The sequence below is a fragment of the Trichosurus vulpecula genome, chromosome 2 (genome assembly GCF_011100635.1).
Source record: "Trichosurus vulpecula isolate mTriVul1 chromosome 2, mTriVul1.pri, whole genome shotgun sequence".
Classification (NCBI taxonomy): Eukaryota; Metazoa; Chordata; class Mammalia; order Diprotodontia; family Phalangeridae; genus Trichosurus; species Trichosurus vulpecula.
Window position 1 is genome coordinate 156,171,617 of NC_050574.1, and position 128,786 is coordinate 156,300,402.

Consider the following 128,786-nt stretch of genomic DNA (forward strand, 5'->3'; position numbering starts at 1 on the left):
AGTTCTGTGGGGTTGAAAGTGACCAAGCATTTAGTGATGAAATCACAACCCTTACATACTTGCTTCCTACCATGTATACTAGCCTTGAAAATTGAAAACCATAAAGTGATGACAGTAAATGGCACATCACATAAATTGAAGCTAATTTTAATGAACAAAAAAAGGCAAATCAAGAGAAATGATAAAATAAGGATTAATGGGCACATCAGAAAATTTGGTATATATTTCTTTTTGTGGGAAAATGTAAATCTAATCAACTATAAAATAGTATGTTTCACAATGTAAGTTATATAATTTAGTATTATTCATTTAGTCTTATTGTTGCTAAGAACAAATTACTTATTCTATGGTTTTCTATCTTCCCTTGGTGACAGGAACACTCTGTTTTTATGTTTTTTTAAAGGTTTTATTCCTACATCAGTTTTCTCTTAAATGTATTCTGTACCCCAGGTGGAAGATCTCTCATTCCTGTGTGTATTGCAAAAAAGCTATTAAGTTTTTGGAAACTAGGAGTTGGCAGTCCCTGTTAATTTTACCTTTGCAACATTTCTTGACCATACTCCACATCTATATTCTCTATCCTGAAAACCTGTCTATCGCTGCTACCATGTAGGTATCTCTCCTCTATTTTGTGGTTAAACTCTTCAAGGTGCCCATTTACAATCAGTGCCTCTACTGCCTTTTCTCTCATTTTCTTCTTAACTCTGCAGTCTGGCTTCTGACTTTATCATTCTATGGAAACAGCTGTCTCCATAGTTACCAGTGATCTCTTAATCGCTGGCTCTAATGACATTTTCCCAGTCCTCATCTTCTTGACATCTCTATAGCCTTTGAAGGGGAAGGGGAATGGAACAAGAATTCATTAAATGCCTACTATGTGCTAGGTACTGTGCCAAGAGCTTTATAAATATTATTTCATTAGACTTTGAGCTCCTTGTGAGCAGGGACTGTTTTTTGCCTTTTTTCTTTTCTTTTTTTAAAATTTCCCAGGACTTAGCATAGTGCCTGGCATATAGTAGGTATGTAATAAATGCTTGTTAACTGATCTCAATACTCTCATTTTTATGATATACTCTATTCTAGTTCTCCTCCTACCTATCAGACTTATCTTTCTCAGTTTCTTTTGCTGAATTCTCATCCAGGTCATACCCTCTAACTGTAGGTGTCCCAAAGGGCTCTGTCCTGGGCCCTCTTCTCTCTCCCTCTATACTACTTCACTTGGGGATCTTATCAGCTTCCATAGATTCAATTATCATCTCTATACTGATGAATCTCATATCTACTTATCTAGACCTAATCTCTTTCTTGACCTCCAATCTTGCATCTCCAGCTGTCTGTTGACTATCTCAAAGTGAATGTTCCATAGACATCTTAAGTTCAACATGTCAAAACTGAACTCATTATTCCTCCCACACATACCCTCTCCTCTTCCTGACTTCTGTTACTGTTTTTTAATATTTTATTTTTCCCCAATTATATGTCAAGACAATTTTTAGCATTCATTTTTACAAGATTTTGAGTTTCAAATTTTTCCCTCTCCATTCCCCTTTTCCTAAAATGGTAGGCAATTTGATATAGGTTATATATGTATAATTATGTAAAACAAATTTCCATATTAGTCACAGTTGTGAAAGAGGAAACAGATCAAAAGAAAAAAAAAGCCACAAAAAATAAAGTGAAAAAAGTATGCTTCATTCAATCTGCATGCAGAGTCCATCAGTTCCTTATCTGGATATGCATAGCATTTTTCACTGTAAGTCCTTTGTATTTCTCTTGGGTCATTGTGTTGCTGAGAAGAGCTAAATCATTCATAATTGATCATCACATAATGTTGCTGATACTGTGTACGATGTTTTTCTGGTTCTGCTTATTTCACTTGGCATCAGTTCATACAAGTTTTTCCAGGTTTTTCTGAAATCTGCCTGCTCATCATTTCTTATTGCACAACAGCATTTTATTACATTAATATATTATAGCTTGTTCAGCCATTCCCCAAATGATGGGCATTCCCTCAATTTCCAATATTTTGCCATCATGAAAAGGGATGCTATAAATGATTTTGCACATGTAGGTCCTTTTCCCTTTTTTACGATCTCTTTGGGATACAGACCTAGTAGTGGTATTGCCGGATCAAAGGGTACACACCGTTTGGTTGCCCTTTGGGTTAGTTCCAAATTACCTTCCAGAATGGTTGGATCAGTTCACAACTCCTCCAATGGTGTATTAGTGTCCTAATTTCCCCACATCCTCTTCAACATTTATAATTTTCCTTTTTCGTCATATTAACCAATCTGATAGGTGTGAGGTGGTACCTCAGCTTCTGTGTTATTGTTAAGGGTTACTACCATTCTCCCTGTTACTCAGGCTTACAATTTAGGTGTCATTCTCTACTCCTCACTCTCTCTCACCTCAACCTCTATCCAAACTGTTGCCAAGTCCTGTTGGTTTTACCTTCATAATAGCTCTCACACATCCCCCTTTCTCTCCTCTGACATTACCAGCACCCTCATGCAGGCTCTCATTATCTCACATCTGGACTATTGTAGCAGCTTGCTGGCTGGTCTCCCTGCCTCAAATCTTTCCCCACTCCAGTCCATCCTGAACTCAGCTCTGAAACTGATCTTCTTAAATCAGAGATCTGACCATATTGACCAACACCCCGACCCTGCCACATTAATAAATTCCAGTGGTTCCATATTACCTCCATCAATTATGAATTAGAATTATATATAATTATATAATCATAATTATGTGATCAATTATGAAATCCTCCATTTGGCATTTAAACCCCTTCATAACCTACTCCTCCCCTCCATGTCCAGTCTTCTTATACCTCATATCACTCCCCTCTCCCCCATGCAATGTATGACACTGGCCTCCTTGCTGTTCCTTGAATAAGACATTGTGTCCGGACTCCAGGCATTTTCACTGGCTGTTTCTGTTCCTGGAATGCCCTCCCTCCTCATTTCTGCTTCCTGGCTTCCTTGAAGTTCCAGCTAAAATCCCAACTTGTACAGGGATCCTTTTCTGATTCCCCTTAACTCTGGTGCCTTCCCTCTATTTCCAATTTGTCCTGTATATAACTTGTTTGTACATAGTTATTTGCAAATTGTCTTCCCCATTAGACTGAGAGTCTTGAGAACAGGGACTGTCTTTTCCCTTTCCTTATTCCATTTTTAGGGTACAGTTACAAATTGCTTTTGAGGTGACTTTGCCAGCTAGCTCCCTTTCTCTCTCTTCCCTTGCCCAATTCAGGTCTAGACGATCTATTTAGTTGTGAACACCAGTACCACTCAATCTTTTAGATGTATAATTAGTTGGCTTCCCAAGTTAAAAATCTAATGGCACAGGATGAATTTTAAAAGCATCTCTAGCTTTCTGGGTAATAAACATCTGGGAAGGGGAAGGGAATAGTATTCTGTCAAGCAGGCTATGAATTAGGGGAATGTTCCCTAGATGTGATACAGTGGCAAGAGGAAGGCACATAAAATCAAGAGTGGAAGGAGTAATGGTGGATTTGTAGTTAGAGGACTTGAGTTTGAATGCTGGTTTTGTTACTTATTACCTGTGTGAGCTTGGTATTGCATAATAGTTATGGTGTATTGTTATCAATGAAAGAATAGAGCTATTTTTATAATCAGAATTTTCTATGTGAATGATTTTTAATATTTGACCCAACCGAATATTGCCAAGAAAAACTGGTAGTGTCAGAAAGTTTATATATGTAATGGTAATGACTAGAAATCAAGGTTTTAAAAAAATCATCTGGTCTACATTTATAATTTCACTGATTCAGAGAGTTCTTAGAAATGTTAAATCATCTCATATTAATAAAGTCATACTCTGGTTAAGGCAAATTAGATTAAAGATTGTTTATTTTTTATAAGTTGCATTCATATTTGGATGGAATAACAACTGCAATTAAGTGTGGTCCCCCCTCCACCTTGTAAAGTTGTGTTCTATAAAACTGTCTTGTACCTAATATAAATGTACAAGCAAGTTCTCTCTGTGGTGGGAAAGATTGTGAGGTGTCCTTAGCTAAAGGTTTTCAAAATAAAGCATTGACTATTATTATCATTTATTATTAATGATTATTACTATTTCATTAATAAAACATGTCATATTGATGCCTTTTGTATTTACATCACAGTCATTTCTGGAAAAAAGGCATCTCCCCTTCTCCAGATTGAGGCTTCCATATAACAAAGAAAAAAATTTAGTTAAAAAACCAAACAAACCCAAATCCAGTGATCCCACCTGACAATGTATAGTACTCCATCTCTCTGCCATAAAGAGGGGGAGGTATGTTTCACTCTCTGTTCTTCAGAACTTTCATTGATCTTTCTACTACTTGGAGCTGACCTTCTTCTTAGGAAATTTTTTTTAAAGATATGTTCTTTTTGTCTTTACAATGCAGTCATTTCAACACTCTCCTCCAAAATGAACTCTCCTTTATGACAAAAAATATATACAATATTCTGTCCTATTAGTTTATGATGTAAGGAGGAAGATATGTTTCATTATCTGTTTTCTAGAACCTTCATCGATTTTTTCAATTTACTCAAGAACCCATTTTCCTTTAGTGATCATTTAATTGATGTTAGAATAAACATTTGCATGTTGTTTTTTAGTTCTCCTTATTTTGCTCTATTGGTTTATACACATCTTTCCATGTTCTTCTGAATTCCTTAAACTTACCATTTCTTATGGCAAAATAATATATCGTTTATTTATTTAGTCAACAAGAATTTATTAAGCAGTATACAGTAAAGTATGCCAGGCATCATGTTAAATGCTGGGGATACAAAGGAAGGCAAAAAAAAATCCACTCTGTTCTCAAGGAGCTCATAATATAATAGGGAAGACAACAAGTAAATATCTAGGTACATACAAAATATTTACCGAGTATTTGAAGGTGATATGAAATACATTAGCAGCTGGGGGGAATCAGGGAAGGACTCTTGCAGAAAATGGGATTTGAGCTCATCTTGAAGGAAGCCAGGCAAACTTATGAGGCTTAGTGGTTTTTTTTTTTTCTTTTAGCCATTCCTCAAATGATGGGCTCAGACTTTGTTTCCGGTTCTTTGCTACCACAAAGAATGATGTTATGAATATTTTGACATGTATTGAACTTTTCTTTCTGTTTTTGATGTTTTTGGACGGATAGGCCCTGTCATGAGATTGTTAAGTCAAAGGACAAGTTAGTTACTTTTTCTTATAATTCCAAGTTAATAACCAGAACAGTTGGACCAGTTCATAGCTCCACCAACAATTTTTTAGTGTACCTGTCTTCTCATAATTACTCTGTTTTGTCATCTTTGATAATTTTTAGGGCATGATGAGAAAACTCAGAGTTGCTTTAGTTTTTATTTCTCTTAGTGATTTGGAACATGTTTTCATGTGGTCATTTATAGCTTGCAAATATTCTTTCGAAAATTATTGATATTCTTGGACAATTTATCTAATGCAAAATGACATTTAATGTCATATGCTTGTGCCAGTTCCCTGTATACCTTGGAGACTGGATTTTATCTGTGATATTTGATGAAAATATTTTCCCATCCAAAGTCTTTCTTCTAATTTTAATTTCATTGATTCTAGTGTGAAAGATTTTTAATTCTATGCAATTGAAAATGTCTATTTTGTCTTTTATGAACTCCTTAATCTCTTATTTGTTTAAGAATTCTCCCCTCACTTGATCTTTCTTTTAATGTTTTTATGTTGAGATCTTTTATATTCAGGTTGCATATTTATTTTAAGCTTTGAGGTTTCATAGATTTAGAGCTGTGAAGGACCTCATAGTCTCATTTTTACAGATATGGAAACTGAGGCCTAGAGAGATTAAGTGTCTTGTCTAATGTTTCACAGATAGTAAGTAGCAAAGCTGATACTTAAATCCAGGTCCTCTGACAAGAATTCTAGCACCCTGGTATAAGGTATAAGACAGAAGACCGTTGTCAATACTCCTGAGTTCAGGGGAACCAAATTAAAATGTAATTACAAAATATTTAGCAAAATATATAATACAATAGAACATAGATAATGTTAATAAGTGGTTTCCTAAGTCAATATAGTGCCCACAGGATCTTTATATATGGGTTAGTGACCTCCGTTTCTATTTGAGTTTGACAATACTGGTTTACGATATTGGTGAAGACATACTTTTTGCCAAACTGCTTTCTAAATTTCTTTTTTTTTTTGGAGGGGGGAGGGCAGGGCAATTGGGGTTAAGTGACTTGCCCAAGGTCACACAGCTAGTGAGTGTGTCAAGTGTCTGAGGTCAGATTTGAACTCAGGTCCTCCTGACTCCAGGGCCAGTGCTCTACTCGCTGCGCCACCTAGCTGCCCCCGTTTTCTAAGTTTCCTTGTAGTTCTTTTCAAAAGGGGAATTTTTTCCTCAGCAATTCAAATTCTTGGGTTTATCATATCTTGCCTACTGTTTCTTATTGCTTCAGTTTCTTATCTAGGCCATTCTAAACTCTAGTGTTTTTCAACCAATATCAAGTAGTTTTGATGACTACAGATTTATGATATTGTTTGGGGGAATAGTAATGCTATGTCCCTTTTATTCATACTTTTCCTATTTTTCCTGAGATTAAAAATCTTTTGTTCAGTTGAGTTTTGTCATTGTTTTGTCTAGTTCTATAAAGTGCCTTTGGTAATTTGATTGGTATGGCACTAAATTTGTAAATTAGTTTGGGTTGTATAGACATTTTCATTCTATTGGCATGACCCAACCATGAACAACTAACTTCTCTCCAATTATTTGTCTTTATTTTTATAAAAAGTATTTTAGATATCTTGCCCATATGTTTGTAGGTAAGTTCCAGATATTTTATACATTTTATAGTTATTTTGAATGAAATTTCTCTTATCACTTCTTCCTAGTTTTTGTTAGTAGTTAATAGAAATGCTAGTTATTTTTATGGATTTATTGTGTATTGTGCTACTTTACTGAAGCCATTTCTCTCAATTAATTTCTTTTCTGATTCTGTGGTGCTTTCCAAGTACAACATTGTATGTATAAATTGGGATAATTTTCTCTTCTTCACTGATGCTTACATCTTGCATCTTGTTCTCTTGTCTAATTATTATAGCTAGTATTTCCAAAACTACATCAAATAATGGTAGGGGTAGGGAGTATACTTGCTTTATCCTTTTTTGTATCAGGAGAGCTTTCTTTCTTTCTCCATTGCAAATAATGTCATCTGTTGGTTTTAGATATACACTTTAGATCATATTCAAAAAGAACCCTTCCATGTCTATGCTTCTAATTAAGGGTATTTTTTAAAACAAAATATAAATGGATATTATTTTGTCAAAGCCTTTTCTTTCATCTGTTAGAATAATCATATATGATTAATTTTTATATGATTAATTATTTTAGTTGCTTTCCTAATGTTGAATCATCCTTGTATCACTATTATGTCTAACGTGGACATAGTAAATTATTTTCTGAGAGTTACCTAGTTTGCTTCTGAAGAGTTTACTGAAAATTTTTGCATCAATATTCATTAGTAAAATTGGTCAATAGCACTTTCTCAACTCTCTGGTTTGAATATCAGAACTTTCGCTCTTCAGCAATCTTCCTCCCACTCCAGCTCTACAATCTTCCATAGTTGCCTCTTTTTTCCTTTACCTGGAGTATTAGGTTTGATCTGATTCATGGGTTTCAACCAGCAATGGGAAGAGTGACCTTCATGGGGCATTGACCCTGCAAATTTAGGGCCTAAATCTATAGCTATAATAAAACATTTGGGGCCATCCTTTGCCAGTGGATCAGGGAACTGTCCATGTGTGGAAAGGTAGTTACAAAGGATGGTGGGGTGGTCTTCAGTAATTTTTTTTTCTGTTAGGAATTATTTTGTGATAGGTTTTTTCAATTTTTCTTTTCTTGTCATTGTATTTGTTCCAGTTTAGGGCATTTTGGTGGCTTATTTGGGTGGTAGAGGAATAGATGGGCAGCTAGGTGGTACAATAGATAGAATGCTGAGCTTGGAGTCAGGAAGCCTCATCTTCCTGAGTTCAAATCCAGCCTTACTTACTAGCTATGTGATCCTGGGTGAATCACTTAACCCTGTTTACCTCAATAACCTCATCCTCATCTATAAAATGAACTGGAGAAGGAAATGGCAAATCACTCCAGTATCTTTGCCGAGAAAACACCAAATGGGGTCACAAAGAGTCAGACATGACTGAAAACAACTGAACAATAGAGGGGGAGATGCACTGTAGATTACCTACTTCTCATTCTTTTTTTTTTCTACTTCTCATTCTAACATCTTCTTAGGAGTCTCCCTATAAAATTTTAAATGCACAAAGTTATTTTGCAGGAATGGAGGTCATTCAAAAGTTGATTAAAAGGATTGGCTTAGAAATTCTTTTGAAGTTCCTTTTTTCTCTGTCTTGCAGGATGGGCTCAAAGACTGAAATGTTTGTCAGCTACCTATTTATCAGCTGCCTATGCGTGTAAAAGACCAGGAACACAGTTAGGCAGAAGAAAAAATACGGTATTGTCCTTTGGGCTTAATTTTATTCCTTTGCTTTACCCCTTCCTACTCATTTGCACGGGAGAACAAAAGAGTTTGGGAATTGGAAAAACTGAGGGACTCAGCATTCCAAGGCCCTTAAAAGTTTGTTTTCTCAAATCATAGCCTTTCAAAGGATGCAGACTACTTAGAGTTTAGCCATCAGAACATTAACAGGGAATTGCATGGGTTTTCTAACCCCAAGTCAGACAACTTTCTAATAGAGATATGGGCCTTGTTGACCAGAAAATACGGGCAAAAACAAACAGATTTAAATCTAGAGGTGCTGGCTAGCTGGGGCAACTTTGTGTTATACAAAGTTTGGTGTCTGGGGTGAGGAATCTCCTTCTGGAGTATTGAGTACATGTTTTCACTTGAACATTACAAAACTGTTCTAAGACTTTAGCGTGGAGCATGTAATTATGCTGACAAATTCAAAGTAAGGAAGATTAAATGCACCAGAAGTTCTAGTGGATCATTAAAGACATGATCAAAAACAAACAATGCTGTTTATTTAATGTGAACTGACAGGAGATCTAGTACGCTGAGTAGAGTTTAACAGTTGACAAATATTAAGGAATTGCACTTGGTATGTTGAATCTATAAAATAAGGAGTTGGGGGCAGCTAGGTAGCGCAGTGAGGAGAGCACTGGCCCTGGAGTCAGGAGGGCCTGAGTTCAAATGTGGCCTCAGACACTTGATATACTTACTAGCTGTGTGACCTTGGGCAAGTCACTTAACCCCAATTGCCCTGCCTTCCCCCCCCCTCCAAAAACACCCAAATAAACCAAAATAAGGAGTTTGTGTACATTTTCCCTGGAAAATAAGTATTTCTAATAATTCTCACTTTATTTATACCATAGCAGTTTATGAACTCAAAACCTCCATTCACTCCAGAGGAAGCTCCTTTCACTGAATGAGCTTTACATTCTGTGGGTCCTTTGACAATTCAGTGACTTATGGAGGGACAGTGGGATGTGTCATTTTACATCAATTAGTTGTATCCTGACAATTGAAAATCAGAAGAGAAGGCATAGCTAAGTGTGGAAGGATATTAAAAACTTCCTTTTAGTTTCTCTAGAAGTGGTAAGAAATAATATTTCTCTGTTCTAAAAAGCCTCTTCTGGAATCTTGGGAAAAATCCTTTGAAAAGGTAAATTAGATAGGTTGAGGACAAAAAGACTTTTCTTAGGGAAATGGCTTAAAGGTAGTACCCTACTTTTGAATAAAGTATAACTCTTGCTTCATACACATCATAAGCCTACCAGCCAACTGAAGTGATTTAGTACTAGGAACCATTCTTCCCCACTGAGAAGTTTAACATATCCATGGAAGGGAGGAGGTTCTTTTGTGAGGATACTGATCCAGGAGGAAATGAGAGGGTAACTTGGTTACTAAGCTATTCCTGAATATTAACTCAAAGTGTATTTCTACCTATTTTAACATATCTTTCCCTTCCTTGTTCAAGATTTCTATGAATGTTACCTAAAATCATTTTAGGGTAGAGGGCATGGTTTGGACATCTCTTTCTCCTAGCTAGAGATATGTGGAATAGATTGATATTTAAATAAATAAAATTGTTTCTGAGAGACTTATGCCCAAAAACAGTACAGTATCAGCATTTTTTTCTTTGATAGTTCAATGGTACTGTTTTATTTCAGATTCCTACATTTACTAGAAGCTAACATGGGCCTTACACTGCTTCTCTTTAAAGAACTTTCATGGCCAACTAAATAGAGATGAGGAACCTTTAAAAACCACATAGGAGTTTTTGGGAGTAGAGTTGCCTCAGTCTTGCTGACTTGAACTTTGCTGATGTAGGCTCATGGAACCTGATTGTTGGAAAGGACAAGTTTGTCAGACATAGGATGTAGTATTTATGAATGTCTGTTCATGTCTGTGTTGGTGGCCACCTTGTATATTGCATATGATAAGATTTATGTTATGCCAGAATAAAACACTTCTTTTACTGCCCACTGCTTTGGGCCTTACTAGAAGGCTGGAGATCTTGCAAGGGAAAGGATCTAAGGATCCAGTGTTTTAGATAGCAAGGGAGATTGGGCCTACCCCTGGGCCTAAAGAAGGAAATGGCAAACCATTCCAATACCTTGCCAAGAAAACCCCATGGACAGTATGGTCCATGGGATCACAAGGAGTCAGACATGACTGAATGACTGAACAATTAACAACAAAGTCATGTTGGAGAGCATTGGGAACTATGTCAGTTTGGGCATTTCTTTCTCCAAGCTAGAAATATTTGGATATGAGAGTACAACATTAGTATTAATACTTTCTTTTTCCTCAGAGGGCATACTTCATCCCAGAGTAGCTCCAAAAATCACTGGGCTGGATTTGGGGGTAGAGGACTTGATTTAAATCCTGCTCTGTTTTTTCTATCGTGTGACCTATGCAAGTAATTTCACTTGTCTGGGCCTCAGTCAATTATCTTTAAAATAAGGGCTACTACAGTCTTTTCCAGGTCTAGATCTATGATTCTGTCATCTTTGTGCAAAGGAGGCAGAAAGGAAGATTAAGGAGGCATATAGTATAGGAATTGGAGCTGTCCTAGGAGACTCATTCTGGGTTTATGCAAGAACAAATACTTCAGAATAATTGTGTGTTCTCTGGACTTTTCTTAAACCAATTTAACAAACATTTATGAAGTATCTCCTATATGCAAAGCACTATATTAGGTGTTAAGGATACAAAGACAAAAATTATAGTCACTGTTCTCAAGGAATTAACATTCTAATGGGGAGCAGAAGAAACAATAGGATATATACACAGACAAAGATGCTACATGGTAGGGAGTGATAAGTTAGGATAAAGGGTACTTTCCCCTACTGGGGATAAGGGAAAACTACAAAGAGGAACGAGAACCTTAACTTGAGTTGAGCCTCAAAGAAGATAACAATCCTGAAGAGGTAGATAAAGAGAATATGCATTTTCTTTTTTTTGCAAAGGAGGTGGGAGATGGCATAGTCAAGTTTGGGGAGCAGCTAGTAATAGTTTGGCTGGAAAACACATCACATTGAGTAGACTAATAGGAAGTGAGTCTGGGTGGAGCCAGATTACGTAAATGTCAGACTAAGAAGACATTTTATCCCAGAGGAAACAGGAAGCCCCTGACGGTTTTTGACCAGCAAAGCTCAGATTTCATTTCCTCTGGGAAGCCTTTTCTTTTTTCCAACTCTCAGTGTTCTCCCCTTGCTGAAGTATTTCATATTAAAATACATGTGTATATATTGCAAATGCCCAATAGATAAAATCCACTCATGTCAGTGACTGGTTTTTTTTTTTTTGGCTTCAGTATCTCTAGTGTTTTACACCATGGTAGGCACTTGATAAATGTTTAATTGAAGTCTAATGCTCTTTCCACGATACCACACTGCAATAATTTTATTTTTTCACTTCTGAGATGTTTTATTTTTAGTTTATAACACTCAGGTCTACATAATTTTGAGTTCAAGATTTTCTTCCCACCCTTCCCCCCCTCCCCAAGACGGCATGGAATCCAATATATCTTCTACATATAACTTCGCATTGAACTTATTTACACAATAGTCAAGTTGTAAAGAATTATGACCAATGGAATGAATCATGAGAAAGAAGAAACAGAACCAAAAAAACCCCCCAAAACAAAAACATAAACGAAAGAGAAAAAAAAAAGGAAAAAAAAAAGGCGAGCATAAAGTGTGCCTCAATCTGCATTCAGACTCCATAGTTCTTTCTCTGGATGTAGGTAGCATTCTCCATCATGAGTCCTTTGGAGTTATCTTTGCACCTTGTGTTGCTGAGAAGAGCGAAGTCTATCAGGGTTAGTCATCACAGAATCCATATATCTGTGGTTGTGTATAATGTTCTCCTGGTTCTGCTCCGCTCGCTTGGCATTATATCATGTAGGTTTTCCCAGGTTATTATGAAGTCCGTATCATCCCCATTTCTTATAGCACAATAGTATTCCATTACCTTCATATACCACAACTTGTTCAGCCATTCCCCAGTTCATGGGCATCCCCCTGATTTCCAATTATTTGCTACTACAAAAAGAGCCGCTATAAATATTTTTGTACATATGGGTCCTTTTCCCACTTGTGTGATCTCTTTGGGATACAACCTTAGAAGTGGTGTTGCTGGGTCAAAGGGTATGAACATTTTTATAGCCTTTTGGGTATAGTTCCAAATTGCTCTCCAGAATGGCTGGATCAGTTCACAACTCCACCAGCAATGTAACAATGTTCCAATTTCCCCACATCCTCTCCAACATTTATCATTTTCCTGTTTTGTCATTTTAAACAATCTGACAGGAGAGATGTGGCACCTAAGAGTTGTTTTGATTTGCATTTCTCTAATCAGTAGTGATTTAGAGCATTTTTTCATATGCCTATAGATATGTTTAATTTCTTCCTCTGAAAACTGCCTGTTCATATCCTTTGACTATTTCTCAATTGGGGAATGACTTGTATTCCTATAAATCTGGCTCAGTTCCCTGTATATTAAAATATACAGTACAATATTTACAGTACAATATACAGTACAATATACAAAAATACAGTACAATAATTTTATAACAACCATAGGATCTCATAAAGAGTATTTCAAGTTTTATCTGGATAGAATTATGCTAAGAGGCTTTAAACATAAAACTCAATATACTAAGTAGTGAATAAAGACCCAGGATATGGGATGTTTTAAAAAAGCATTTTATTTGGTTTAATACCCAAAATGACACATTTTAATATGACACTTGAAGTACAGAAAGTACAGGTAAGCTAGTTTGACCATATCACAAAATCACCACACAGACATAAATAGTAGAAAACCCCTCAGCCCTTTCATATACATTTTGACAGTGAATCTGTCTAATCACCTGGAATAAATACTATTGAATATTTTCAAAATATCTTCTTTGAATTAAATTTCATAGTCTGGAATGTTTTTGTATTTCATCCAAAGGAGCTGTGTCTACTCAGAAACTGATTAAAGTTATCATAATGTTTAAGACTCCAGTTTAGAATTTGTGCAACCTTCTACAATTTCGAAGAGGTAGTGGTAGATACTGGTCCTCCTGGCAATATCAAATGCTGTTTCTTCCAAGTTATTTTTTAAGCCTGGTTTGATGTAGCGATTCATCAGAAGAAGTTCTAGGGTGTCTTTGCCATCTCTATTTCCTGCAGCAAGATGCAAGGGGGTCAACAGGCCATTTGTTTGAGCATTGATATCTGCATCATGCTGAAGTAAGAAAGATGCCACCTTGGTATTGTTCCATTTACAGGCACTATGTAGGGGAGTCCAGCCATCTACTGTTACTGCATGAACGTCTGCCCCTTGGGCAATCAGCTCTCGGACAATATCTAAGTGTCCACTATATGAAGCTCGATGGAGAGGTGTGTATTCATCTTCATCTCTGGTGTTTACTTGAGTGGCCTTTTCAGAAAGCAGCCTTCGTACTGTGGCAAGCTAGAAGGAAGTATAAGGAAACATAAAAATAACCATTTACTAATTTACTAAATTTACTAATTTAGTACACTTTGGACACTGTTTAGAATTTAACCCAGAGTTTTAAAAAAAAGGATCTCTGGAACATCTTGTGAGCACCATCCTTTAAAATGCAAATTAAGATATTTTACTGACAATGACAACAATGAATTAACATAAAACATTTTGATTTTTCTAGTTTAAGGGTATCTAAATAATAAACTGTGTATTTAAGCCTATTCCATAAATCTGTTACACAGAAGCACCATTTCTGGCCTGTAAGCTGTGACTAAAATCAGTATTTTGTTTAACATTTGTGAAGCAATATATAATTTAATTGATTTTAGTGCTCTCTATATATTCTTACTGAGCCAGAGGTGACATTGGATTCTTAAATATATCCCAGCAATGAATGGAAGCTCATTTAATTTTCTCCTGAGGTGTAAAGTCCTTTAGGATGGATTCAGCTATGGACTGTGTACCTAGCAACCCAGGATCAGCTTACCTAAGTTCAGAGATGCTGGTCATCAAAAGGTTGGCCACTAGGTGAAAGAATTTTTGGCCATGCCAACTCATGAAATTGTTTGCTAAAACAAAATTCTAGAACATATTATTAGAGAGATTATTAGTGAGTATCTAGAAATGAAAGCTGTGATCATTTACCTAATTACTTGTCAGTTTTCCCAGCAGTTGTCGAAAATAAAGTTCTTCCTCAAGTAATTTACATTTTGGTATTTATAAGACACCAGGGTACTGTTTCTGATTTTTGCTTATCTAGTCTTCTCCACTGACTTTTCTATTTTTTTTTTAACTAGTACCAAATGGTTTTGATGATCATTGATTTATAGTATAGGTTGAGGTCTGGTAATATTACACTCTCTTTGTTTATACTTTATCTCAGTTTCTCCTGACATTCTAGGTCTTTTGTTCCTCCAAATGAATTACTGTTATTTTGTCTAGTTCTAAAAAATATTCTGTCAGCAATTTAATTGGTATAGCACAACATCTTTTGCTAGGTGGTACAGTGGATAGAATGCTGTGTCTAAAGTGAGGAATTCCCAAGTTCAACTTTGGCCTTATATAGTTATTAGCTGTGTGCCCTTGGGCAAGTCACTTAACCTTCATCTGTCTCAGTTTCCTCAACTGTAAAATAGAGACAATACATACCCCACAGGGTTGTGAGGATCAAATAAGATATTTATAAGGCACTTGGCACAGTGCCTGGCACATTATAGGTACTTAATAAATGCTTGTTCCCTTTGCCCCAAATTAATTTAATTTATAAAAGTGGCATGACCCCACATGAGCAGTTAATTTCTCTCCAATTATGTTTCCTTTTATTTTTTGTCGAGTGTTTTATAATCGTATTTAAATAAATCTTAAGTGTCTTGGTAGATAAACTGAGTTATTTTATGCATTTTGCAGTTATTTTTAAAGGGAATTTCTCTTGTTTTTTTCCTGGTTTTTCTTAGAACTGCTAATGAATTTTGTGGATTTGAACCTAAGCCTCACTGCAGTTAGTATTCATCTCAGTTTCCCCATGAATTCCCTGAAGTTTATTAAATATACCAGCATGTCAACCGAAAATAGAGATAACTCTGTCTCCTCCTTGTTAATTATACCTGATTTATACCTTTGATTGTATTCTAGAACTGTGTCAAATAATGGGGACAGGGGGCATTCTTACTTTCCTTTTGGGTATACCGAGAAAGTGTCTAATGTTTCTTCATTGTTCATAGTGCTAGCTCTTAGCTTTAAATGTATGCTCTTGTTCATATTAAAGGGTCCATCCATGAATGTTATATCTTGACCATGGTTGTTTCTGCATATATTGAAATAATCATGTGGTTTTTGCTATATTCTTACATCTTTCCCCTTCCCCCTCATGTACTCTGTGATCCAGGGACACTGGCATCCTTTCTCTTCCTCCCATGAGACACTCCATTTCTGGAATCCAGACACTTTTATTGGCTATTTTCAATCCTGGAACTCTCTCCCTCCTCATCTCCATCTCAGAGCTTCCTTGAAGTCTCAGCTAAAGTCACACTTTCTGTAAAAAAAACTTCTCTGATTCCTATCCTATGTATCTTCTTTAAAATATCTAGATAACTAAAGTCATACTTTCTGCAAGAAGCCTTTATCAGTTCTTCTTATCTTAGTGCCTTCCCTCTAAGACTAATCCCAATTTATTTTGTATATACGTTGTTTGCACATAATTGTTAGCCTACTGTCTCTGCTACTGGACTATCAACTCACTGGGAGCAAGGACTGGTTTCTGCCTTTCTTTGGATCCCCAGTGCTTAGCCCAGTGCCAGTACATAGGAAGGTGCTCAAGAAATGCAGCACTTGATAAGCACTGAATGTAGGTGCTAATGACTGACTGGTTCACCATGGAGAGTAAAAGAGTATAGCTAGTGTAGGGGTTATGGGCTAGGAAGCTGAAGGGTAGAGGGATTGGAGGTCACTAAAGATTAAGAACAGGGTTAAGAGTTTCAAGATGGAGGCATTGGTAGAATAATAACAGATTATGATTAGATAAAGGAATTTCAGAGTTCTTGAACACAGAAGTAGAAGCTGTTTGTTTAAACTTGCTGTTTTGTTCCTTAAGATCTCTATTTTCTGTCCTTGAATCTATTTTGGCTTAATTCTTTAATTGTTCTTTTGAACCATTCTGGAGGTTCCTGGAGTTAGTTGCGTTAATGTTTTCTTAATTTCCACTGAATTCAGTCTTTTCTTTGAATCCATTTCTATTCCTTAGTCAGTTTTTGTCTGTCTTAATCATTGTGCTGATTTTTCTGTGGTATCCTTGCTAAAAATCCTTTTTGTCAACTTTTTTCCTTTACATGGTCCAGTACTGTTGTGCCTCCTCTCACTCCCTCCTTACTATCTATTCCCTCTTCTCTCAGATTTGCAGTTGAATGTGGAGTATTTCCTGCAAAGGGTGAGATTGGCAATTGGACACTGATGCTGGGAGACTCCAGTCTGTAGTAGAGAGAGAACAGTACTTGGAGACCAGTAGGTTCTACTATCCAAGTTTACAACATTCTCTGATCTGAGTTTCTCTGTTCTTTCTGCAGCTGGCTTTCTTCAGTCTCCAGATATGCCTTTGTTGGCTCATGAAGGGTTTGGGGGAAGGGTCCCCCAAGGCACTCCTGTGAGGGGTGCTTTGAGAAGAATTGGGTTTCTCAATCCTGCTTTTGCTCCTATTTCCTCTTGGGCTAAATTAATTCCTTTTAATTAGAGAGATGTTTCTTGTTTGCTTCTTCCACCATTTTCTTGTCCCATAGGCTCCTTACTGCTTCATAGTCATCCCCTTTCCTTCTTCTTGGCCTTAGGGCTGGTCTGTCTCACAGGCCTCAACTCCTAGTCATGGAGTTCCTATTGCAACACTGAAACAGGTTTACTCCAAATGTCAGGTGCTTAAAATTCTAATAGCCATATGGTTTACAGGGCTACTCTATTCCTGCTGTTGATTGGAGTAGGGGAGAGAGTACTTGAAGGGATATGGTGGTAAGCTGGTAATTTCAAGTTATTTTTTTTTCCCTATAAGAATTACCTTTTGTCAGGCACTTTTTCCTATCTTCTTGTCATTGGAAGGTTTTCCAAATTTTTGAGCTTTTCCATTGTGTTTTTAATGTGGGGGTGGAGGAGCTGCCTCCAAGAAAGCTCTTACTCTGCCAGCTACCCATTATTCTCCTATTAAATGAAAATGAGAAAGTTATGCTATCTCTGTTAAAAAGCAAAATGCTTACCAATTCACAATAAATTCTTTCTGCATTTTGGATTATTTAATGTGAGGGAGGTACTAAAAAGGTAGGGTAATACAGATGAGGAACCTGGATCTCAGAGATGTAAAATTTGTCATCCATACTCATGAAGGTAGTGTCAGAGACAAGATTTGATCCCATTCTCTCCTGACTTTACACCTATACCCTTCTTATCATACCATGTTGATTTTTGTCTCTTTGCTGTTTTTTTTTAAAAGGCATCTGACTTGGTAGAGCAAAATACAACCTCAAAGAATGTCTTCAAAGAACGTATGCATATATCGAATCATACAAAATTCTGCAATAGATGTATGCAGCCACATAAACTTTAACGATATTCTGATTATTTCATGTGAGGAATAAAACAAGAAGACATAAAAAGTGTGTGCCATGGTCATAGTGATATCCACTATGACCATGGCACACACTTTTTATGTCCGAGCAAAATCCAAAAAGAAGAGGAATTCCCTATAAATGATTCTCTAGAATATTTACGTTTGCACAAAACATTGGGTGATTATATCTAGTCATACAGAATTGCAGATTAGTAGCTTGAGACACTATGCAGTTCAAAAAAGAGAGATACAGATATTGCCTCTTTTACAGAAAGATTTTCTTCTCAATTTCTGTGACAGCATGCGTAGCCTCAGGAGGAGCACCTGGCTTTCATTCCATGAGGGATATTTAGGACCATCAAGAAATCTGTAAAGGGCTGCTGTATATGGTTTTGTATGTAATTTTTAGGGGTACTAGCTGCCTTGGGTGCAGCATCACAGAAGTTAGTGGTTGCAGTGAATGTGTCAAAGTTTGTGTTCTGAGTGACATCAATTGAATGTGGAACCTCAATTTTCATGGTTGTTAGTGTATGAATAATTAGAATATCATTCTTAAGAGCATCCGACCTCTTAGAGATGACTTTCCCTGTAGGATTTTATGCCAAGGGATCCTTGCTTCACTTGTCAGTTGTGAGACCTTGGACAAGATACTTCATCTGTTTGGGACTGATTGTTCTTATCCATTGTTCATTTAATCCTATATGACCTCTGAGGTTTTTTCCAGCTCTAAGATCCTATGAGAATCAATTAACCAGCATTTATTAAGTGTTTACATGTACCAGACATTGTGCTAAAGGCAAAAAAGTCTACACTCTCAAGGAGATTACATTCTAGTGATTAAAGGATTACATGTACAATATACTCTTCAGGGCCACTGTATACATAGTACAAAATTATTTTGGGGGAATACAAATACTGACAAGAGAATGAAGTCCTAACAAAATTACACTAAGTAATGTGCAAAAATATATCAGTAATCATGTTAAATTGTTGCTTAATGGGAAACTGAAGAACAAATGTAGCCAAATAAACTTAATACCATTTCAGTCAGGAGATTTGATTCTTTCTATGATATTATGTACTGTACATATAATGACATAGATCCTGATTTCAGGAAGTTTTTATTTTAATGGAATGATAAGGAGTTTTGGCAGACTAATAACCTGGTTTTCTTTAAGACAGACCACTCAGCTACCTTATTTGAATCCTTTAAAACATATAATTTCACTGGTGTGGATAAACTGCCAATGCCACAGACTGAAAGCCTCATAATAGATGGTTTCATGAGTTCTGCAGCCAAAAAATTCATTACATATTAGCCAATCTTCTAATGATAAGCTTCTCCATCTATGTTGGTCCTTGGATGGGGGTATGTTGCTAGGTTTAATTGAAGACTTTTTAGCTTTAGGACCTATTTTCCAGAGCTTCATGTGATGAAGGACTAGGATAGGATGCTAGCAGAGGTAGAAGAGATTAATTTATCTATAGTATACATATTCTAGTCAATTTACTGTACTGTTGGATGCTTACACAGAGAATAATACTTTGGTAGTATATATAGTTAGTAAGCACTATTTGATAATGTTTTCAGCATGCGATTAGTATCTTGAACTATAGTTTTGACAGAAAAATGTAGATGGTTTCTTATATCCTTTATATACGGAAATTTGAAGTTAATAAAAAATAGAAAATTTCTTCTTACCCGATTTTTTTCAGCAGCCCAAAGAAGCAATTTGTTTGGCTCTTTTTCCAGTTTTTGTTCTTGCATTTGATACCACTCCTCTGTTTCTTCATCCTGCTCTTCTTCTTCGTCAGTATCATCAACCCAGAGGCTCTGAGTTCCAAGGGGAATTAGGTGTCTATGAGTTTCCAACAATTCCAGTTGGTTAAAGTATTCAGAAAAGTCTAGTGTCTTCTCTGGGTCAGATTTTCCATCATCATCTGATTTTTCTTTTTCATTCTCAGTGTTTTCCATTTTTATTGTCAGTCTCTCTGATCATCCAGCGCTTGGGCCTATTTCTTTTTTTCTGTGATGAATGGTGTCATCTCTATTTTACTCATCACTAGAACCTGACAACATAGGTGCAAAAATTATTAGTAAACGATAATGGTAAACGAACAAGTGTCACACAAATATGAACAGCATTAGCAAAGTACTGGATAAAAATCCCTTGAGTGCCACTCTTTCCATGATTAGACACTAACATTTCAATTACCCTTACATGTGGTGATTATTGATTCAACTCCAGTATGGTAGAATTTTTCTAACATATAGTCAATATCTATATAGTATTTTAAAGCTATTGTCATAAGTTTTGATATAGGCTTAGTCCATAGGAACATTTGGAGTGGAGATGTCTCTTAATTTGTGCATGAGTGCTATCTCACTCATGCAAATATATCGGGTGGTTGGTAGCTGTGGCAGAAGAATTTGGCAATTTGGTATTTGTGTAAATTTTATTTTACTTTTTTTTTTGAGGGGGGAAGGCAGGGCAACTGGGGTTAAGTGACTTGCCCAAGGTCACATAGCTAGTAAGTGTGTCAAGCGTCTGATACTGCATTTGAACTCAGGTCCTCCTGAGGGGTGGTGCTCTACTCACTGCACCACCTAGCTGCCCTATTTGTGTAAGTTAGACAAAGAGAAAGTATAATGCATATGGAAACAAAAGCTAAACTATTTCTTGGAGTTTTGGAGAATCCTTTTTACCACATCCAGAGCAGATAGTAATCTAACAAGTCAATTCATTACTGGAAGAACTGAACTACATCAATATTGACACTATATATGAATGAATGAAACTAGAAGAAATAAAGATAGTCTACATTTTGCTTAGAGAATAGAGGTATTGATAAAATTGCTTTCATCACATGAAAAAAGAAACATCATTTCATGGAATGTTTTGATATCTTGCCTACCAAGCTCCCAACGAACTTAAACAAAAAGACCATTATGGAGATAACTGCAGCTTATAAACTATCATCTGCTGCAGAAGACAAAGAGAGAAATTCTGCAAAGAACTCTGCAAGACCTTCCAAACCAAGTCATTTTATACACTGATCCTTGGAGCTGGATATGGCAAGTGCTGTACAATATCATAAAAACTGAGGTTTACTATTTAAGAAATAGGAAACAATTGATTAATGCTATGTGAGCTATGCTTGTCTGTGTCAATCAGATCAACATATAACTGTAACAGAGATGAGAAGACCACACTGATGACCACTACAACTACTCCATGATATAAACTACCCGTAAAGTAGTAAATAAAAAGACATTGTTGCTGTCTGTTTTTATTTCCAACAAAAGTTTAACTGTAAAAAGGTAATCACTATAAAGAATAGTTCAAAAGAACTCGGAAACTGCCAGTAAACAATTTCCTAGACAAGGAGGTCAGGACAGCAAAAAGCAATACCAATTTACTATATAAACTCATATACAAAATGTTACAGAGAACAGTAGAAGATTAAAATTTACATTGCCTCAGAAAATGGGGAACAGCAGTAGGAAAAATGACTCTTCAGAAAGCTTGGTAAGAGATTACTGCACGAAAATAAGCCAGATCACTGCATAAACATTTGTAAATGAAACTTAAGAAAAACAGAAACAAAAAAAAAATCTGGCAGTACTTCTCATCATTCTGTTTTCATCTTCTAAGAGTGTAACCACACATATGAACTTAGAAACATCTCTTTCCCTGATGTGCTATATGAGAAAGAGGATATGGCACTTAAGAAAATGAAGTCAAGCAGAACAGTTAGGCTAGACCAAATCAACAAAAATATGTGACTGAAAGACATACATAGTGAGTCAGCTAGCTTCTATTAAGAGCCTGCTATTGCCAGGCACAGACTGTGCTGAGCAATGGAGTAGAAGTAGTATGGTATAGTAGAAATATCACTGATCTTGAATAGATCTGTTTTAGTCTCACCTCAGACAATATTTGCGTGAACAGGGGTAATTAACTCAAGGCTGGTGAGTTTGTTTCTTCATTTGTAAAGTGGGGATGATAATACTACCTTTAAGTGCCTACTGTGAGGGATTATGAGGCTCTAATGAGAGATGGTACATAAAGGGCTTTGCAAACCTTTAAATGTTATGTAAATATCAGCTGTAATAGTTATTACCAACCCATTCTGCTACTAAGTCTTTATGAGAACACTCTCCATACATATAGAGGGCATTGTTGTAGAAAATATGAGAAGGGAATAGCCAGGCTTCCACAAATGATATTCTGTAGCAGGCTGCATCCTTAGTTATATGACTGATTGAAAGGTGATAAAGAACACAAGATCCTGCTCCTTGTTGATTATGAAAGATTTAGAATAAAATGTAGCCTTGAAGGCTCTCTGGCAGCAAAGTGTCACATGCATATAATAATATCAGAGAAGATATCTAATGAGAGGATCTTGACATACTACTACAGAGGTAATTTTTTTTTCAGTGATCCCCTATCAAATATTTATTAAGGCATAAAATAGGAGTTATATGGTAACTAAAGGTGTTTTGTCTCTGATATGGACAAAGCCCAAATGGAAGTGGTATAGTAGTATTCCAGATGCTGTCATTTGAAGATCATATCACAGTCCAGAATACTTTATGACCTCCTCACCTAAATGACATTCAAAAGAGATCAATCCAACAATCTATTCAGGAAAAAAAATGTTAAAGCATACCTATTGCTCAAACTATGATATAAAGCTGGATAGGCAGGTCATTCAGTTAGATCAAGAGTAAATATATGAAGACTGACAGCAAGATGGTCCAAAACTGAATAGGGGGCAAAGAACAGTCTGGAAAGCATTTAGGAAATTGCCTAGTGCCTTTCATGATCTGGATTTCAAGCCATCCCCTGACAGAGAAATTTACCTTCAACACAAATAGATCTGTAACCACTTAAAAGAATTTGGCCTAATCCACACAGCAAAAACCAAGTGGATGAGTATGGATATAGTAACTAACTACCCATATTATATGCAGTTAAATGGACAATTTGTAGCACTTGTCCATCACTATATATGTCTAGAACTGACAAATGAACAAATGAAACAATTTTCTACAGCAAACTACATTCTCAGTTATACAACTGATTAAAAAGTGATACAGAAAACAAGACCCTGCTGTTTGTTGATTATGAAGAACTTAGAATAAAATGTAGCCTTAAAAGGATCACTTGCAACAAAGTGTTGACTAGGCCTAGCTGGGGCTCAGAACTACACAGCAAAAAGAGGGCCGGACTGCTTTCGGGAAACTGAAGCAACACTCCTCCCCCTTTTTTAATATCAATTATTTGGTTCATGTTATTGCACAGATATAAGTCATGGAGCATTATAGTTTGCAAAGAATTCAAAATGAGCATTGCACAGAAGTCAAGGGAGAAGTGCATAGTTGGTGTGGATTTTGTAACAAATAAGGTACTTTGTAGAGATGGAGTAAAGGAAGTTATCAGGTAAATGTGTGAACAACAAAGATTGGCTTCTCTGTGTGAAGGGACACAGCTGGACTGCCCCAGTGCTCCAGTGGAATCCTGTTCATCGAGAAAAAGCGAAGAAAGCTCGTTCTCACTATGGTGTAGAATACTCTGTGGTGATGTTATGGGCAACATGAACAAGAGTAGCATAGGAAAGGCAGGCATGGATAGACTGTAATTTACATTGTTGAAAGAACATCTTAAATTGATGAGGTCACATTCATGAGTTATATCAGATATATAGTTGCAGGTCATGAATACTACACTTTCTGAAAAACCAAAATTGCAGGTGACTCAAAAAAGCAACAGAGACGCATGGTAGGAGCAAATAGGCTATAGTATATTACTTATGCTGACCTACAGAAAAACTAACATAAAAGGCATACCTAGAAAGGTACAACCAGATAATGAGGTACAACCAGTTATGTTGTAAGAAGGGAAAACAGAGAGCAGCTTGAATGACTGGTGTCCACTGAATCTCAAAAGACCTAGAAAAAATACCTCTGGCATATTTAGCAGATACTCTATAGAGAATTTATTGGAGGATACAGATACAATTTACCTAGGATGAAAAAGCATGAATGAACTTTGCTTTGCCCTGCTGGAGGGAGTACCTACTGCTGAAATCTCAGATCTACTTAAATACATTTACCTAAGTATAATGGCATATTTTTGAGACCTGGTCAGAACTGCTAGATCAGTCTTCTGGTCTTCCACCCGTATCAGGATTCCCCCTTTTCTCCTCAAAGCCACAATTGAACATAAGGCAGAAGTGCATTCTTAATGGTCATATCCTTTTCTTTGGGCATTTAGCAAAAAACATTTAAAACATATATAAAGAAAATCAGTTTTATCCAGGTATCTTACCACCTCCTTGGTTCACAGTCTTCCTTTGGGCTGAGTGATGTTAAGGCTGTACAGTCATTTTGTTATATTGTCCCCTCTTCAAAAGTTAGGAATTTGCAGGTCAGGAGTCAACTGCTACATAACCCTCATCTAAGGCTTACCCGAGTGGATTTTTTTTTCTTTTAAAAGGATAAACCCTGGTATGTCTCCTTGTGTAATGTACTTTACTTCGTCAGTGCCTCAAGACAATTTGAGGGAGAGGTAGTAGTGGCTTTGAAATTAATTTAAAGAAGCAGGTTTGGTTTGAGAGCTGGGTAAAATGAGGCAAACGTCTGATTGCAGGCAGCTACAAAGCCTGGGTTCGAATCCCAGCTCTGCCCCCTTCTACCTGTGTGGCCTCGGGCAGGTCCCTTCCCTTCACTAAGCCTCAGTTTCCTAATTTGTACAATGAGGAGCGGTTGGGCTAGATCTCTACAAGGTCCCTTCCAACTCTAAATCCTATGACACTAGGATAGGAAGGGAATGAGGGTTGATGACCTGGAGAGGCGGAAATCCCAAGACTTGGGGAGGCCATGACAAGGCCCTCCGGAGAGGGCCAGTCACCTCACAAGGCCGGCGTCGGGGCTCTCCGTCCTCCAACAACAAACAGGCGGCTCTGCCAAGCTCCCAGGTGGGAAGAGAGGAGACGGAAAAGCTGATGCGTCGCGGTCGGGCTCGATCTGGTCTTGCTGGGCGAGCGGACGGAGCCACGTCTCGACTACAAGCAATTCCGTTAGGCGCAGAAGACGGGCTCCGGGGGTGCGGGGTAGAGGGGGAGAGCGAACCCACCACTCCCTTACACGCACTTCCGGGTCCTGTCATCCACTCTTCTCTAAAGTCGACCGGATTGGCTCTCGTTAAAGGGGCGGGGACTCGTTCCCAAGGACCTAACTACGCTACCTATACAGCTGTCTACGAGAGCAGAAGAATCCGGGAGGTTCTCGCGCGATCTCACGAAGTGTCGCGAGGTGATGAGGTGTTCGCTGCTTCCCCGCCCTCTCTCGTCTTCTTCCCTTTCCCGCCTGTTCTCGTCTGTGGAAAGGCTGTAGGCGTCGGCTTCAGCCTGAACTGTACTCGCGGCCCCTCTCTCCTGCGCCCCTGGTAAAAAGGCAGCCTAGATTTGCCCCCGTTGCCCCGTCATCCGCTTACGGCGGCAGGGCAGTCTTTGGAGAGCGAGGAGGCCGTAGGACCTGCCCCCAGGCCGGAAGGAGGGATTTCCTCCAGCCCCCATCCCTGCCCCAACCCCGCCGGGGTTCCCAGACTTGGGGTGCCTGGCCAGTGGGATGATCCCCGGGCCAGCGAGGACCAGGCCTCTGAGGGGGGAACTTGTGGTCATCTTTGTTAGCCCGGCCCCTGCCATTCGCGATGGCATCCGTTGCCTGTCCCGGATCTCCCCTCCCCTCACGGTTTTCTGGGATCTTCCTGCGGGCTCTGTAGAGCACATGTGCTGTTATTTACTGACGCATTAAGCTGAATCCGTTTGCGAAGGAGAAATTTCCTATTAAATAGAAGGATGATTTTAAGAATTAGATAATTGGTTTCATGAACGCAATGTAGTCTTTGCCTTTGAAGAAAAAATCGGTTATATATTGTAGGAACCATTCCTCCAGTATGCAAAGACAGGGATTTCCCACCCTCTTTTCCCCAAGGAAATGGGAGATCTCATTGGAAAACGATCACCCATTGTAAAGAGACCAACCTAATAATGGGTCTAGAGTGACATTGAAAGTATACTTTTTGCTCTATATTTTTACAGTATCTTAGTTTTTTAAAAGTAGGTTATATAAATAAGTATATATAAAAAACGAGGCCGCTGTTTAGTGGGATATATAACATTTTATAGATTAAAGATTATATCATTTAAATAATGTGATATAATTGTGTTGTGTCATGTTCATACATACACACATATACAAGAAGCTAATGTGATAATTATTTATTATATGTGACTTGTACGCATATAATACATAGAGCATGCACACAAGAAGCAGCTAATTTAGTGAGATTGCAATTAGGTCCCTGAATTAGAAAAGTCATGGGTTGAAGTCATCACTTATTTTACTGGCCATGTGACTCTGGTCAAGTAACTTTTAAGTGCTTCAGGTACCTCTTTAAGAGTTGCAGAATTTAAGACAAAATATTTTAAAATAAATATTTTAAATGCATAATTAATTTTTCTGTTTATAAAATATGTTGTATAAATATGTAAATGCAAATGCATTTAAAAATACAATCATTTTGTTTTTTAGAACTGGTTTGGAGAATTTGAAATCTACGATAAATTTCCTGACCACCAGGATCTTAGGCAATATTAGAAGCTACTGGGTGAGAGTGCTGGACCTTAGCAGCTGGGTTGAAGGTAGAAGAAATGAATTCTGCAGATACACTGTAAGTCCTAATTCCTTCCAGAATCTTTGGGTCCCCTTCCAAGACTTTTGTTTTGCTTATGTAAAGAAGAATTACTTGTGTGTATTGATTGTATGTATTTTGCTTATGAGTTCAAATTTTAGAGTATCAAATAAACACATTTATTTTGCTTTTCAAAAAGCTCATGGATTCTTTTAGTTCCTAATGCATGCACCAATTAGGGAAAGGGAATGTGTACTTGATTGTTAAATCTGAGGCAGTTTGCTGTAATGGCTCTCTAGCCAGCCTTGAAGCCAGAAAAGTTTAAGATTATGTTACAGAGAAGGTGCCAACCAGCATTAGTAGAGGAAATTTTTTTCCTAAGAGTTTCTTATACCAATGAAATCACAGATCCTATCCCCCCCCAATGTACTATGTAAAAACTTCTCATTTTTTTAAAGTATTTATAAATAGTATTGAGTTCAGTAAACTTTTGATTAAATTCTTGCTGTGTGAGCACTGGTCTGAGTTCAGGGGAAGATAGAAGGTTTAGATAAGACATTGCCCCTATCCTCATAGAGCGCCTCTAATAACTCAGTTCTGAAACATTTTAAAGTTTACAAAGTGCTTTCCAGACATCTCCCCAAATCCTCACAACAACCCTGTGAGATAAATACTACAAGTATTGTTACATTTTACAAGTGAGGAAATTATAATATAAAATATTACATAAGTGCATAACAAAGTTATATCTTGGGGTGGGGAGCAGGATGCATCAGGGAATGCTTTCTTGAGAGGTTAGTATTTAAACTGCGCTATCACTAGGCAGAGGAGGTAGTAGAAAGGGCATTCCAGATAAGGAAAAATGTGAACAAAGGCAGTAGGAAATTATAGGATGCTTACAGGAGTGGTGCCTAATCTAATTGTGTTGGCATTTCAGGTGTAGGAAAAGAATATGAATTAAAACTGGGAAGTTTGAGGAGGACCAGATTGTGGAGGGCCATGAGTGCCAGACCAAGAAACTTGTAGGAAATAGGATTTTGAGCAAGGGAATGATATGGCCAGATCATAATAGTCTTGCAGGAAGAATGAGGAGAACTGAAGTTGAAATAGTAGTGAGGAGACTTTTTACAATTGAGGTTAGTGGTAATGACAGTAACGATACAGGTTGATATGTGATATGATACCGTGGTGGTGGCATTGGGGAGAGGTGGAGAAAGATATGAGAGACTGCAGAGGTGGAATTGGCAAGATTTAGCAATCAGTTATTTATGAGAGGTGAGAAAGAGGAACCAGTAAGATAAACTTTAAGTTTTGGGCATGAGAGACTAGGTAAATAATGGTGCTATTAACAGAAATGATGAAATGAGGAGATGCAGTTTTTTTTTGGGAAAGATAATCACGGTTTAGTATGTAGATGCTGACGATACTGTAGAGATGTGTCTTACAGGTAGTGTTGAAATAACAATTTTGAACATCATTTTTCAGACTAACAGCTACTAAGTCTTATAAAAAGTAAACTTAGACTGGCAAATGATGCTTTTGTTGAAAAGTGGTGCTTAATTTCATGAGGGATAGCTACACCTGCAAGTATTACCAAGACTTACCTGTATACACAGCAAGCAAGCTACTTGATCATCATTGCACAAACATCTCTGAAGAGAACCTTTTCTTGTGGCTGCATATTTTATTTGGGATGTTCCAATATGTTCATTTCAGTTCAGCATTTATTTAAGAGCATAATTTAATCCATTTTATTCATTTCTATAGCACCTACTGTGTGCCAGAAACTGTCCTAAGGGTTTTATAACTATTAACTCATTTGATATGTAGTATTGACTCGAGATTATTTAAAGTATAGAAGTAGTATGCTAAAATTTAATGAATTACTTTTTATTAAATTCATTTTCTTTCCAATACAGTGATGATGAAGATACTTTTAAAATTTTGGTTGCAACAGACATTCATCTGGGATTTATGGAGAAAGATGCAGTCCGAGGAAATGATACATTTGTAACATTGGATGAAATTTTGAGGCTTGCCCAGGAAAATGAAGTGAGTTAGTTTATATCTTTGGTGGAATTTCTGTTCTATTGCTATTAACCAAAGTATTATTCCCTCTGCTCCATGATATCCAAGGAATGTACCTATGTGCTCACCTGGCCTGTTTTAATATGAATGTCAGCACAATTATGGAGATAGTTCAATTAAACACTTTAAAAATGGAGTTTACTATGTTGAAAAATTTTTTTATAAGTTGTATAAAGTAGAACTGTATTTGCATATACCAGTGACAAAAATACCTCTATTCATATACACATATATACGTATATATACACACACACATACACACATTTTTTTTTTATCACAGCTTAGTTAAAATCTCCCATTTCTTTGTTTTTTTTTGTCCTTAATGACAACCTTTCCTGGCTTCAGAAACCCAGTGCTGTCTTTGGTCTGCACCCTTTCCACCTATTAAAATTGGGAAGAATCTAATATTGTCCTCTTTTATTTTGGACAAATTATGCTTTAGAATGAATGAACTTTTTTTTATGGGGGGGAAGGCAGGGCAGTTGGGGTTAAGTGACTTGCCCAAGGTCACACAGCTAGTAAGTGTGTCAAGTGTCTGATGCTGGATTTGAACTCAGGTCCTCCTGACTCCAGGGCTGGCGCTCTACTCACTGCACCACCTAGCTACTCCAATAATTTTTACTTAATTGACATGTGCATTTTGGATATTTTATTTCTGATTGCGGAAGAAAAGGCTTTGTTTTTCTAAGAAATTTCAGTCTTCTGTCGGCAAGCAGGTGATTTTTTTTGGGGGGAGGATGAGGGAGATGGTTAAGGGAGATCCTGAAATTACACAAAACTTACTGTTAAGTTGGTCCTAAAGATAAATTTGATTGAGTCCTTTTAGATTGTAGTAGTCGGAAGTGAGGGACAGTGGCAGTGGTATCTTCTTGTAGGATTCCCTGTTTCTCTGGAGAGGATGTCAGCCTCTGGTATAACTTTTCCTGGAAGCCCATTCTCTATTGAGAATAGAGGAGGCAGTATCCTTTATCTCCATCTTATTTTAGGACCTAGTGCCCCCAGAGCTGTAGACTAGGCCTTCCCTCCAGATAATTGTCCTTTTCCACCCTGCTATATACGCAAAAATATTTATACCTGAGCTTAGGTTAGTATCCATTTTCTCCAACATTTTCCCAACTCTGACATCTGTCTCAAGATTCCTGGATACTTCATTTTATTTGGGGGGGGGCATATCTTAGGCCCCCCAAAGAAAGGCATAATGTCCAGAATGAAGGAGGTAACAGTGTTACTGTATTCTGTTCTAGTCATCTTATCTAGTCATCTAGAGTTGTGTTTTCAGTTCTGGTACCATATTAGGAAGGACATTGACAAATTAGGGAGTCTCCAGGAGGGTGTTTGAGTTAATGAAAAGACTGGAAATCTTGTCCTATGATGATAGGTTGGAGGAACTGAAGTTCCTTTACCTGGAGAAGAGAATACAATAGGAGTCAGGATAACTTTCCTTGAGTAATTGAAAGGCCTTCATTTGGAAGAGGGGTTAGATTTGTTCTCCTTGGCAGAACTGCAAACAATGTATGGAAGTTACAGAGAGGCGAATTTTAGCTTGATATGAAGAAAAACTCACAGTAAAGACTATCTAGAAATAGAATGGGCAGCTTTGGAAGATTGTGGTTCTTGTTTGTGATGGTGGAGAGGAAGTTCCTTTTCAGCTATTTATTGGACTAAATAGTTTCTAAGATTTTGTGATTATTGTGTGTCAATAATAACATGGTTTTTTTTTTGACTTTCTCAGTGTCATTACTTATCTATTGACTTTTAATCAGTTTTAATAATAGAAAAGTAGAATTGTTGGTGCTTGATGTTCTTGAATGGTGGATTTGTAGAATAAAATGGGAAAGTACCTTGAGTAATTATAAAAAAGCAATATAGTTAATTACTATGTAAAAACAGGTTAGTTCTGTATATTTCAACATTTATCCAGAATTTCTAGCTGAAAACTTAAGTTATAGATAATAAACAACTCATTATAGCAGTATGAAATATATTGACTCTAAGATAATTATTTTTTAGGTGGATTTTATTTTGTTAGGTGGTGATCTTTTTCATGAAAACAAGCCCTCAAGAAAAACATTACATACTTGTCTGGAATTATTAAGAAAATACTGTATGGGTGATCGTCCAGTACAATTTGAAATTCTCAGTGATCAATCAGTCAACTTTGGTTTTAGTAAGTAAGTATATTGAAATGATTGATATATCTAATTTAATTGTATATACCAAATTAATAAATTGTCTACAATAAAAAATACATTAATAGTTAACCACTTAAGTTTCATTGCAATCAAATTATATTTTTGAAAAATATTGACTTTTAATATTCTTACTCTATCAAGAATCTTCTACAATTTCAGAACAACTTTATATTTCTGGGGGTAAATTTCACTAATTATTTTCAGAATTGCTTCATTAATTTTTATTATACTATTTTGAAAATGATATTTTAGACAGCTCTAGTACTGTGAACATATTTTAAAATGCTTCTATAAGGGTGTAGTGTTCTATTTGTTATGAAGTGCAAAACATTGTCCAAAATGCCACACATAATACGTACTATACATGGTTAATTTTTTTGTCATTATATCTTTATTTAACTTATCAAAGTCAAGTCTCTAGGCTTTTTTCCCCAAGAAATTAGGGGTAGAGACACTTACTTTTTTTGGCATTACTTTTTATTTAACACAATTGTTGACATTTACTTGAGTGCTTGCTTACTGTCTCTCTCTTCAGCTTCCTCATTGTGCCTGCTACATTTGCTTTGCACATAGTAGGCTCTTAATAAATATTTGAAGTTGAAAAATGGGAAAGAGGCTGCAGGGATAGAGGTTGAGGTTTTCCTTCCACATAGTTGTTACCAGGGAAGGGCCTTTAAACCAACTTTTAACTTCCCTTGAGCTCACAGGAAGGCATGAACTAGACTGACAGGAAATTTAGAGAAAACTGAAACTGAAGCTATGTGTAAACCTGAGAAAAGAATATTCATATTCTTTTTTTTAAAGAAGCATGAAAAAGAAGGAAATTTGGGAAATACTTCTGTTTGTCCCATAGTATCACTTTTTTGCTTGAAGTTTTATGAATTCCCATAATACCACATATAGCTTAATACACATGTCCTAATGTTAATCCCAAAGAACATTTAAAAATTGAATATGAATGATTTTTGGATTATTCCTACTGACATTTCCTTTCATCAGCATACGTAGTAATTTTTTATCTACTATTCAGATGCATCTTTTAGTTTGTAATCATAAGTATTATCATTTAGTAATTATATACATTTCAAATTTGTGCTCTTACTGTTTAGTAATTACATGCATTTCAATGGCTGGGATTTGCAGGCAATAGCTTTTTGTCTTCTAAACGTTTTATTTTATTAACACCTTTTTTATATTTAGGTTTCCATGGGTGAACTACCAAGATGGCAATCTCAACATTTCTATTCCAGTTTTTAGTGTTCACGGCAATCATGATGATCCTACAGGGGTAATTATCATGTTCCAGAGTTTGAGATTGTAGAAATGGCCAATTCTGTTTTACCTTGGGAGTAGGTTGTCTAAAAAAAAATTCCACGCTATGTTTAGACCCAGAGAAAATTTCTGAGTGTAGCTTCTTTGGCCTCTTCTTCTGACTTGTAAATGATTTGTATCTGGAATAAGAATTGGATAACTGGGTTTTTATTCCTTTTGTGGTGTCAAAGGTAAGTAAAGACTCATCTAGAGGAAAAAAATGATTATTCCACAAATAGTTTCAAACCTTAACTAAGTATCTTAAGAGGATGATGCTTTTTTTTTTTTTAACAAGAGAGAAGCTAAAGGTCTATATCTCAGAATGTTTCCTTTGATTTAAATTCTTTGGGCTATTAATATTCCAAATCATTCTTTATCTATAGTTTTTGTTTTTCAGTGCTTAGTTTACAAAACATTTATTTAATGACTAATTATGCTTTAAAATGGCTATGGTATATATTCATTATATCCAGTTTCTAGGAAGTTTTAACTGCATTTGACATGTGATTCCAGTAGCAATACATCATTTATATTGTATTAAGGCAGCTAGGTGGTATAGTGAATAAAGTGTTGGGGCTGAAGTCAAATGCAGTGTTAGACACTTATTAGCTGTGACCCTGAGCAAGTCACTTAATTTCTTTTTGCCTCAGTTTCCTCAGCTGTAAAATGGGGATAACGATAGCAACCTCAAAGGATTGTTTTGAGGACAATAATTACAAAGTGCTTAACACATTGTCTGGCATGTAGTAAGTAAGTGTTATATAAATGCTTATCCCCATGCCAACCCTGTTACCTTTTATAATGCCAAAAAAGACCTCATTTCAGAGTGAAATAGAAGTTGGCCATTTTTATTTTACAGCGTGTTTAACCATCACACATAGTATTCTGAACCATGCTGTTTCATATCTGCGTGGTAAACTTTTATTATTTCATAATATGTGATGATGTGGAGATAAACTACCTTCCATGATCTCTTCTTTTTTTTTTTTCCTTCCTCAGGTTTCCCAGGAACACTTTGTTAGGCTCTCTATACTTTGTATTTTGTCTATATGTATTGTATCCCTTCTAGGAGAATTTAAACTTATTGAATCCAGGAAGGATATTATTCAATATTTTAACAAACATTTATTAAGACTTGCTATGCTCTCTGTTCAGTATTAGGTTTACAAAGATAAGAGTGAGGAAATGCAGTTTGTTCCCTCAAGGAGGGTACAAAGGGAGACAGTCATCTTCAGGGATATATACAGAATATCTACAACTATAACTACATAGTGATGAGAGGAAGCTCACAACTGAGAGAATAAAGAAAAAATTCTTAAAGAAGGGGATGTGAGCTGGGCTTTGAAGGGAGCAAGGGGTTCGAAGAAGCATGGGTTAGGAGGAAGAGCATTCTAGCCATGGGGGAGAGTCTCTGTAAAGATAGCCAGATAGCAGGTAGAATGGTGTGTATAGGGCATGCCTACTTCATGTTTCCCCCTTAATGTGTTACCCCCAACCTCCACATCTATGTAGATCGCATGTACATTAAAATGAACTTTAGCTCCCCTGGGGAGGAGAAGATAATATTAATAAAGCAATTAAGCATGTGTATTTGAAGCCTGGCTGACCCAGTTATCCTCTCTTAATCACAGATTTGGTTGAGACTGGTTTCCCCCCTTGTTTAGAATTGTTTTTGCAAAAAGAGGCTAGTTCTTTGAAAAGAAAACCTATAACGTAAACCTGCAAAAAAAGACTGAGAATAATCAGTCTGATGGGCAGGAAGAGATTCACAACAGTAGTGTCACAAAAATCCAGAGAGGAGAGAGTATCCAGAAGTAGATCAGTAGTGTCGGTTTTTATAGGAGAAGGTTAAAAAGCATGACAACTGGGAAGAGGCCATTGGATTTTACTGAAAAGAGCTCAATGGGGATCTTGTACAGAGCAGATTCTGTCAGATGGTATGGACAGAAGCCAGGTCAAAAGGGACTGAGGAGTGAGAAAGGAAATGGCTTTCGCTTGGGGTTTGGCTTAGGGGATGGTGGTTGTTGTTTGTCCTTTGTTCTTGAAGAAGACCATAACATCAAGAAGGTGATGCCATGACTTGCAAGTGAATTGGATTTAAGTGAAGGAGTCATTTAAAAGTCACCAGCTATACTTTCTTCTCCAGAGCCATCTGGGTCCAGTGGCAAGATATAGATCAGGATAATTGGAGATGGCCCCACAGGGGATGGTAGGGTCAAGTGAAGTGCCGATCTTAGAGCATTGTTAAAATATTGATAGTTAATTGTTATTATCATGAAGAAACATGGCAGAGTTCTGGGCATGATTAGAGGCAAGCAAGGAAGGAGTAGGTGGTCAAGGATAGTTTGAAAATTAGGAGGAGAGAGGGTGATTGAGGGCAAAGTGTTGTGTTTCTGGTGCCACACAGTGCCTTACATGTAATAATAATACTGATGACAACAATAATATCTAATATTTCTATCAGAAAGGTTGAAAAGTGCTTTACATATATTATTTCATTTGGTCCCACAACAACCATGAGGTAAGTTCTATTATGATGCTCATTTTACAGATGAGGAGGGTGAGGCTGAAGTGGAAACTGGCTTAGTGATTCAAGTAAGGTCACACAGCTAGTGAGGATTTGAATTTGCATATGCCTAAAGTTCACTGTACCACCCAGGACAATGTGAGGCAGTTGGGGTTAAGTGACTTGCCCGGGGTCATACAACTAGTAAGTGTCTGGGGCCATATTTGAACTCAGGTCCTCCTGACTCTAGGGCTGGTGCTCTCTCCACTGTGCCACCTAGCTACCCCACCATGTACTCTTAATAAAAGTTTGTTTATGCATAAGACACTTAATAAATGTTGAGTGAATGAAACAAACATTGATTTGTATCTAACATTTTTGTAGGCAGATGCTCTCTGTGCATTGGATATTTTGAGTTGTGCAGGATTGTTGAATCACTTTGGACGTTCAATGTCTGTAGAAAAGATAGATATTAGTCCTATTTTGCTTCGAAAAGGCAGCACAAAAATTGCTCTCTATGGGTTAGGTAAGTTTCTTTTATTTTATTGCTGACATGCATTTATTTTGTCATTTCTTCAGTTGGTTAAGAATAATAAATGAATGTTGGTGAGTAAGTATCTGGAGATAAAAGAAAGAGGTTGCCAGTGGAAAAAAAAAGATTAGTAACCAGTTTTTTCCTTATCAGCTATAAAATTGATGTTTGAGTGAGGTAAATTTTTTTACTACTAGGGTTGTACCAGTAACCTTAATGTACTGTTAAAAAGTAGCCTCGATGAAGAAGCATTTTTCTATCTACTTAGTGATTAATATTTAGTTAATGAAATGTCGTAGTCCATGGAGTCTTAGTAAATGGAAAAACCACACGGATATCTTAAAATTTTAGAATCAAGCTCACCTAAATAATGGCAATTGGAAAACTTACTTTGATTACATTACTTTTATTATCTTACACTTACTGACTGAAAATAATTTTACCAAACTTTAGTTTGTGCAAATGAAAGGTTGCGAAGTCTTCTAAAACCAAATTTTAAATGGTAAAATTAGGCTTACTTGTTAGTGTTTTTTTATCTTTAAAGTATTTCTTAGGTCAGGAATAATTCTCTAGATTCAAGAATCAGCCAGGAAGTATTGTAACTTATAACCAAAAATTTGAATTCTTATTTTTCTTAGATGTTATATATAGTGTGTATACTATTGCCATGTACTCTAGTTACTCAGAATATGTGGTATTTGGTAGTTTCTGCTATATGAAATTAATAACATTTGTTTCTGAAATCAAATGCTTCAAAGATACGCTTAAGTATTTTTTCCTATTAATTCATCCATGTATATAATCACATTTGAGTAATCATTTGCTATAGATTAAATTCATATTGATATTTTATTCACCATTTTTATGGCGTGGTCTGGTTTTTTTTTTTAAATCTGAGCCGTTTGTTTTAATAATAGAAAATGCCTTATAATCCCTTGTTAACATTAATACGTATTCACCATATATTTTATGAAAGACTTTTAACATTGTATTTATGTAGTTACTTTTTCCAAGGAACTTAATGTCTTTTACATTGATCACTGCCTACAAGCTCTTTTGAGAATTAATAAGAACTTACATTTCCATAGCAATTTAAGGTTTACAAAGGGATTTCCGTACAACAGCCTCGTGATGTAAGTAAAAGGGTAGATGTTATAAAAATGTGAAAGTAAGGCATAGATCACATGAGTGATTCTGTATTCTGCACAGTGGCATAGTGGAGAGGGAAGTAACACTTCTGTTTCATGAACATAATGTTTTTATTCATTACCTATTATCGTTGTGTACTTATTTAAAATTGCCTTTAAATTATGTTAACCAGTTCAAAAATTAAAGATAAATGTATTTCTGATTGAGAATCAATTGACATAATTTAACAGGAATTTTAGGTGCAAATGAAATTTTTATTCACTATAAAATATATGAAAGAACAGTGTGGCTTTTGCGGAGAAATGGTAGGTTTTTGACAGTGTAATTGTCCCATTTAAGAAGTTCATCCTTGGCTGTGGAGCTGCCACCCGGTAACTTTGCAGTCCTAGGGATTTCCACTGTAGCTTGTGAATGAAACACAGGAGGACACAGCTAACAAAAAGTATTATTTTTAATTATTATCACAAGTGGAATAAAATATTTTGTGAAATACATTTATTGTGTAAATATAGGACTAATACCTTTTTTGTTAATAATATGTTAATAATAAAATGTTAATAATAAGCCTAGTTTAAAAAAATACATATATATTGTCCCTTTCAGGATCTATTCCAGATGAAAGGTTGCATCGAATGTTTGTCAATAAACAAGTAACAATGTTGAGACCAAAGGAAGAAGAGAATAGTTGGTTTAACTTGTTTGTGATTCATCAAAACAGGTAAAAACATTTGACTAAATTTTGTTATACAACAAGCATATAAATCTTTCTTCTTTCATGCCATCCTTTTCATTTTCATGCTCACCTATCATCTCATTTCTTTAAATTTCTCTATGTTAAGGGTTCTGTAAAGTTTAGAAATTTTTAGCTTAGGTTCAGAATAAGCCTCTGTATATTTAAAGCTTCCAGCATCATAGGAACATAGATCTAGAGATGAAGGACCTTTTTTTTTCCTATTCATCTAGTCCTACCCTCTCCTTTTATATATGAGGAAACTGAGGCCCAAACAAGTTAAGTGAATTGCCCAAGTTCACACAGATAGAAGTAGAGCTAGGATTCAAACCCCCTTCTCTGACTTCAAATCCAGTATGCTTGTCCTTAATGTCCTTTCCCATCAGCTGCCTCTCACTGATTCAAACACTGATTTTAAGTTTCTGAGGTGGGTAGGAGAGAGTATAATATTTTAAGTCATACTGTTCATAGTTAAAACTGGCTTCTTGAGTATTGGTAGAAGGCATTAACTTTTCAACAAATATTTGAGAAGGATATACAATGTCTAATACTGGACCCTGTGTTTCTGATCTCATTAGGTAGATAAAATGTTCATACTTGAAATAGAATAATACAAGATAAGAAGTGTTAGTAACCCTCCTTGTCACTTTAGTATTGTCAACTATTTAAATGTTCATGTTTACTAGTCTGTGTCACTTTTTGCAGCTCCAATTGTCTTTTCTTTCTGTGTTGTGACTAATAGGGGGTGCAAAACTATGCCATTTTGATCTATCTTGCCAAGGTTTCATTTTCACAGTTTCCAAAATGCTATGTCTGTAATCTTTTAGCCTCAGTTATTTGAACCAGACACTGATTCACTATGCACCATGTGTTTAAATGGTATTCTGAATTTATGCTAAACACTCTGGCTACCTACTAACCAGCCTACCCAAGATATCCACACCAGGGTTCTATCCTGATCGTCTCTTCCAGTGTTGGGGTGAGAGAGGGTATAGTCATTCATGACCAACAAATTATACCTCAGCACACAGTTACCACCTCTTCCAAATCTATCACATTGTGTCAGTATAAACACTAGCAAAACAAAATGAGTATTAACTACATTCTATAAGCTCCCAAGTCACAGTCCTTTTCAGATACTCAAAGGATCCAGTTCTGCTACAAGAAATGCATCTTGCTCAATGATATTCCAATTGCCAAATCTAATGGTCTTTTTTCCAGTTCTCATCCTTCTTGACTTTGCTGTAGCCTTTGACCCTGTTGATCATCTTCTTGATATTTCTTTCTCTCCAGGATTTTGAGGCACTATTCTCTCCTGGTTTTCCTCCTTTGTGTAGTCTTCCTACTCCTTCTCAATTTTCACTGTGTGTTCAACCTTGGATGTTTTCCTAAGACTATCCTGGACCCTCTTTTCTTCAACGTCTGTCATTTCACTTTGTGATCTCATCAGCTCCTATGTATTCAATTATCATCTCTATGCTAATAATTTTCAGTCCTCTTAATTCAGCCCTAATGTCTCTCCTGTCAAACCCTTTCTTCTTTCTGACTTTCCTATTATTGTTGAGGGCTCGATAATAGTTTGAGAGATTTTGCAAGATGATACTTGATTGTCATATGAGTGGTATAGATGTAAGTACTGTATGTTTATAGAAGGGAAATCACTGTTTGAATGGTTAAAGAAGGTTTCTTTTGTGAGGTGGAAATTACTCTAGGCCTTGAGAGATGCTTGTTTTTGATACATTTTCCTGAAACAAAATATTTGTTAAAGATTTTCAAAATGCTAAAAAAGAATTCTACAAATATAAAAACTACATTAGATGATCAAGTATACCTCCCTTTGGTATAAAATTGTTTAAAGGCTGCTCTTTAGAGCTTTAAAAATATTCTAAAAGGTTTTTCCTCTGAATGTAGTATTTTTTTTTTTTGGTTCAAGTTTTATTCGAGATCATATACAAAACGTTTCCAGACCCAAGAGGGTTTAATCCTCCTCCTCTTCCTCTTCTTCATCCTGGTTGATCTGGAAGTACCGTAATTCGTAACTCTCCTTGCTATTGGCCACCACCCGAAGCCAATCTCGAAGATTGTTCTTCTTTAAGTACTTCTTTGTCAGGTACTTCAAATACCTTTTAGAAAAACGGCACCTCTGACGTCACGGTGATCTTGCTCTTGCTTCTCTCAATGGTCACAACTCTGCCCCCGAGGTTGCCAGCTTTTCCATTCACTTTGATTCGTTCTTGTAAGAACTGTTCAAAATTAGCTGCATCCATAATCCCATCTTCCACAGGATGGGTACAATCCAGGGTAAATTTGAGTACTTGCTTCTTTTTTTTGCCGCCCTTCATCACAGATTTCTTCACGGGCGCCATGGCTATCGAGGAGCCAGAAAAAAACTGAATGTAGTATTTCTTTAGTATTGTCATCTGCCTTTCACAATCTGGATGCTTATTGATCAATTGTATTCAACCTACCTTTCCAGTTTAATCTTACATAACTCTCCATTTTATGTTGTAGTAGTCAAACTTTGCATACTGTAGTACAGTCCAACTGGATTACTGTCTATCTCCATTCTTGTCCTGCCTTTTTCTATCTCTGTGCCTTTAATCATTCCATCCCTGAAACCTAAAATGAACTTTTCCTCATTTCCTTTGTCTGTTGAAATTTCTCTTTCTGAGATCCATTTCAGGTGTCATTTCCTCCCTGAAGCCTTTTCTGATCCTCTAGCTCCATCTCTCCTTCCTCATTTTTTTCTTAGCATTTTGAACCTTTCTTTAGTACTTTTTGTAAGGTTATTTTGTATCATAGTTATTAGTCTATATTTCTTATCTCTTTTTGATTACAGACTTTTTGAGGACAATTTTTTTTTTTTGTAGTGCCATGGTCCAATAATTCCTTGCACATAGTAGGTACTTATTTGCTGAGTTGAATTTCTTAAGGATAATATCTGGAAGCCTCAACCGAGTTTATTTGTGGGGAAGCTTTCTCATGATGAATTTTAATAATTCATTTTTTCATTGCTTCTCATTCTCTTCAGAATTACCTTAGTTATTTCTTCATGTGTACTTGTAATATTTTATTCATTCTGCTATTTTGTCTGATTACATAGATTCATAAATGTGCCCAAGAGGCATATGACAGTCAAATATCTATTACTTGCATTATTATACAGTGACTTTTTTTTAAGTTTTGAATACATTCTAGTAATACTGTCACATATCCTCAAAATACCTATCAGGGTGAATGTGATATCATTTTACAGATGATAAAATTGAGGCTAACTCTCCAAGGTCATTCACTGTTACTAGATCAATCTATATTCATTATTAAAAGTGGAAAAAAAAAGTTCCTTGTGGTTTTGTATACTTAGAGGTTAAAATATGGCCTTCAAAAGGAGTTGGAAAGATTTTTAGCTTTGTGTATTATAAAGAGCAAATGCAAATTGTTTTAAACTAAAAATGACATGGTTTTTTTGATGTATATTCAGATAATCTAGGGTTTTTTTGGTTATGAATTTTTTTGCGTTCCATTTGAAATTTTTTTCAATTCTGGAAATCTATACTATGTTTATTTTTTGCTTTTATCTTGGAATAGAAGTAAGCATGGAGCCTCGAACTACATTCCAGAACAGTTTTTGGGTGACTTCATTGATCTTGTTATTTGGGGTCATGAACATGAGTGTAAAATAGCACCAACCAAAAATGAGCGGCAGCTCTTCTATGTTTCACAGCCTGGAAGTTCAGTGGTTACTTCCCTTTCCCCAGGAGAGGCTGTAAAGAAGTAAGTCCTTTTTAGGTTTTGGCAGTTTGTATAAATTTCTTGTAAAATTGTTTTGTCAGTTTATATAGGCTAAAACTAAATTATTCCTTATGCCCAAATATGGTCGTTTTATGAGTCAGCCTATCTTTTATCTGTTTTTAAAGCACTCTTCATCTCATAGATTCAAATTATAGATGATTTTGTTATAGTAGAATACTTGGAAGTTTAACTTTGTAATCTTTAATTTTGTATTTCTAAGTTTTCAGTCATTATTATCTGAACAGGAAAGGAGTTTAGTAGTGGTAATATCTTATGATCCTATGTATATTTCTAATTAAATCCTAACACTGCAACTTTCCTTTACTAAGTTTCATATTGGTGTCACAAGAGAGAATTATCAATAATTCTGTTTCTAAATATATTCGCTTAGCAAAATATAATGTGTAGCATCACGTACATTAAATATAGTCACAATTAGAAAGATTACTTGAATTTTTCATGTTAGAAAGGTATCCTGTAGCATACTTTATTTTACTACTTTGATTAATGTTTGGTTATAAAACGATTACCTTTGATTAAAATCATACACGGTTCAAAGAAGTCTTATTTTGTTGTAAGAAGTTTACCAATTCACTATGGTATTGTTTCTTGTTGTGTTAGATGATGTGTCTTAAGTTTAGCCCTCTATGTAAATGTAGAATAGATTTTGAGAATTTGAAGGAATCAAGCAAGCTAATTTTTCTTCTTGTTTGTACTCTTAACTTATAATCATGGTTAAATCATTTTATCACTATACTTTATCATCTAGTTGATACTGTCTTTGGAAAAAGAGAGTAAATTTTTTCCATAAGAAATTTTTTGTTGTTGTAAAGTTGCAATTATCTTAGATTTAAATTGCGAAATCGTTGCTTTTTAAGTGAGTAATTTTGTAAAGCCATTTAAGATATTTGTAGAAAGTGCATTATATATACAACAATTTCTTTATAAAAATTCATAAGACTTTGCATGTTCTCAGATATACCTTTTTTTCTTCATTATTTTAGACATGTTGGCTTACTGCGCATTAAGGGGAGAAAGATGAATATGCAAAAAATTCCTCTAAAGACAGTACGACAGTTTTTCATAGAGGATATTGTACTTGCTGATCATCCAAATATTTTTAATCCAAATAGTCTTAAAGTAACTCAAGCAATACAAAATTTTTGTTTGGAGAAGGTAAATATTTTAATTTTTAAAAATCACTGGAGAGGGTGGGGAAACAAGAATATTTTTGGTTTTGAAGTTATTCCATATGATTTAAATTAATTTTAATAATAATTTAAAACACCCAGCAAGTAAAATTAGCAGAAGTCTTTAAAAAAGAGAAAGGAAAGAACATTTTGAGATGTTTCCTTGTGTAGGGATGATTTGGAATATTGGATGGTTATTTTATTATTTGATGAAAGAACTTAGAGATGGTATAGATGGTGGCAGATTTATGAGAGCTTATGCTTAATGAAAGAACTGTCATCATGAAATAGGAAAAACATGAGTTTTTAAATAAAATGGAGCTGTTACTTATAGTAGGGAGGAGGTAGTACCAAAATAAAATTAAATGAAAATAATTTCTGCTTGCTAATTTTCTTTTTTATATTGAGGTTGAAGAAATGCTTGAAATTGCTGAAAGAGAACGTCTGGGAAATCCCCGGCAGCCTGAAAAACCTCTCATAAGATTAAGAGTATGACCTGTTTATATACTATTAATAACTTTGTAATAGATTTGAAACCCATTTGTTTTAATGTGTTGTAATAATGTTTAATTAGTAACTGAAATCTATCTTCAGTTAATTTTTTTATTAGGTTCTTAAAATAATAATCAGAAAAGAGATATTTCTATGGGAGTGGGGGCGCATGCTACTGGGAGAAGCTGAGGTTGGTGGATTGCTTTAGGTTTGGAGTTCTGGGCTGTAGTAGGGCTAAAGCCAGTTGGAGTATCCACACTAAGTCCAGCACAATTATGGTGAGCCCTTGGGAAAGTATCACCACCCTGCTGTCTTGGGAGAAGTGGAATTTTCAGTTTCCCAGGCTGGAAAATTGAAATAGGTTAAAGTTTTCATGCCAGTCAGCTTATGAATTGAGTCCATGAATATGCCCTACACTTCCAACCTAGGTAAGAATATAGGCACAGAATATTTGATATGCTATTCTTTTTGCCTTTGGTTGACTCTTAATACCTTTACTCCTATGTTTATTTCTCTCAACCCATTCAAATCAATGCCCACCTCTGAATCCTTAAGAAAACTTTCAAGTGATTATGTTAATCCTTTAGATCCTCCATTGATCTCTTTCAGCCTACTTAGATCTATGCCATATCTGACTTCTTAAACCTCTCTGATGATTGAACTTCATAACATTGTTTTAAAAAACTGTCTTAACCAAGGCACATAGAAAAGTGCATGCAGGTAAGCCTATCAGTAGAGGCATTTAGATATAGATGCATATAGCAGACCCTTGCACATACGAACACATTGTGGGAAAAGAAGTGAACCTAAAGCTGTTTTGTGAATATTGAGCAAAGAAGGTGATTGACTGGTATAGACTTGTGTAATGATTTTAATCTATGGTGGTAGACTAGCTGAGATCCAGTGGCTTCAGTAGCTAGCTTCTTCTATTGCTAATACGGTGGCTGCTGCAGGGCAGTAATAATATTTTACATTTGTATTGTGTTTTTCAGTTTTCAAAGCACTTTCATATATGTAAATATAAAATCTTGCTTTTAAAAATGGCCATTAATGTATGAGTTACATATTAGCGTGATTGACTACCCGAAAGTAGGTAGTGGAATTTTACCTCCTTTGGTGTAGAGAGAAGTGATTTTCAAACTTTATTAGTTTTTAGACTCCTTTAGCAGGGCAAAAATCCCTGTGGAATCTTACCCCTTTTTTTGCTCATGAGTCCTCAAAATAATGAACAGAATTAATGAGAATAATAGCATTGCTTTTGATGAAACACTGCTAACAAGATCAGGCTGTAAGTGTTATACTGGAAAAAGCCCTTGGAATCAGATGCCATAAACCTTGTGACCTTGAGAAACTGCTCTTCAGATTACTTATCTATAGAATAAGGATAAAAATACTTGCACTACCAACCTAAGAGGGCTATGCATGCTCTGTTAATGTGAAGGCAGCATTTATTAAATATTATAGTAAGCAATTAGTTTTTGCCAGAAAAACAAAATAAATGTAGAAATGTTCATGCCACAAATTATCATTCCATGGATTGGGAACAACAGGTGAAAGAAGACTGTGTTTCTTATGGATATGTCCCTTTGTGAAAGCTTTTCTTTTTTGTTTTTGCTAATGGATCATAGGAATTTGAAATGAATTAAAATCATCAAGGTTCTGCTCTTCTGTTTACAGATGAAGAAATTGAGTCCTAGAAAAGTGTGGCCACCACCTTAGCCCTTTCTCCTTGAATACCTTCAAGAGCTAGCCCATGGCCTAGACACTGACTTTTTCTTCTTCTTCTTTTTTTTTTTTTTGCAGGGCAGTCAGGGTTGAGTGACTTGCCCAGGGCCACATAGCTAGCAAGTGTCACATGTCTGAGGCCACATTTGAACTCAGGTCCTCCTGATTCAAGGATTGGTGCTCTATCCACTGTGCCACCTAGCTGCCCCCTCTTTTCTTCTCAACAGAGGATAACAACGTAGGAGAACAAGCTATTGTTTTGGATCATTGTTTTGCCTAACAAAAAAGCTGCAGTGAAAGAGATTATTAACTTTGAAAGCAAAATTCTGCTAAATAGATTTGCCCTGTATTTTATTTTCTCCTTTCTAGTTACAAACATCCTTCTGAAAATGCTTACATTGTTAAACCAGTTTTGACCAGAACTCTGGTTATTTTGTTGTCTTATTTTAAATTTTTAAGAAAAATTTAAATTTTACTTTTTAATTAGGAATGTAAAAATAACATTTCAGTAAAGAACTTAAAAATATTATATATGAATCTATGAACTGCATATTTTTTAAATGTTTTCATTGATAATCATTTTTATCTTCTTTTTTTGCATTGTTCTTATTCATCAACTTCCCTTCTTTCCTTTCTTCCTTTCCTCTCCCACCTGCCCTTTTAAAGCCCTCCCTTGTGACTATTAAGTGTAGTTGAGCAAAACAAATAAATTAGATTTTCTTCTAAAATTAATAATTTTCTCAATTTTAGATCAAGTATAGAAAGCCCTGTTTTTTTTTTCATGTCCTGTTAACTTGGGTTTTGAAGTAAATGCTCGGCACATGTGGCCATTATCACATTTTCTTAGCCCTTACCATGTTATTGATTTGACAGATTAAAAAGTTTTGTTCCAGTCTTAAACCTTTTTAGCTTCAGTGTCTTGACTGGAAATGGTGCTATAACCATATTACATATCTTAGAGATGGGGTGAGCATTGTAATAATTTAAAATCTTGTAGAAAAGAACTATATAAATAATTATTCTTTTTAAAAAAATATTCATTTAATTTATTTAATATTTTTAGTTTTCAGCATTGATTTTCACAAGAGTTGGAATTACAGATTTTCTCCCCATTTCTGTCTTCCCCCACCCCCACTCCAGGGTGGCAGATATTCTGGTTGCCCCGTTCCTCGGTCAGCCCTCCCTTCTGTCACCCCACTCCCCCCACCCCATCCCCTTTTCTCTTACTTTCTTGTAGGGCAAGATAAATTTCTATGCACCATTGCCTGTATATCTTATTTCCTAGTTGCATGCACAAACTTTTTTTTTGAACATCTGTTTTTAAAACTTTGAGTTCCAAATTCTCTCCCCTCTTCCCTCCCCACCCAGCCTCCCTAAGAAGGCCAGCATTTCAACATAGGCCACATGCATATCATTATGCAAAACCCTTCCACAATACTCATGTTGTGAAAGACTAACTATATGTTGCTCCTTCCTATCCTATCCCCCTTTATTCAGTTTTCTCCCTTGACCCTGTCCGTTTTTGAAAGTGTTTGTTTTTGATTACCTCCTCCCCCTGTCTGCCCTCCTTTCTATCATCCCCCATTTTTTATCTCCTTCCTCCTTCTTTCCTGTGGGTTAAGATACCCAATTGAGTGTGTATGGTATTCCCTCCTCAGGTCAAATCTGATGAGAGCAAGATTCACTCATGCCCCCTCTTCCCTTCCTACAGAACTGCTTTTTCTTGCCACTTTTATGCGAGATAATTTGCCCCATTCTATCTCTCCCTTTCTCCCTCTCTCAATATATTCCTCTCTCATCCCTTAATTTGATTTTATTTTTTTAGATATCATCCCTTCATATTCAGCTCACCCTGTGCCCTCTGTCTATCTATCTATCTATCTATCTATCTATCTATCTATCTATATATATATATCTATATCTATATATGTATATTCCCTTCAGCTACCCTAATACTGAGATCTCATGAATTATACACATCATCTTTCCATGTACGAATGTAAACAAAACAGTTCAACTTTAAGTCCCTTATGATTTCTCTTTCTTGTTTACCTTTTCATGCTTCTCTTGATTCTTGTGTTTGAAAATCAGATTTTCTATTCAGCTCTGGTCTTTTCATTGAGAAAGCTTGAAAGTCCGCCATTTTATTGAAACTCCATATTTTGCCTTGGAGCATGATACTCAGTTTTGCTGGGTAGGTGATTCTTGGTTTTAATCCTAGCTCCATTGACCTCTGGAATATTATATTCCAAGCCCTTTGATCCCTTAATTGTAGAAGCTGCTAGATCTTGTGTTATCCTGATTGTGTTTCTATAGTACTCACATTGTTTCTTTTTTTTTTTTAATTTTTATTTATTTATTTTTAGTTTACCACACATGGTTCTACATAATTTTGAGTTCCAGATTTTCTCCCCTCCCCCCCTCCCCAAGACGGCCTGGAATCTCATATAACTACCATGTATAACTTCACATTGAATTAATTTATACACTAGTCAAATTGTGGAGAAGAATTATGACCAATGGAATGAATCATGAGAAAGAAGAAACAGAACCAAAAAAAAAAACAAACCCAAAAACAAAAACAAAAGAGAAGCAAAAAAGGCGAGCATGTAGTGCGCCTCAATCTGTATTCAAACTTCACATTTCTTTCTCTGGATGGAGATAGCATTCTTCATCGTGAGTCCCCTGGAGTTGTCCTTGCACGTTAGGTTGCTGAGAGGAGCGAAGTATGTCAGGGTTGGTCCTCACGGAATCCATGTATCTGTGGCTATGCACAATCACATTGTTTCTTTCTGGCTGCTTGCAGTATTTTCTCCTTGATCTGGAAGCTCTGGAATTTGGCGACAATGTTCCTAGGAGTTTCCTTTTTGGGATCTTTTTCAGGAGGCAATCTGTGGATTCTTTCAATTTCTATTTTACCCTCTGGCTCTAGAATATCAGGGCAGCTCTCCTTGATAATTTCTTGAAAGATGATATCTAGGCTCTTCTTTTGATCATGGCTTTCAGGTAGTCCAGTAATTTTTAAATTATCTCTCCTGGATCTATTTTCCAGGTCAATGGTTTTTCCAGTGAGATATTTCACATTGTCTTCCACTTTTTCCTTCCTTTGGTTCTGTTTTATAATATCTTGATTTCTCATAAAGTCACTAGCTTCCACTTGCTCCAATCTAATTTTTAAGGTAGTATTTTCTTCAGTGGTCTTTTGGACCTCCTTTTCCATTTGGCTAATTCTGCCTTTCAAGGCATTCTTTTTGGAGCTCTTTTGCCATTTGAGTTAGTCTATTTTTTAAGGTGTTATTTCCTTCAGTATTTTTTTGGGTCTCCTTTAGCAAGTCATTGACTTGTTTTTCATGGTTTTCTCTCATCACTCTCATTTCTCTTCCCAATTTTTCCTCTACTTCTCTAACTTGCTTTTCCCACTCCTTTTTGAACCCTTCCATGGCCTGAGACCAGTTCATGTTTTTCTTGGAGGCTTTTGATGTAGGCTCTTTGACTTTGTTGACTTTTTCTGGCTGTATGTTTTGGTCTTCTTTGTTAGCAAAGAAAGATTCCAAAGTCTGAGTCTGAATCTGAGTCTGTTTTTGCTGCCTGGCCATGTTCCCAGCCAACTTACTTGACCCTTGAGTTTTTCATGGGGGTATGACTGCTTGTAGAGCAAAGAGTACTTTGTTCCAAGCTTGAGAGGCTGCACTGTTGTCTTCAGAGCTATTTCTACACAGCAAGCTCTGCTACACCAGCACTACTCCTCCCCCAAGAACCGCCAACCCAGACTGGACTCAGATCTAAGCTGGCTCTGCACTCCCACTCAGATCTGCCACTTAATTCCTCCCACCAGGTGGGCCTGGGGCTGGAAGCAACTGCAGCTGTAGGTCTGTAAGCAGCCTAAAAGCTGCATCACCTCTGCTGCCTCTGCGGCAGTGGCTGAACCGCGAACTTCTTTCACTCTGTCCCCTGCAGCTTTTCCCACTAACCTTCTCTGTTGTCTTTGGTGTTTGTGGGTTGAGAAGTCTGGTAACTGCCACAGCTCACTGATTCAGGGCGCTAGGGTCTGTTCTGCCTGGCTCCCAGTCTGGTTGGTCCAGGCATGGCTCATGCTGGGCTCTGCTCGGCTCCCAGTTCCGTGGGATAGACCTTACCCCGTGACCATCCAGGCTGCCCTGGGCTGGAGCCCTGCTTCCCTCTGCTATTTTGTGGGTTCTGCAGCTCTAGAATTTGTTCAGAGCCATTTTTTATAGGTGGTTTTAGGGACCTGGTGGGGAGCTCACATAAGTCCCTGCTTTCCAGCTGCCATCTTGGCTCCCCCCTATAAATAATTTTTAATGCTTTCTTTTAGATAAGAAAAACTGTTGATCCTAGGGCTTTTAAAATGATTTGTTTTCTGTTCTTTATAGCATATCCTGTATTTATAGGTTGACTATACAGGAGGATTTGAACCTTTCAGTGTTCTCCGCTTCAGCCAGAAGTTTGTGGATCGGATAGCTAATCCAAAAGATGTTATTCATTTTTTCAGACAGAGAGAGCAAAAGGAAAAAACAGGTAATGCAAATATTTTTACAAGTTAAGAAAATGAATATTCAATGTTCATGTGAATCAATCATTAGTGAAAGACATAGAGAATGACAAGAATGTTGTTATATTCTTCTTTCTCCCTTGATACTATAGGGAAATTAACTATTAATAATAGTAATAAATAAATCATTTGCCTTCCTGAGAAAAATAAGATTAGTACTATAATTTTTATTTTTATGAATGTTAAATTTCACTGAAGAAATGAAAGACTTCATCTTCTGATTTGGAGTATACATTTTTAAAATCCTACTGAACATTTTCTACAAAAGTTTTTTTTCCCATTGTGGAGGTAAGAGGAAGAGAAAATAGATTTTTTTATGAATGAAAAAAATTAAATAAAAATACTGTTGATAATATATATTTTGAATATTTTAGAAATTTGGCACTTTTGCATATAAAATTTTATCAAATCTATGTTAATATTTCTTGCATCGTTAATCTAAAGTTTTGCATTGCTATTTTAAAGTTTTGTAACCTGAAACATTTTCAGAATAATCAAATGCTTGGAAAAGGAAATTTCATACATCTTCATATTTCAGTTATTCAGATAGTTTTCGTGTGTGTACTAACTTTAATGTTCATTAATTATTTCATTAATATTTCCTTATAAGAAATATTTCTTTTGTTAAATATCTATGCATTTTTCAGTAGACTGATTAAAACAAAGAATTTTGATAGAACAAAGTGAGGAGCTTAGATTTTTATTACTGAAGAACGTTTATCTAATGGATATATCTTTTTATTATAAAACCAAGGTTAGAACAACTCATGTTGTCTGAGTTCATTTGCATTTCAAAATGTAACTCATTTCCTGTTATTAAAAAAAACTTTCAGTTTTAGAAAATTCACTTTAAAAGTTATCTTAAACTTAATTACAGTTTTCAAACATAAGCATTCAAGTAGACAGGAATGAGCAATAATTGTACATAAAATCATAAGTTTGCCTTATTCACAGAACAAAAGAATACGTAGTAACTTTAACAAGATAATAACTAAATCATCTTGTTTACTTCATTGCCTCCTTCTGAACTTTTTTTTCCCTGCGTTTCTTCTTCCGGATTTGATTGCTTTTATGTTGTTCAGTCATTTTTTCAGTCGTGTCTGATTCTTTGTGACCCCATGTGAGGTTTTTTTGGCAAAGATCCTGGATTGGTTTGGTGTTTCCTTCTCCAGCTCATTTTACAGATGAGGAAATTGAGGCAAACAAGGTTAAGTGAGATGCCCAGGGTCACACAGCTAATAAGTGTATGAGGCCAGATTTGAGCTCACAAAGATGAATCTTCCTAACTCCAGGCCTGGCATTCTGTCCACTGTACCACCTAGATGTCCTGCTTTTATATACACAATAATAATTATCATAATAGTTGTATTCAGTTTTTATACTACTATTTTCATTCTACTCAGTTGTATCCTTGTTTCTTTGTGTCATTCATACTTGTCTTTTCTTATGAAGCAGTAACATTCTATTTCCTAGTTTCTCCGGCAATTCCTTAATAACATGAGTTATTTCCACTTTTTTGCCATTAGGAGTGCTGTTCTTGAATATTTTTACATAGATATGTCTTTATTCCCCAGTCAACATCCTTAGGAGGTATAATTCTAATAGTGGGAACACTTGATCAAAGGATTTTTATCTCCTATTGTATAATAATATGTTTTTCCCCCAAATATTGCAGGAATTCATAATGCTAGTAGTATTGTAATAATTCTGTTTCTCCATAGCCCCATCAGCATTTAGTGTTAATTTTAATACTATCGCCAGTTTCATGGGTATGAGATTGTCTTAATTTGCATTACTGTACTTAGTCTTTCAGGTGACTGTTGGTCAGAGAAGGTTTAGTTTTCATTTCTGGAATTATTAGGGAGTTTGTTCTTTCAGGTGGTCATTTATGCTTTGTGTTTCTTTGTCTAAAACTGCCAGTTATATGAATCCCTCAGTCACTCATTTTATTGGGATATAGATTTCATAAACTAATGTCAGTTATCTGTGGATTTTGAATGTCAGACTTTTTGTTAGAAATGTTTGTAGCAGAGATATACCCCCTCATCTTTTTCTTTCTCTTTTAATTTGTATACATTGCTTTTTGTTGTATAGAAGCCCTTTGTTTTTATGTATCTCTATATAGTTCATCATATAGACTGTCTTATATTTGTTGAAGAATTTACTGTTTCATGTTTGTGATACATATCACATTGCAGTATTTTCTAATGTTTGTGTGATTTTAAAAATTAAATAATCCATTTGGGATTTTTTTTTTCTGTGGTGTATGAAATGTCGAGGTAATTTGACCTTTTCCATATTTCTATCTATTTTTCTGAACAATTTTTGTTGTGTAATTACATCTCCAGTGCTTTTTGGTATTAGATGTTTTTTTTAATTTTTAAAAAAATTTTATTTTTTGTGCATAGAAGAACATAAGAGAGGATTCAAAATATATAGCAATAAATTTCCATTTTAAGAAAGCCTATATAGTAAATAGTACACATTGTGTTCTGAGCTATCCATCTTTTCTTTGCTTCTTTGTAAGTTTTCTTTTGTTCTCTGCTGTGTACTTTTTACTTTGTTCTTTTTTTATCCCCCCTTCCTTCCCCACTCCCCCAAGAAGGCTACATTTAAGCATGGATATATTTGTGTGTGTGTGTGTGTGTGTGTGTGTGTGTACTTATGTACACATACATATCTGCCCATATGCACATATGTAGACACATATACATACAAATACACAGATACACATGCTTATATATGTATACTTAGATATTTATAATCATGCTCATATATAGATATATACATTCATATGCATCTTTGTGAGACCATACTGTACTTATTTGTTCTCTGTTTCTCTGAGGGTGGATAAGTCTTCCTTCATGGGTCCAAGTCTTTCCCTATTTTTCTAAGTCCATCAACTCATCATTTCCTCTACCATAGCAATAGTCTGACTATACATTGTCTATTTATTTTAAATGGTCTAAAACAGTATTAATGTGGCTGACATACAGTGCAGTTTTCCTATTTTTCTCTTTGATTAAATCTATTCTAGCTGTAACTTTACGTGAGAGATCTTGGTTTAGATTTAACCTCTGCTAGTATAACTAGTCAGGCAGCTGGGTAGTATAGTGTATAGAGCACTGGATCTGGAGTCAGGAAAACCAGAGTTTACATCCGGTGTCTCAAACACTAGCTATGTGATCCTGGGCTAGTCCTTAACCTCTGCCTCAGTTTCCACATCTGTAAAATGGAGATTTATAATCATACCTACCTCCCAGGGTTGTGAAAATCAAATAAGATAACACCTGTAAAGTACTTTGCAAGCCTTAAAATGCTAGCTGCTATTATTATTATTATTATTATGTTGTATGCCATTTGCTTCTAGTTCTAATGATAATTTGCTTTTTATTTAATTAAATTAACATAACCTGTTGTTTTTTAACAGTGTGTTGCCTTAGCTGTCAATAAATCAGTAAAGCAATTTTTAAGCCCCTCCATTGTGTCAAGCATAGAAATACAAAGAATGAAGCAATCCATATTAGTAAAAAACTTAAGTTATAATAGGGAAGACAAGTATATTTATAAGCATATAAAGAAACGTAAATTGAACACATACAGACAAATACAAAGCAGTTAAATACAAGTTAGTTTGAGAGGGAAGACATGAGTAGCTAGAAAAGCTTGATGAAGAGGGGGAGTTACCTTAAAATGGTGAGCTTTTTTTGGGTAGTTTCTCCCACCCCTTATTTTCTATGGCATGGTGGTGAAATGGTAGGCCTGAAAGTTAGGAGACTTGACTTCTAGTCCTAGCTGTGCTGTTAGCTTCGCTTTTGTCCTTGTACAAATCACTTCACATCTTTGGGCTTCAGTTTCCTCGACTGAAAAAATGAAGGGGTTGAACTGGATGACCTGTATAGTCCATTGTAGGAAATGTTTCATTAGTTAACTACTTGTAAGACTAGGGACTGTTTAATTTTTACATATGCATTCTTAGCTCATAATATGTTGCTTGTAGTGGGTACTTGATGTATTTCTGATGAATTGATTTTAGTGTTGCAACATAGCAGAAAAATGTAGAATATAATGCCTATTATGTCATCATATGATTTAGAGCTAGAAAGACTCTTGAGAGATCATCTAGTCCTAACTCTATCTAATTTTGCAGATGAGGCAGCTGAAGCCCAAAAAAGATTATTTCCACAGTTGTGTAGGTAGTGATATTTAGAGCTGAGTTTTAAACCCTGGTCCTCTGACTCTAAATCCAGCATTCTTTCTACTAGATCATAGAAATCAAGGCCAGACATTGTTGTTGATGGAGACTGAAGCATAAGAAATGGTAACAAAAATAATTGCTATTCATTTTATAACAGGCTTCAAATGGATTTTTTTCTTACAGATTTTCCATAAAGCCCTCTACTTTCTTATTTTCTTACTTTAATACTTGAAGGAATTATTCTTTTATCAATTCAGATTGCAGCCTCTTTACAACTTAGAAGGTATTCTTTTATATCTACTGTAGCTGAATTAATCACCACTCCATAGCCAGCCTAGTAATGAGTATTTAAAAAATTAGCTACTTTGGACTTGGGTTAGTAGACATAAATGTACAGCACCAAGACTGCACCCTAAACCTTTCTGGCATGATAAAAGGCCTGCTCTATGTTCTTTGCATAGTCTGAGAGCCCAGGGTCACCACTATACCTCTACCATGATTTTACAAGAGGAGACTCCTTTAAAAACAAACCAACAAAAAAAACCCAGAACACTTCTAAAATATTTTTTCAAGAAAGCTTTGAGAGCTGCTTTTATCAGTTGCAGCATTTGTTTGTGTTTGGGGGTAATAGGTGTGCTTTAGAAACTTTCAAGCGTTTAGCATTTTTATCACTTATTGGGATATATAGGACTTGTATAATCTGCAGACAGATAATTTTGCCCAATATCAAACTATAATTTCAATTCTTCACTCGCCTGAGAAATTCATTACTTTCTATAATTATATAGGAAGACTAATTAAAGTTAAAAATTTTCATTTTATCATCAGGCCTGCAGGTAATATAATTTGTTCAATGATGAATTTTGTTTTTCCTTTTTTGTTTTGTAGACATATGTATTATTTTAAAAATCTATTGTAAAGTGGACATGGTGGTACAGGCCTGTAATTCCTGCTGTTAGAGAGAGTGTGGCTGGTGGATTACTTGAGTTCAGGAATTCTGAGCTACAGTAGAGATAAAACTGGTAGGATATCTGTAATGAATTTGGCCCTTGAGAGTAGAAGGCCATCAGGTTACTTCAGGGCCACATGAAGTGGCCCAGTTCTGAAAAAAAGGTGGAAGTAGCTTAAATAGGTTAAAGCTTCCATGTTGTTGTTGTTGTTGTTATTTAGTCATTTTCAGTTATGTCTGATTCTTCATGACCCTTTTTGGGGTTTTCTCAGCAAAGATCCTGGTGTGGTTTGCCATTTCTTTCATTTTACAGATGAAAAAACTGAAGGAAATGGTTAAGTGACTTGCACAGGGTAACCCAGCTAGTAAGTGTCCAAGGCTGGATTTGAACTCCTGATTCCAGCACTCTATCCAATGAGCTGTCTAGCTGCCTCTAAAGCTTCAATACTGATCTGTATTGGAATTGGGCCTCTGGGTGGCTACTGTACTTCTAGCATGGGCGAGATAGGGAGACTCAGTTAAAAAAAATGAAAATAAAATAAATTTTAAAATAAAATTTAACATAATTTGAAAGAATACAGCTAAGTCTCCATCAATGTGAAATGGTTACATGTATTCATTATTCAAAGTTATGATTATGCAAAATATGATTGTTGGCTCTTATATGACCATTTCGTGGAATTCATCATTTGCACTAATCAGACTGGGCTGTAATTTCTTAATTTCAGTGAAGGGAGTGGCCAGCGATGATTTAGGGAGGCCCTTAATGACATAATCTAATAACCAGAACCAGAGAGAATTCAATTTTCAGTTCAGTAAACATTTATTACAGGCCCGTTCTGCACCAGGCACTGTGCTAAACACTAGAATACAAATAAGAAAAAGGACAATCTTCTTGCCCCCAAGGAACTTACTCTGTAATAGGGGAAGACAGCACACAAAAGGAAGCTGAAAAGGGAGTGGGTTGGGGAAATCAGTGTGTATCTGTCATGGAAGCATCTTGTTCTGTGGAGCTGAAACAAAATAGAGCTGGAGATAGAAAATGGAGAGGAAACTGGAAAGTCCAGGTCCTGCCCTTTAATAAAGGAAAGCTGAGGAGGAATGTAGTGTTCCCTCCTGCTGAATGCCTCCCCCCTGCCCCACCCCCCAGCCCTCTAATCAGAGGGGGGAGAGGGCTGAAGTAGGAAGGGGTCCAAGGCTGAGTCAGCAGCATTTTGGTGAGATTTAAAATGATCAGCTTCAGAGTGATCAAAGAGAAGGCAGCGTCATGGTAGTTAAAAGGGACCAGATACTTTTTGAGTCTTATCACCTCTTTATTTTTCTGTTTCCTCATATGCAAAATGAGAAGATTGGATTAGATGAACTTTAAAGTTCTTCCAAGGTCTGCAGTTCTTTTAATATTAAAAAAAGTTCTACTCTTTTTTTTCAGATTACAGCAGAGGTTTTTTTTTTGTCTACCTCTAGCAGGCCAAATTAATCTAGTTCTCCTTTCTTTTATCCTTTCATTTGTGTGCTCTCATTTTTCTGTATATACATATTTGTGCATTTACTTTTCTTGCTCTCAGACAGGTTTCCCTAAATCCTCCCATCAGGTACATAAAATTAAGTTATGGTTACCCCACAGAGCCTATAGTTATGGTGGTACTGGCATCATACCATTACATATAAAATAGGTTGATGACAATGTTTTTGTGGCTGGATGCTTGTATGCTTTCTATTTATGTGGAAGACGTATTAGATTTGTTTAATTTGACCCTACAAAGCAGAATTTAGACCATAGCTTGATTTCAGTTTAATACAAAGAAAATTTCACAAACAGAGGTATCTAGTGTTTAAGAGAGTTTTTGGAATTTGGGATATAGGGCTTCTTCAAGCAGAGTCTGTATGAATATTTTCCAAGGATTCATTCTTCAAGAGACATTTACATTAATGACATTACATTAAATATCTTCCAAAGTCTCTTTGATAGTCTGATTCATGAAGATACAGAGAATTATTACGGATAGGGAGATACTATGGCTGATAACAAAAAAGTCTTGCTGCTGCCACTAAATTTGTTTGTGCTAGTGAGATAGCATTTAGTGGAGTTGCATTTCTCCTGCCCTCAAGTATATCACTTGTGATTAATGAACTTTAGTTTCACTGTATTTAACATTATATAAAGTACATAAAGTGAGCTGGTTTTAATGGACATTTCTTTTCTAGAAGAGATCAACTTTGGGGAGCTTATCACAAAACCTCCTACGGAAGGACCTACTATAAGGGTAGAAGATCTTGTGAAGAAGTATTTTCAGACTGCAGAGAAAGTAATTACTTACATTTATTGTAATTTTAAATGACAGATTGTGAATTGTAAGACAATGAATTGAAATTTTTACCTTTTTGTAATTAAGAACTTTAATTTAGTCTACGTATAAAATGATTTATAGATTGAATGATGAATTCTCAGAATTTCCTTGAGAAACAAATAGGGTACATATAAGTACCTCCATTTTCAATTATTCAGTTCAACAATTAATTCAGTGAACATTTTTGGAAACCTGAGTATAATCCATAATGCTAGATTCTGAACTAAATGCAAAATTGAGAATTCAGGGGTGGGAAACCTGCAGCCTCGAGGCCACATGTGGCCTTCTGAGTCCTAAAGTGTGGCCCTTTGACTCAATCCAAACTTCACAGAACAAATCCCCTTCATAAAAGGATTGGTTCTTTAAAACTTAGACTCAGTCAAAAGGCTGCATCCAAGGACATAGAAAACCACTTGTGACTTTGAGGCCGCACGTTCGTCACCTCTGGTTTAGGTAAACCATGGTCCCAGCATTCAGGGAACTTGTTGTCATTGAGAGAGGGGACAAGTATAACACATACACAAATATATATAATGTGTGAAAATTTCAATTTTCCAGTTGAACAGTTCAGCTAATATTAATTGTTTACTATCTTCAAATTACTGTGGGAAGTACTGGTCTTCAGGGATGAAAAACAACAAACCTTCAAGGATTGAGATATCTAAACAGTACACAGAGGGAATTGCAAATAAATAAGACAGATCCAAGCAAAAAGTTCAGAGGTAGAAAAAGTTATTAACAATTTAGCATTAGGGAAAACTCCACAGAGAAGGTGGTATTTAAGTCAGGTTTAAAAAGGTATTTAGAATGGACTTGGGAACTTGAGGTGAGGGTATTCTAGTTACCATGACTAGCATGAGCAAAGATGAAGACATAGGGAGGCAGTACATATATAGAGAATGGCCAGGGCAGTTTGGGTAGAGTGTAGAATACTTGAAGATGAGCAGTTTGAGATAAGACTGGAAAGTTAGGATGTCACCACTTTGTAAAGAAAGGGCTTTGAGTACCAGCCAATAATGAGCTATTAAATGGTTTGTAGAAGAGGGATTATATAACCATGTCTTTGTATCAGGAGGATGCCTTGGAGAGGTAGTTGGAGTGGAGTAAGAGAAAAGAAGGGGATAACTTGTTAGGAATCTCTTGAAATACTCCTGTACAAGGGTGGTGGCAGTGGGAATAGAAAGGAGGGAAAGATACTGCAGAGATAGAAGAACTTTGATCCTGATGGGATGTGAAAAGAGGGAAATATTAAGATTATAGTGAGATTTCAAACATAGTACTCAGAATGAATGGTGGTGGCACTGACAGAAGTAGTGATGGGTTTGAGGGAAAAGACGATAAGCTTATTTATAGATAAATCCGTGAGGTTGGCAGCATGCTCAATTAGAGATATTCAGTAGGCATTTGGAAATATGCATCTCGAGCTTGGGAGAGAGGTCTGGACTTCATGTGTACATTTGATAAGGCTATAGTTATAGAGGAAATTGTTGTGGGAGATTATAGAGATAAAAGAGAAGCTTAGGACAGAATCTTGGGGAATTCTTGCCTTATGGGGTTAAGAAAAGTTTGAGGATCTAGGGAGAGAAACAGAAAGGCAAGAATGGGAGGAAAGAGTATCCAGACAAGGAAGTGGATGTTCAACAGTATCAAATTCTGTAGAGAGGTCAGGGATGGTAAGTATTTAAAAAATATGTTGGATTTCATGCCTAGGACATTATTGGTAATCTTTGAGAAAGTAATTTATATAGAGTAGTGAAGCCAGAGTGTAAGAGCCTGAGGAGTAAGCAGGTACTGAGGATATGGAGGCATCAGGTATGAACAATTTAAATTTGATACTGAAAAAGAGGAGAGATGGGGTGGTAATTGGTTGATGTTAGAAGACTTTTTTACAGCTTATTTATAAGCAGATGAGAAGAAACTGGTGGAGAGAGAGAGGGGAAATCATCAAGATCCTAGAATAGTACTGCTACTCTGTTTATGAAGTTATTTCTCCAAATACTTCATGTCTCCAATCAATGCTCCAGTATTATTTTGCAATTCTTATCAATTGTGTTTATTCCTATTTTGTCCAAATAGATTTTCCCCCCTTCCATAATGACTTTTTTTTACCTCTACAGAAACTGCAACTTTCTCTTCTAACAGAGCGAGGGATGGGTGAAGCAGTGCAAGAGTTTGTGGACAAAGAAGAGAAAGATGCCATAGAGGAACTGGTAAAATACCAGTTGGAAAAAACACAGAGATTTCTTAAAGAACGTCACATTGATGCAGCAGAAGATAAAATTGATGAAGAGGTTAGTAAGGAATTTTTGGGGGCCCCATTTATTGTACTTTGGCCCATGAAGGACTGTGACCCCAATATTTCACAGCCTTACCATGGGTGGCAGTTGAGAATAAGGAGGGGGAGTATTTGGTCCTTTTAGCAAGATTTAAGTTTGATGAGGGGAAAAAGAGAAAAGGAAAAAAGAATGGGAAAACAAAGGTAGAAAAAAGATTTGGAGAAGGAAGGAAAAGGACAGGAAAAAAAGGAGGCAGAAAGGGTACAAAGAAGAGGAAAAGATCAGTGAACTGTCTCCTGTCTGTGGAGAGCTCCCAGGCTGGGGGACATGTATTGTTAGAACCTCTAGAGATCCCTGGGAGTCCCTCACAATGTCTGCTCTCAAGGAGCTGTTGTTTTTTTGAGTTCCTCCTGGTCAGAGCTTCAGGAGGGCCACCGTACGATGGTGATGACCCCAGTGGACTAGTGGCTGGGGCTGATGCTGTGGCATATTGCACAGGCACTTTATTCCTTTAGGCATTGATCATATCTTTGCCTGTTGTGGCACTTAGCAAAATAGTAGGGGATATAAGATGGTGTGGTGTAGTGAAAAGGGCAAGGGACTGGGAATTGAGACCCTTGCATTTGAGTTCTGGCTCTGTCATTAGCTGGTGGTGTGGCTTTATTTAGGTAAGTAATTGAACCTCTAGATTTCTTGGGCTTCATCTGTATTCTGCTGTCTGATATCTCCTTATGCTGCGATTTTAATCATAGATATCATAGAAGTTGGAAAGGACCTTTCAAGTTACCTACTTTAGCCCTCTCTTTTTACAGGTGAGGATCTGAGGCCCAAAGAAATGAAGGGACTTGCCCCAGGTCATATGAATTCTAAGAGACAGGACTAGGGTCTGAACCAAGATTCTGGGACTCCAGATTGAGTGCCTTTTCCATTGTAATACACTGCCACTTTCCAACTCCTAATTTTACAGATGAGGAAACAACTGCTCAAGGGTCTGCAGGATTTTCCCATTGCCTGCTGTATCAAGTTCAAACTCTGCTATTTGGATTTCAAGGTCCTTCATAGTGTAACACTCATCCTTCAGCTTTTTTTCCTGTCACTTCCCAAAAGAGATTCCCTCATGGTAGTTAGACCAGTTTCTTTATTATCTTCCGTATACACTGTGCTAATTGCTGTGGTGCTCTCCTAGCTTAGAATGCTTCTATGCATCTCCAGATCTTTCCTATTCTCAACTCTTACCTCATCATAGAATATTTCTTTACAATTCAAACCCTACTCATTTCTCATCTCTCTCATTTTTCTGACTTCTTATTTGTTACTTCATAACATACATGGTAGTGCCAGATGGTGTCTTATTACCTCTACTTATTTTTTATATATATATAACCAGCTCCATTTTAAACTCCTTAAGAGATCATTTCTTTGACTTCCTTTGAGTTTGTATGGTGAAGTATCCCACTATGGTGATAAAAAGCAATAGTGGATTTTTCTCAGTGTCTTATTGACTTATTGGTGCTTTTAAGAAATGTGGGCATTTTGACAATAAACAATATTATTTTGCTTAAAGACAAAACCTTTCCCCTAGAACACTTAGTGAAATTTTCATGCAAGCTAGTGGGAAAGTGCACTTAATTTTATGAACAGTATTTTAAGGGTATGTGTATTTTGTTCTAAGGAGCATCAGTCTTTAAATTGACCAAGTGGTATGTTATATTTTAAAGCATTCCATAAACAAATCATGATTAATCATTTAATTTTGTGCACAGATTATACTTTTTGCTGATGAATAGTTACATTACCTAATATATGCTTAATTTAATATAGGTACGTCATTTCAGAGAGAGCAGAAAAAAGAATACTACTGAGGAGGAGGAAGAGGTTCGAGAGGTAAGTATTATAATGAGTATTTAGCTTGCGTCTTCAATTGAATCATCTTATTTAATGTCAAAAATAATTTAAATCAATTGTTTAAATAAAATAAATAGTTTATTAGTTGAACTAGATTAGATAATTTCTAATGTTATAGAGCAGGGGAGAGTGCAGAGATGCTGTTTGATTTGACAGAGTGGGTGTATGAGCTACAGCTGTTTTATTTGCTGACTTATCTTGCCTTCCTGGTTTCACCTATTCTGTTAATAAAGCTTCAATCAAAGATCAGACTTTGATGGCTTTTTTACTGTGTTGTTTTCAGTCCAAGGAACTCAGCCTTGACTAGATCTTTTCAGAAAGCTTCACTCACGGTCCAGAATTAGTTTTATAAGTAACCTGTGCCCCTGGTATGGTTTGTTTAATACTTGGAGCTCCTAGCCTCTTTTAACATTTTTTTTTGTCATGAATACTTTTGGCATTCAAGTATAACTTAATAACATTGTGGTTTGTTGCCTACATTCATAATTGGAGGAAATGCTACATTTAATTAGAGTTCAATGAAAATGAAGATATAATTCTTTTCCGTCTAAGTTCACAGACCCTCTAAAATCTATCCATGGAATAGAAGTTCTGTGGATTCCATTAAGAACATGTCTTTTAAGTCCTTATTTAGTTTGAGTTTGGATCTTAGGTTTATATAGCCTTTTTGGATACCTGGCTAATAAAATAATATATGCCAGATATCCACTATTTAATCTAGGTCAGGAAAAAAGGCAAGGGAGTAGCCAGATTAATCATTATCCTTTGCCCTCAAGTATCTTCAAATTTGGACATTCTTTAGTTCTGTCAAGAACAAGATGAATAATTCAGCATCAGTAAAAAACTATTGGAGAAGCTTAAGAGCAAAATCAGTGAAGCCCTGAAAAAGGAGGATGCAGTTAGTCTTTTCTCACTGATCCATCTCTCCAATGCCACATTGTTCACAAGAAGTTCAATATAACAAAAATACAAGGTGGATCAGATTAAGGACAGACAGCTTGTACGTAATTGAGGTAATGAACAACAAAACATCTTTGTCAAAGAATGTGACTGAAATTCTGGTTTTTCTGCAATATTACAGAGTAACCTTGATATAAGATATAATTAGCAAATCAAATGCTTCATAGTTACACATAAATAATGATTATTTTTAGCACATAAATTATTGGAAAAACAGTTTATTAGCTTCATGCAAATGCAAGTCTGATCTCATCTTTCTTAGTTGAAGGCATCACGTAACTTAACAAAAGAATAAGAATATATTAATAATAAGTAAATTTATAGAATAATAGTAATAATTATAGTGGTTACATAATAACAGAAATAAGAAGAAATAATAAGAGTGTGACCCCTACAATATAGGCTAATTATGTGTATGTACTTTAATACAAGATATTCACAGCTTATATCACTAAAAGTATCTATATATGATTATAAAGTGACATTATATTGGTTGCAGAGTAAAAAGGGGCCATCAAAAAGGGCCAGAAATGTAAAAAGCAACTTTATTGATACAGTAATTATTGAACAAGGTACCCCAAAGTACTATAGTATTGTTTTTATTATCACAGGGTCTTTGACTTAGTTCTGTAGTCATGACTTATTCAAGTGTTTCAAAAATAGAAAATAAACCTTAGTATAGGGAAAATGCTGAATTATTTTATGTCCAAATGAAAAAGTGTTCTTTACCTAAAACATGTGTTTTTATTACCAATGCATTGATGTCAGAAACAGTTGAGGAAGTAGTAATCTCAAAGGGAACAAAAGTCAGAATGAAGGGCGTCTAGCAGTACCGTATCTCAGACAATACTACAAAGCAGTAATTCTCAAAACAATTTGTTATTGCAGATATCCATCAGTGGAATAGATTGCATACAGAAGCAAATGAACCTAGTAGACTAGTATTTGATAAACAAAAAGAACCTAGCTACTGGTACTGAACCATTATCACAAACAATTGTTGTCTGCAGTTTTGCTCAGACATAATAATCATCCATAAAAAATTAAGAACAGTGTTTAGAATCAATGTTGCCATTCCTATTTATCATATCCAGGCTACATAGAACAAAATGCTTTTAAAATATAAAGATTTAGCAGAAGAAACGAGTCTTCATAAGATGATCTTAAATCCCAATATTTTTATTCTTTTACAAAAAGTAGTTATTTGATCCAACTGTAATAGTCCAAAGAATACAAATATAAAAGAACAGTATGATGACTTTTTCTAGGACTTTTGTATCTGAACTCCATTGAGAACAAAAAGATATAGTAGTTGATGTTTATATAGCACTTTAAGGTTTACCAAATACTTATACATTATCTAATTTGATTTCATTTTAAGGAGTAATGCCATTATTAGACCTAACACCTTGTGAAAACAGCCTTGAATCTTTTAGAAATTGCAACATTGCCAAAATTACAACAAAGATTTAATCTAGGACCAGGGTGAAGAGAATGGGAAAGCTGACCCCATTAGCAACCTTCTGAGGCTGTGATCCAGCCAAACTGGCCTTCTGTTTGTTCCCACCTGTAGCAGCAATTTAGATTTGAAGATCTTTCTCACCCATTAATAGGCCATGTGACCTGCTTACATCACGGGAAGCCAAAGTCAGGTGTGGTGGGAGGAACTTCCTGACAGGAAAAGGAAGTTATGTCACAGGAAATGCTGAGAGAGAGAGCCCGAGACAGAGCGCGTGAGCATAATTATAGCTGCTAATAGCCGCCATCGTGAGAGTTAGAGCTGGACAGGCTGACTTAGCTGTACTCTGAGTTTGTTTTTGGGGAAGACCCCATCAGGGGGTTGTAGAGGCTCCATGTTGTGATATTGTGTATTGAATGCTTTACTGCTCTGATAGACTGGATAGATGGCTTGTGGGATATGGTTCTCTGGTGTCTGAATAAACGGTTTACTTCTTCTGCCTTCTACGTGGAGAGTCTCGTATACTTTGCGATACAGAACTATGTAGGCACTTTGACAATTATCGTCTACGTTGTTATTATTGCCTTGCTGATACACCATCCCTGTGGGTTTGCATCATCTGTGTCCATCCCCCTCCACCTTTGCCTGGAATGAATCTACCTATCCTTGCCTCATAGAATCCCTTTCTTCCTTTAAGAAATAGCTCAAACTTGATCTTCTGCATGAAACCGCTACTGATTCCCACAATTGCTAGTACCTTTCCCCTTGAGCTTTCTTTAACTACTTTTTATATAATTGTATTAATTAACTTTATATTCATGCTGTTTATATATTTTTTTTGGAGGGGGAAGGCAGGGCAATTGGGGTTAAGTGACTTGCCCAAGGTCACACAGCTAGTTCTTATGTCAAGTGTCTGATGCCGGATTTGAACTCAGGTCCTCCTGACTCCAGGGCCAGTGATCTACTCACTGCGCCACGTAGCTGCCCCTCGTTTATATTTTCTATATACTTGCTTCCCCATTAGAATGTAAGCATCTTTTGTTATTATTTTTTATTAGATTTTTTTTAATTAGCCAAGATCCATCTTCTCCTCTCCCCTCACCTCAGTTGAGAGCACAAGAAAAACAGAATCCATTACAAACATGTATAGTCATTCAAAACAAATTTCCACATATTTGTCTAATTCTTCATGCTAAGCCCTTTAGTTCTCTGTCAGAATATGGGTAACATGTTTCATCTTTAGTCCTTTAGAATCCTAGTTGGTTATTACATTGATAAGAATTCAGCACATTAATATTCTATAACATTTATATGCCAAAATTTGTTCATTCATTTCCCCGATTTGTGGACACTTTCTCAGATTCCTATTCTTTGCTACCTCAAAAAGAGTTATAAATATTTTTTTTTATTTGTACATCCTTAGAATTTGTTTTGCTTCCATTTAACAAGAGAGCTCAATTTGGAGCATCTCTTCCTGTATTACCTGTCTGTATTACTTTGGAATTTCTCTGACTTCTCCACCATGCCCCCACATTGGGTACCTTCTCCTTCCACCCTTTTTACCCCACTTTTCAGCTTCTTTTTGTGTATTGTCTTTCCCTATTAGATTGTAAACTGCTTAAGAACAGGGACTGTCCTTCTATTTGTATCCCCAATGCTTAGCATAGTGCCTGGCACATTGTAAGCACTTAATAAATGTTTGCTTACAGATTGATTGACCAATCTCTCCCTTGATTTGCCCTTCCTCTAATTCTCCCTCCTCTTTGTTTGTGTACATGTCTGCTTGTGTGCTTTGATGATGTGAGAGAATTTTTCCTAATTTTCCTTTCCTTCCCTTGTTTAGTCCTTTATCATTGTTTACTCATGCTTACCTTTTTTTATGTTGCTCTTCACTGCTGTTCTTGAACTTCAAAGTTTCTCCACAGCTCTGATATTTTAACCATAAATGCTTGGAAGGTCCTCTAAAAGTTCATTTTTTCCACCTGTGGCATTATACTTAATATTTCTGGTTGTTGTTCTTGACTGTAAGCCCATTTCCTATGCTTTCTGAAATACTGTGTTCACGTTCTTCACTCCTTCATAATAGTGGCTGCTAAATCATGTGATATATATATATATATATATATATTTTTTTTTTTTTAACCTGGAAGCTTTATATTTTGGCTGTGATATCCCTAAGAGTTTTCCCTTTGAGTTTTCTTTCAGAAGATGACCAGTGAGTTCTTCCTATTTCTACTTTGCTCTCTGGTTCTAAGAGATCTGGGCAGTTTTCTTTTAAGATTTCTTGAAATGTAATATCTAGGCTCTTTTTTATCTCATATTTTTCAATAGTTCAGTGAGTCTTAAATAATCTCTCCTTTATTTGCTTTATGAGTCAGTTGTTTTTCCTGTGAGATATTTTCACATTTTCTTCTATTTTTTTTCAGACTTTTGATTTTGTTTAATTATTTATTGATGTCATATAGAGTCATTAGTTTCCATTTGACCATTTCCTTTTTAAAAATTCTTTTTATTTCTTTGAATATTTCCCAATTACATGTAAAAATTTTTAATAATCATTTAAAAAAAATTTGAGTTTCAAATTTTCTCTCTTTCTTCCATCCTTTCCCCCTCCTTGAGAAGGCAAGCACTTTGATTGTGATTATACATGTGAGGCCATGCTAAACATATTTCAATATTAACCATGTCGCAAAAGAGAACTCAAACAAAATAAAACAATAACAATAAAGAAAGCAAAAAAAGTATGCTTTAATCTGCATTCAGAGTTCATCAGTTCTCTTTCTGGAGGTGGATAGGGTAGCATTTTTCACCATGAGTCCTTTGGAATTGTCTTGATCAGAGTAGCTAAGTCTTTTACTGTTGATCATCTTTACACTACTACTGTTATTGTATATAATGTTTTCCTGGTTCTGCTCACTTCACTTTGCATGAGTTCGTATAAGCCTTCACAAGTTTTTCTGAAACCATCCAGCCCATCATTTCTTATGGCACAATAGTATTCCATCACAATCATATGCCACAAGTTGTTCAGCTATTCTGCAATTGATGGGTATCCCCTTTATTTCCAATACTTTGCCACCAGAAAAAGAGCTGCTATAAATATTTTTGTACAAATAGGTCTCAAACCCTCCCCCCACCCCGCCGCCCTGCCACCAAAATTCCCACACTAGTAACAGAGTCCAACATTAACATAAAGTTCCAAATCAAGAAGTAGAATGGGAAAATAAACAAAGAACAACAAAAAAGGACCTTACCATAAAAAGCTGCTATAGTGACAGGAAAGATCAAGACATAAACTCAGAAGAAGACAAATCAAAACAGCTACAAGGAAGGCCTCAAAGAAAAATGTGAATTGAACACAAGCCCAACAAGAATTCCTGGAAGAGCTTAAAAAGTGATTTTCAAAAACGAATAAAAATGGTAGGCAGAAAATTAGGTAAAGAAATGAAAGCAGAGGAACAAATTACGAAAAGACAATTATAACAACTTAGGCAAAGGGGCACAAAAATATAACACCTTAAGAAAGAAATTTGGCCAAATGAAAAAAGAGGTGCAAAAACTCACTGAAGAAAATAATGCCTTAAAAATTAGAATTGGACAACTGGGAACTAATTACTCCATGAGATATCAAGAAACAATAAAACAAAGTCAAAAAATGAAAATGTAGAAGAAACTGTGAAATACCTCATCAGAAAAACAACTTACCTAGGAAATATATTGAAGAGAAGTAATTTAAGAATTATTGGATGACCTGAAAGTCATGATCACAGAAAAAAACGTAGATATATTTCAAGAAATAGATTCTTTTTTTGTTGTTTGCTCATTTGTCCACCGTACTTCTTGATTTGGGACTTTATGTTAACGTTGGGCTGTCTTCTCATTTTGGGGGGATTCTTTCTCAAGCGTCAGACTTTTTTGCACTTCTGTTTTGAGATTTTGGAAATTTTTGATGCTTCCAAAGTGGTGTGGTCCAGGCAGAGGTGTCATCATTGATCTCTTTGTCTGTACTCTGGTCCTTACCCAGAAAGGACCTTTCATCCCTTGGGATTGCCATCAATGTTGCTCCTCAGGACCCCTCTTTCCTTAGGTCCTGAAATGATACCATTCCTCAGGATTCCTGAGCCTTTGGGGCTGGAAGTGATACTTTCCCTCAGGGCTTCCACTCCACCCTGACCAAGCATACGCCTCTCCTGCCCTTGAACTGTTACCCAGAGGTGGGTATAGGTAGTGGAGTTGCCAAATTGCATCTGGTCCAGCATTTATTGTGAGCAAAGTGATACCTTGTAATCTCTTTCTGACCAGTTGCCGGGCCCCCTTACTATCTCTGGCTTGAGTCCCAAAGCTGCTGTTGCTTCTGTTACCACTTCCTGGTTCAAATATATGGGCTCCAGGCCATCTTCCGCCCCTGTGTTAGAGATCTCTCTGACTTCCTAAGTTGTCTTGGGCTGGAAGAATGTCTCACCATTTGTTGACTCTGCCACTCTAGAATTCATTCTGAGGCATTATTTTTAAATTGTTTGGAGGGGAATGTTGGGAGAGCTCAGCCAAGTGCTTTCTCTCCTCCACCATCTTGGTTCCCATTTGGCCAATTCTAATTTTCAAAGAGTTGTTTTCTTCTGTAAAGTTTTTTTTTTTTACCTCTTTTCGTAGATGTTAATTCTCTTTTAAAATCTTTATTCCCTAGCTCTTTCTTCTTTTCCCATATTTTCCCTTCTCATTTCTTTTTAAAATAATTTTTTATCTCTTTTTAACTTTTGCAGCATTTTTCTTTGAGACTTTGCTTGTGTAGATGTTTTCAAGTTATTGTTTTCTTCTGTGTTTGTGTCTCCTTGCTGTTCCACATCCCAACTGTAAGCTTTTTCCACTGGCTTTCCCACATTCTTGGAATGTTCTTCTTACTCAGTTTCTGCCACCTAGTTTCCTTGGTTTGCAAGTCTCGGCTAAAGCCCCACCTTCTGCTAGAATCCTTTCCTAGTATTCCTTCTTAGTTTTAGTGCCTTCCCTTTAAGACTGTCTCCAAGTTATTCTCTATATATCTTGCTTGTAGCTCATTGTTTGCATGTTGTCCGTCCCCCCACCCCGTTAGATCATCAACTCTTTGAGAACAGTGCCTTTCTTTGTATCCAGAGTGCTTAGCACAGTGCCTGGAATGTAGCAGGTGCTTAATAAATGCTAGTTGACAGGCTTTTTTCATCTTTTTAAAATGACTGAAATATGCATTGTTTACATAATTTTATAAGCGTGCATTTCCTAGGGTTGGAATTAGTCACATTTAGACTAAACCAACTCTTTTGACAACTTCCTCTAGGAATTTGTTTTTCCTGATGAATTTTCTGAAAAGGCTGAAAGCCAAAGGTAAAATTGAGCAGAGTAATTAAATATATTGACTGTTTTTTCTCTTTCCTGACATGGTAGTATGGAACAAAAAAAAATTTGGCTTAAAATTATATTGTAGGTAGTATAATTATAATATTACCTATCTGAGAATCCAGTGCATTTCAACCATGTATTTTCAGGTGTTGGAGTTTTATGGTGAATAGTAACTGCTTTATGTCATTTCTCAAAGGCAATGAATAGGGCCAGAGCCCACAGAGCCCAGTCAGAAGACTTATCTTCAGAATTTAGTGTTGATGACCTTGCAAGTATAGATATGGCAGAACAAATGGCCAATGATTCAGATGACAGCATCTCAGCAACATCCAGCAAAGGAAGAGGCCGAGGGAGAGGTCGAAGAGGTGGAAGAGGACAGAATTCAACAGCAAGAGGGGGTGCTCGCAGGGGAAGAGGTTAGTACCTTGTATAATTTTTCTGCACAAAGTAGGTAGTCATTGCTTGGTGACAGAGTGGGAAATATAGTACATTATTGCAATAGATAAAGTTGAGTTTAGAACATTATTATTAACATAAAATCTTTTATAAAGTTCTTTTCAAATTTGTTGAACCTTTAACAGTGTTTACAGGATGCAGAAGAATTTTCACAAAAGAACCAGACAGAAAAGCAAGAGACCTGTTATGAAGGGATATTTTAACTAACAAAGACCTGCTCATAGACTAAAATGAAAAGCTGAGGGTCAGGAGTGAGTTTAGGAAGAGGGGTGAACAGTGTCAGATGTAGATAGGTCAAGATGGATTAAAAAAACCATCACGTTTGGCAATTGAGAGATCATTGATAACTTTGAAAAGCAATTTCAGTTGTGTGATGAGGTCAGAAGCCAGATTGCAAAGGGTTAAGGAGTGAGTGAGGAGAGGATGTATCAGTGAGGCTAGTAGGTGGAGTGCTGGACCTGGATTCAGAGAGACTTGATTCTGAATCCGGCACAAGACATTTTCTAGCTGTGTAGCTGTGAGCAAGTCATTTACTCTCATCCTTAGCTTCCTCATTTGTAAAATGGGGAATAATAACATCTACCCCAAGTAGTTGTTGTGAAGATCAGAAAATATGTTTTTAAAGCACTTTGCAAATCTTGAAGCACTCTACAAAACTAGCTATTACAATCATAATTAGGAAGTAGAGACAACAAGTATAGGCAGATTTTTCAAGGTGTTTGACTAAGAAAGGTAGGAGACATATGGGTCAATAGCTTGAGAGGATAGTGATGAAGGTTTTTAAAAATGATGGAGGCTTGGGCTTGTTTGAAAGCAGTAGGTAGAATGGGATGAAGTGTACAAATAGAGTGGTTGGCTTTGGCTAGGAGAAAGGCCACCTCATTTTCAGAGAAAAGGGAAGGAAAAGAAGGGGAAGGAATAAGCCTTCATATAGCACCTACTCTGTGCCAGGCACTGTGCTAAGCATTTTTATTATATTTTATTCTTTTACAAATATTATCTCATTTGATAATTTGATGTGAATGAGGGAAAGAGCAGGAGCTAATGTCCAGTGGTATTGAAATGAAAAGAATGGGAGAAGGGAGAGCCCATATTGGCTTGTCTCAGTTTTCTCAGTGTGAAGAGGCAAATCCTCAATTGAAAGAAGGGAAGTAGGAAGAAGTGTGGCAGACCTGAGGAGAGAAGAAAAGGTTTTGGTTTTACTTGTATGGGGAGTGAGTTAGATTATCAATTAATGAAAATAAAAGGACTATTTTGCTACATGGAGGGCCAGTTGAAGTTAGATAATGTGAATTTATGACGTACCCATTCTGCATGGTTGTGAAACTTCCTCCAGCTGTGTTGACCAGAGGCTAAGGAGGAGTCATCCAAGACTAAGGAGGAGTCATCCAAAGGACTAAGTAGTTTGAGAGCAGAGGACACAGTGAGTTGAAATAGCCTATTACATTGAAATCAGAGAAGGAGGAAAATGAAGTCAGAACAGACAAATGGCCTCAAAAAGTAATGAGGGATGGCGGGATTGAGGTCTCAGTAAAGGCAAAGAGTAGGGGTAGGAGTGATGGAACACAGGAAGCAGTGAAATAATTGGAGCTTATAGTCAGATAGGAAAGTGTCAAAGTTTCTAATTAGGAAAGTAGAACACTTGTGGGTAATGGTGAGATTCTAGCTTATTACCATTCCTAAGTGAGGTGGAGTGCAGGAATAGGTCATAGATTTAAGGAGGCTGAGAAATTGAGTGGTTAGAGAGTTTGGGAGAGAATCAAAGTGAATATCAAGGTCCCCTATTATAAGGGCAAGAGTTGGAGAGAAGATAACTCATAAAAACCTAAATATGTATTAATTATGAAAACAGTTTTAGGGGGAAAACATATCTCTATTTTTTTAAACAACAAAAAAATGATACCCCTATTTAGCTCACTGACTCCAGCCCTCAGTGTTATTAAGTATCCTATGTATTTGATAATAGTGAGGTTAATACAAATGGTGAAAGAAGATGTGGTGACCTTTAGCATGGAAAAGGAGAACTCAGAAGATAATTAGACTACAGTAGATTTTTTATTTTTCCTCTGAGAGTGAAATACTCAAAGTCTATAATCAAGTAAAATTTTATTTCCTGATTTCCGTATCTCCTTATTGTTAAGAGGAAAAAAACCCCTTAAACCAAAAAACTTAGCATTTCTTTATTCACAGAACTTCAATATTGAAAGGGACCTCAGATGCCATTTAGTTCAGTCCGTGCCTGAAAAAAAAAGATCCTTACTCACCTAAGAACTGGTTATACAATCTTTGTTCAGCCTTCAGTGAGGTGGAACTCACTGTCTTGAGGCAGTCAGTCAGTTAGGATTTATTAAACACCTATGTGCCAGGCATGGTACTAAGTAATGGGGATATAGAAAGGTAAGAGACAGTCCCTGCCCTTAAGGAGCCCACAGTCTAATAGGATAGACAACATGCAAACCATTATGTATAAACAGAATGTATACAGAACAAATTGGACATAATCAATAGAAGGAAGACGTTGGCATTAAGGGACATCAGGAAAGGCTTCTCATAGAAGATGGAATTTTAGCTGGGGTTTGAAAGAAGATAGAAAAGCCCTAGTCTCACATGAAGAGACTAGGGGTGAAGAGGGGAGAGAACTTGGGAAACAGCCAGTGAAAATGTGCAGAGTCTGAAGATGGCGTGTCTTTTGTGAGGAAAAGCAAGGAGGCCAGTGTCACTGGATTATAAAGTGTGGGTTGAGGGGAGGGAGGAGTAAGGTGTAGGAAAACTGGAAATGTATGAGGACTTCAAGTTGTAAAAGGCTTTGGATGTCAAATAGAGGATATTATATTAGATCTTGGAGGTAAGAGGGAACCAATGGAATTTATTGACTACTTATCTAGCCCTAACCTCTGGGGCCTGACATGATCAGATTTGTACTTTAGGCAGATTAATTTGACAGTTGACTGAAAGATGGTCTGGAGTGGGGAGAGAGTTGAAGGAAGGAGACCAGTCATCAGCCTACTACAATTGTTAGCATAAGATAAGGACCTGCACCAAGGTCGTGGCAGTATCAGAGGAGAGAAGTGAGAAAATGCAAACAATGTTTTAAAAGTAAAATCAACAGGACTTGGCAAAAGATTGCATGTGGGGGAGTGGGGGAGTGAGAGAGTGAGGAGAGCCAAGCCTCCTGGTTGCAAGCTTGAGTGACTGGGAGGATGATGGTGCCTTTGACAGTAATAAAGAAGTTCAGAAGTGGGGAGAGATTGGAGAGAAAGATGAGTTTGGTTTTGACTTTAAAAATGACTTTAAAATATCTATGGGACCTCCAAATTGAGATGTCTTAATAGGTAGCTGGGAATGTGAGTTTGGACTTTTAAGTGAGAGGTTAGGACTGGATAAGGAGATATGAGAATCATTGGCATCGAGATGATAATTGAAACTATGGGAGGTGATGAGATCATCAAATAGTATAGAGGTAGAAGAGAAAATGGCACTCACCTGTGAGATGTACACAGTGGGCATGACCTGCATGAAGATCCTGCAGAGGAGACTGAGAATGAGAGATCAGACAGCTAGGAGGAGAACCAGGATAGAGTATTGTCATGGAATCTAGGAAGAAGAGGATATTAAGTAAATTGATTGACAGTGTCAAAGGCTACAGAGAGGTCAAGAGCATGAGGACTGAGAAAAGGCCATTAGATTGGGCAATTAAGAGATAGTTGGTAACTTTGGAGAGAATAGTTTTGGCTGAATGATGAAGTCAGAACCCAAACTATAAAGAGTTAAAAAGAGAGAGGAAAGGAAGTGAAGACTTTGATTATATTGCTTCCCCAAGAAGTTTAGCCACAAAAGGGAGGAGAGATATGGAACAATAGCTAATAGGGATGGATGGATCAAGTGAGGGCTTTTTGGTAATGGGAAAGACATGGACATATTTTCAGATTGTAGGGAAGCATCCAGTAGACAGAGATGATAAGTGAGAGGAGAGATGACAGAGTCAAAAATCTGTTAGAGATGATGGAATGAGAGCAGGTAGAGCACTCTATTTTGGCAAGGCAGGCCACCTCTTCATGTGCGTCTAGGTGAAGGAGGAGATAGTAGCAGAAAGTAGCTGGGAGGTATGAGTTGAGGAGGAGAGGAGAAGAGAAAATTCTCGTTTAATGGCCTCCATTTTTTCAGTACAATATGCTGAGGAGATAGGGACAGGGGAAGCTTCAGAAGGTTTGATGAGGGATGAAAAAGTTTGGAAAGGCTACTCTGGTTAGTGGATAGTGAGTTAATTAGGGAGGTGTAAAAAAATTGCCTTTGTGTCAGTGAGGGTCTAATTGAGATTATGTAACATAAATTTGTAGTTGACCCAGTCAGTGGGATTTCATGATTTTCTTTAGGTTCATTCCGCAGCACATGTGTAGGAGTGAAGGCAGAGACAGAGGATGTAATCCAAGGTGCTGAGTCTTAGCAGGGCAAGATTGGCAAAATAAGAGGACTCAAGAGAAAACAGCCACATAGAGTTGAACTGGTTCATCCAGGGGTCAAGATGGGAAAGGGAGGAGAGCATAGCTAGTTCAGGCTTGGTGGCTTGGGAAAAAACTGAGCAGTTGAAGGGATGGAGGTCATGGTGTGGGTGAAGAGCAGCCCATTCCAGTCTTAGATAGCCATAATTGTTAGGAAGTTTTTCCTTTCATCAAGTCTAAACCTGTCTCTACAATTTTGACCCATTGTTCCTAATTCTTTCTGGGCCAAAGCAGAATAACTCATAATTCTTTTGTTACATGATAGCCTTTCAAATGCTTGACAACTGGTATGTCATACTAAGTCTGCTTCATGTTAAAATCACTCAGTTTCTTCAGCTAATCCTCATTTGACATGTTCTCAGAGACTGTGCTCATCTTCCTCCCCAAACCCATGCCTTTTTAAAATTTCCCTATTTCCTCCTAGTAATCCAAGTTCAAAATCTTAGAATCATACTTTACTCATCTTTTCACCTCACCTTCCATATTTAATAAGTTGCAAAGTCTTATCGATTCTCCTTCCATGTTATCTTTTCCCTTCCATTACCTTTTCTTTACTCAAATGGCTACCACCTCTTGTCTGGACCATTTCAATAGCTTCCTAATAGGAAATCTCTCCTTTTTCTAATCTTTCCTTTACAAAGCTGCCAAAGTGGTTTTCTAAAGTGCAGGTATGACTGTCATTTACTCCCCTGCTCAGTAAATTCCAGTGACTCGCTGTTGCTTCTAGAGTCAAATACTAGCTCCTCTGTTCTGTTTTGTAGCTCTGTGTAGCCTTTTGCAGTCAGGCTTCAACTTACTTTTCTAACCTTATTGCCCATCGCTCAACTTCCCATGAGGCAGCTAGGTGGTGCAGAGGATAGATTCCTGAGTTCAAATCTGGCCTCAGACACTTACTAGCTGTATGACCCTGCGCAAGTCACTTAACCCTATTTGCCTCAGTTTCTTCATCTGTAAAATGAGTTGGAGAAGGAAATGGCAAACCACTCTGGTATCTTTGCTAAGAAAACCCTAAATGGGGTTGTGAAGGGTCGGACACGACTGAAATGCCTCAACAATAGCACCAACTTTGCATACTATATAATATGGCCTTCTTGCTTTTCTGTGCACATGACATTTCCTTTTTTATCTTTATACTTTTGTCTGAACCTTATTTTGCTCTCTTATGACTGCAAAACCTAAGAAGCATGGAGTACTGAATATTAACTGTACTTTTTCTTACAGGAAGCACTCAGGAGACGTCTGTTCGAAGCCGGGGTTCTAAAGCCTTTTCATCTTCACCAACAAAAAACATGTCTATCATTGACGGTATGTATAAAATGTAAATGTTTTATTTTGTCTTTCTATCACAGTCATTTCACCACAGTTGAACTATCCCTTGTGATTTAGCAAAAATAACTGTTATAGTGACAATATCTAGCAACGTATATGTTTACAGTTATTTGTCTTATAATCCTCTCCCTCTGTTGTGAGGTGAGGAATGTATGATTTCTGTTCTATGGGAGCTTGATTTGTTTTTATTATTTAATTTAAATTTATTTTAGTTTCCTTTTCCTTTTCATTGTTATAGTTATTATGTATATTTTTCTTTTCATTCTGCTTACGTTGCTCTATATCATTTCACCCAAATCTTTGCATGTTTCTGTGAATTCCTTATATTTGACATTTCTTATTGCACAAAAATATTTATTACTTTTATATGCCATAGTTTTTTTTAGTCATTCCTCGATCAGTGGGTGTCTGTTTTCTTTCTAGTTCTTTGCTACCACAAAGAATATGAATATTTTGATGTATATTAGACTGTTATTTCTGTCTTTGACTTTTTTAGAGCATTTGCCCAGTCAGGTAACTGTGTTGAATCATTCCAAATTGACATACAGAGCAGCTGGATGAATTCTCAGGTCTGCCAGCAGTGTATTAGTATTCTTGTATTCCTTCTAACATTGACTACTCTCATTTTTTGTAATCTTTGCCAATTTACTTGGTGTGAGGCGAAACTTAAATGTAGTTTAATTTAATTTTTTCCTACTATTAGTGTTTTAGAACATTTTTTAATGTGGTCATTTATAATTTGTAGTTCTTTTGAGAATTTTTTTCATATTCTTTGACCACTTATTTCTTGGATAATAGAACTTGGTGATATATACTCCACCGATTCATTTTTCTGTTTTTTAATCAGCACCCAACAGTTTTGGTAACTATTGCTTTTGTAATATGGTTTTAAAAGCTGTTAGTGCTATGGCCCATGTGTTCATGCTTTTTTTTCCTCATTACTTTACTTGAAATTCCTAGACCCTTTCTTCTTCTAAAACAATTTTATTTTTTTGTCTAGTCCTGAAAAGTTTCTCCTAGGTAATTCAATTGCCATAGCATGAAATACGTAAATTATTTTAAGTGGTATTATTTTTATTATATTGTCATGGCCCACCCATGAACAGTGAATGTTTCTTTACTTATTTGTCTCCCTTTATTTCTGAAATGTAAAAGGAAACTAGATATTTTAAGACATCAATTCCAAGATGTATTCCAAGATGGAGTACAGCCAGTATAAAGTTATAGAGATGGAAAATAGAGTATTCTGTGAAAAAAAGGAAGTTGGCTAGTTTGGCTAGACTATAGAGTTTGTGGAGGAGAGTAGTGTGCAATAAATCCAGAAGGATAGGATGACTCCTTGCAGGTAGGCTTTTATTGCATTTGCATTCCTAACATTTAGCACAGCGCCTGCCATGTAAGGTGCTCAATAAATGCTGGTTTATTGATTGATTGAGCAGGTTGCGAAGAACTTTAAATGCTAAATAGAGGGGCTTATATTTAATCATAGACATAATAGGGGAGTTATCAGTGTTTTTTTGAGTAGTAAGTGACATATTCAGACCACTACTTAAGGGAAGTCACTTTGGCAGCTTTGTAGTGGACAGATTGTAGCAGAGAGAGGAGAGAAACTTGAGTCAGGCAGGCCAATAAGGAGGTTATTGCCATAGTCCACACAAGTAATGAGAGCCTAAACCTGAGTAGTGACTGTGTGGGTGGAAAGAAGGGAAAAGATAAGAAATTCGTTGTGGAGGTAGAACTGACAAGATCTAGTAACTGCTTGGATGTGTGAGGTGAGTGAGTGAGGAGTTAAGGATGGCCCTGTGGTTGTGAGCCTGGGTGATTGGAAGGAGGCTGGTACTCTTGACAAAAATAGGAAAGTTTGGAAAAGGGGTAGATTTTGGGGGAAAAAACCAATGAATTTTGTTTTGGACGTTATCAATTTGACATGTCTGTGGGACATCTAGTTAAAAATGGCCAGTAAGCAGTTCAGTAGCCATATGCAGTAGAGCTTAAGAAAGGCTTAGATCAATTATATAGCAGTTATTGTTTGCCAGGTAGGTACTGTGCTAAGTGCTTTTACAAATATCTTACTTGATCCTCACAATCCTACAAGGTAGAGGCTATTATGGTCCCCATTTTACAGTTGAGGACACTGACACAAACAGAAGTTTAAGTTATTTGCTTAGGGTCACACAACTAGTAAGTGTCTGAAGCTGGATTTGAACTCAGGGCTTCCTGACTTCAGACCCAGTACTTTATCTATTGTACCACCTAGCTGCCTGTATCTTCCAAGTTGGAGAAGCATATGCATAGAGACAGTAATTAAATCTGTTGAAACTAACGAGGTCACCAAATGGGCCTAGAGGACAAAAATAAGTCTCATGGTAGAGCCTGGGTGTATACGTATAGTTAGGGGCTATGAGACAGATGGTAATCCAGAACAGGAAACTGAGGAATGGCAGACAGAGGAAGAAGAGAACCAAGAGAGATCAGTGTTACAAAAACTGGAGAGAAGAAAATATCCAGGAGGGCATGGTCAGCATTGTTAGATGCCGCAGAGATTGAGGAGATGAGGATCGAGGAAATGGCCCTTAGATTTGGCAGTCAAGAGGTCATCGGTGACCCTGGAGAGAATGGTTGTAGTTGAGCAATCATTTGGGAAACCATTCCATGTCACTGGCAAGCCTCAGAATTGTCTTTTCATGGAGAAATAAGAAAAGAAAGGAAAAAGAAAAGAGAGGGTTGGGGAGTAGGTAGTGAATAGAGGTACACCAAGGCAGGGTTAGGATCTGGAGACAAAGGAACTGCATTAGAATCCATACTCTGCTAATTCTTTACCTGAGCAATCTACTCCCACTCCCTGGGCTTGGGTTTCCTCAACTATAAAAGGAAGGAATTAGGCTAGATGATCTCCAACCTGCCTTTAAGCTCTGAATTCTACAATCCTGTCATGGATACATAAGTAAACATGGGTGCTATAAGTCGTGTATCTCTGCTGCAGTTACTTTCTTTGCGTTCTTAGTTGTTTCTTTTATATGTCTAATTTTAAGTATCGTACAGTCTTTTAAACTCACAGAGCCTGACCTTAACATACAGGATATCAAATAAACATATAGACAGATGTGTTCAGGGTACTGCGCTTGTTCAGTAAGGTCCAGGCCAGTTGATTGTAATGGTATTGTTTGTCCCATTTTACAGATGAACTGAACTGAATTTCAAAGAGATTAAATGACTTGCATGAGGACTGGCAGCTAATTAGTGTAATAAAAAATTTTAGGTTGGGGAGTAGAAGGGATTGGACAAGTTAGTGTTTAATGGCTCATTTAGAACTATCCAAAAGTAGAATGGGCTGCCTTAGGAGGCGGTGGGTTTCACCTCATGAGAAGTCTTCAAGGACAGAGGCTGGACAACCATTTATTTGTTGTGTTGTAGTGAAGATCTTTTTTAATATGTGGACTAGATGGTCACTGAAGTCCCTTCCAATTATGGAATTCTGTGATCGTGATTTGTTTTCGGACTGAATAAATGGATAGCAATAACATTGCTTATCAAAGATTCTATGCAACATGAAATTCATTTGATGGAATAAATTTGACCGGCCTAATTAAAATTAAATCATCATGATAGGTTGGTATTTTAAACACCAGGTGACAATATACATTTGCATTTAACATTACTGGTAATGCTTGATGTTTTCTGGATTTGGAAACTCACTCACCTATGGAGAATTGCATTAGAAGTAGTTTCTAATCCCAGTTCTTTCACTAACTCATTTGTGTGACCTTGGTCAAGTCATTTAACTTATCTGGGCCTCAGTTTTTTAAGTCTTAAAATGAACATGATGCTACATGATCTCTTATTTTTATATTTGCAATTTTGCCATGTCCTTTAATGCCTGGAAAGAGGAGAAGGGACCTGTGTTTTGTTCCTCTTAAGATATTAACAGTAAGTATTGCTCACATTCTGTTGTCGAATCATTTCTGAATCTGACTAGTATGCCAATGAGATTTTCAGAGAAACTCCTCAGTGAATATTGCCATGTCACCGAGTTATAATGTAAACAAGGGTTGTATTTTTCATAGATAATACACAGAGCCAAGAGACTAATTACAGTGTCACAAAAAGTGTCACAAATTGGCACAGCTAATCATTAAAAAGAGAGATGACATTCTTTTGGGAAGAGGCTGTGTAGCTGAAACAGCTTAATATGGAATTTGATCTTTGTTGAGTTTTAGGTTTATTGATAGTGTTTGCGGTAATTATGAAAATTAATGTTTCATTAATTTGTAGTTTAGAAACACTGGTATGCTTTTGTCTTTTCCTTTTCATCCATATGATTAAATTTAGTGGTATTGATAATTTAACTTATTTCCTCTGATATTGGATGATGGCTCTTTGAAGAATGAGTTTTAATTAGATAGGAGTTCATTTCAGAATTAAGTTTAATGAATTTTAAATTTCCTTGCAATTATAGCTGTGGTATACTAAGTGCCTTAAGCAAACCTACTTTAAAACACATCTTCTGAAATTTGTGTTCTAAGTGAGGAAAGAAGTGGTATGGGTCAAATAAAGAAATTGTTAGTAAATTGCTGTCTTTCTTTTGAAGCTACCCTGAAGGGGGATAGGGAATTGGCAAGTAAAAAAGAAGTGTCCTTATAGAATACTGTGGAAAGGAGAGAGAAAACTCAGAAGCAAATTGTTTTGCATTTTAATGGAAGTGGCCCATTATGTTAGTGATGCAGAATCATATTCTTACCATTTTACTTTCTGTTTTTCAAACTACTCTTTTCTTTCTTCTCTGCCTCTCTTTTGCTGCCTTTGCTTTTTTGCCTTTGTCAAAAGAAGTAGAAGACTGGCTTTTAATTTAGGTGAAGGGACAAATCATACCTATTATGAAACTGCTAGAAAATGATTTTAAGGCATCTTTTTTAAATTATATTTTTTTCAATTAACAAATATTTATTTTTTTTATCCTCTCGTATACCTCTCTCCCACTGAAGGAAAAAAAAAAAAGAAAAACAAAACTCTTGTAACAAATATTCAATAGTCAAACCAAAAATCTCACGTTGGCCATGTCCAAAAATATTTAGTCCATTACTTATCTTTTAAAGGAATTGGTATCATTTTTCACCATCACTGCTCTGTAGTCACAATTGGTCATTGCATTGATCAGAATTCCTAAGTCTCTCAACATTGTTCATTTTTACATTGTTGTTGTTTTAGTATAAATTATTTCTCTGCTTCTGCTCAGTTCACTCTTCATTGATGCCTACAGGTTTTCCCAGATTTCTCTGAAACTGTCCATTTTGTTATTTCTCACAGCCTAATAATGTTCTGTTCTAATCATATAACATATTTTGTTAACAAATTCCTCAGTTGGTGAGCATCCCCTAATTTTCCAGTTGGTTGCCACCATAAAAAGTGTTCACGTGTGTGTGTATACATATATACACATACATATGTATGTATATATGTTTGCATGTATATATGGATTAAGACACTACTTTCATAGAATTTAAGATTTGGGAAGGGCTTTTCTGGCCATCTACTACATCCTATACTTGAAAAATGATCTCTTGTACAACACACCCATGTCCGATGGTGTATTCCACATCTTTCATTCCCCACCTCTTTATTGAGAGCAGGCAGGTATGGCTTAGCTTGAGTTCTTAGGGATGGGAAATTAGTCATTACAATTAATTGAGTTTTTGGCTGCCTTTTAGTATTGCTTTTACTTATATTATTCTAATAATTGAGTATATTATTTGCCTGGTTCTGCTTACTTTTCATTGCCTAAAGTCTTCCCATGTTTCTCTGAATTCCTTGTATTTATTGCTTCTTATGATATGATAATTCATTACATTCCTCTACCACAATTTGTTCAGCCATTTCCCAATTGATAGGCCACTCATTTTGTTTTGTTACAACAAAAAAAAATTTACCTTTGAATATTTTGACAATATAGAACATTTTTGTTTTTGACCTTCTCAGAGTTGTTTAATTTGTATTTGTTATTATTAGTGATTTGGAACATTTTTCATATGATTATTAATAATTTGCAATTCTTCTTTTGCAAACTGTTCACATCCTTTGGCCACTTACCTATTGGGAAGTGAGTCCTAGTCTTATATACTTGTTTCAGTTCCTTATATATCTTGGGCATTAGATTTGTTTCAGATATGGTTGATCTACTTTCTAATCCACTTAGCTTCTTTTTGTACTTTAGCTGCACCAGTTTTGTTTGTGCAAAAGGTTTTTAATTTTGTGTAATACAAATTGTCTGTTTTGTTTTTTGTTGTCTCTGTTCCTTGTTTTGTTGTGAATTCTCCTCTTAACATAGATGTAGAATGTCAGCTTTTCTGTTTTCTAATTTTTTATGATGTGACCTTAGGTTACTTACCCTTTTGGAGCTTATTGTAATATGTGGTATAGAGAGGCAGATCTGTACCCATTTTCTACCAACCTTTCTAGTTTTTCTATTAGTTTTTATGGAATAGGGAGTCTTTCCTTTGAGCAGTTTGTTTTCTAGGGTTACTTAACCCTGGGCTACTGTGCTTCTTAGCTTATAGGTCTTTCTTATCTATTCTGTTATGTAGACCTACTTTTCAATTTTTAATCCATAGAAAATTGTTTTTTATGACTACTTTTTAATAATATGGCTTGATATATGGCAATACTAGGCCTTGTTTGTTCTTTTTTTTTAAAAATCTCTGAAATTTTTTACATTTTATTCCTACCAAATAAACCTCATCAGTGTTTTGTCAGTATTTTCTATATAGCTCTGTCAAATGACCACTTGGTAGTATGACTGGTATAGCAGAAAATTGCTAAATTGAATGCTATTAACTTAAATATATAATTTGAATTTAAGGTCCTTGGTCTAGAGCCTGTTCGTTTCTTTCTCATTAATGTAGAGTAAAGTAGTGCTTGGAAAATTCTAAGGGGAAGGATTTTGTTATGCTCAGGTAAACCTTAAAGTTCTGAAATGATACTTAAATGTGATATCTTTAGAAAAAAATTGTCTATCCATGCATTCACTTGTGTTCTTTTAAACAAAAGAAAAACATTTGATATCTTTGAAAGCTCTTAAGATTATGATATTTTCTAATCATCATAGATTTTATTTTTTGCATGTGCTATTATCATAGCCTCCCATGTAACATCTCACTTACCTGTTTTTTGCACAACCCCAGGAAATTTTATTTATTGCATCCACCAAATTAGAAATTCACAAGAAGTGCCAAATCAAACTGGTTTCATCAATATTACAAAACTATTAGGGGATATAGTGTGCCCCTCAAAATACATATATGTGTACACACACACACACACACACACACATATGTATGTATGTATGTATATATTCCCTAAAATAGTCAGAATTCTTCTGCAGCATCGTTATTTTCTTGATTATTTTCACTACATCTGTCTGGGCTTAAATGCCATGTCTCATTGTGAAAAACCAAAGCTGCCCTTCTGGAAATGCATACAGCAGTCAGCTGCAGTTTATAAAAATCTTTTGCTTTTTCAGTAAGCATTGGGCAGGACAGAGAGAAGATAACCTTCAAATCTTTTCCACTGAAATCTATTCAGACACAATAGTGTTAGGTACTGTGCCGTGGGATAATAGTCCTCTTCAAGAATGAAGGACAAACGGCAACAATGCATCCCCTGGCACTTTAGATCATCTCGATTCTATTTAAACAGCTTCTTTTTTCTTAAAATGATGGGGTAACGAATCAATATTACATTAATTGATTAATATATTCCCTTTTTGTGCCATGTAGTAGAGGTAGCTGGTGGTACAGTAGAGAGAGTGTTGGGCCTGAAGTCAGGAAGCCCTGAGTTTGAGTCCAGCCTCAGACATTTTCTAGCTATGTGATCCTGGGCAGGTTACTTAGCTTCTGTTGGCCTCAGTTTCCTCAGCTGTAAAATGGAGTTAATAATAACACTTACCTCACAGGGTTGTTGTGAGGATCAAATGAGATAATATTTATAACAAAGCACTTAGCAAAGTGCTTGGCACATAGTTGATACTATGTACTTATTCTCTTCCCTTCTGTCCCTTCCCTCCCACCCCACCCCCATATATAGATATCTGATTTTTTCTTTTGAAGTTCCATGGCTTTTTAAAGCTACTACCCTTTTTCTAGCATCTTATATTTAGAGATGGAAGGATCATATAATTTAACTCCCCAATTTAATAGGTAAGGACATTGAGACCTAGAGAAGTTAAAAGATTTTCCCAATGTTCTGCAGGTAGTAAGTGGGTTTCATAGACATGTCCTTTCACTCCATATTTAGCATTCTTTCCACTGTACCACACTAGCTTTTTCATTAGAGGAAAATCAGAATAGATATTTAGGATGGGTGCTGCTGGTATGAAAGCTAGTGTACTCTATAGAATGGCTTACCTCTTACCAGTGATGCTTTCTGGACTCTAACATTGAGACCCAGGTTTCTGTGTCCCACATTGCCACATAGTTATTAAAAATCTCACTTGTTTCTATCATCAGCTTTCTTCACTATAAGGATACCTTTTTGTTTCATATCTTCATGCTAACATCCAGTTGCTACCCTATTTCTGTCGCTTTCTCCCATATTTTCTTCCTTGTCATTGATTTTGTTTTCTAGGTTTCTCAGTTTTCCTTTGAAAAAGCTGCACTTTTGTAGGTGTCACTAGTCAATCAGAGCACTTCTTTCCTTCTGCCCTATAAACCAATCAAACAGCGTGTCGACATGTTGGGTATAACTTGTTCTTGGCAATGTTACTATACGCAGTGTTTAGGGACTGCCTCTTTACCCTCAAAGAGGTTTGCAGCTTCCCTTGCACTTTTCTTCTCCTACCATTCACCTCTCATCCTCACCCCAAACCCCTGGAGAATTTTGAACAGAGAGGCAGAATCAAGAAAGAAGGGTATTGCAGGTGGGATGGCGAGCGCAGTCATGGAAACAGGAGATAGACTACCATATGTAAGCAACCAGAGAGATCAGTTTGGCTAGACAGATTGTAGAGTATGGGAAGTGGAGTAATGTATATTGAGGCTGGGTTGGAGGCAGGCTGTGAAGGCTTTTAAAAGTAAGAGGAGTTTATATTTTATCATAGAGGCGATGGGGAACCACTGGAGCATTCGTAATATGTATCAAAAGAAGGTGTTTTTCTGTTGGGCCATATTTTTTAATATTTTCCAGAAAAATCAGTGTTAATTTGATAAAGAGAGGAATATAGAGGCTGGCAGAATCTATGCTACCTTCTGTTGAGCCAAGAGGAAGGATAGAAACACCTGTACCAAGCCTGTTTTTAGGTTTCTCCAACTGGATATTTCATGGTTTTTCTGGTTACACCTTTATTAGATGATCAGGTTCAGTTTTAAGTGTGTTGCAGTTACAGGATAAAACAATTCATAAAAACTGCTACTATTATATCTGAATAAACTGTGGATTGATTTTTACATGAGAACATCAGCTTAGGGACTCAACTCTTCAGATTAAAAGACTAATTCAGATGCAAATGGTTTTAAAATTAGTCATAATGGATACTTGGCAAACAAGGCTTAGAAAATCACCAAGCGGTTTTGTTATTTTGAGAGAAAACATACATTGTATGTTTCATTTTTTTTATTTTAGCCTTTAAATCTGCACGACAACAACCCACCCGTAGTGCCACCAGTAAGAATTACTCAGAGGTAAGAAATGTTGCTTTTTTCTTATGCAATTTATGTACTCTACATTGTGATCTACTAAATCTCAGCTTTGTAAGTAGATTAAAAAGTAGGAAAGAGACTCCATAACAAAACTACGGCATCTTGTGCTTTCTACATTGCTTGTTTGGTAACTATTAAATAATGTACTCTGTCTTCATGTGTATTGTTTATATTCTATGCATTTAGTGTCAAGTAAACATGTGCTAATCCTTCCCCTTATAAAGTATAAAACTCAGCATAGACGAGCTGGACCAACGAGGGTATTGTGGGGACTAGAAGGGTATATTTCTTTTATAATGGGAACACTAATTGCCTTGTACAAATGTGTTCTGTACTGAGAGGATTTTTAAAAGTATATTTTGGTCATGGTAATGGATTTATACTATACTACCCAACTCATACTTTCAGCCTGTCTGCTTTATACTCAATAGCATGTATTTGTGAAACAGTAGTAACACTAGCTTAGGTTTATATGGTACATTGCATTTACAAAATAAATCCTCAAGCAGCACTCTGAAGTAAGTAGTGTTAAATATTTTACAGATAAAGGAATGCAAACTCGGAGAGGTTAAACTTCTTGCTGCAGGTCACACAAGCTAGTAAGTGGCAGAGCTGGACTTGAACTAAGAGCTTGTGTTTATATAATGGAATAATCCTAGATTGGGACTCAGAAGAACTAGTGTTTAGTCTTGACTCTTAGACTTACCATATGACCTTATATAATCTCTAAAATGTAGAGGTTGAACAGGATAATCTATAAGGAACCTTTCTGATCTAAGTTTTGATTCCATGATTCTTCCTCCAAGTCTCTTCCTTTTTCTACTGTACCAAGCTGCCTCCTGTTGGCCAGGGTTAACATGCAGTCTGTAGCCATCTGTTAAGCAAAGCTAACAGGACCTTATAGAAACTGAAACTCTGAACTTGCTTCATCAGCAACAAGTTTTAACTATTGGCAGTAATTGGCCATAGTTACTCCTTCTAAAGATAGACTCTAAAGACTCTGCCAGGTATATTGAAGAGAGAACCAGCCTTGGAGTTAGTAAAATGTGGGTAAAAATTTTGCCCCTGCTATACTAGCTGTTTGGCTCTGGGTAAATCCCAACCTCCCAGTACCCCAGGCAACTTCTGTAAGCTGCATTGGTAGAGGAATTTTCCATATTGAGAGTTCCCCACATTGATGAAATATCACAGGTCTGGACCCCAGACAGGAAGGAATTTTGTATCTCACTTTTCAGTTATTGGATGGGAATTATTCATTGATTGATTGTCAAACTCCCAAGAAATTAACATAAAGGGTGAACACTCCCACATACCTATTCCAACCAGTATTTTTAGATATTTATGTGCCTAGGTCATGTAAATGACCTGTTTTAGGTCAGGAAAGGAAGTAGCGTGGGTGACTTTTTTTTTAATTGCAGAATGGCATTGGAGGAGGAACAGAAGTTCTTATGAGCATCATGCTACCAACATGATAATTCTCTACTATCGGCTCAGAAGCAATATGTTTTTATTTAGAAAAAAATCTAATATTCAGTAATGTGGTTAGTTTTTATTCAAGCAATCTAGTTTTTTGAAAGAGTCTTTGATGATTTTTCCCTACTTCAGGTTATTGAAGATGATGATTCTGACATGGAAGATGACATTTTTCCCACTACTTCCAAAGTAGATAAAAAGTAAGTGCTATGACATTTTTGAATAAGAGATGTTTGAAAACCTAAAAAAAACCACATTAGAAACTTTCATCTATATCTCTTCCTTACCTTAGAGAGGCTCGTGACACTTAGATAATTTTAATCATATCATATAAAGGCATAAATAGTAAAAATGGATTCTAATGCCACTTCAATTGGTTATTCAGTAAAGTGACTAAATAAGTCTGTACTAAACTCTTCCTTCAATGCCCCATCGTAATATGAAGATGTAACCCTGGGATCTGGAAAAGCATTGAATACAGCCTGGTGGTAGATGTTTGAGCCATACCTTGATGAGAGGTAGGCTTCAGTGAGCCAGAGGAGAGGAGGTAGTGTCTTCTAGACATGGGGAACCACTTGTGCAAAGGCATGGTGGTAGGAGATACCAGGTACTGCTGACTCTGCCTCTCATCTGTCTCCTGCACTTGCCCTTTCCCTTTTCCATTAAACCGCTACCATCCTAGTTCAGGTCTTCATTTTTCTTTCCCCTGGGCAATAGTAATCATTTCCTAACTGGATTCCTTGCTTAAGGTTTGTCTCCTTCCCAGTCTCTCTTTTACCGGACATCAGAGTAATCTTCCTAATGCACATAGGTTTGGCCATATTACTGCCAAGTCATTTAAACCCCTCCACATTTTGCTCCAACCTACCTCTCCAGCAGTATTTCTTTCCCCGTCTACATTCCATTTAAAGTAGAACACTGTTTCCTAATCTTGTCTTGCACTCCCCCCGCCTCTATACCATTTCCAAAAGTCATATCTTTTGTGTGTGATATACTCTCTCCACTTTGTTGCCTCTTGAAATTCTTCCTTCATGACTCGTGTGGCTTGTGTCACGCCCTCCATGACCCACCGACCACACATCTTTGTGTTCACAGAACTCAGCATAGTGCCTTTCATGTTATGAATTTAATTAATATTTATTTATTTTGAGTGTGGTATTTAACCAACAATCATAGATGGAAGGAATTGTACTGATACTTCAATATACTTTAAAGGCTCTCTGATGATATCCATGTTGATGTTCCTTCCAGTGGTGCAGATTGCAACCTATTCAGGCCTGCTCATCCTCTTTATCCATAGCTTCCATTAAGCTCATCACAGTGAATCTAATCAATGTGCTAAGAGTCTTCCCTAAGTTCTCCTAACATTGTAAAGTTACCATTGGAATATGATAGTTGTCTATTGTTTACACTTTCACCTTGTGAGCAGCTCATCTTTTTATTTTTATATTTTATTTCTTTGAGAACATTTTTTATAATGCTTCTCCTTTGTTTTGTGTGCCTCTCCATTTCTTTTTGGCAGCTTCACATTTTCAGAGATTGTAGTGTCCCATGGTTCATAGGCATATAGCATCACCAGAAAAATTCTGGTATTAAAAATATGAGATTTTATTTCATGGAAAAGTCTGGGATTGTTGAAGTGAATTTACTTTCCTAAGATTAGTCTAGCTCACTTTCCTTCTCCTTTTCAATTCTGAGACCAGCTCATTTATCTAATTGTAGCGTTTATTCAAGAAACATACTCATGGGCAGTTCTATAAGTTGTTGACAAAATTACATATTGTAGATTGGACAACAAGCATTTTTTATCCATTTGCTTTTTCTTGTGTAGATCATGAGGTTAAATTCCTTTAAGTGATTGTGGGACTCATTTAGGACACTGCTGTGTTCTAGTGTGGCACAATTCATTTAGCCTAAAGTTATCTGCAGACAGGAACATCTGACTGTCACTGATCTCATGCTGCAACATTCCGGCTAGCAGCTGCTATGGAGGGTGTAAAACCACCAACAGCCAGCTCACAAAACGCTGCAAGCCCAGGTTCTTTTGATCTGCTTTACTAAGGAAAGCAATGTTAAGGGGTTAACAATCTCAATTTAATTCAGCATACAAATGTCATTCACTTAGTTGAGGGGAAAAAGCCAGCACCCTGAACTTCAGAGCAAAGACAAACAAATTACAAACATCAACAGACCAAATACAATTCATAGTTACCAAGAAAACTGACAACATCTGAGTTCAGCCAGAAGGCCCTTACAGCGGCTGCCCAGAGTCCCGTGCCTCCAGGAGTGAGAGCCTTAAGCAAATAACTCTGTTCTGTCTTTTCATACAGTTTCAGATGTCATCAAACGTCATCTGAGCCACCAGAACTTAGGCTCTTACTATTGGCTCTGGAGTTAGCACCTCCCTTCATTGGCCCCACCTGGAGCCCCACCTTAGCTCCCAATTCACACCCACATAGGCTTAGCACCTAATAGATAGGGGTTTGGGGCCTGGGGTTAGCACCTAGTAAGGCTCAATCAAAGACACCCAACTTAATTGATATTACACCTCACTGATTATAAAGAAATATTTCTGCCATTTCACAATTTGTGACCAGATCTCCATGACAGTGGCGTACACCTTTCGAGAGCATGCCTCTCTCCACTTGATGTTTTGCTTGATATTAAAGATCTAGAGGGCAACTAAATAATATTATCTCTGTTGTTAAATCTGTTGCAGAATCTTCACATCTGCATAGGAGGCACCTTATGTTGAAGGAGAGCCATTAAGGCAGTGTTTTGCTGTACTGAATCAAATATTTTTTAGATTCAACAGACATAAGCCCAGTGGGTTCTTGTATCCTCTGTGTCTTTCAGTCAGCTACATGACGGTAAAGATATAAGGATGTCTTACAAAAGCAACCCCTCCAGAATTGAACGTGCCATTTTTTAGGTTGCTTTGAATTTGTATTTATTGTTAGTGATTAGGAACTTGTTTGAGAGCTGTTTGTTCATATCTTTGGATGCCTTCTCAGCTGGGGAATGGCTATCAGCGTTACACATTACTTGTCAGATAAATTTATTTATCGTTTAGATATCTTGGATACCAAATGCCTATCAGAGAAATTTATGCAAAGATTTCCCCCACTTCTCATCCTAGGTCCATCCCTCACTTACTTTTAAAGTCCAGCTCAAATGCCACCTCCTTGAGTCCTTTCTTGATCCCTCAACTGTTGGTTCCCTCCTTCTCATTACTTTGTATTTATTCTGCTTAATTTTATGTGTATGCATTTTCTCTCCCTCCACCCCTACTCCCATAGAATATAACCACTGAACTGTTGTGGAAAGTTCTTCAATGAGTTCTCTTGATGAATTCCATCTCTTCTAATGTTTAAGGTTCTCAGGCGTTACATCTAGCAGAACGAGTTCCCAGAGCCAGACAGCTAAAGGAGTTGATTTTGAATCAGATGACGTAAGTTACCATTGTTGTTATAGCTTTGATTCTATTTGTACAATTAACAAATCCCAAATACGTCTCTGCAGATTTTTACTAAAAGAAATGACAAAATAACTTCTTTTTATTCCACTGACGTTCATGATGTTTGTGTGTGTTTAAAGTATATGAGCAACTTCCTCCTCCTCCTTCCTCTCTCCCTCCTTCCCTCCCTCCCTCCCTCCTTTCTTACCTTCCTCCCTTCATCCCTTCCTTCTTTCCTTTCTTCCCTCTCTCCCCCCTCCCTCCCTCTGTCCTTCCCTCTCTCCCTTCTTTTGGCTTATTTGTCTAGCTCGTAGTGAATAAGAAGAGTACGGAGGGTGGAGAGAAAGTTTGAACAAGGACCTCAGAAAAGAAGTAGCTGCGGTGTGGGAGGATAGTCATGTCAGTAAGCACTGATTAAATGCCTGTTACATGCCAGGCACTGTGCTGGGCATAAAAAGAAAGACAGAAAACATCTCTTGCTCTAAAGGAACTGACAGAGGAGACAATATGTAAACAACTCTGTACAAACCAGATACATACAGGATCTGTTAGAGACAAAGGAAAAACACATGCATTGCAGAAGGTCCAGAAAGATTCTTGTAGAGATGGGATTTTAGGTGGGACTTAATGGAAGTAAGAGAGAAGAGAATGGAAGTACTTGGGTTCATACTTGTTTCTAGCCTATGACTGATTCCCCAGTTTTTTTCAGTTAGTATATTTGAGCATGTTTAGTTGGCACCAGGCTGTGTTTTTCTTGGGTAATTATTTTTAGAGCCTATGATAGTGTGCCCTCTGACTCTAATCAGGTGGGGTAATCAGCATTTCTCAATTCTTTGGAAAGTCCCCCAACCTATTTTTGTACCTCTGGACCACTTTCTCTTGTCCACCATAAGCAGGTGACCATCTTATGACTATCTTATAACCACTTAGTCAGTGCAGATGCCTGTGTAGCAGCCTTGGGTAAATCACTTCACCTCAATTTAGCCTTCTGTAAAATCCTTCTCTGCGAGGATCACATGGGATCATAGATATGAAACTGTTTAGTAAGTGCTATCGCTAGTAAAATACTGGGTTGTAAATATATAGTGTATTGATGATATTCTTATTGGTTAGATTGTATGTAAGTATATGTCATAGTTCAAAACTGACCATTTGCTAAAGTTCACAGAATGGGAAGAACAATTAGCAAATTAATTCTGCTTTGGTTTAAGATGATTTTTGTTAATCGTAACTATGAAAGTATTTGCATTTTCATTCTTCAAGAAGTCAGGATTTCTTCAGTGTGAATATTGCATCTGCAATGCAGATTGTAACCCCTCTAGACCGTACTTGAAAATTTCTATTAATTGCTGAAGCTGAAAAAAAATTAATTCTATTGACATACTTTCCATATTTTACTAGGCCCATCCTTACATGAAAATATTCATCCCCCATCATTGATCCATATTGTATGTTCATGAGCCAGATCATTTAACATCATAGAGTCAGACTTAACCAACACTTTTATCTTCTATCAAACACTTTGGAACAATGTCTTACTTAATTTGCCCGAATTAAAAGAAAAAGAAATAATGAATTATGGAATTTTATAATTGCATTTCCACTTTTTGTGGCCCTTAGCCATATTATGCATTCTGAATTAACCTCCAGGTTTCTGTAGGCTGGTTATTTACATTGGACTTATCTCAAAAAAATCTTTCTTTTAGGTTTATTGACAGCACAGTTTATTGGCAGTCATTTAATTATCTTACTTAGATGATATCTAGTGTTCTCTTTATTTGCCTTTAACTGTATTGCCCAAAAAGAAAAGCTTTTGGAATTCAAATACCCTAGCAATGGCCCCTGTTCCGGAAATTATTAGGGAAGGTAGATTTACTGGCTTGTTGCTTTTCTGTAGTCTAAGAGATTAGCTGTTTTATTTTTGGCCTAGATTGTGTTACAGGGAGATCATGGATCATAGAATCACAGAACTGAAAAGAACCCTAGAGATGTTGAACAGGAAGACAAGATAAGGAAACTGGACATTATTATAGTTCTTGAGTTAGGTCTTCTCTGTAATTTTATTGAATGTGGATTCCCAGAACAATTATATCTTTATTTGACTATAAGGTGACAAAAAACATATTACAAAGCCTTTGGCCTTTAGGGGATTTAAGGATTTATCTGCTCTTTTGGGTCATTCACACCTGTCATCTTTTTGAATAGTTTGACTAATGGAGTATTAGTATATTACTAGATATAGCTGTTTAGGTGTATGGATGCATACATATACGTGTAAAATAGCATATATGCATACCCTTATGCTTGCGTGTATGTGTGTATGTATATAATGCATATGTGTGTGTTATATGTGTGTATGTATATATATATATATATATATATATATATATATATATATATATATATATATATATATATATATATATATATATGTATTTATACAAAGAGAGAGAGAGGCAGAGACTTTTGAAGTCCTGAAACTCATTTTATACCCATATATGGTTAGAAAGCAGTTTAGTTACCTTATAAATCTCTCACTATGTATGTTTATGTAAATCTTCTTATTTGTCTGTGTAGTCTCAGATTAAAAAAAACAAGTAAAGTCTTTTTAAAGCAGTGATAAAAAGCTAATTTATTTTATCATCTGAGTAATTCTTACTGTAGCATATTATTTTTTTTTTGAGAGGAGTAATTGAAAATAAAGGCCTCATTCCTCTGTGATCACAGACAGCCTTAGAGCTAGAAGAATGAGACTGTAACCTACAGGTGAAAAGAACATGAGAGAATCCTGGTGCTTTGTTCCGTGTAAGCCATTCTGCCTCTTCAACTTAAATGAAGTATGAACAGCTTTCCAATACAATAATACTTGTGTGTCATTTCAGGATGACGACGATCCCTTTATGAACATGAATGTATCCAGAAGAAATAGAAGATAATTTCTGTTAGCTTTTTGAATTTAATGACACTCTGAAATACTCAGGATTCATGCAACAGTCAGCAAACATTGCAGAAATTTTACAGTTGAATATATTAAGAACAGTTTGTTTTGTTAAACACTTCCTTTTAAAATTACCTGTGTTGCAGTTGACAGCAGTGGAATATCTTTTAAGAGGATGATTATTAATTAAAGAGATTAGGACATTGGAGTCTATATTTTTGAGTATTTTCTGATAATGGTTCAAAGATCTTAATTTATCAGACTTTACAAACCTTTTGTTACAGCTCCAGTATACAGTTTAACAGCATTATTCTTTAATATGTTGTTATCAGGATGTTACCACTTTCTGGGAATGTAGTAACTCATAAAATATATGATAACATTTACCCCCCACCACGTATGTGTATATATATGTATGTGTTTGTGTATACATATGAGTCATATATACAAACATACACATATATATATATGCATGTGGATTGATATGTTAGAGAATAGCTTTACTTTCTTCTTGGATTGTTGATTGAGAGAAGGAGGAATAGAACATCTATCAATCTACAGTGCTGCTTTGTGAAGTAATAAGAAAAATTATGTTACAATTACCAGATGTAACCATAGTCTGAGGAAACTAGTTTATAAGAATTGTTTTCATAATCCAAATTAAACTAGTTCTTGATCTCCTGTTAGTAAAATTAAATAGACCAAAAAACAAACAAACAACAACAAAAACCAGGAACCAGTCTCCATTTCTATTTTGGATTGTTTTTCTTTTCTTTTTTTTTTGTTATACTTTGTTACCACTTAGTGTTAATTGATGTTTTTCACATAATTTCAGTTCAATTCAACCAAGATTTGTTTAGCATTTACTTTGTACAACACTGTCCAGACTGCTAGGACAAAAACAATTTAAACAGTCTCTTCCCTCATGAAATTTACTTGTGGGCTATATGGCACAAAGTAAGACTTAAAGGATCAACGATTCTGTCAGAGTAGGTACCTCTTGCCCCCAGTGCAAATTGTCGTCCATCTAAACCTCAGCTGATGGCCTCTGGTGACGAGCCTCTCTGACATGCAGTCAATAACTGGACTCATAATTGGAACTTTTTCAGCTTGGTAGAAGCTACCAGAATGTGTGCTCCACCATTGGTAAAACATGAGGTCACCTCCATAACATGAGGCATTGGAATAGGACTTTAGTGGAAGACACATAACAATAATGCAAAATAATATGTAAGTCCATCATAGAGGTGCAAAGTAAGTGAAGATGGAGGGAGGAAAGATGAAGGATTAAGTCTAAATGTTGATACTAGAATATGCAACAAACCTATTCTCTGTCATACTTATGTAGGGAATTTGATATCTGCTTCAGTAGTAAAAATCTTAAAACTACCCATTGAGTATTAATAATTCTTTACATTTCCTTTTGTTCTTATTACTAATGATTTTTTTTCCTGATGTATCATGCATTTGCTGTATATTTTTAGGAGAAAAATGAAAGGTTTTTAAAGAATATGAAAAATGTGCAGCTCATAATGTTTTGTGTTTGCCAGACAATTACAGTTCACTTGAGCTATTTGTATCAGACTGAAATAAAGTATAACTTTTGTTTCATAAAGTGTCTTTTTTTTCCTTAAAATTGGTTTATATTTTGTTTGAAATGGGAATTGCCTGTAACTTATATTGAAGTGGCCTTTTTTACTTTTACTTTTTACATTTTTCTCTTCATATTGTGAAGAAGACAAATATATGACCTCATCTAGTGTACTATACAATCTCATTCTCCCACGTAAGACTTAGTGAGAGGCTGTGTGTTTTTAGGACAGAACTTCCAGATATCTAGTCACAGAATGGAAGCATAACAGAGCTGAAGATTCTTACATTCCTACTTTGTCTGTTGAAGTAAGATATCATCTGTCTTGTCCAAGGAAGACTTAGGAGATTATTTCTTAACACAGTCTATTATAGGGCAACCCTTTTTCAAGATTCTCTAGGAAATCTGTTGTTGACTGTTGTTTTTAGGATTATAGGTTGAAAGATAATACAGTAAATAGTAAATGAACACTATTGTGACAGTATCTTTGGAAAGACTTACATGTTGAAAATGCCTATGTGAGAAATAATTTATTTGTCCCCCTACTCCGTTCCAATCAGTATTAATCAGTTTGATATTTTACATAAATCATATAAGGATAATTAGATAAGATATGTTTTTATAGTAGGCCTTTATAAAGAATGGGCCTTAAACTTTAATCTCATGTTCACTACTTGTTTACCAAGTTATGAGGCTCGCTTGTGCAACCACAAGAACGCTGACAAAGATATCTCCATCCAGTTTTGCTCAAATTCCATGTCCAAACCCATCATGAGTAGGATGCCTTGATGCTTTGGAAAGTCCCCCAACTTACTTTTGTATCTCCAGACCACTCTGTCTTGTCCAGCATGAGCAGGTGACCATCTCATGACAACTTAGTGGAGGTGCCCCATGCTTTGCCCAACCTGTGACTGCCCCTTCCATCCCCTTCCTGCTGTTATGTCATTTTGGACCCTCAAAATTAAGGTCTATCAACCAATGAGATGTTTTTTACCATGCCTCTTTTGCATATTTGGGTATCAAACCCTATAAAAACAAGGTCCTGGGGACCTGGGGCACCTCAAATCTTGAGGAAGATCTGAAGTCCACTTTATTAGAGGGGACCATGGACCCTTTAATACAATGCCATTGGCTCAGAGCTCTGCCTCAGTGGTTTTTCTTGCAAATTGGACAATTATAATCCCCACACTTAAAAGGGACAACACATGGATATTAGCCATTTAGGATTCATCTTTTCATTGTTGTACCTGTGAAATAGCTCAAATAAAAAATTTCTAAGACTTCTTTTAGGTTTCTTATAAAATGATCTGTGATTGAGTAGCATATGGATCATTTTGTTGGAACCCAGTAACTGAAGTAGAGGAAAAATGTCATCCTGAATGTGTTTATCAGGCACCACCATCTTAACTTTAGCCTTTTCAGGAATGCATCCACCATCATCAAGCTCCGGCCATAAGGGCAGAATTGTGATCATGGTGTCTCTTTAACTGCTTTTCATCTCTCTATTCCCCTAACTTGCAGCTTGTCTGGTTGAATATTGTCTTGCTGTGTCCACATTAGCTAGAAGCTTGAGTTGTACCCAACATTTTGCCTGCATATCTAATGTGCCCTGATGAATATAGTAATGAGAAAAATGTTCACTGAAGTATCTTGATTTATTTTCCTGTGAAGAAGTGGGACAGCTAAATTTTAAGTCAGTATAATGCCCAAGTCTTCCCCCATCCTTGAGTCTTCAGTTGATCCTGCCACCCCTTCTATCTATTAATAGTTATATCTTTATATATATATATATGTATGTATGTATGTGTACAGATACATGTAATTATACATGATAGCTAGGTCATCCTTTTCAGAGGAAAAATCTTATTAAAAGCTGTCTGTACTGTACTCACTTCTCAATCTTTTACAGTATGACTTCTGACCCTACCACTCAACTAAAATTAACTCTCAAAGATTACTAATGATCTCATTAGTTGGTAAATCCAATGACCTTTTCTTAATCTTATTCTCCCTCTCTCTTTTTAACCTGTGTGCAGCATTTGCCACTACTGACTACTACTCTTCCTGGATCCTTTTTTCCTCTAGTTTTTGTGATACTGTTTTTTTCCTGTTCATCTATCCAATCACTTCTGTATCTGGTAGATCATTATACATATCTAATTCTCTAACCGTAGTGTTCTCTAATGCTCTATTCTTAATCTTCCCTAATCCAGCTTCCCTTGTCTTCCCCTTCGTCAGCTCCCAATGATTCTATTATCTCCATGCAAAACACTTCCCTACCTTGATTTCTAGCTTGATTTCTAAAGATATCCCATAGTCACCTCAATCATGTCTGATATGGAACTCAGTATCTTGTCCCCCTAAACCTCTCCACCCTCCAAATTCATCCTCTTTTGAAGGCATCACCACCTTTGACCTAAGTTTACGATCATCCTGAACTCCCTTTTCTCTCCCCCTCAGGCCCATTAGTTTTCAGTCTTGATACTCCATAATCTACTGTATTTTACATAAGTTCCTTTTCTTTACTCACATGGTCACTATCTCTCACTGGGACTATCACAATGGCCTCATAATTGAATTTAAGACTTCCTGTCTGCCTCCCTCCGTTCTTCCAAATAGCTGCCAAAATAATCTTCCAAAAGCACAAGTCGTGCTTTCTAACTGTGGGTATCCCCCAAGACTCTGCCCTTGGCCTCCTCCTCTTTACTCTTTACTTTGTCACTTGGTGAGCTCATTAGCCCACTCATTCATTCCCATGGGAATGGGTTCAATGATCATGTCTGTGCAGGTGATTCCCAGATCGATATATCTGGCCTTAGTCTTTTTGCTGAGTCACTACCAAACATCTCCAAATATCTCTTGGACCTCTCAAGCTTGATGTCTGCTAAGCATCTCAAACTCAACATGTCCAAAATAACTCATTATCTTTCTCCCAAACTTTCTCCCATTCCAAACTTCCCGATTACTGTAGAGGGCACCCCCATGCTCTTAATCATCCAGAATCATACCTCAGCGTCATCATCAATTTCTTGCTCTCATTCACCCTTACATATCTAATAAATTGCCAAATCTTGTCATTTCTTCCTGTATATCACTCCTATGCATCCGCTTTATTCCAGTCACATAGCCATCACCCTTGTTCAGACCTTATCACCTCCCAACTGGATTACTGCAGTAGTGTTCTAACTGTTTTCTCTGCCTCAAGTCTTTCCCCACTCCAATCCATCCTTTATCTAGTTGCCAAAATGATTTCCCTAAATCAGAGGTCACGTCCTTGCTCAAAGAGCTCCAGTGGTACCCTGTTACCTCCAGGATTAAATAGAAATTCCTCTTTTTAAAGCTTTTTTGTAATCTATCCCTCTTGCTTTTTCAGGCTTCTTATACCTTAATCCCATTCACACACATTACAATTCAGCTAAACTGACATATTTGCAATTCCTTGGAGAAGATGCTCCATCTTTTCTTTCTATACCTTTGCTCGAGTTCCCCATGCCTGGAATGTTGTGCACCCTCACTACTGTTCTCTTAGTTTCTCTATCTTTCTTCAAGATCAGCTCAAATCCCATAGTACACAAAAAGCCTTCCCTGGTGCCTACCCCTACTGATTCTTTCCCCTTTCAGATTACTCACTATATACCGAGATATTTACATATTTTGTTTATCCCATTAGAGTGTACACTTCTGGAGATCTGGGACTAAGTTTTTTTTTTAACCTTTCTTTGTATCCCCACTTAGCACGGTTCCTGGTACATAGAATCCAAAAATTGCTTGTTGACTACCTGACTGGTTATAAGCTTGAAGGCAGGCATTGTGGCATTTTTCATGATGATATTCCTAGAACAGAGCCTCGCACATAATAGGTGTCCAGCTAGTATTTGTTGACTGCTCAAGTGTGTTGAGGATAGCTATTAAGTAAAGCATTTTTTTTTCCAATTGTGATTTGCCATGGCAGCTAGATGGCACAATGGATAGAGTGCTGAGCTTGGAGTCAGGAAGACTCCTCTTCCTGAGTTCAAATCTAGCTTCCAGACCATTACTAGCCGTGTGACCCTGGGCAAGTCGCTTAACTCGGTTTGCCTCAGTTTCCTCATCTGTAAGATGAGCTGGAGAAGGAATGGCAAACCACTTCGCATCTTTGTCAAGAAAAGCCCAAATGGAGTCACAAGGAGTCAGACGACTGAAAAGCTACCAAATGATAATAAAAATTTGCCAGTAACTTTAATACAGTTGCAGAAGTTGAAGAGCTCTTTAATTATATGAGCTCCTGACAAAGCTGTATAGGAGAGGCAACGTGTTATAGTGGATAGAAGGCAGATGGAAAACCTAAAGCAGGGGTGGGGAACCTGTACCCTTGAGGCCACATCTGGCCCTCTAGGTCCTCAAGTGCAGCCCGTTGGCTGAATCCAAACTTCACACAACAAATCATTTTATGAAGGGAATTTGTTCTATGAAGTTTGGATTCAGTCAAAGGGCTGTACTTGAGGACCTAGAGGGTCAGATGTGGCCTCAAGGCTCCACCCCTGATAAAGTTTTTAGAGTTAAAGGACATGCTTTTGAATCCCAGCTCTACCACTTACATGTGACCCTGTGCAAGTCCTTTTATCTTTCTACACCTTAAGTTTCCTCCTCTGTAAAATGCAGGAGGGGTGGGTGCATGCATATATGCATGCATATGTGGTGTGTGTGTGTGTGTGTTGGATGGTGGGGTTGCTGGATTAAATGACTTCTGAGTTCCCTTCTGACTCTGAAACTATGATCTATGTATACTTGCCAAACCATGGGAATATAAATACTAGAATATACATTATGTAAAAGGAAAACCAATTTGGCTTTTAAAAATTTGTTATATAACTAAACTTACTATAAATTTTAGTCATATTGTGTATATGCAGAAAGAAACCTGCTTGCACAAATAGGAGTTTGGAATTCTTGACAGTTGGTCTTCAGCTATAGATTTGAGAAGTTCTAAAGGTGGTGCTCTGGCAGGACCTCTGGAGGTCCCTACGAGGGGTGCCGAGGGGCAGGGCTGTAGACATCTTGAACATCAAGGAAACGTACAGTGATTCATTTTAATCTGTTTATTAAAAAAGAAACCTAATGCTTTTAATCTGTACTTCATTATGCAACTTGGAATGCAGATTAATGACACAGTCCTTTGGAAAATGCTATGGATGCTTAGACAAGGAGTCTGGAGAACAGATGAGATGCACTCTTATTTTTTGTCACAAGGTGGTGCTGCCTACCATTGAATATAGTTGGAAATAAAGTCAACTTTAGTCTGAGATTTATGCCATTCGTTTCCTAATACATTTGAAATTGCCCCAATGTATATTACTGTGAGATATGTTAGCTTTATGAGCATTATTTGCAAAGGATCCAAAAATCACAGAATTTTTGAGGCAGGAGGTAACTTGGAAACCCCTTAGTCAACCCATACCAGTAAAAGAATCCCTCCTCGATATATCCAAAAAACGGTTACCTGGCCTCTGTTTAAGTATCTCTCATGAGGGGGAATCAACTAACTTCAATGGCAACATGTTGCAATTATGGATAGCCCTAATTGTTAGAAAAATGTGCAAGTTAAGGGGAAATGGTGGCATAGATTAACCAAAGGCGTAACTGTTTTCTTTAAAAAAAAAAAGAGCAAAGTAAAAATATCATCTCTTAGAAGGAAAACTAACTTAAAAGATGGCGGAATGGCTTTAAAAATAACTTCCAACAAATAACCTAATCTATTTTAAAAAATCTTGCGTTAGAATTTTGATTGAGAGGAATTGTGAATGTTTTTCTTTCAACTTTTTTCTTTTGGCTAATGGACATTAAGACAATGTAAAGTATAATAAAGCTCTGTTTTTCTAAACCAAACACATTCCTTGTCCTCAGATGAAAAGAAATCCTCAAAATCAACACATGGAGGTTATTTTGCTTTCCTTGGACATCTTTGAAATTACTCATTAGCTAAATCTGAAAGCACTTGAATTTGTTTGCTCTCTCTCATAATCGAGTGTTAGTTTGTTAAAACCCATATATGCATACACCTGGGTCTGTGTGGACTCAATCTTTGATCGACAGATCTCAGCGATAGCCCTCAGTGTGAAAGAGCTGGAGCCAAATTAACCCCTATTCATCAGTTGTTCAAGAAGTATTTATCTAGGAGGCCGACTTAAGCATATACCATGTGCAGAAGATGAGTATATCATTTAGATTGTGGATAAAGGTGATGCAGGAAAGCCTTCAGCAAGGAGTTGGTGAGTGTGTTAAAGTAAAACCGCTCCAGGTTGTTATCCCTTTACATCTCCAAATCCATCAGAGGAAAGGACTACTACTGCTTTGGTGAAAGAGAGGACACAGAGTCTGGAACTACAATGCCATTTGTCGTGTTCTAACAACTGAAAGTTTTGTCTTTCCTGACAAGAACCACCTGTGAGAAAAGGTTAGTAGAAGTGAAGTGATTTGCAAATGACCACGCTATATGAGGAAAAACTCCTTCTCCAGGATCAGCTCAAAGTCCAGATGTGCCTTTTGTTTGGCTTTGTGGAATTTATAGATGGTCAGCTTCTATTGTGGGGAAGGTTATGTTTAAAAATACCTCAAATGTGTAACCTAACTTTAAAGTGGATTTGAAGGAGTATAGATTTAGAATTGGAAGGTATGTCAGAGGCTAGATAGTCCAGTATAGTTCAGTACCTTCTCTGCAACTTAGAGAATTGCTTAAAGCATTGAGTGGTTAAGTGACTTTCCTAGGATTATAGAACCAATATGTAACCAAGGTAGGACTTGAACCCTGGTCTTCCTGGCTTGGTGGCTGCCATACTGCCCCAGATAAGGACTCAAACCCCATCTTTTACAGAAAGCCTTTCCCAACCCCTCTTAATTATAGTGCTTTTTCTCTGTTAATTTTTTCCTATTTGTCTTGTACATAGAGGTTTATGGGTATTCAGGGAGGACTAGCACCTCTGGTGTGAAAGATTGCCAAGCCATTCTCAAGGCCGGTCATCCACCTTTGGTGTTTACCTGCCAACCAACTTTCATCAGTGACTCCCAGAAGCTGTAGCATGTGCAGTATCCATACCCGGAGAAAATCGTCTTGGCATATGGGCTAAACTGGACTGAGGGTAACCAGCAGGCCTCAAACTGCTTATTGAGTTGGGGTGGGGTGCCTACCCCAAGCATGTGAAGACTTCCCCTGGCAGAACAGGCAGATAAGAACAATTTGTTCCAATGACCACCATGAGGGCGGCTGAAGCAGGCACGGTGCGGTGCCCAAGGGCTTGGTCCACTGCATCCTGGACTATTTCCAGTCGTTCTGACTTTCGTGTTGCCTCTGGACTTCGATGACTGTGGAAGAGTTAGGCTGAGTTTGTGCAACTCTGCATCACCTAAATCTAATTCATGTGCAAGTCAAGACATCGTCCCATGATGGCATTGGTCTTCGAAAACAGAGGACAGACAGTGACCTCTTGGATATAGCTTGCTTCGCTCATATTCATTTGCATGTTGTTGCCCCCATTAAACTGCAGACTCCTTGAGGGCAGAAAATGTTTTTCACCTCTTTTTGTAAGCCGTTGTTTAGCACAATACCTGACATATAGTAGGTGCCTAATAAAATGTTTATCGATTGATAAGACTTTGTTACAGGATCATACTAAGAGGGGGCAATGTGATATTGTAAAAAGTAACCTGGCTTTCTCGGCCTTGCCACCGCCGAGTTGGACTCGCTGCGTCTGCGTCTGCCTCTGCCACTCCGGCCGTTCCTGCAGGGCCAGCCCTCGACCACTGGGACCGGACCCGAGTAGAACCCAGACCTCCAAGGAGTTGGACCACAAGACGCTTAAGGTCCCTTCCAGCACATTATCTTCTAACATTTGAATCCACATTCGAGTTACTTTTAGATACAATCTTTCCTATAGTAGAACCTTGCAATGTGTAAATTCTACAAAACCAAACAAAAAGCCTGCTGGAACCAATGGGAACTCTAGGCTTTGAACTGATCCTGTTAAAGGGAAAATGCGATTTGCTTAATAGGACCCATGCGTGCAGCTGCATTGTCATTGTCTCTTTAATGATCCTTAGATGAGAATTTCTATGTGTGAAACCAAGTGTCACATTCTTATAATTCAAGATGTCTATGTTTTAACATTTTAGCCAAAATTGAGAATAATGAAAGTTTTAGCAATTAAAAAGTCAAGATCCATTCACCTCAAGAATATCTCAAAACCTCTTGTGTCTAACCCCCCATTCTTGCCTCTGGGGTTTCTATAGCTATCATCAGTTTCCTCCTCTGTGAAAGGAAGGAGTTTAATTTAATGACTTCTCATAGCACTTTCATCTTTCAATCTGTGATTATGTGATCATATGCTTGGAACACTCTCCTTTCCCTTCTTTCCTCAGCCAGTTGTTCTCTATCCTCATTTAAAATAGAGTATCTCAAACCCATTCCTGTGATACACATGGAAACCAAAAGACAATGCCTAGGGGGATATTCTTCCTTCCTCAAACAATCCCATCCACATGTTGTGTTCATCCATACCCCCAACCACATTTCATATATACACAGTGAGAGGCAGCTTGGTGTAACTGAAAGAACCTGAATAGATAGAGCATTTATTAAACTCTCACTGTATGCCAGATACTTTGCTAAGTACAACAGACAAATACAAACAAGTAAGACTTCCTGCCCTCAAGGAATTTCGTGGGGGAAGATATAAAGGGGTGCTGGAACATAGGGTAAGGGGTTGGCGTGGTGAAGAGACACCCAGGAAGAGTCATGGCACGAAGCTCATGTCTCCCAGAGCCCAGGGATCCAGGGGTAGAGCCCAACATTCTGGTTGAGGGAATGAAGATGATGGCCTGAAAGCAGAAGGCACAGTGTGGCTGCTGATGTGAACATGAATGAATGAAAAAGCACTTATTAAGCCTCCTAACCCTAATTCCTACTGTCTCCTGCCTTCATTCCATCCTATATATTGCTGCTAGACTCCTCTCCTATATTCATAGATGTTATTTATAACTGGAATTTAAGGCCCTCCACAGTGTGATATCATCCTTTCTTTCCCCCCTGAGCTATATTCCTCCCCTACTCTTTGCTTCAGCAGAACTGGACTGTTCAGTGTTGCTTTTATATGCCATCCACTTTCTTGCTTCTGTGTCTTTCCTCATGCCTAGGGTACCTCTCCTCAAGATCAGCTTCAGTCTCTGTCTGTTGAATTCCTGATCATCTTTTAAAACTCAGCTCTTCCAAGATGTCTTCCCTGATTCCCATCCCAATTCTCCCCCTCCCCCAGAATTAGTCATAACCTTTTCCCTCTTGAATCCCAGCCCTTTGTTTAAAGCCCTCATATATTTATCACATTCCTTAGATTAAGTTTGTCCGTATACTTGTCCTATTCCCCTACTAAGCCATAAATTCTATAAGGACAGAGTCTGAGACATCTCCCTCTCTTCTTACCACTTGCATTGACTAGCACAATAGTTTTCACACAGTAAGCACTTAGTAAATGTTTGTTAAATGGTATTGGATATCCAGGTTGAAGTTTATAGGATCACATATCTCAGAGCTGAAAGGGCCTTCAAGAGGTGTCATCCAATAATGAAAAAGACACTGGATTAGGTTTAGAAGACCAGGATTCATATCCTGTCTTGGGTAAGTCAATGGCACTGTACAATTGACAACCATCATGCACTAATTGGGATGTGTATGGGGGACATGGTACTATCAAGAGGGACCCATTGAACATTGTTCAGGATTATTAGTTCATGGGTTAAAAATGAAGGCAATTCTCCTGATTTGTTATTTTAGCCAATCTGACAGGAGAGATGTGGTATCTAAGAGTTGTTTTGATTTGCATTTCTCTAATCAGCAGCGATCCAGAGCATTTTTTCATATGCCTGTAGATAGCTTTAATTTCTTCCTCTGAAAACTGCCTGTTCATATCCTTTGACCATTTCTCAATTGGGGAATGGCTTGTATTCCTATATATTTGGCTTAGCTCCCTGTATATTTTAGAGATGAGGCCTTTATCAGAGATACTAGTTGCAAAGATTTTCTCCCAATTTTCTGCTTCCCTCCTAATTCTTGTTGCATTGGCTTTTTTTGTACAAAAACATTTCAATTTGACATAATCAAAATTATCCATTTTGCATTTTGTAATGCTCTCTATCTTGTTGGGTCATGAATTCTTTACTTTTCCACAAATCTGATAAGTAAACTATTCCTTGCTTTCCCAAATTATTTAGAGTATCAACTTTTACTCCTAAATCATGAACCCATTTTGACTTTATTTTGGTATATGGTGTAAGATATTGGTCTATGCCCAGTTTTTTCCCTACCATTTTCCAATTTTCCCAACAGTTTTTGTGAAATAGTGAATTATTAGCCCAGAAACTGGCTTCTTTGGGTTTATCAAAGAGTAGATTGCTAAACTTGTTGATTTCACCTACTTGTGTACCTATCCTATTCCACTGATCCACACCCCTGTTTCTTAACCAGTACCAGGCAGTTTTGATGACTGCTGCTGTGTAGTACAGTTTAATATCTGGTGTGGCTAAACCACCATCTCTAGCATGTCTTTTCATTAATATCCTAGATACTCTAGACCTCTTGTTTTTCCAAATGAATTTTGTTATTATTTTGTCCAGCTCGGTAAAAAAATTTTTTGGTAGTTCGATTGGTATGGCACTGAATAGATAGATTAATTTAGGTAGAATTGTCATTTTTATTATATTAGCTCGGCCTAACCATGAGCAAGTGATATTTCTCCATTTATTTAGATCTGATGATAAATTTATCTGATGATAAATGCTGGAAAGGATGTGGGGAAATTGGAACATTGTTGCATTGCTGGTGGAGTTGTGAGCTGATCCAGCCATTTTGGAGGGTGGTGTGGAACTATGCCCAAAGGGCTATAGAAATGTTCATACCCTTTGACCCAGTAATACCACTTCTAGGGTTGTATCCCAAAGAAATCATGCAAGCGGGAAAAGGACCCATATGTACAAGAATATTTATAGCAGCTCTCTTTGTGGTAGCCAAGAATTGGAAAGCAAAGGGATGCCCATCAATTGGGGAATGGCTGAACAAGCTGTGGTATATGAAGGTGATGGAATACTATTGTGCCATAAGAAATGGGGATGATGCAGACTTCATAACAACCTGGAAAAACCTACACGACATAATGCTGAGTGAGCAGAGCAGAGCCAGGAGAACGTTGTGCACAGCCACAGATATGTGGATTCCGTGAGGACCAACCCTGACATACTGCGCTTCTTTCAGCAACCTAAAGGGGCAAGGACAATTCCAGGGGACTCACGATGGAGAATGCTATCTTCATTCAGAGAAAGAACTGCGAAGTTTGAATACAGACTGAGGCACACTACATGCTCGCCTTTTCTGCTTCTCTTTTGTTTTTGTTTTTGGGGTTTTTTTTTTTCTTGTTTGTTTTGTTTTGTTTTTTTTTTTTTTTGGTTCTGTTTCTTCTTTCTCATGATTCATTCCATTGGTCAAAATTCTTCTCCACGACTTGACTAGAGCATAAATTAATTCAATGCAAAGTTATACATGATAGTTATATGAGACTTCATGCCGTCTTGGGGAGGGAGGGGGGAGGGAGGGGAGAAAAACTGGAACTCAAAACTATGTAGAACCGTGTGTGGTAAACTAAAAATAAATAAAACACCTTTAAAAAAAATGAAGGCAATTAAGGGCAAAGGCGGTTTTTTTCATTACTGTTGCCATTTGAAGATAAGGACATCGGGGGAGAAAAGGGAGAGGTGGATTTGGGGAAGTGAACAGTTGTTTTGGAAGCTGATCTCTGAGAACCAGATTCAGATTTCCATAAATTTAGACATAGAGTCACGGGCTTTAATCCGGGGACAGAGGAAACTAACAATGGCTAATAAAATATATTTGTCTAGAGACTTGTGAATTTGAACAAGATGTCTTTAAAATGAAAATGGAAGGGGAGGGAAAAAGCAATACATACATATATATCTGCCAGTTCATATGCCACTGGGAATAGCCAGCACCACACAAAAAGAAGAACAGCAAAAGAGAAATGTTAGTTGACAGGAGACAATATCCAAGAAGAATGCAATGAAAACCATGGTCTTAGAGCTATACACATATACAATACATATACACATGTATACACAAATATGTACATGTGTCTATATATAAATAGTATATATGTCTGTGTATACACACATACACATATGTGTACACAGACATACATGCATGTATATGTATGTGTGTATAGCCCTAAGTCCATAGTTTTCATGGTCTTCTTCTTAGAGCTATATCTGTATACCAGACATATATGTGTATATATGTATATATGCATGTGTGTATGCATATATACACAGAAACATGCACAAAGCATGGATGATAAAGTGAGTTTGATATTTTAACATGAGGAGGCAAATCCAACTTCATCGCGGTTACCAAGGCTTGGTGAGATGTGCCTCATAGTTAGAACCGTGGTTGGGAATATGACCATCACAGGGTATACCTTATTTAAAAGGAAGAGATTTATTAAAAGAGGCACTGGAATGGCATTCTATGTTAAGAACATACAAGTTCAAGTTCAAGTAAAGAAAGCAATGAGCCAGAAAGGAAAAAGCATGCTAGAAAGCATTTGAGTGAGGATCAAAGGGAGCAAGCAAAATGGCAGAGGGATGCTATAGTTTTCCTGGTCTCTGACCCTTATCCCTTGAGTTAATGGGCTCTATTTCTTTCCTGAAAAGGAAAGGTTCTTTCCTGAGCCTCATTTTCTTCATCCATAAGATTGAGAGGATTGGACCTCTGAGTTCCCCTCCAACTCTAGATCTATGATAATTATGAAATAAGTTCAGGATATAAACTAAAAACTTTATATAGAAGCATGACCTGTCTTGGGCATGTCCTGATATAATGATGGGGAACTTCAAACATCTGGACATCTTCAGAGCTCAGCTGAAAGCAAAAGAGATGATTAAATTTTGACCTGTCTTAATAATTTAAGTCCTAAAAAAGAAAGAGAAAATGCTGAAGGGAATTTTTTTTTCTGGGCCTGATGCTGACCAATAAGAAGAAAATAATTGATAAATTACTACTTAAATCATGGGAACTATTCAGATCTGAGTTTCAGACAAGGTTTCATGAAAGAACCATGACAACACGGTATAAAAACAATAAGCATCTTATTATGGAGCATTTTAATCCACACAAGGGTTGGTTCAGGACCCAAAATGAAATATCCAGAAGTCAAGAGAGTGGGAAACAGGGACAGTGAGGGAAACCTACAACCAGGTGAGGTGCCAGGCCCTCAGTCATCTTGGATTTCAGGCCACAGAAGACAAGGAAGAACTCAGAGATAATCTTTAGCAGAAACCACCCTCTGACTTGGCAAACTGCTGAACTCTCTGCCAATTAAAAAAAAAAAGGACTAGATTTCCCTATCTCACCGGGAAGTGTATAAGATTGTTCATCTCCCTGACCTATTCTGATCAGCATAGGAGGTTTGACTTGCTTCACTTCTGACTTGGGTTCTCCTCTCCCGCTGTCCTCTCATTCCTGGGGGCTTACCATATTAATGACAATTGGCTTAGCCACCTGCGGCTGGGAATTTCTAAGCTCAAGAGCCACTAGACTCTGCCACCATGCTTGGATCTGTTAATCTTTCTAATCAATAGTGCTTTAAGATTTGCAAAGCACTTTACATATATTAACTCATTTGGTCAGTATTTAAAACGCTTAGGGTCAGAATCACATTTACAACCAGGTAGTTCACCAGACTGCAAAAGGTAGGTTTTTTTTTTGTTGTTGTTTTTTAGGAAGGGGAGGGTAGTTGCTTAGGCTTATCTGATTGGTGTTCCATGTCTGATGTGACAAGCAGAGAAATGATAGGTGGTGTTATGGAATGCCTGATGGAACCAAATAGTGGGTAGCATTATGGGTCATTAAATAGCCGAGTGGGAATTTGGGGGAGAAAAGTTGCCATACTTAGTGTTCAGGACAGAGACCAGCTGCCACAATTAGGCCTTAAGGGTTCCAGAGAGAACCATAGATGGTAGGGTTTGGGGACTAACACAGAAACAGAAGTGAGGATTCCTTCTTGAGAACATGTGATATACAAGGTGAGAAAACCTGGGCATGGTCTGATGTGGACCTTATATTTTGGAAGCCCAGGTTTCAAAGAGTGCAGGGAAAGGAGAGTTAGCATTCCATGGCATAAAATTCTGACCCAAGTGTGGTGGAAAGCTCTTCAGAATGAAATTCTGATGTTAAAAGTTGAAACCATTCACTGAGAAAAAAAGGGGGGAAATACCTAAAGAAGGAAGTCTTAACCTTTTGTCTTATGAACACCTTTGGCAAGCTGGTGAAGCCTGTGGACCCCTGCTCAGAATATTTTTAAATGCATAAAATAAAATATATAATATCACAAAGGAACCTAATTATATTGAAATACAAGTATCAAAATATATTTTAAAAAATTCATGAATCTCCAGATTAAGGTATCTGAGAAGAGACTAATGTGGATTCAGGGAATTTATTGGATCATCTTATATTTTAAAAAGACATGTTTGGTGCTTGAGGGTTATTACCAAAGAAGGATCTGGTTCTGTAAGAATACTGAAAACTTAGTACAAAAGAGTTTGTGATCACCAAGGGTAACAACAAAAAGGTGGTTTTTTTTTTTTTAGCTACTGGATCATAAATTTAGAGAAGCATCTTAGATGTTATCTGGTCCAGTTTCCTCATTAAACAGATGAGCAAACTGAGAGCCTGCCCTGACAGAGCCAGGGTTGAATCAATTCCTCCCAATCCAAGAAGTATTCTCTGGACACAATGAGGAAACTAAGCCTCAGAATTGAGGGACTCCTCCAGCATATCACAGCTAACAAGCGTTAAAGGTAGGATTCAGACTTGGATATTCCCGACTCTATGTCCAAGGTTCATTCCAGGACACCATTGGTGGGTTACAGGTGGTTTCTTAGATCTCTTCCAACAGGAGAATTTTACTGTTTTAAGTCAGTTTGCCTCTATGGGCTTCGGTTTTCTCGTCTGGAAAATGATGGTGTTGAACTAGATGATCTCCAGGGTCCTATCCAGGTTTAAATCTTATTAAGATATAAACCTATGATCTCCACTAACAGGGGATGCATTCCAATTACATTTCACTGTCAGAAATTTCCCACTGATAGAAATAATGTAGGAGGCAGAGAGATGTGTTCCTGGACCTGAATCTGTAGAAGTACCTATACTTGAGCCACGACTGGTTTTTCTTTCCTCCTCAGTCATGCTGATGCCCCCCCCCTTGTGCAGCCACTACTAATTCATCTCTTCACCTGATCCCTCTGAAATCTAGCCTGTACAAATTAGAAATGTTTCTCAATCTGCCTCTGTCTCTCTGTTGCTGTCATTGTCTCCCTGTCTCTCTACCTCTCTCCCACTCTCTCTCTCCTTCCTCTTCCCCTCACTCCTCCTCTCCTCGATCCCTTCTTCCCTTTTCCCCTCCCCTCTCTCCCTCTCCCTTTTTCTCCCTCTTCCTCTCCCCCCTTTACTCCCTTTCTGTCTTCTCTCCTCCTTTCCCCTCTCTTCCCTGTTCCTCTCTTCTCTGACTCTCTACATCGCAGATTTTATAAAAAGGAGCTTTGGTACCAGGTGATTTATTAACTGACATAGATCTATGCATCTGTAGCTAAATTATGAAAGAATGAAACATTTACATCATCAAACATTTATTAGGTGCTTACTCTGTGCTCAAACATATACACATCCTGAAACCACTCCCAAAGAGCATTTAAAATTTCAGTATGTGTTAGTTTCATATTTCTTCCGTTATATTTCCTTTCATGTGTTACAATTAATTATTTACTGCTAATTTGCCCATTTTAGTTAGAATGTAAGCTCCCTGAAGGCAAGGGACTGCTTCATTTTTGTGTCTGATCCTCAGTGCCTAGTATGGTGCCTGGTAGTAAGATCATAAATGCTTGTTGATTGGTTGATAATAACTGATACTTATATTGCTTCAAAGTTCACAAAGTACTTTAACATGCTTTATCTCATATGACCTTCACAACAACCATGTGAATTAAATACCGCAGTTTTTTTCCTCCATGTTACAAACAAGGAAAATGAGACCGAAGGAAGATTAAGTGACTTGCCCAAGGTTACCCTGTGTGAGGCAAGACTCAAACCCTGTACTTCTCAACTCCAAATGCAGCTTTAGACTCTACAGAATGAATAAAACAAAGTCTAAAAGGGATATGATCTATATCTAAATGGGAATGGCTTGTGTTGGATGAACATGGTCCCTTTTGCTGAAGTATTAGGATGAAGAGGCAACCCCTGAAGCTTGGGAGAGGTGAGTTTAGGACAAATAAAAGCCATACTGTTTCACACTCATTATTCCTGAGTGTTAAGGGAAATTTGAAAATATAAATAGCTTTAAAAAAAGGATTAGAGAAATTCCTGGAAGACAAAGCACAGATGGATTACTTAGGGAACCCAGAATTGGTAGAACACATTCTAATCCCACTTGGATCATCAACCGTGCCTGTCCTTGGTACTACGCTCAAAGCACTACTTTAGATTGGCCCTAAATATGAGAATCAGTGAGGCTATTGTCACATTGTTTTTTTTAAGGATATAGTTTGGTGTTTGCTAATGGTAAAGACAGAATAAAATCTATTGTTTTAGTTTAGTCACATTTATGCCTTTTATTCCTTCCTAATTATCACTTAAGACACATAGAACAAACTGCGTGTCCAAATAGAATTCTCATTGTCATAAAGTGGTGAATCAAATTAACAGTTCTAACAACCATTCTGGCCCAGGTGGGTTGGATGATCTTTCTGAGGGACTGCCCTGTGAAACTGTTATGTGGTGTATACAGAAGCTAGGACTCCTGAGAAAACGCCTTTCTGAATGAGTGAAGGAATTTCTTCATATGGTTGCAGGAATTTAAGGGAGATCAGTCAGATAGATCAGCTGAGGTGTTTTGAATGGTGGATTAGAGCCCTAAAGCTGTAGACATATAAGGGAATTTTGTCCCTATAGGGTCTCTTGATTCCCAACACTTGCTACCGTAAAGACTACAAAGATCAGACTCCCCCTCAAACATTTATTAAGCATCTACAATGTGTCAGGCATTGTGCTAAGCACTGCAGATACAAAAAGAGGCGAAAGACATTCCCTGCCCTCAAGAAACTCACAGTCTAACAGGGAAACAACAAATAAATATGTACAAACAAGCTACATATGGGATGAATAGGAAATAATTAAGAGAGAGAAGGGACTACCAATATTTGAAGTGTAGTAGATAGATAAAATTTTAGGGCCAATACTCCTGTTGGAGATAGAAAAGGGAAGGAGCAAAAACCCAGCCACAGGCCTCCTCCTGCTTTCTGCAAGGGCAGAAATGACAGCCTGACTTAGAGAGGGATGAGCCAGATCCCCGAGCAGATATCTAAGCATGCCACACTAAAGCTGAGCTGTCTGTATATTTCCATAGCCCAACCACATCTGTAGCTTACAAAGCTTTACTTTCTTTTCTGGATTTCTCCCTCATTGTAAGGACACTGACAACTCAAGAGAAATGGTTTGTTTTTTCTTCTTGCCATTTTAAGCATTGTAAAAAAAGTTATAATGTGTTTGAGCTCATAGGATTTGCACCAGATTTTTATACCACAGTTTCAGATAAAATATTTTCCATTTGGCTTTCTGGTCTGCTATTCTCTCAGACCCTATTTTGCTACTCTAGCAAATACAAATTATCTTTCTCTCTTGCTAGATCTTTGTCTCACTCAGCTGAGATTCATGGCCAACTTGCTCTTATCTTTTCCTGGTTCTGACACTTTTTAGCTATGTAACTCCAGGAAAATTACTTCTCTGAGCCTCAGTTTCTCTGTCTGTAAAATGAGGATAATATATATTTTCTCTACCTATCTCAGATCATAGGATTGGAAACTTTGGCTCAAGGTGGTTCAAAGCCTTGCCTAAAGTCTCATGGCTAATGAGTATTAAAGAACAATATTTGAACCCAGGGCCCCTGTTTCCAGAACAAATTGTCTTTCCTTTATATTATGATGCCTCACAAGGCTGTTATAAAGACATTATCTTTAGGGATTATGGAAAGTGATTCCTTATAATTTTTTTTGATGGGAGAAGTAGAAAACTGTGATTTCATCAGTATTAGGATATCTCAGTGTGGAAACTCTCTCCACAGATGCAGACTGGCCATTTACCTGAAACTTACAGGCTTAAAGAGTTGTCTAAGACACTGAGAAGTTAAGCTACCATAGCTAGCTAGGCAAGACTTAAAATTAGACCTTCATAACCATCTATCCACTATGCACACTGCCTCTCTTGATTGTTTTCATTATGCTTTTCATACCCTAAATAAAATATTTCTGTTAAGTTGAATTATATCCAAAGTACGCAGTCCAAAGTTGTTACCAATTCCACTTAGCTCCAGACCCTATATGGTTTTTCTTCTGTCCAGGAATTTCTCTAGAATGTCACTTACAATCTTCCTTAAACCTGTCAGCGCTGAATTTTCAGTTGTAATTGCTTGAGTCCATTTCCTACAGTTTGAGCTTTTCAAAAGAAGAACTAGTGGAGAAAACAGTCTTTGTTCTATAGGGAGTGACTGAAACAGACTAAAAAATTAATGGCCTCAAGTGGTCTTTTGAAAATGGATAATGGATGAATTTGAAAAAAAAATAACACCAAATGTTAAGTGGATGAAAATTGTGGCCAGAGATGCTGGGATGCTTTGTAAAAATGATTTTTAATGAATATTAACAACCTTATTTTAAAGAACCTTGTCTTCATCACTAAGCAATTACCAACACTCCACCCTTGAAATGAATGATAAACCACTTTCCCTTCACTTTTCCTCCTCTACATGAATCTGATTTTAGATGAAACACACAAAAGAATAAAAAGGAAATAAAAAAAATCAGCCTGGTAGTAATTAAGGATGCAGATTTAGAACTAGTGCCTGAGAAATATGACTCAACACTTGGAATTATAAGAAACAACTCTCTGGTAACGTTCATTCCAGAACAGTGCACATTAGAATGACTGATTGCAATGTCTTACATACATTTTCATGTATTTTGTGGGAATAATTATTTATTGATACTAGTAAAAATAATTCATATTTGTATGAGTTCTTCTTTGAAGTTTACAAAGTATCTCACTCACAACAACCTTGTAAGGTAGGTGGAGATAATGGCTCACATTTATACAGCACTTTTTGCTTTAGTGATAGTAACTAATACTGGTTTTGTATCCACAGTACTTAGCACAGTGGCTAACAGTGTTGTTATTGTTCAGTCATTTCAGTCATGTTTGAGTCTCCATGACCCTGTTTTTTGGATTTTCTTGGCAAAGATACTGGAGCAGTTTGCCATTTCCTTCTCCAGTTCCTTTTACAGATGAGGAACTGAGGTGAAAAGGGTTTAGTGCCTTGCCCAGGGTGAGACAGCTAATGTCTGAGGCAAGATTTGAACTCAGGAGGATGAGTCTTCCTGACTCCAGGCCCAGGGCTACTAGCTGCTGGTTTATAGGTATACAAAGCACATAAAGAGATGCAAGATAACCTTGGAGAAAAAGGCACTGGCCTCGCGGAGACCAGGAAGGGCCTTGTGCAGAGGGTGGTGTTTGAGCTAAGCTATGAACCACATTAGGAATTTCAAAAGGCAAGGGTTGGTAGGGAGAGCATTTCAAGCATTTAAGTTAACTGGTGCCAGAGTGTGTTAATGGAAGATGGAGTTTTGTGTATGAGGAACAGCAAGAAGGTCATTTCGATTGGATTGTAGAGTATGCAGAGAGAACTAATGTCTAATAAGGATAGAAAGGTAAGATGAGGCCTGGTTGTAAAAATCCTTATTACAAACAGAGAAATGTATATAATTGCTGTTATGAGGGGAACTTCTCTGATCTGTTGGACCAAGGTACTTCCAGTCCACCTGGAGCCAAGGTTATGTCCTTCCAGTGGGCCCTGTCTTTGGATTCTTTGCTAAGGAATATGCACTACTAGAAGCTACGGACTAGGGGAGCCAACCAGGAATCTCTGGTCCTTTAGCAAGGAGTCAAATCAATGGTGCCAAGTTGGAGACTCAGTTCTAGGGGAGTTTCCCAGTCTATAATCGTTATATTTATATTTGATCCTAAAGTTAATAGGCAGATGTATGTGTGTGTGTGTGTGTGTGTGTGTGTGTGTGTGACTTAGTCAGACCTGCTCTTAAAAAATTAACTTTGAGGGCTATGTTGTAGATGGATGCATTAATATGTGGGATACTTGAGGGAAGCATCACAATAGTCTAAGTGACAAGTGATAAAGGCTTGAACAAGATTGGTGGCCATGTAAGCAGAGGGAAGGGGATGGATGTGAGAGATGCTGCGCAGCTAGAAATGACAAGATTTGTCAACCGAATGTGAGGGGTAAGGGAGAGTAAGTGAGATGACACCAAAATGGCAAACCCGGGTGCTTAGAAAAATAGTGATATGAAGTCCAGAATCTGAGAGACGAAGGGGTTGTGGTGGTGGTAGTGGTCAGGGATAAAATGTGTTCTTGTTTGAATATGTACAGTACCCTTTCCATAGCACTGTGCTGCTTTCCTTCACAAAACTCTTTCCTTACAGCGAACTCTGTAAGTTGGGCAGTGCAAATATTCTTATGTCATCCCTACTATAGTGATAAGAAACTGGGTTTCAGGTGGTAAAATTACTTTAGTGGAATAGCTCGTTTAGTTCTAGAGCCAAGCCATAAGTCCAATTTTTTTAATTCCAAGTCCAATGCTCTTTCCATCTTACCACAAATAAGGAACAAACGGACCAATTGAAGCAACACCCCATTCCAACTGGGAACCAATAATCAAGTGTGATTATCGATATTCTGAAGAAGCGTGTTCTACGTTCCCTCATGAAAGTCCTGCTTCTGGATTCCCAAAGACTATTTATGGTTGTTCAGTCATTTTCAATCATGTCTGACTCTCCATGACCCCATTTGGGGTTTTCTTGGCAAAGACACTGGAGTGGTTTGCCATTTCCTTCTCCAGGTCATTTTACAGATGAGGAACTGAAGTGAACCGAGGTAAACAAGGTTAAATGACTTGCCCAGGGTTGCATAGATGGTAAATATCTGAGGCCAGATTCGAACTCAGGAAGATGAGTCTTCTCGACTCCAGGCCCAGCACTCTGCCCTCTGTGCCACCTAGCTTCCAATAGCTTGCTCCATTAATAGAATATAAATTCTGGCAAGTTCCTACTGACCTGAAAACCTTTTAGATAGAGAGAGGTTGCTTGTAGCCAGAAAGTAGATGACTAGGTAATGAATATAGGCACAATATGGTTGTGATCCAAGAGTGGATGGTGGTGAATGTTTAATAAGTTTAACCTGTATTATTAACATTTTCTCCGTCATTTTCTTAAGTCTAGACCAATGGTGTCAAACTCAACTAGAAACAGGGCCAGTAAACCACAAATATGGGTCGCTGTAGGTTACGTATTGCCTTAGAAAGCCACATGTCAACATTACTTATTGTATTTTTATTATTCTGTTAAATATTTCCCAATTACATTTTATCCTGTTTTTTTTAGCCTGCTTTTTATCCTGCAGTGTAAGTGCTTACACTGTGAGCACCCAGTACTGAGCCATAGTGGGAGTGGGTGTTTAATAAATGTTTATTGATGGACACTGAAAATTTAACAATGGGCTCTCACAAGCTGGTATAGCCTGGCTTCAATATGCTACTGTTTATTAAGTGTAGAGAGATCATGGATCCTTGGAACATCTTCTTTCCTGATTATAGAAGATGAGGTTTTAAGAGCAAGGCAGGCTATTCCATTAGTAATTATAATAATGAGAACCTTTGTCGTGCTTTATGATTTGCAAATGTTTGCACAGCCAGTATCTCATTGGATTGTCATTAAAAGCAAGGGAAGCACCAGGATTCTGATAAAGCTAATGAGCAGGTAAAGAACTATTGGAAATTTAATTTAAAAAGAAATATAGTGAAATCTGGGCAAGAAACTGAGAAATTGAGGGAATTATTAGCATACTACTGAAGAGACTTGCATCCTGTGCCTCTTGGGGCCTTGGTTTTCTTATTGGTAAAAGGAATTGACTAAAAGAAATGATCTCTTAGCTCCCTTTCAGCTCTAACATTTTGTGATTCTAGTGAAGAAGCCTTGGAAACTCCTCCAAAGCAAGGGACCACATTACTTGTCTTTTTTCTTCCCCACAATGCCTACACAGCACTGGGCACATAGCAAGTACCCAAAAGAGGTCTAGGGGCATGATCTCAGCAGTTCTCAAAGTGTGGTCCAGGACCTCTATAGGCCCTGAAGATCCTTTGAGGCGGTCCAAGGGTCAAAACTACTTTAATAATAATATTAAGACATTTTACTTCCTAATATGGAAAATATTGATAGATATAACCCACATGAACAAAAGCCCTTTGCACGGGTCTTCAATAATTTTTAAGTGTGAAAGGGATCCTGCTATCAAAAGGTTGGAGAACTGGTGCACGACTTGAAGAATATAGATTTCAGTTATCAGAGATACTGGAGTGGTTTGCCATTTCTTTCTCTAGCTCGTTTTCCAAGTGAGAAAACCGAGGCAAACAGGGTGAAGTAATTTACCCAGGATCACACAGCTAGTCAGTGTCTGAGGCCAGATTTGAACTCAGAAAGATGAGTCTTCCTGACTCCAGGCCCCGTACTGTATCCACTGTGCCACCTTGCTTCCCTCCACTTTTGAGTAGCTTGAATTATTTGGAAGTTTTTCCTTAAATAACAGTTTAAGATGGCAGTTTCCTCCCATTCTTTCTAATTTTTGTTTTGCTTTCTAGAGATAAAGAGAACAAGTCTAATTCCTCTTCTAGATCGTTGTAGTTATTTGTTTGTCCTTGGTTCCTGAAGAGGACCTTGACATCAGAAAGATGATGCCACGATTTGCAAGTGAATTGGATTTAAGTGAGGGAGGGCTGTGCAAGGTCACCAGCCTCACTTTCTTCTCTAGTCATCTGGGTCCAGTGGCAAGGCATAGTTTAGGATGACTGGAGATGGCCCTCCCTCTTCTAGGTGATGGCTTTTCAAACGCTAGAAGATGGTGACCCCATCTCCTTTAAGTTGTCTCTTCTCAAGGTGGCGTGTCTCCAGTTTCTTCACTGGTCCTCATATGGCATGAGTCGGAGGTTTTTCACTGTTCTGGTTGCTATCCTTTGGATGCTCTTCAGCCTACTGACATCCTTCCACACATGTGCTGCCCAGTAGTGAATGATGCGGCTTAGGTACACTACCGAGAGGACAGTAAAACATTTAGTCCCAGATGTTACTGTTCTCTTTGTGAATCCTACGATTCCAATAATATTTTTTGGCTGCTCTATCGTACTGTTGACTCATGTCAAGCTTGCGATTCACCGAAGTCCCGTATCTCTTCCAGATGAAATTGTTCAGCCCTGTCTGTACCTCTTGTGTTTTGTGAAATTGATTTATCAAATCCAGATATGACCTTTATACTTATTACACTTTATCTTAGGAGATTTGACCCAATATTTGAGCACAGAGTGATCTTTTTCTGAGCTTTGTCATCCTGATTCTTATCTAATGTGTTAGCTCTCCTACCTAGTTTTATGTTATCTGCCTCATATGCCTTTATGAAAATTTCTGATAAAAGTGTTAAACTGTACCAGGACCAGTATGGTCCTCTATTACCTGCTCTTAGTATATATCTTTTTGGTTTTTGTTGTTGTTCAGTCATTTTATGTCATGTCCAACACTTCGTGACCCTGTTTGGGGTTTTCTTGGCAAAGATACTGGAGTGGTTTGCCATTTCCTTGTCCAGCTCGTTTTACAGATGAGGAAACTGAGGCAAACAGGGTGAAGTGACTTGCCCAGGGTCACACAGCTAGGAAGTGTCTGAGGCTGGATTTTGAACTTAGGAAGATGAGTCTTCTTGACTCCAGGCCCAGCACTCTCTCCACTATGCCACCTAACTGCCTATCTTTTTGTTTACAAAATGTTTTATTGATGCTTTTTGTTTTTATATCATAGTCATTTCCATATTAAACTCATTTCCTTTCATGCCTCCATGATCCTTCCTATGTACCAAAGACAAGCAGTTAAGCAAAACCAAGCAACACAGAAATCACGTTTGACAGGATATGCATCTCTCCATTTCCATAGTCCCTGACTTTTCCAACAGAAGGTGCATTTCCTTATTTGTCTCTTTGCTGGGGTGTGAGAAAGGACACAATGAATGCATAAGAAAGGCACAGAGAACTAAGTGATGTCTAAGGAAGGAGAACTTGCCCATGACTACTAGTTGGTAACCCATTTCCAGGCCTTTCAGAGGGCTGGGGAATCCTGCACCTCCCCATAACTGTGGGATGTTCTTTTTAATACCAAAGGAAGAGGCCAAGGAGCTCAAGATCGATTATAGGTAGTAGTTTAATCAATTGTTATGAACGCTTACAAACAGGGGCAATCTGGGAGGGCTGCCAGACAGTTCAGAGGGGATCCCTCTGAAGAACCCCCAAAATCCCCATGGTACTTATAGAAAACTGACAAAGGCAGGAGGAGCTAGAGAGTGCATCACATTCGCATTGGCGAATATTTTTGGTTTTCTGCTTCGTAATGAGCTTGAGAGTTAAGCCTATGTTATGCCCAAATATAAGTGTGTGTATTGATCATGTCCCAGTCATAATATTCTTGTTTTGGCTTTGGTAGGTCATAGGATCTTAAGTTTTGACTTGGTGTCTAAGTTACAATTTGTAAATAAGTCACCATGTTCAGACTTCCACCTTTCACAGGGTTTAAATTTTTATGGATTTTCACTTATTACTGTATTTTAGGGCTTTTTCCCAATTCAAACCTTACAACCATAGATCAGACTTGTGAGGACCTGCTAGGAGATCCCCAAATTCATACTTGTCATACTGAGTAAATCATATTTGGTAACTGTTAGACAGATGCAACACTAGATAGGGTACAGGAAGACTTGAGTTCAAATCTGGCCCCAGACCTTTACAATCTTTGCGACCCTGGGTAAGTCACTTAATCCCTGTTTGCCTCGGTTTCCTCATTTATAAAATGAAGATAATAGTGCCTCCCCCTGGATTGTCTTGAGGATCAAATGAAATAATATTTGTAAAGTATCTGTCACATAGTAGGCATTATATAAATGTGAGCTATTATTATTTATTATTATTATCACATTTCTGTTGTATAGTTTGGTCACTTTAGTTGTTTCTGACTCTGTGATCCCCTTTTTTGGGTTTTCTTGGCAAAAATACTGGAGTGGTTTGCTTTTCCCTTCTCCATCTCATTTTACAGACGTGGAAACTGAGGCAAACAGGGTTGAGTGAATTGCCCAGGGTCACATAGGTAGTAAATGTCCGAGGTCATATTTGAAATCAGGTCTTCCTGACTCCAGAACTAGCGCTCTATCCACTTTGTCACCTAGCGGCCCCATGTTGTACAGACCATGTCACTATTTCTCCCTAAAGGGTGCAACACATACTGGTTAGATAAAAATGTAAGAGTGATTTTTGGTTGGCTTGCTAATAAATGGGATTTTATGTGACTTATTTTGTTTTATTTTTTAAACATCTACAAATGCTGGAAGAATTTAATTGAGCAATAAAAAGATGTGCTTATTAGATGGACAGATGTTATCCAAGAAGATGTATTTGCCCTATAGAAGGGAAACAGCAGTGTAAGACATCCTGCCATCCTGACTCAGAACCATGGTCCACCTGCTTCAGTATTTAGTCTCTGATAGCTATTTCCGTGGGGATCATTAGGGGGTGATATGGCTATCCTTTAGGCAGTAGGATATACTAAGATATCATGCTTCTTTTCCAGTAAAGTGAACTGATGGTCTTTTCACTCCACTCGCTGTTCACTGTAGCACCTGATGGGGGCTTGAGGACAAGGCAGAACTCATCCCTGTTCACTCTGGTGAATGTAGACAGAAAGAGTCTCCTTCCTCCTCTACTCTGGCCTTTGTCTTTGGGGTGAAGAGTGCCCTTTCAGGGCTTAGACTTTCCTAGGGGAAGATGTATCTCTGACATCTTCAGTTGGAGTTCAAAATGCTTTTTAACTAGGTTAAGAAGCAATGTTTCCTGGATTTATTTGGCCACAGAAGACACTCACCCCTGACGCTGAAAAAGATATAAAACCAGGGGTTGGCCTTTTCTTCTTTGGAGCTCTTACCCACAGCAGTGGTGGCGCGTGATTCTGGGCCAGCCCTTGTTCTGAGCTCCCGGGCTGAACCTAGATGTTGGTAACTATGAATCTGTATTTGGTCGGTCTGTTGATGTTTGTAATTTGTTTGTACTTTGCTCTGAAGTTCAGTGTGCTGGTCTTTTCCCCTGAACTAAGTGAATGATATTTGTATGCTGAATTAAAGTAAGCTTGTCAACCCCTTCACCTTGCTTTCCTTATTAAAGCAGATCAAAAGAACCTGTGCTTTCGCAGCGTGCTGGCAGCTTTCTGGGTGCTGGTTGTAGGTGGATCTTACACCCCCACAGAAGCTGTTAGCTAGATTGTTGAAACACCTCTCTGTGTTCAATTTTGGGCCCAATTCGTCTTTTGGCTACATTTTGTTGTTGTTCAGTCATGTTTGAATTTTTGTGATCCCATTTGGTGGTGGGGGTGGGTGGTTTCTACAGGTGAGGAACTGAGGCCAACAGGGTTAAGTGACTTGCCCAGGGTCACGCAGATAGTAAGTGTCTGAGGCTGGATTTGAACTCAGGAAGAGCAATCTTCCGGATTCCAAGCCTAGTGCCTCTTTTCTACTACATAAAGATTATTAACCCTATTCCATTGATGGCAGTTTGGAGAGGCATGGAAAGATGAAGTGACTTGCCTTAAATCAAACTCAATTCAATAAACATATTAAGCATCTATTATATGTAAGGCACTGGTGGGGAAGGAGAGAAGGGATACCAAAAAATGCAATAATCCCTGACCTCTGGGAGTTTACATCCTAATGGTGGGATTATTTGCACATTTTTAATTTACCATTTATACATAAATAAGTGAAAGCAAGAGAGTTCCACGAACAAGAGAACTTTAACAACTGGAGGAATCCAGAAGGGCTTCCTCTTGGAGGTGGCACCAGAGATGAGCCTTGATGGAAACTAGTGATTCTAAATGGCAGAAGTTAAAGAAGGAGTGCATTCCAGGCATCGAACAGCCCATGGCAGGACGTAGAGGTAGACATCAAGTTCAGAGACAGGCTCATAAGCCAGTTGGGTTGGAAAGTAGATTATATGAAGGGAAATCATCTGAAAAAAGATGGAGAAGTAAGTCAGTCAGGCAATAACCATTTATTTAGTGACTCCTCTGTGCCAGGCACTCTGCTAAGCCCTGGGAACACAAAGAAAGGCAAAAGACAGTCCCAGCTCTCAAGGAGCTCAGAGTCTAATAGGAAGACAACACGCAAACAACTGGACAAACAAGCTCTGTGCAGGATAAATTGAAAATAATTCCACAACGGGAGGACACTGGCATTGAGGGGCATCAGGAAAGGCTTTTCACAGAAAATGGGATTTTAAATGGAGGTGACTAAATGCCAGCCTACAAAGTTGATATTTATCCTAGAGTTAATAGAAGTCACCGGAGGTGTTTGAACAGGGAAGTGACATGTCCAGAATATTAATTTAGTAGCTAGCTATGTGTAAGAGAGGGAGAGAAGAGAAAGTGAAATCTGAAGACCAAGGAAGAGGCAATTGAAATAGCACAGGTGAGATGTGACCGGGTTCGGAAACAGGTAGTGTGTGGGCTGGGCATGTGAACTGAGAGAAGGGGAGGGGGTGTAAGGAATGCTACCAATAGTGGATATAGAAGAAATATTTGTTGAAAATGGTGGAGCTGGGTCTAGAACTCAGGGCTTATGATTCATAATGAAGGGCTCATCATATGCTATGCTCTCTGCTATCCAAATAAAAGGAAGGGGGTAGTTTCCAACTTATACATTTTAATACTTGAATACCACTCTGTACCAGAAGCTGGAGATAGAATTCTGAAAGATGACACATTCTATTCCCTCAAGGAACTTAATTGTCGAAAAGGGAAGCTGCAACACCTGATAGTGCAGATAAGGAAGATATTTTGGTTTGGAAAATTACAGGCATGGAGGAGTACATTGAGAGACACCTTTTCAAGGATCAGTGACAGTACTGATTTAGTTAGGGTTCAAGAACTGGGAAGAATAAGCATGTGACTGCGAGGTAGGGAGCGAAGTAAAGCATGACCGAGGCCGGGCCTTGATGTTGTAGGTGACCGAGGCAACCCCGAATCAGTACAGCAGAGCCTCCTCCGGGACATGATTCCGGTCCATACAAAAAGCCGAATAGTGAAGTACAGCTAGGCATGGGCCTATAAAATAACAAAGCGCCAGATGAATAGAAAATATGATAATAATCTGATCTAAATTGACATTTTATCACCTCCAGCTCCCCTTCAGTTTTAGTTTATGTGCAATTGGTGAACAAGTACACATTACCTCCATTCATAAATTTCATGATTTCTTTTTTTTGTCCTTTGAGTGTATTACATTCAACCGTGATTTTCCCAGGCCTCGCTGATGTATTTTTCATTTGTAATGCAATTCAGCTTGCTCCCTTTGATCTCTGTGTATTTCTGGGTTTCTATACTTTCAGTTAGTTGTGGCTTCCTGCACTCGAAGGAAGCAAAATATTGTGAATAGAAATTATAATAGCTAACATTTATAGAGCACTTGAGGGCAGCTAGGTATCACAGTGGATAGAGCACTTGGCCTGGAGTCAGGAAGACTCATCTTCCTGGGTTCAAATCCGGTACTACCCGTGTGACCCTGGGCAAGTCACTTCTTCCTGTTTGCCTCAGTTTCCTCATCTGTAAAATGAGCTGGAGAAGGAAATGGCAAACCACTCTGGTATCTTTGCTAAGAAAACCCTAAACGGGGTCATGAAGAGTTGGACACGACTGGAAAAAAGGACTGAACAAAAACAACACGTAGCACTGGAAGTTTTACAAAGCACTTTATAAACATCTCATTTGAACTCAGGCTTTCCTGACTACAGGCCCTATACTTTATCCACTTTGCCATCTGCCTTTCTCTTTTTTAAAAAGCATGCCTTAGAAAAGAACTGGATTTGGAGTAAGAAGACAAGCCCCTTAATGCTTCCTAAGCATTTGATTCCTCATCTGCAGAACAGAGCCACCTCCTTGAAAGCAGGATTGATGGGTTTTCCCCCTCCTTTCTTTGTGTCCCCAGTACTTAGCACAGGGCCTGGCATACAGGAGGAATATAATAAATGCTTGTTGACTGACATCTGTTTGCTGCTTCCAGGCTTTCTTAGAGCCTTCTTCATGGCAACTCGTTTCACAAATGGTGAAAGGGAGGTTCCAAGAGTGTCGAGTGAGCTTTCTATGACTGCACACCTGTGTGCATCTGAGCAGGATTCAGATCCAGATCTCCTGACTCCAGGTCTGGCACTCTGTCTACTCTGCGTGATGTTTCGCAGTTATTGTGAGGGTGAAAGCAGATTCGCTCATTATTCAACAGCCATTAGGTAACCACTACATGCAACACATGTTGACCATGAAATAAGGAGACCTAAGTCTTAGTCTCAGGTCTGTTTCTTCTTGGACATGTGCCTTTGCAGCAAGTCTCTCCTCATTGGTAAATTAAGAGGACTGGCCAGGGTGACTTCTAAGCTTTCTTACCCTTCTGGTATTCTAATAAGCTAATGACTTCGGACTTTCTATGTTAATGGAAAGCAGTGGATTCAGGACAAAGGACCTCTTCTGGGTGCTGTTTGTGTGACCTTAAGAAAGTAATTTTCCTGCCCTCAGGGCCTCTGTTTTCTTATTTGTGGAATGAAGGGGTTTACAAAATGGATCCTCTAAGAGCCTTTAAAGCAATAGTTTTTATGATCACAAATAATAATAGGTTTTAGACATGTGGCTTCATTGGTCTAGGGAACTATCAGTGGAGTAAACTGGACCAATGTAGGTCTGCACTTTTTCTGCAGTTTATAGTTTGAGACAGCAGCTTTGAACACGACAGGGTCAAGTGATGTGCATAGGGCCACACAGGCAGTATGAGTCTTCCTGACTCTGAGTCTGACTCTATCCACCAAAACCAGGCTGCTTCTCAAATATAAAGGAAAATATTTGTCTGCCAAAAATATAAGATAGGAGTGGTACCAAGAATATGGATGAGATGAAAAGTGTAATGAAAGTAAGTTCCTGCTTATGAGGGAGGGGGGAAGAAAAGTAGGGTGGAATTTGGGGGACTAGGGGTGAGAAGGAATAAGCATTTATATAACACCTACTATGTACCAGGCACTGTACTAAGGGCCTTACAAATATCTCATTTGAACCTCATAAAACCCTGACCAACTACCCAACCATAGCTGGTTTTATTATCTCCATTTTTGCAGCTGAGGAAATTAAAATTACACCAAAGAGAAGTACAGTAGCCTGTCCAGAGTCACACAGCTATTAAAGTGTCTGAGGTCAAACGTGAGCTCAAGTGTTCCTGACTCCTGGCCCAGTGCTTTGTCCACTTCGCCACCTAGCTGACTTTGTTATTCTTTAGTTGTTTCAGTCGTGTCTGACTCTTGTGACCCCATTTGGGGTTTTCTTGGCAAAGATACTGGAGTAGTTTGCCATTTCCTTCTCCAGTTGAGAAACTGGGGCAAACAGGGTTAAGTGACCTGCTCAGGGTCACACAGCTAGTAAGTGTCTGAGGCTGGGTTTGAACTCAGGAAGAGGGGTCTTCCTGACTGCAGGCCAGACACTCTATCCTCTGCATCAATTACAATTCCTCAATTCGTCATTATTATTTGGTAATTTTACAGCTAAGTTTTATTTGTTGAACGATTTAGAAGTCTTCATTTTTTGTTTCAGGTTAAAAATTTTTTTTTATAAGCAATGAAACATCGACATATTTGATTTCCAGATATGTGCATGTTTCTCATACCTGCCCACTATCATTCTTATTTAAAAATTATTGACTAGCTGCAGGATCCTTGGCAACACTGAAGACACAAAAATATGTTGTTTATTCATATTTTGGAAAGGATATAGACAAGCTAGGATATGTATAAACAATAGTAACCAGGATAGCAAGCGTATGGGAAACCATATCGTTGGTGGGTTGGTTGATGGAGCTGGGAATATTCAGAGAAGACAGGGAGATATGAGAATTATCTTTAAATATTTGAAGAGATTTCATGTGGAAAGGGGATTTTATACTTTTTCTGTTTGGTCCAGAAGGGCACAACTGGGAATGCTGGATGGGGGTTACAAGTAGGAAGGCTTTGGCTCCTACACAAGCAGAAATTTCCTAACAATTTAAATTGCCAGAAGAAACTGGGAATGGCCTCTCACTGGAGGTCTTTGAGAATAAGTGAGGATGACCACTTGTTAGGGATGCACATGGGAGTGGAGGCAATGCATGCTTCAAGTTGGCCTTGAGGACTCCTAGCATTATTAGGTTCCACTAGGGCAAGGACCACATTTTTTTCTTACCAAACTTTTCTCTCATCAGGTGCTTAATGAATATTTACTCAATTGAAGTCCTTTCCAATATACTCCTCCTTTTTTAATTCCTCGCTCACTCCTCCCCACTAAATATTGAAAGGCACAAGGAAGCTGGAACTATTTACTGTCCCTTGTTTAGTAAGAACAATGAGTAGTTTGGGGGCTAGGAATGAATCTCTTACATCTATCCACCTCTCTTTATTCATACCACAACCCACCTAATTCAGGTCCTTGTCACCTTTTGCCTCTCCCATTGTGATGGCATCCTATTTTCTTTCCCCTCTCCGAACCATCCTCCACACAGCTGCCAAAATGAAGCTCAAGCTTGCCCACATCGTGCTTCTGCTGAAGTGGCACCCTTTTGTCCCCTAAGACAAAATACAAATTATTCTGTTTTTTTAAACATCCGAAGTCCTTCAAAAACTGGCTCCAGCCTATCTGTCCAGCTTATTATATGCTATTCCCCTTCATGCTTTCTATGTTCAAGCCAAATTGGGGTACTTGTTTTTTTTTAATTTTTAAAAAATTTTAAAAAATTATTTTTAGTTTTCAACATTCATTTCCACACAATTTTGAGTTACGAATTTTCTCCCCAGTTCTACCCTGCCCCACTCCAAGATGTCATGCATTCTGATCACCCCTTTCCCCAGTCTGCCCTCCCTTCTATCACCCTACTCCCCCCCATCCCTTTTTCCTTTTCTTTCTTGTAGGGAAAGATAGATTTCTATACCCCAGTGCCTATATATCTTATTTCCCAGTTGCATGTGAAAACAATTTTTTTTAACATTTGTTTTTAGAACTTTGAGTTCCAAATTCTCTCCCCTCTTCCCTCCCCTCCCACCCTCCTTGAGAAGGCAAGCAGTTCAATATAGGTTATACATGTATCATTGTGCAAAACACTTCCATAATAGTCATGTTGTGAAAGACTAACCATATTTCCCTCCATCCTATCCTGTCCCACTTTATTCAATTTTCTCTTTTGACCCTGTCCTTTTTCAAAAGCGTTTGCTTTTGACTACTTCCTCCCCCAATCTGCCCTCCTTTCTATCATTCCCTCACCCCTTATCTCCTTACCCTCTACTTTCCTGTAGGACAAGATACCCAATTGAGTGTGTGTGTTATTCCCTCCCTAAGCCAAATCTGATGACAGCAAGATTCACTCATTCCCCCTCACCTGCCCCCTCTTCCCTTCCATTATAACAGTTTTCCCCTGCCACTTTTATGTCTACCTCATTCTATCTTTCCCTTTCTTCCTCTCCCAATATATTCCTCTCTCACCCCTTAATTTTATCCTTTTAGATATCGTCCCTTCATATTCAACTCATCCTGTGGGTTCTGCCTATGTATATGTATATTTCCTCCAACTACCCCAATGCTGAGAAAGGTCTCATGAGTTGCAAATATCATCTTTCCATGTAAAAATGTAAACAAAACAGTTCAACTTTAGTAAGTCCCTTGTAATCTCTCCTTCCTGTTTACCTTTTCATGCTTCCCTAGATTCTTGCATTTGAAAGTCAAATTTTCTATTCAACTCTATTTTTTTCATCAAGAATGCTTGAAAGTCCTCTATTTCATTGAAAATCCATATTTTGCCCTGAAGTATTATATTCAGTTTTTCTGTGTAGGTGATTCTTGGTTTCAATCCTAGCTCCTTTGACCTCCAGAATATTATATTCCAAGCCCTTCGATCCCTTGATGTAGAAGCTGCTAGATCTTGTATTATCCTGATTGTGTTTCCACAATACTCTAATTGTTTCTTTCTGGCTGCTTACAATATTTTCTCCTTGACCTGGAAACTCTGGAATTTGGCTACAATATTCTTAGGAGTTTTCTTTTTGGGATCTTTTTCAAGAAGCAATCGATGGATTTTTTAAATTTCTATTTTATCCTTTGGTTCTAAAATATCAGGGCAGTTTTCCTTGATAATTTCTTGAAAGATGATGTCTAGGCTCTTTTTTTGATCATGGCTTTCAGGTAGTCCAATAATTTTAAAATTATCTCTCCTGGATCTATTCTCCAGGTCAGTGTTTTTTCCAATGAGATATTTCACATTGTCTTCCATTTTTTCATTCTTTTGGTTCTGTTTTATAATGTCTTGATTTCTCATAAAGTCACTTCCACTTGCTCCATTCTAATTTTTAAGGTGGTATTTTCTTTAGTGGTCTTTTGGCTAATTCTGCCTTTTAAGGCATTCTTCTCTTCTTTGGTTTTTTGGAGTTCTTTTGCCATTTGGCTTAGTCTATTTTTAAAGGTGTTATTTTCTTCAGTATTTTTTTTTTTTGGTCTCCTTTAGCAAGGTGTTGACTCATTTTTCATGATTTTCTTGCATCACTGTCATTTCTCTTCCCAATTTTTCCTCTACTTCTCTTACTTGCTTTTCTAAATCCTTTTTGAGCTCTTCCATGGCCTGAGACCAATTCATATTTTTCTTGGAGGCTTTTGATGTAGGATCTCTGACTTTGTTGACTTTTTCTGGCTGTATGTTTTGATCTTCTTTGTTACCAAAGAAAGATTCTATAGTCTGAGTCCTTTTACATGGCCTGCTCATTTTCCCAGCCAATTACTTGACCTTTGAGCTCTTTGTCAGGATATGACTGCTTGTAGAATAAAGAGTACTTTGTCCCAAGCTTCAGGGGTTTTGCACTGCTGTTTTCAGAGCTGCTTCTATTCTGAGGTGGTATGATACTGCATTCCTGGCCTGTGCTCTGGTCTGTGAGTACAAGCACTCCTTTCTGCTGTGTAACTACCAGGAGGACTCCCTCTCCACAGTCATTGCAAGCTCTGTCACACCAGTGGTCCTCCTCCCCCAAGGACTGCCAATCAGGACTGCGACCCAGATCCAAGCAGGGCAAAGCGAGAGAACGCTGCCTTAGTGCCAGCAAAAAGATCCCTGCACTTCCACTCTGATCAGCTGCCTGATTCCCCCCACTGTTTGTGGTCCTAGAGCTGGAAACAGCTGCCACAGCTGCAGCTGTAGCCACCTCCACTGCCCTGGGCCTGGTGCCAGACCACACACTTCTGTCACCCAGCTCCAACAGTTTACCCACTGACCTGCTCCATTGCCTTTGGCATTTGTGGGTTGAAAAGTCTGGAAACTGCCACATCTGCCAGTGATTCAGTGCTCTGAGGCCTACTCCACCCGGTCTACTCCAGCCCTGTCTGTCCTAGCGTAGTCCTGCTGGGCTGTGCTCTCCTCCCAGCACAGTGTGATAAACCGTTCTCCACCAACATCCAGGCAGTCTTGGGCTGGAGACTTGTTTCCCTCTATCAT

At 37.4% G+C, this 128,786-nt stretch overlaps 2 protein-coding genes and 1 pseudogene across 4 annotated transcripts; 1 reads left to right on the top strand and 2 right to left on the bottom strand.

The window, feature by feature from the left end:
- Window positions 1–13,215: 13,215 nt before the first annotated feature.
- Window positions 13,216–25,264, bottom strand: ANKRD49 (ankyrin repeat domain 49). Of its 2 annotated transcripts, none has more exons than XM_036743332.1 (3): window positions 24,960–25,264; window positions 19,811–20,178; window positions 13,216–13,988 (listed from the first exon to the last, which is right to left on the bottom strand). In XM_036743332.1, the coding sequence occupies exons 2-3, from the start codon at window positions 20,081–20,083 to the stop codon at window positions 13,527–13,529; spliced, it is 735 nt and encodes a 244-aa protein (XP_036599227.1). In that variant the 5' UTR covers window positions 20,084–20,178; window positions 24,960–25,264; the 3' UTR covers window positions 13,216–13,526. The 2 variants fall into 2 exon arrangements, with proteins under 2 accessions (XP_036599227.1, XP_036599226.1); XM_036743331.1 differs by having other exon boundaries at window positions 24,444–25,264.
- Window positions 25,265–25,450: 186 nt separating this feature from the next.
- MRE11 (MRE11 homolog, double strand break repair nuclease) lies at window positions 25,451–94,005 on the top strand. Of its 2 annotated transcripts, none has more exons than XM_036743333.1 (20): window positions 25,451–25,562; window positions 26,711–26,849; window positions 28,730–28,862; window positions 30,909–31,069; window positions 32,291–32,378; window positions 35,292–35,433; window positions 37,192–37,306; window positions 40,907–41,092; window positions 42,115–42,286; window positions 42,709–42,789; window positions 48,927–49,053; window positions 56,440–56,540; window positions 58,700–58,873; window positions 60,680–60,742; window positions 68,749–68,968; window positions 74,729–74,812; window positions 84,446–84,504; window positions 86,128–86,195; window positions 89,371–89,446; window positions 92,335–94,005. In XM_036743333.1, exons 2-20 carry the CDS (start codon window positions 26,830–26,832, stop codon window positions 92,386–92,388), a joined length of 2,124 nt encoding a protein of 707 aa, XP_036599228.1. In that variant the 5' UTR covers window positions 25,451–25,562; window positions 26,711–26,829; the 3' UTR covers window positions 92,389–94,005. The 2 variants fall into 2 exon arrangements, with proteins under 2 accessions (XP_036599228.1, XP_036599229.1); XM_036743334.1 differs by having other exon boundaries at window positions 25,459–25,562; window positions 56,443–56,540; window positions 92,335–92,779.
- On the bottom strand, window positions 39,232–39,684 carry LOC118836001 (annotated as a pseudogene).
- Window positions 94,006–128,786: the final 34,781 nt, after the last annotated feature.

Excerpts from the sequence above, each read along its gene's own strand:
- ANKRD49 (XM_036743332.1), bottom strand. The coding sequence starts at position 20,083 with ATGGAAAACACTGAGAATGAAAAAGAAAAATCAGATGATGATGGAAAA. Across the intron at positions 13,989-19,810 it reads GGGCTGCTGAAAAAAATCGG|CTTGCCACAGTACGAAGGCT; the intron begins GTAAGAAGAAAT and ends ACTTCCTTCTAG.
- MRE11 (XM_036743333.1), top strand. The coding sequence starts at position 26,830 with ATGAATTCTGCAGATACACT. Across the intron at positions 37,307-40,906 it reads TTTGTGATTCATCAAAACAG|AAGTAAGCATGGAGCCTCGA; the intron begins GTAAAAACATTT and ends ATCTTGGAATAG. Across the intron at positions 58,874-60,679 it reads AAGATAAAATTGATGAAGAG|GTACGTCATTTCAGAGAGAG; the intron begins GTTAGTAAGGAA and ends AATTTAATATAG.